The sequence below is a fragment of the Elaeis guineensis genome, chromosome 3 (assembly GCF_000442705.2).
Source record: "Elaeis guineensis isolate ETL-2024a chromosome 3, EG11, whole genome shotgun sequence".
NCBI classification, from domain to species: Eukaryota; Viridiplantae; Streptophyta; class Magnoliopsida; order Arecales; family Arecaceae; genus Elaeis; species Elaeis guineensis.
The window spans coordinates 4134708-4278886 of NC_025995.2; the positions used below are offsets into that span (position 1 = coordinate 4134708).

The following is a 144179-nucleotide window of genomic DNA, read 5'->3' on the forward strand; positions in this document are numbered from 1 at the left end:
GTTGATGGTTCAACCTCCAGGTCTAGTCCGGTTAGCAGTTGCAATAGCATTAAACAAAGGCAATAGTTAGTACTCATATCAGTAAAGTTCATTAGAAAAAAATAAAATCAATAAGGACTTCAAGTAACCCAAGGTTTTCCGAATCCTCTCCCACAACACATTAGTTTAGGCCGTCCCTTCCTGACCCCTCAAGACATATTTCAATCAACTTTACAATGGCATACTTGGCTTTCCTGGACATGCCCAAAGCATCTCAACCAATATCTATTGGTTAAATGATACTAAATCCTCAACTACATTTCTAAACATTTGGGAAATATTCAAGTGGAACATCAATCTCAACTTAAATGATACTAAATCTTCAATAAACATCTGGGAAATATTCAAGTGCAAGATCAAACTCAACTTGTCACACTGTTAAGTAGAAATTTCTGCAAGTGACAGAGCAAAAATATGCTTTTGTATCTTTCCTCTTGATTTCATTTCATTGTGACAAAAGATCAAATAAGTTTAGTGATTACAAAGGAGACATGTATCTAAATCATGCTGAGGCTTGCAAATTCAGCAAAAGTAAAGACTATAAACAAAAGGGAATATTTCTCCACTATAAAGAAAGAAATGTTATGTTGCCAAATGATAAATATACTAGAAATCTGATGTTCTCAATTATGGCTAACTCACATATTTTCAAAATTACATTATAGCCTTGATAATTGATTTCATGTGTATAAGACTATCCAGTGTTGCATCAGGAGAGCTACAAGAAACTTCCAAGGTGACAGTACATTGTTTAATTTTCTGAACCATCTTTAAAAATAATATAACATTATGACATCCTTATTCATCTGTGCATCAGCCAGATCTCATGTAACATGATGTTCCGAACTACCTGTAAATAAGAGCATGCAGTGCTATGCACATTTCTACAAACAAATACATGTGGTAATCTGTGAGACATCTGCTGTAAACACTTTGCCAGAAAACAGACACTAACCAAGAAAATACAAGCTTAAGAACCAAATCAATCAATAATCATGCTAAAAAAATGTGGGTACTTTTGAGATAGCTACATTTGAACTATCAAAAAATAAACAACTAGAGATACGTTTTGTTGCTGGAAATCCCCTAATTGAAAGGAAATGATTTATGTTCTTGATCTTCTTTTTTCACTCCTCCTTTCTCAATAGGAACTGAAATGAAAACCTAACTTGGCCGGAATTGAGAACAGATTCATAAAATCCCATCTATTTTTTCATAGACAATAAATATAATTGATATTTGGACTAGTGGGTTTAGGAGACCCTACGCAGCAGAATGTGCTCTTTGTGGTGTTATCATAGAGATGGAGAAGTGAATTCTTTTAACAGTACTATATATAGAGGAGAAGAGGGGTAACCCTTTTGAGTTTAGCGCAAATGAAGGAGTAGATCCACATAACAATTGAGAGCTAATATTTCAGCAAGTCTGAGATAGGAAAAAAAAATATTAGGAAGATAGATTACTAATTGAGTTTTGTATCTATTTCTGATTCTGCATTTATGACAAAAGCTTGAGGAAGCATCAGACTCAGCTCCTAATGATAGATGTGCTGGTGGGACATAAGTTGATTCAAAGGATGGTATTTTTTGAGTGTTAGAAAGCCCAAAGTGGGGCTTCTACAGCAAAGCTGCTAAAGTGCTAATCTGTGTATTTAATCATCTTGATCATTTGGTCTCTTCCACCCATTATTTATCGACAAATGCCTGACATACAAGCAACTAGAAATACAGGCTTTTCCTCCAGAATGTTCTTGGTTGGTTTTTCCTCCCCTTATTTGGTGTTTTTTTTTTTCCCATGTCTTTTGTTTCTTCTCGATCATCTATTTTCTCTAGTCTTTGTATGTTATCCTGCTGAGTTGAGAATGAAGGAAAATTCGACGATAGACTTCAGAACCGCCAATAACTGCAAACATTGCATAAGCGATCAGTACCTACTTCACCAATTTATCTTCCAAAAATGTAGACACAAGGATTGCTGTTTGATATTAAGCAGGACAAACCCTCTCCAGCCATTCTTCTATCATTCGTTATCTCCTTTCCCTTTCTTTTCTTCCCCTCATTCTCTTTTTATTTCTTCTTCATAATTCTTTTTCTTCTTAATTTTTTAGTCTATCAATTTGCATATCAGATGTCAAGTTTTGTAGACTCCGAGGAATCTAAGATTTAATCTGCAACTGGCTAAGCAGAGATTTAGTCAGCACATAATCATGATATACACAAGAACATGCAAAATCCAATGCATGTTCCTGAATGCAGTTAAAAAACTCCACACTAATGACCTTGATGCACCTAGTCAAGACAGTTCACCAAGCATTTAATATATGATAAAGCAGCAAGCATAAAGAAATAACTGAATTCTCTCAAGTAAATTCTATGTAGAACAAACAACCAATATAGCATACCTAGGGGCTTGCATTTTTAACCAGTTAATCGAAAAAACCATTAATGATATTACTTGCATCAGTAGCATTGGTATATGGCTCCACCAAGAAAACAAGATAGCAGGGAACACATACTAAATAAGCCACATGCCCAACTAGAAAGAGGCATTCCGAAATCCTGTCAAAAGATTCTTGTACAGTACCAAATCAATTACCAGATGGAACAAATATCAGCTCTATAAATAAGAATGAAAATATGTATCTAAGAATCACGATGCATAAAGGACAACAATAATAAATACAGCTACATAGAGGTATTCTATATTGCCTTATCTCTATATTTTGTGGGCTAGTTCAACATTAAGTTTGAAGACAAATGATTAAATTTGAGAACTTTGCATGCAAAGGATCAATCCAAGTCTTTGACAACACATGAACTTCTTAACATATGATCCAGCAAAACATGCATTAAGCATTGAAAAAGAAGCAGTATAACATCGCAGTCATATACCAAGAACCATAAGGGACTATAGTTGATGCCTTCCCTCTTTCCTGTTATGAAGCACTAACAAATGCCAAATTTTCAATGAACACGAACTAGTACAAGTCTACTTCATGAAAACTTCTCACTGTTCATCACAAACAAAATAAAAAGATCCAATTCTTTATACCATGGAACAGATGAATAACAGATGGATTCTTACGCGGTTGTTTCCTGTCCACCTCCCTGGGTCCCGATGCTGAAAAAGAATCCGGCGGGCGTGCCGAAGAGCTTCTGTTCCCTCCAATGCAGCCCAGTCAAATCAAAATAGGCCTTCATCTGCGCAGCCATGCACCCATACCTCGTCGGGAACCCAAAAAGTATCCCGTCCGCCTCCACCAGCTCCGCCACTGATATGACGGGGATATCCGGGTCCTTGTGCGGCGACTTCATCTGCTCCAAGATCTCCGGCGGGAGCGTCTCGGCTGCACGGAAGAGGACCCCTCGACGCCGTCGATGCCATCTATCCCCTTCTTCATCTGCTTCGCCAGGCCCTCCACGTGGCCGTACATGCAGTAGAACACGATGAAGAGCTTCGCTTCACCTCCACCGGCGCCGCCGCGGCGTCGAAGGCATCGTGGGGGGCGTTCCTCGCACCACCCGTGGCGTTCTCTGATGCCACCGCCGGCTACCGCTTCTTGCTCGGCACGCAACCTCCTCCTTTACCCATCTCTCAGTCTCTCTACTCTTTCCCTGCTCTCTCATTAATAGATTGCTCCAAAGATCAGCATTTTGCTACTTCGGATCTGGAGAAATCCCACAAGTCCCTTCCAAGACCCTAGCTTTCTGGTTTCTTTCCGCAAAGCTAACTCCTTTCTCTCTCGTTGTAACGCGAAGCCTACCCGGAAAAAAAAAAAAAAAAAAAGTTTAGTCACACCAAAAACGATGAACTGTTTGGAAATTTTAATTTTTTTTAAATTTTAATTTAGTATAATCAGAACATCAAATTTTTAATTTTTTTTTAAATTCATATCTTGACAATAAATTTTATTTAGCTATTATGATAATGTAATCACGCGCTATCATATAGTTTGTTAAAAATTATTAATTTATTATTTTTTTAACTAGCTTAAAAAAATAAATTATAAAAGCATCTCTTATACTTTAGTTCAATTTCATTTACACATATGTATTTTAAAAAGTGTGAAATTAACTATTCTAATTATTGATATGTTCCACTGTAGTCCAGCTATCTGTTTTCGTTAATAATTTTTTTTAAAATGACCAAAATATCCATCTCCTTTCTCCTCTTCCATGACCGATGTCTCTTTTTCTCCCACTTCCTTCTTTCTTCTTTTCTCTTTTCTCCTTCCTTTTCATCCATTTCTTCTCCTCCCCTTCCTCCTCTTTCTTTCTCCTCCTTTCTTCTCTTCCCTTTTCTCCAGCCATTCTCTTTTTTCCTGCCTCTTCTTTCTCCCACCATGATGGGGTCTTCCTCTGTGGTCCATCGGTCTTTCCTCACGTTAGCCTCTTGGCTGCTGTTTTTCCTTTTGTTTGTGGTGTTTATTAGTTTTTTCCCCATGGAATAGAATTTTTGTGATCCATCCATTTAATTTCTTCCCCAAACCTCACAAAATTTCATGCTTCTAGCAAAATTAAGCTCTCAAAATCTCAAGGGACCTACTCACATCAGCACAACTCTTACAAAATCCTAGATGCTTGAGAAACCCCAATCGAAACCTAAGAAGCTTTTAAAGTTTCTTTAGCCGAAACCACATTAAGAATCGGTGGCAAAGAGAAATGAAGCAAAAACATAAAAGACTTCAAATTTGTAGGTTTTCTTCATATAATATGTGGAAAAAGGAAACCTTTACCCAATATTTTGTCCGTGAACAATAGTGCTTACATGAAAAAAGGCTTCTTTCTCCGAATCTAAGTATTTATAAGGTTTTAGCGATCCAAACATGAGTCTGCTATCCAAAAAGCATAAAAAATAAATCATTCCGATCTCTGTTCTTCCCCTCTCTCCCCCAACAACAACATCTTCAGACCTGCACCAGTAAAAGGCCAAATCCAAAACATAACAAAAAACAACATGAAACAAAGACAAGCACAGATCAAAATGAACAAAAATTAGGGGGGAAAAAGTCAAAATTGCTTCAAAAATAATCAAAGAAAACAACCATCCAAGACCTCATGTTTTTCATTTTCAACGACTATTTTTACCCAAAATCACCATAAGAACATAAAATTGGAAGATTTATGTCAACATTTAAACCTCGAAGTGATGGAAAAATTGAACCCCAACTTAAGTCTCTCTCTCTCTCATGTGCTAGGAAAAGAGGTTGCCATGTAAGGAAATAGTTTATAGACGGTATGAAGGAAAAAGATAAGGAGTAGTGGATAGGAAGGAAGGGGAGGAGAAAAGAGAGAAGGAGAATGGATGGAGAAAGGAGAGGAGGAGATTAGGTAGAGAAAGGAGAAAGAAGAGGAAAGGAAGGAGGAGAAATGGATAAAAAGAAAGAGAGGAAGAGAAAGGAAGAAGGAAAGAAGCGGAAGAAAGAGAGACACCGGCCATGGAAGAGGAAGAAGATGGGTATTTTTGTCATTTTAAAAAATTTTATTAATGGAGGTAGATAGCTGAACTGCATCGAAATATATCAATAGTTAGAAGGACTAATTTGATACTTTTTAAAATATAGAGGTGTAAATGAAATTGAGCTAAAGTAGAGGAGATGTTTCTATAATTTATCTGTAAAAAAACTCTAAAATCTTTCTTCCTCTTTTTCTCTCCTCTTTTGGCTAGGGTTTCACTTCCTAATTCTATTTCTTCTTGCCATTCGGTGACTAGAGATTGTTGATGGATGTGAGGTGAGTAGCAAGAGTAAGAAAAAGAAAAGAAAAAAAAGAAAACAATAAGGAATCGAAAAGTAAAAGACTAATTATTATAGTGTTTTTGATTCCTACAAATTGAAGTCCTTCCTTCTTCTCACTTGAAACACAAACAATGGAATTAAGAAATTAAGAATAAAAAGAACAAAGGGAGGAAAATATGACAACGGGTTCCAATCCATTTCTTGGGGGGACTTGAAAGCTTTTTTTTTTTTAATTTGATAGTCTATGTGACAATATTCAGAGCACGCATTATAGCAACTCATTACAAATATTCCTCTCTTCTTCTTCTTTTTTGTTAAAATAAGAGAACCAACGAAAACTAAGATAAAGAAAGAAGAATCCTAATTAGTAAACCCAGGAAAATCTCTTATCTTAGTCCATATCAATCCAACTTCTTGAATATCTTAAGGGAGAAAGTGAAAAAGAAAGAAAGACAAGAATTAATAGTTAAACACGTGCCATTTCTCCAAATCAAAATCATTCAATCTTTCTATAGAGGCGCCTTCCATTTAGATTAGCTCTAGTCATAGAGATAATATGGGGCCTTTCCATCTTGTTGGACGGAGCATAAACTTTGATTTTAATAATATCTCTATATACCTGTTTTAGTAATATATGTCATCTTTGAGGCGTGAATACTTTTTTAGAATTTTATTTTATATTCTAAAATCTCTAAACTTTGAAGATAATGAAAAATCTCCATCCATCTCCATCCATGGTTTTTTCTTTTGATTTAAAGGATTTTTTATATAAATCTTGTGTTTGCGTTGATCTTTGCTTCTTTGATTTCTCTTTTATTTGGCTTCTTGTTACCACACTTTCTTCCTCAAATCAAAAACTATGACCTCAAGAAACCCTAAAATAGTGAAACAAAGACAAAAAAAAATATGGAAATACTTAGGTCCACTTGAACTATCTTTTCTTACATAATCCGTCTCCTCCTTTCTTTCTCTTCCTACTATTGTCAATTGATTGCTACTTGTCATCCAAAGAAAGAAAAATCGAAATCCTAACCAAAGAAATTAAAATGAGGGACAAATCTTATCCACATCATCTACACCTGCCATATTAGCAAGTCATGTGATACTGCATGATCACTCCATTATGGTAGCCAAATAAAATTCGCGGTCAAGATTTGAATTATAAAATAAAAAATTTGATAATTTGATTACACAAAATCAAAGTTTAGGAGGAAATTGAAAACCCTAAATAGTTCAAGATTTTTGGCATGATTAATCATCAAAAAATTAATTTCTTTCCAAATTTATGTGATATTTAAATGATCTGTTGGGATCAATTCCATCTAGCTAAATGAAGATAGAGAAGATATCTAATCTCTAGTGAAATCCCTTCAGTTGTTCCCAAAAGGAAAACCTTTTCAAGATTGCCAGCTACCGTAGCAAGAATCCAAAGGAATTGAGTCAATTCCTTCCTATCTAGACCAAAATAAAAAGAAAAAAAGACTTGTGATTATTTCTTTTAAAAATGGAAATGAGAACTTTCTAAATATGATTGAAATAAAAAAGCTTTGTCTATGGTTTTGGACTTCCATCTCCATTTCCTACCCTAAGGTTCAATGTGTTTCTAAAATTTATTTATTTGAACAAATAATGATGGAGAAAAATAACTTTTATGTTGCCTAAAAAGGTAGCAAACCAAGGAAAGGATGAATTGGGTTGTTTAAAAATTTCAACCAAATTAATATCTAAACAATGATATACTCCAAATTAAAACTAATTGGAGTACTTACGAAGTATAAACAATGTACAACAGCAGAATTAGGAAATAAGTAAAACAATGTAAGAATTAAAATAATGCAAGATAAGTAAAGTAATAGAGTAAAAAGATACGACACAAATAAAATAATTTTGTAGTAGTTCGATACAATTCCACACCTACATCCACTCTCAAAGCTCTTAAAAATTCTGCTATAATAAGTTTGATTATAATGTATTTATTTTATTCGAGATCATAAATAAATCTAGTTAATTTTTTAGGATCACTAACTAAAATTTTTACACCGATTATTTTCTTGATTCATAATCAACCCCATTAGTTTTATGAGCTCACCAATCAAAATCTATAATATCCAATTTCAGGTTTGGACGAACTTACACCCCAATTTTTTTTTCCAAAAAAACTTATAAAGAAAATAAAATATGATAAGTAAAGTTTCAGAACAACATCAAACTGAAAAATAAACTCTTTTAAGTGTAAAGAAGTTACTGAAAATTTGCTTCTTTTTTGGAACTTGACTTCTCTTCAATTGATGCTTGAGAGGATGCAAAAGATGTTGGAAATAATCACTCTTGAAAGCTCTCTGAATTCATTGCATAAATCTTTCTTTTTTCTTCTTTTCCAATGATATTCAATATTCTCTCAATACATAAAGTGTAACTCTCTTTAATTTTTCTTAATCTTACTTTCCAATTAATTCTATAGTCTTTAGTATGTTTGGAAGTTACTAGAGAGTGAGTCTTGATTGTTGAAAAATTTAGAATAGCTACTAAAGTCAAGAACTAGCTATTAAAAAAGTATAGAAAATTAGTCATTATTGCTGTTCCGATGTTAGAGGTTGATTTTGATTCTTCTGGTGTCGACTCGAGTTGTCTACAAGTCAACTCGACCTTTGTATGAGTTGATTCGGTTATAGGATTTGAAAATTTTATTTTCTATTTATTTTCATAGAGTCGATTCATACTGTTCATGAGTCGACTTGAATCCGTGCCAGTCTTGATCCAGTATACTAAAGTCGATCTAGCTAAATGAAGATGAAGAAGAAATCTGATCTCTAGTGAAATCCCTTCAATTGTTTAAAAAAAGGAAAATCTTTTCGAGATTGCTAGCTATCACAGCAAGAATCCCGTGGAATTGAGTCAATTTCCTTCCCTATCTAGACCAAAATTGAAGGAAAAAAGAACTTGTGATTATTTCTTCTAAACATGGAAATGAGAACTTTTTAAATATGATCGAAATAAAAAAGCTTTATATGTGGTTTTGGATTTCCATCTCTATTTCCTACCTTAAGGTCTGATATGTTTCCAAAAATTATTTATCTAAACAAAGAATAATGGAGAAAAATAACTTTTATCATATTTGGTTGGTGAAAAAATTATTCAAAAAAGTAGTATGAAAAAATTAGTATGTTGATTGAAGATAATCTTATATATGAATATTGTCAAATTTCCAACAATACTCTTGAAGAAGCAATTCAAGTAATTATACCTTTTTTCTTAATCCATTTGTTGACCATTTATAGCCTAGTTATATAAATATTATCAATATTAGCTATTTTGAATATTGAAACATATTTACATAAGTTAATAAATATTTTAAATCAATCATACATATATTAGAAAATATATTTCTTATTATAAATAAAACTAAATATATTTTAGTATATAAATAAATATATTAGTTATAATTAAATTTTATGTTATATTTATTGATAATTAATAATTTATTATAATTATTCATAAATATTATTAATCAATATATTAATATATCTATAATATTTTAGTATAATATTAATATAATATATACTAATATATTTAATATCAATTATTAATATAACTAATATAATATAAATGAGGGTATTTCCATCAAGAAATAATATTTTTAGATTATCTCTACTTGATAATCTAGAATGACAAAAATAATTACACCCTTCTGCTGGTGTTTGTTTGATTTTCTCTCTTAAAAAAATAGATATCAGATCCACTATTTATTTCACCATCTCTTTCATCTACTTTTCATTTCAAATATGATAATTTAGTATAGAATTTATTTTTTTATACCAAATTATCTCCTATTAAATAAACTCTAAATTATTCCACTAGAGATGTCTTCAAGAACAAAATTCAGCAAAGGTCCTCCTATGTTTTCAAGGTCAGAATCTGATAAGAAGTGCTTTGTAGTCTTTGGATTAGACTTTCCAAAGGATCATATTATCACTCACAATGATGATTGCATCAGTTATTTCTATCAATGCTAAAAAATGCAGTAGTTTGTCAATAATATTTTGATGGATTTTATTAAAATACTTTTTTATAATAAAATATTACAAAAGATATTTCAGGCATTACATATCATCAATTTTTCAAGCGTCATCAATCGCTCCTTTGTGCCACCACCCCTTTCCTGTACCTGTGGAGAACATCTCCCCTACGCCTGTAGAGAACACCTTCCGGTGGCCTGGCTCCTCTGTACACCCCCGCACCCCTCTCCTGCGCCCGTGGAGAACACCCCTCCCCCCTTCCCCTGTGCTCACGAGAACACCCCCTGTCGGGACTTGGGATCCCCGACTGCCCCTCCCCCCCACCCGATGCTGCGGCTTTGATCTTGAACGCCCCAAGCTTGTACTTGGGGAGCTTGTCCTCCTCCTCACGCCCCATCACCATCTCCAACTTCTCCTCACTGTCTGTCATCGAGATCCTCCCCGAGTCCATCCCATCGCAGATGGAGCTTGTAAGGGGTCTCGCTGTAGAAGCATCAGGACCACCCCCCGCCGTCGGTGGAGGAAGAGGAGCAGAGGAGGTTGATCCGATAGGAGAAGCCATGGCTGAAGTAGGCCTCGCAAGAGTGGGCCGGTGGTGGGGGGAGAAGGACCAAGGGAGGAAGGAAGGGAGGGAGGACAGGGCTTGAGGGAGGGGTTAGGGTTAGGGTTTCGAGCGAAGAGGAGGGGCGGGGATGGAGGAGGAAGTAGTGGGCGAGGAAGATGGAGGTGAGGGCGAAGAGAAAGAAGATGGTGCGGAGGAGGCCATGGCTTCTCTTTGTCACCGCTAATCCCCAGCATGGTCTGCAACTTCTCCTCTACCACCCCTACCCGCCTGGCCGCCGCCAGCGGCAGCCTGTGGCTTCTCCACAGTCCTCTACCCTCTAATGTTGGCATTGTCCCCCGCCGCTCCTCCCCCCTGCAACCCAACGCCTCCTCTGCCTTCAGTAATTTTTGAAATATTTATCATATCAATCGTGCATATGAATACGCTGCGGAGCTGAAATTCGAGTGATCTATATTTAATTTGATGATTAAAAATAAATATAAAATAAAAATATTAAAATATTTTTTGAAGCATCATAGCAAAATTTTATTATGATATGCGGAATGATGTTCGGTGTGCAAGATATAGAAAAATAATCATGTAGCCGTTGATATTGGCTTTGGATGACGCATAGCTCCACTGGGCATCCCACCTCGTATTATTCCTCTTCACCTCCTCCTTCCACCCATGCACCAGCTAAGCTACCACCATCATTTTTGTTGAGGACTCATTTACTTTGTAGAAAATTCCACCCCACTAAAATATATTTTTTGAAAAGCTAATACGATATATGACAACTGAGAAAATGATTTTTGCATGTTAGTAGACTATGAGATAGTTGAGCATCTATTTTTCTAGAAAGATCATATAAAATTTATGTTATGCACTTAGAATTAGATATAATATTTTGATCACTTCCAATATTTGGAACACCAACGTCAATGGCATTAATAGAAGGAGAATGTTGATATATGAATATTTCTACTAGTGCTTTATTGTCTATCCTAATTTGTGAACTAGGAATGCTTGAGTCAGGAGACATATCATTGTAGTGCCTTCAAAGCTATTCCTTCTCGTAATATCATGGTAACCATTTTTAGAATAATTATCAGTAAAAGAGTATTTTAGTTTTGAAATAGAGTTAGTCATGCTACACACATTCCAAATTATTTACAGGGACCAAATTTGATCTATTTTAGTATGATGGTTTAGGACCATTTTTAGAATAATAAAAATTACCATAATTCTCATTTTTTTCCCATGAAATATAAGAAAGTAATTTCCAAGGGAAATATACTTTCTTGTTTTTCTCTTTTGAGATCTCCGATCAAATATAAGTTTTTCTACCTTTACTAAAAAAAATATGAGTTTTTTTTTTTACCGTTGACCACACCTGTCTCTCCCTTGTCCCACAAACCAAGCTAGTCTTATTTGATCTTTAATCATGGCAAGCATGATGAAACCCCTTCCTCTCTCTTCCTACCCTCCCCATCTAAGTATGGACATGTTAGAAAGTTTTTGATGTTGAAAGGAAAAAAATTATGTTCATGAATAACATTAGGGGGTGTTTGGTTGGAAAGAGTGGAGATCTGGAATCGAAATCGAAATAAACGACTCTTATTCCAATCGTTTGATTGGAAAAAGTCCTATTCCGATTCTAATTCTGGAGTGGAACAGGAATAGCTCAATCTATATAGAACTCAATCCCTACTCTCCTATGTAAATTTAGATTTTCATTTCGATTCCGATTTCGATCACAAACCAAATGTTTCGGAGGATTTGATTATTCCAATTCTGATTCCAAGCTATTCCGATTTTCATTCCCATTCTGATTTTGGTTGCAAACCCGAAATCATAGACTTACTGCTATTTCTCCTTGGCCTGCGGTTATATCATGGTCCAAGTCATCTCGGTCTTAGGCCAAAGTGTCTTGGTTGGTAAAAAATGATTCACACAAATGACTCATACCCCAATAGGCAGAATGGGCTTTATTGATATACTTTTATGATTTTAAGGACTATGCTTGAGAGATGCTTCTTATTATCCCTATTGGTGCTTCTTGCAAATTATTGTCTATTTTACTCTATTTGTATGTGGAGAAGTCGAAGTCAAGTTATTTATAAATATCCTCATCTATGTTGCAGATGGTTGTCTGATCTAGGCACATGAACCACTTGTGTCAAATTTATTTGTGCTTTGTTATGGTAGATTTGATTTTTAACAGGCTAATCCTTGAACAAGGTACTTAATATATTCAACATAAACAGGCAATAGGGAATTAAGTCAACCAAAATGCCTTGTGTCAGAATTGGGATCCTCTATGGTGGATCTTTTGCACCGTAGAGGGCTGTGCATCCTTGGATTGCCACCATGTCATCCATCTCAAAAGGGAGGGCTCTTGCACAATCTCCTTATCCAATGAGTTTGGTAACTACCCATGTGTTTGACATTCCAATGCAACGGTCTCTGTGAGAACCTTCCATTTATAAGATTGATGACATGGTGGCGATCCATGTATTCGCAGCTGTCTGTGGTGCGAATGATGCACTGCAGAGGATCAACTCCTTGTGACAATACCAGAAACTGTGGAATTAGCAGCAAGGATTTAGCAACAACAAATGCTGCAGTGAAAGCCTGTTTTCCTATAGTGTTTTAATGTTGAATTTCTAATAACTCTTTTTATTATGGCATACTACATGTTAATACTGTTACTTGGTAGGACCATTATCTTTCCCTTGCATGTAGATGAAGATGGATCTTCAAAGGTAAATAAGAAAGAGGGGATACAAGTCAGATTTTTGTCCAAGCAAAGATTTATTCTGGAATGCATGCTCCATCATAAGGAGAACTATAAATATTTTTGTACTTGTTTTCTTTCTCATTTATTTTTTCATTAGGGTAATGCAGACTTCATTTCCAATTTGGCATAAATTATGACTTTATCCAATGTTTATGGTGTATCCTTTCTAGAGAAGAATCAAAAGACATGACTCATCAAATGTAGGTGGAATCTCAGCGAGCTAGAGCAAGTAGAAAATCGCAGTCTTGCATTGCTATTAAGCACAATAGTGAAGTTCTCAAGGAACAGAGGAAGGACGGCAATAGTAGGTGGCTTTCTTTAGCTTTCTTTACTTTGAGCACATCAATCCTTATTTTCCATTGGATTGTAGTTGGGACAATCCATATGATTTTAAGTTGATTGTGTAAAATAATCTGTATTCAGATTCCTTTGTGCACTGGAGATGCCTAAGTGATTTATTTAGGTAATCTGATTATCAGATCTAAAAAATATATATAATATGATGATTAGAGATGTTGTGATTTATTAAAACAATGGGTTTTCTCCTTTCCATCTTTGGCGTGATGTTTAAAGCAAAGAAGTGCCTTTCATGATCTGTTCCCAATATATCCAGTAGCAAAGTGGGCAGATTGAAATGTATAGATTGGTTCTTCACCATATATGATATTTCTCTTAATCATTACATTATTGTCATGTCTCTCACAATTTTGTACTGTTGCGGCCAATCGCCTCATCGCCTGATCGCCGGGGAACGAGCGCCTGCAAAAAAGGAAGTCCACACCGACCGGAGGCGGCTCCGGCGGGGACCCTCCGACGGTCAAGTCAGAGAGGTGACTGGACAACAGTGAAATGAAGACAGAGAGCTCAATCGAGAGAGAGAGAGGGAGAGGAGCAAGCCTGTGGTTTCGAAGTCGAAAAATGGAGGTCTCCTGCACTGTTGCCTTTCTCGATTTATATAGTGGAGCATGGTATGGCGCCGCCATTAATGGCGCGGACAATTGAGGAATTGTCAACTCACTGTAGACTGTCAGAGTCGTCATAAAAGTGTCATATCGTCGTGGAACTGTCAAATCACTAGGGTTGACAATGCCCTAGGCGGGATAATACCCCTAGGTGGCAGTGCCGCATGTTGCTGTCAGGACTGACAAGCTCTGGCGGCTGTACGGCGATCGGAGGAGTCGACCGACCCTAGATCGGTGGCCAGCTGTGTGGCGTCGGGTGGAGATTCGGGCCCCTTTGTTGGTCAGCGAGTCTTACGTGAGTCGGCCATCAGACTCCCCGGTTCAGTCGGTCGGGAAAATAGGAAAAGTATGCCCGACCGACACATCCTCAGTCGGTTATGGACCGTTAATTGGCCGGTGATGGCGTCCGTCGGTCGGTCGCCCCGGCTGTCGGTCGGTCGGTCGGTGCCTCCGGCCGTCGGTCGGTCGGTCGGTCCCTCCGGCCGTCGGTCGGTCGATCGGTGGGTATTCCCCAACAGTTGCCCCCCTCCACTCCTAAGTCGGACAGTGAGCTGGCCGATGCCACTGCTCGGACAGCGACGTCGGGCGAAAAGGAGTGGATTCGTCGTATGCCAAATTCCGACCGTACCACGGGTTGATACGATGTCAGGCGTCTCATAAATGTCGAGGGATTCGCTGGCGTCAGATGTCACGTCGGAGTCAGATGTCACGTCGGTGTCAGGTGTCACGTCGGCGTCAGGTGTCACGTCGGCATCAGGTGTCAGACGATCGGATGTCCGGCGCCTTCTGGGGAACGCAAACCGTCACCCAGCGCCGATTCTGGGAGCGCGGGGCGCTGTCAGGCATCCCATCGGGAATGCGAATCGTCGTGGGCGCTTTAATTCGGAACCGTGGCCTCTTTCGCCACGTGTCGGAGGTGGTTGGGCCGGCGCCCCTCGCATTAAATGAGGGCGGTGCGGCCGTCCCAGGATGGACGCGCCGAATCATCAGGCCGAAGGGAGGGCCCGGAGGCTGCCACGTGTCGCACATCCATGAGGCCTCGGTCGGCGTGGGGGCATCTCGACCGTCGGACGGTCCTATATATATAGGACCATCCGCACCCAAGACCTCATTCTTGACGTTTTTGCTGCAGAGACTCTGTCCGGGCAATTTCTCCATCGTCGCCGGCAGTCGTCTCTCCTCCCGCTCCCCAAAGGGTCCATTTTCGGTTGGTGATCCCCTCTTCTTCCTTCCTCTTCTTCTTTGGTCTTTCTGCGGTTCTGGTGCAATGGCCGGAAATCCGTCTTGGAGAGCTCGGTCGGGAAATCCGACCGATGACTCCCGGTCGACTCCAGAAGTTGAGGTTTCCTCGCTTTCGGGGCCGAACGTTGATCGGCTTCGGGAGCAGTATCGCATCCCGGAGCAGTTTCAACTCTCTGCCCCAGGGGCCGCCGGTCGGGTTAACAACCCTCCGCCGGGCCAACTGGCGCTATATGTCGAAAATCTCCGCGCGGGTCTTCGGCTTCCGATTCTAGAGTTCGTCCGAAATCTGCTAGATTATTATGGACTCTGTCCGGCGCAACTGGCGCCGAACTCCGTCTGACTGATAATCAGCTTCGCGCTGTTGTGTCAGCTTCTGCCGACCAACCCTCGTATCTCGCTCTTTCGGGCATTTTTTGTGCTCCGACCCCACCCTAAGGCCCGAGGGTGGTGGCTCTTCAACCCTCGGAAGGGTCTTTCCTTCATCACTGGTCTTCCATCGTCCATCCATGGGTGGAAGAACCAGTTTTTCTTCATTGCATCTCCTTCTCCTTGGGGCTTCCCTTCCCACTGGGGCGTGCCCCGAACCGAAGCAAACGACAACAGCCGGGTGGAGGCGGACGACCGGGAGGACTTCCACCGGCTCAAAGACATGTCGGTTCCGAAGCAAAGGGAGCTTGTTACCGAACAAGCTCTCTATGACGCCGGCCTGAGCTTGGTCCCCCGACTAGGTATCGCCCGATCCCCCGGTCTTCTTCTCATTAGGCCCTTTGTCCGGTTTTTAGATTAACATATCTGTCGGTATCGCAGGGACACCTCCAAGGATGCGGCCGACCGATGCCGAGATCCGGCAGTACGCAGCAAAGAAGAGGCCGGCATCGGGGGCAGGACCTTCGCGTCCTCCGAAGAAGCCCACTCCAGCGGCGCCGACCGTCGAAGCGTCGGCGACCGATCAATCGGAGCCGGTGATAGCGCTCGCGGCTCCGGCAGCGCATCCGGAGGAGAGGCCGGTGGAAGAAGCGGCCGAAGGAACATCGGCGGCCTCGCCGGTGGGGGTGGCGCCAGATGACGTTCGGGAAGTCGAACACCATCCGGCGGCGTCTGTGGCCGCAACGGGGGGTGCCGGTTCAAACTCGAGCATCCCCTCCCTGCCGGTTCCGTCGGTCGGGGCGGCCGATCGAGGGAAGGCCCCGATGGACCCCGCGGACGACACAAGGTCGGGGAGTCGCACTGTGCCGCCCAGTGCACAGTTCCTCGAAGGGGCGTCGGTGTTGGCCGACCACAACCTGGCCAGGAGGCTGTGCCAGGGAATCCTCCTCCCGGGCGACGTGGAGGCGTTAAGGTCTCGGCAAGTGACCGAGATGTTGTCTTCATTCTACCCGACCATGATCAAGGTAAGTCCTGTTTCGCCTCCTTTTTTCTTAGTATTTTCGTTACTTTATTTTTCTGACGAAATGCTTGCGTCGGCAGCTGATCTACACCATGTCAGAGCTTGAAGCTGGATACCGGAGGTTCAGGAACGTCCGGACGGCTTGGAAAGAAAGGTCGGCGGCGGCCGAAGCCGACCGGGCAATGTTGGTCGACCACCTAAAGCAGTCGGCCGACCGGGAGGCCAAGTTGGCGGACGAAGTCTCCCGCCTCGGGTCCGAGCTAAGGTCGGCCAAAAAAGAAGCCAAACGCAAGGGCCGAACCGTGCACCGTCTGCGGTGCGAGCGCGACGGTGTTGCCACCGAACTCGAGGGTGAGCGCGAGCAGCTTCGAGTCAGCCTGGAAAAATTTGCCAAGGCTGAGGAGGATCTGTCAATCGCCCAGGCCGACGCTGATATATCGAAGGCAGAGGCAGAGTCGGCAAGGGACTCGCTCGGCCGGACGGAAGCGGAAGTGAGGTCGGCGAAGGAGTTGGCCAGTCGGGCGGTGGAGGACTTTCGCGCCACCGACCAGTACCGGGAGGAAATGCTGGAGTCCGGCTTCGCGTCGTACTGGGTGGGTACGAGGACGATCGGGATGCGGTCCATGCCTTGTACCCGGAGCTGGACCTCAGCAGTATCGTCCCGCCGGGGGTCGAGGAGCAAGCCACTGAGGAGATGGCCGACTAGCCATCGGGAGGCGTCGTCGTGGCGGGGGAGGCCGTTCAGGAACAAGTGGCCGAAGGAGAGACGGCTGCGACTCGTGTCTCGACGCTGACTGCCAGCTCCCTACCGACCGACGATCCTGCTTCGGCCGTCGACCCAGCGCCGATCATGGTGGATACGCCGGTCATCCCCGATCTTTCGTCGGTCGAGGAGATCGACTCGGAAGGATGACCGCGGTCTCGTCGGCTTTTATCTTTTTTTGCTTTACTTCTTAGAACTATTGTAACTGGGCTTCGGCCCGATTTTGTAAACTCCTTTTGACCTGGAATGAAATCAGTCCTTTACTTTTTTCTCTGCTCGTTCTTCTTTTTCTTGTGTATTGTTGAATGCCTTCGTAAGTCGCTAACTCATATAGGTCGGTTAGGACGTTCGGCAACTCGTGCCGCCACGCAGGTAGGACAAGTCCCGACTTTTAATCGACCTTTGATAGTCAAGGTTGTCAGTCGGGTGTCCTTTCCCCGGCCGTGAGTCGGGCGCGTCCGTTGAGTCGGGAGCCGACCGACCGTGGTAAAGGTTCGGTAGTCGGGTCCCTTCCGACGTGTTCAGTCGAATGTCGTCCGGCGCATTCAGTCGAGGGAGCACCGATAAGTCAGACCCCGATACCCTTGTGTCGGGTATCCGTGCTGTGCCTCACGATAAAAGGTGGTAAGCCGAATATCTTCCGGCCGGTCGTAGCCTGGTCGGTGAATCATGAATGCGACTGAGGTCGCATTGTGCGATAGACGGTGGCAAGCCGAATATCCTTCGACCGGCCGCAGCTCGGTCGGAAATCACGACGGCGGTCGCACAGGCATTCCGCCTTTCTTTGGTCGGGACCCGATCGGCGTGTTAGCCGATGGTCTGGCCCGAAAGTTCGACCGTAGAAGGAGTGTCAACTCCCGTCAATATGGTGTATCGGTCCTCGTAAGAGTCCGATGTATCGTCGACCGTCGAAGGAGTGTCAACTCCCATCGATATAAGTGTATCGATCCTCGTAAGAGTCCGATGTATCGTCGACCGTCGAAGGAGTGTCAACTCCCATCGATATAAGTGGATCGGTCCTCGTAAGAGTCCGATGTATCGTCGACCGTCGAAGGAGTGTCAACTCCCGTCGATATAAATGTATCGATCCTCGTAAGAGTTCGATGTATCATCGATCGTCGAAGGAGTGTCAACTCCCGTCGATATAAGTGTATCGATCCTCGTAAGAGTCCGATGTATCGTCGACCGTCAAAGGAGTGTCAACTCCCATCGATATAAGTGTATCGGTCCTCGTAAGAGTCCGATGTATCGTCGACCGTCGAAGGAGTGTCAACTTCCATCGATATAAGTGTATCGATCCTCGTAAGAGTCCGATGTATCGTCGACCGTCGAAGGAGTGTCAACTCCCGTCGATATAAGTGTATCGATCCTCGTAAGAGTCCGATGTATCGTCGACCGTCGAAGGAGTGTCAACTCCCGTCGATATAAGTGTATCGGTCCTCGTAAGAGTCCGATGGGTCACCGACGATGGGGTCGTCGGTTTCAGGCGGATACCGTTTTCGAGTCGGCATGTCGGGGCTCGACCTTGGTGAGCGCCGACCGTTAGTCGAAGAGTTAAAGCTCCGAGATTTCAAACTGGATTTGTATTCCGACTGGACAGGTACAAAGTTCATTGGTGATACAACTTCAGATTGTCGGCGTTCCACGTCCGGGGAATGGGTTTCCCCTCCAGAGTCTTTAGTCGGTAAGCCCTCGGACCATAGGTATCTGCGACCGTGTAGGGCCCTTCCCAGTTTGGAGCCAACTTCCCTTGGTCCAGGGGCTTCGAGACCTCTGCCTTTCTTAGGACTAAGTCACCAGGCCTGAAGAGCTTTGGTCTGACTTTGGCATTGTAATACCGAGCTACCTTCTGTCGGTACGAAGCCATGCGAATTTGAGCCTCGTTTCGCAGTTCGGGGAGGAGGTCTAGGTCGGCCCTCCGACAATCAGAGTTGTCTGGCTCTTGATACCGCTCGACCCTTGAAGACGGCAGTCCAACCTCGAGTGGGATCATCGCCTTCGTCCCGTAGGCCAAGCTGAAAGGCGACTCCCCGGTCGGAATGCGGGGGGTCGTTCGGTAAGCCCATAGGACGGAGCCTAGCTCGTCGATCCAGAGGCCTTTGGCTTCATTTAGTCGGGTTTTGAGTCCGTGGAGTAAGGTCCGGTTGGTCACCTTGACTTTGTCGTTGGACTGTGGGTGTCTGACTGAAGTCAGTCGGTGCGTGATGTGGAACCTTGCGCAGAAATCTCTGAAGTCTTGGTTGTCGAATTGCCGTCCATTATTGGTGATGATAGTATGCAGCAACCCGAACCTGAAAATGATGGATTTTTGGACAAAGTCCTCCATCTTCCGCTCGGTGATCTGCGCCAAGGGTTCGGCCTCCACCCATTTGGTGAAGTAGTCGAGGGCGACAACTATGAACTTTCTTTGACCCGATGCTGGAGGAAAATGATTGAGAATGTCGACCCCCCACTGAGCGAAGGGCCATGGAGCAACAATAGGAGCGATTTGGCTGGCCGGTCGGTGCTGAACGTTGGCGTACTTCTGGCAAGGTTCGCACCTCCGGACCAACTCGACTGCGTCCTTCCTCATGGTAGGCCAGTAGTAACCCTGTCGCAGGACTTTGTAGGTCAGGGACTTGCCCCCCAAGTGATTCCCGCAAATCCCTTCGTGCACTTCTCGGAGAGCATAGTCTGCGTCGGTCGGTCCCAAGCACCTAAGCAATGGAAGGGAGAACGACCTTTTGTAGAGTCGGCCGTCCATGATTACATATTGGGAGGCCGACCATCGGAGCCGCTTGGCCTCCGTGGGATCCTCGGGGCCGATCCCGTCAGTTAGGAATTGGACGATCGGATCCATCCAGCTTGGTTCAGCTGCCAGCTGCTGTACTTCTTCGACCCGATCGATGCTCGACTGCTCGAGGTTTTCCACGAATGTCCGACCCAAAGAGTCGAAGGCCGAAGTCGCCAGTCTGGAGAGTGCATCGGCACGGGCGTTCTCTGACCTAGGGATGTGGGAAATTTCAAAATATCTGAGGCGCACCACGAGGTCCTTCACTTTCTGAAGATATTTAATCATGGTCGGATCTCGGGCCTCGAATTCACCTTTAACCTGCCCCACGATCAGCTGAGAGTCGGAGAATGCCTGGAGGCTGTCGACGCCCAGCTCCCTTACCATCCTCAAACCGGCGAGGAGTGCCTCGTACTCGGCTTGGTTATTGGAGGCCTTGAAGTCGAATCGAAGGGCGTACTCGACGATTATCCCATCCGAATTTGTGAGCAGGAGCCCTGCCCCACTCCCCTGAGCATTTGAAGCTCCGTCGATGTGCAGTACCCAGGTAGAGACCGGATCTGGCTCGAAGACCGCGTCTCATCCCGGGTCCGTAGCTCCCGACCCTAGGTCGGTGGTCGGGCATTCGGCGATGAAGTCGGCCAGGACCTGAGCCTTCAGGGCAGGCCGTGGCCGGTACTGAATGTCGAACTCGCTGAGCTTCATCGCCCACTTTGCCAGTCATCCCGATGTGTCCGATCGGCGCAATATTGCCCTCAGGGGCTGGTTGGTGAGAACCACTATGGCATGAGCCTGAAAGTATGGACGGAGTCGCTGTGCGGAGACGGTCAGGGTGAAAATCATCTTTTCCGTCTCCGAATATCGGGCTTCGGCGCCATGGAGTACCTTGCTGGTATAGTAGATAGGTTGATGGGTTCGGCTCTCATTTTCTCGGACGAGCACCGAACTGACCGCCTCAGAGGATGTGGCCAAGTAGAGATACAAGGTCTCCCCGACTTGCGGCTTTACGAGCAGCAGCGGGGAAGCCAAGTACTTCTTCAAATCTTCGAAGGCCCGTTGGCACTCATTCGACCAAGAAAAATCATTTGCCTGCCGCAAAGTTTTGAAAAACGGGAGGCATCTTTCAGCTGATCGAAAAATGAACCGGCTAAGAGTGACGATTTTTTCGTTCAGCTGCTGGACTTCCTTCTTGGTGTTCGGATGACGCATGTCGATGATCGCCTTTATTTTTTTGGGGTTGGCCTCGATCCCTCTCTGAGAAATGAGGAATTCGAGAAACTTCCCCGAGGTCACCCCAAAAGCGCACTTGGTCGGATTAAGCTTCATTCGGTGTCGTCGTAGAGTGCGGAAGGTCTCCTCGAGATCCCGAACATGATTCAGGATCTGCGCACTTTTCACCAACATGTCGTCCACGTATACCTCCATATTGCGCCCGATCTGGTCTTTAAAGACCTTATTGACAAGTTGCTGGTAGGTGGCGCTGGCATTCTTCAGCCCGAAGGGCATCACCCGATAACAGTAGAGGCCCTTGGGGGTCACAAAGGCAGGGTGCTCCTCGTCTTCAGGCACCATCCGGATCTGGTTGTATCCGACGAAGGCGTCCATGAAGCTGAGCAGTCGAAATTCGGACGTCGCGTCCACCAGCTGGTCGATCTTTGGAAGTGAAAAGCTATCTTTTGGGCAGGCTCGGTTTAAGTCGGTATAGTCGATGCAAATCCTCCACTTTCCGTTGGCCTTTTTGACCATGACAACATTGGCGAGCCAATCGGGATACGTGGATTCTCGAATGAAGCCCGCTTCTAGCAGCTTGTCCACTTCCTCGTCGATGGCCCTCTGTCTCTCTGGAGCGAAGGACCTCTTCTTCTGCCTCACCGGCCTCATCGTCGGGTCGACGTTGAGTCGGTGGGTTATTGTCTCCGGGGGGATGTCTGACATATCTGCTGCCGACCTAGCAAATACGTCGGCATTGGCTGTCAGCAGCTCCGTCAATCGTCGTCGTTCGGGGTCGGACAATTGAGACCCGACCCAAACCTTCCGGTCAGGATTTTTCGCTATCGGGATCGACACGAGCTGCTCGACCGGCGAACCCCGTTCTTCCTTCTCCCGTTGGTCCAGTTTGTCGATCGTCAGGGAGCCCCTCAACTCGTCGTTTTGAGCGAAGATCTGGAAGCATCATCGGGCGAACTGTTGATCCCCGCGCATCTTCCCGACCCCATTTTTGGTTGGGAATCGAACGAGGAGATAGTACGTCGAGACGATTGCCTTGAGGGCGTTTAGTCCGGGTCGTCCAAGTATGGCGTTGTAGGCTGAAGGCACTTGGACAACCGCAAAAGTTAAGGTGACCGTGCTTTGTCGCGGTTCGATGCCGGCCGTCACAGGCAGGGTAATTTCTCCTTCCATCGCGACAGCATCCCCGGCGAAGCCGATCAAGGGCATAGAGACCCTCTTAAGTCGGTCGGTTGACAGTTGCATCCGGGAGAAGGTCGAGTAAAACAAAATATTTGTCGAACTTCCATTATCAACAAAAATTCTTTTTACATCATAGTTTGCTATTGTTGCCGAAATAACAACAGCGTCGTCGTGGGGAGTTTGGATGCCCCGAACGTCCTCCTCTGTAAAAGTGATTACGTCGTCCGGGCGAAGTTTCTTCGTCGGCTCCCCTCCCGCAGACGTCCCCGGGCCCAGCCGCTTGGAGATCATATTGATGACCCCGACCGTCGGCTGATTAGTCGTCGCATCTTCAGTCAGCTGGGGTCGTCGGTCGGCAACTGGTTGGGTCGGCGGGTTCTTCCAAAATTTACCGAGATACCCCCGACGAACGAGGGCTTCGATCTCATCCTTAAGCTGGATGCATTGCTTGGTGTTGTGGCCGTGGCCTCGATGAAATCGGCAGTACTTCCGACGGTCGAGGCCTTTTGCCTTCAGAGGCGGAGGCCGTCGCAGGTATTCTTTCCCCTCGATCTCCATTAGAATCTGCGCACAGGGAGCGGAGAGAGGAGTGTAGAAATCATACCTGGGGCGTGTCGGCCTTGGAGTCTGTTGCCGGGGTGACTTTTGGTTTCATCGGGGTGGCGAGACCCGACTATCGGTCGGGGGCCTACTGGGTTCGGCGGGTTCCCGACCCTTCCTTCGCTTCTCCTTCGGGCCTCTGGGTTCAGCCAAGCGTCGGTCGGAAGCTCCTTCATCCGTGCGCATGTACTTGTATGTACGCTCCAGCAGGTCGGCGTACGTCCGGGAGAGGGTCTTGTCCAGAGAATAAGTAAATCGGGACGCCCTCAACCCCCGTTTCATGGCTGAGATAGCCATGTCTTCGTTGAGGTCCCGGACCTCAAGCGTGGCCGTGTTGAATTGCGCCACGAAGTGTCGGAGCGTCTCATTCTCTCCCTGTTTGAAGGAGAAAAGGCTGTCCGACGTTCGCGGCGGCTTCCGGCTGGTGCTGAAGTGAGCCACGAAAGAGTGCTCGAGCTGCCCGAAGGAGTGGATACTTTCCGATCGAAGACCGGAGTACCAGGCCCTGGCAGCCTTGCGGAGTGTGGCGGGGAAGCCGATGCAAAAGAGAACGTCGGTCGCCCCCTGAATCGTCATGAGAGCTTTGTAGCTCTCAAGGTGGTCGATTGGGTCGGTGGAGCCGTCGTATGGCTCCACGTGCGGTATCTTGAACCGACTGGGGATTGGTTCGTCGAGAACGAGTAGGGAGAGAGGTTGGGCGGTCTGGAAGTCGACGTCGTTTGAATACTTCTGACCGTCCACCTGCAACTGCGCAAGCCGACGGTCGATTTCCTCGAACCTGCGCTCGTAGTCGTCCGTCCGTCGGTGCTGGGAGACCCCAGGAGTGGAGTCTCCGGAAGATTCTGAGAGGGAGGCGGACGGCGTTCGCGGTCGCTTTTCCTTCCTCGCCCGTTCCAGCAGGGAAGGAGAGAGCTGCTGGGACTGTCGGTCATCGTGCCATGGCCGTCCCTCCTCTCCGTGGGAGCGCTGTTGCGGGCGCTCGCACGGAGGCGACGGGGATCGGCGCGGGCGTCAGCGGCTGCTCCTGGAGGGCATCGGACGGGCCGCCGGTTGTTGCTGGAGGCTCTTGACCGCATCCGTCAGTACGGTCATCTGCCGTACGATGGCCGCGATCTGCGCCTCCGTGGTCACCGCGGGGTGTGGAAAGCTGGGCTCCGCCGCTGAGGGTGGCGGGGAGGCCTCTTCCCGACGGGAAGAGCGCCTCGCCGACTCGGTGATCCTCGATCGCTGGGCTCTTGTCTTTGTCATCAGTATCTCCTGCTTGGGGAGGCTTGGTGCCGTATAGCTTGCTTTCCCCTTCCTGGCGCGCCAATCTGTTGCGGTCAATCGCCTCGTCGTCTGATCGCCGGAGAACGAGCGCCTGCAAAAAGGGAAGTCCACACTGACCGGAGGCGGCTCCGGCGGGGACCCTCCGACGGTCAAGTCAGAGAGGTGCCTCCGGCCGTCGGTCGGTCGGTCGGTGCCTCTGGCCGTCGGTCGGTCGGTCGGTCCCTCCGGCCGTCGGTCGGTCGGTCGGTGCCTCCGGCCGTCGGTCGGTCGGTTGGTCCCTCCGGCCATCGGTCGGTCGGTCGGTGCCTCCGGTCGTCGGTCGGTCGGTCGGTCCCTCCGGCCGTCGGTCGGTCGGTGGGTGGGTATTCCCCAACATGTACTATAGGTGCACATGGTTTTTTTCATATCCAATGTCAGGAATTAATTGGCCGATGGAAATTTAGAATGTCAATAATGTAAATATTATTAGTTACATTACTTTGTCTCCAACTAGGATGATAATGCTATAATCCCAAAAATCAGTAATCTATTTCATTGCACAATAATGCCCAAGTTCTTTGATTACCCAAAGCACTCCTTAGGGCTGCGAATTGGCTCAGTTGACACAGTCCCAAACCAAATTAGACCTCATCTGATGTGTATTTGAAGACACATGGGTTGAATTGGGGTCAAAAAATGGACCTGGTAAGAAAACCACGTCAGATTTGGGTTTTGTGTTTTCCAAATTGACCTACCACAGCCCATATATTATCCAGTCTAATTTGGATCAACAAAAAATGTACCCAGCCTGAACTGACCTATTTGGCATATGCGGCCCACTTCGAAAATCTGAATCAAAATTCTTCTTCTTCATCCTAATTATCTATCTTAATTTGGCGATCACTTTCTTATTATTTTTGCTTTCCTTTGCTCTCTCAATATCCCTAAATAAGTAAAAAGAAATATGTGCTAAATTGTTCACGCAATTAAAAAGGCCTATACACATACACAGAGATACATACATAACTGGAGAAGGAGAATTGATTGTACTTTCAATATCTTGTTAATGATTGAAGATTTAATGATGATTCAAATAATTTGAAGACCAAGATCGATGCATGACATCAGAAGATACAATTAAAAGGAAACGATGTACTGCTGCTTCCTGATAGAGTACCTCGGTAAAGTGTATCAACCATGGTCTTTTTTTACATGTTCAATTTTTGTTCCATAGGAAAACTTCTAAAGTAAAGCAACTTTAGGCCTCAAACCTTCCTGCTACACCTAGGAATGAAGGCCATATAATGGTAAATAAGCTGAAAAACAGGACTTTAAATAATTGCGATAAGCTTAGCTTTAGACTGGCTGTTTTAATTGTATGTTTTCTTTAAAATCTGGGCTGGGTGCTGGGGTGGAGTTTTATGGTCCATCTTATTCATATGATCTTCTAGGTACAAGTTTTTTCCTTGGAGGCAATCAAAGAGTAATAAGAACATGGAATCACTTTTTGTATGGGAGCTGTACCACCGACTGACCATGATTTACCACCTTTACTATATCTTTGTTTTTCTGTAGGATTAAAGAGTCCACATGATATTATTGGTTAAACTTGATCAGTTCTCTTCATAAATGTGGAGGTAAGCTGTGGATCTAGCGCTCGGCTATAATCCCTTCTACTCTACTTGTCACACGTGGTATGTTTGGCAAGGTGCCACTGAGCTTGGCTCATCTCATTGATCTTCTGATGTTGGTGTTGGAGCATCGAACAAACTCAATTCAAGCTCCTTAGATCAGGATTTTGGAACTCCAGAACCTGTAGTGACGTGTTTATTTTCCTTTTTACTGTTTTTTTAATTCATATTAGTTAAATATACACTAGTCAGTTTGATGTCAATGTGATTTTCATTCTAATAAGTGATAATGAAGGAAAATTTTGGTATTGGCAACATGTCCTTATGTGAATTGCTTTCATATGTAGTTTTCAAAAATATGCCACAAACTGTAAATAATTGAAGTTTTTGGTCTTTATATGTAACTTCTAATTACTCTTATTTTCTCTTTTTTTTTTTTTTTCCTCTTCCTTACCCTTGTATTTACTAAGCAAGCTATATCTAGTTTCATGGCCTTCATATCGTAAAATTCAAAACCAAGTAATTGAGCTGTGGGTCCAATTTTAATTAACTACATACATGTACTCTACTTTTATTATTTTTTGTGCTGTCACTACACTCATGGGTACCTCTGGTGCCATTTGCAAACTGTGTTAGGAAGTGGTCTTGTTGGACGCCAAGTTTCAGTCATGTCTACATCGGCAGATACCGTTTCCTTGTGTTGTCATATTTTATTTCTATTGTCATACTTTGTTTCTATTTTTTTTTTCTGGAAAGCTGGCCATTGTTGATACTTCATTAGATTGTGCAACAACCTTTTTCTTGTGTTAAGCATGCAAAAGCGATGCATTGGTTCTGAATTTAATACCTGTTTCTTTTCCGACCAGACAGGGCCCAGAAATTCTCCATATTTGAAATTCTGCAAACATCCAACCAACGAAAAGCATGAGAACTAACTGAAATTGTTTTCAACCATGTGATGTACTTCAAACATTTTCTTGTGCATGGTCTGGACCTCACAAAGTTTAGCTCACTATAGGAATCAATTCACTTTTGCCACCCCTTTTTGCTTTCCAAGGTATTGCTTTTTTAGAATCTTCAAGCTGCAAATTATTGGCAAACAGAGATGGGAAGGAGAGATAGAAGAAGAGAGAAAGATGGAGATTTCAGTGGGAGAAGGAATGAATACACTATAAGACCTATAGGATCCTTTTATTAATCTTCAGAGCCTTAATTTAGGAATTATATAACCATATTTCCCTCTAATTACAACCATATTTCCTTCTAATTAGGAAGATTACATTCCTGATTAGAGGGTTCTATAGCTCATTTCAACACTCCCCCTCAAGATGGGTTATAGATACCATAAAGACCCATCTTGTCATGAATAAATAAAAAAAAGTGCAAATTAAGATCTTTCGTTAGAATGTCTGCCAGCTTACTAGCAGATCGCACATAAGGCATACAAATGATTCTGGCATCAAGCTTTTTCTTTGATAAAATATCGATCGATCTCGATGTATTTCGTCCGATCATGCTGAACTGGATTATTAGCAATATTGATCGCTGTCTTGTTGTCACAATACAGCATAAGTGACGTGACTGATAAAGATCTAGATCCAATAACAATATCTGCAATCATAGAATTTCACACACACCATGTGCCATAGCTCGATACTCTGTCTTTGCAGTAAATCGAGCAACCACATTCTGTTTCTTGCTACGTCAAGTAATTAGGTTATCTTCAACAAAAGTACAGTAACCTGAAGTAGAGCGACGGTCATCAAGTGACCCAGCCCAGTCAGCATCTGTATAACACTTCATCTGTAGGTTGCCATGATAAGAATAAAGCAAACCATGGCCAAGACAGCCTTTGAGGTATCAAAGTATCCATGTCACAGCATTCATATGAACTGAACATGGGTTGTGCATAAACTGACTTACCACACAAATAGCGAAAGCAATATCAGGCCGTGTATGAGACATAAATCAAACATCCTATCAATCGTTGGTAATGTTCTCGATCAACAGGAACACCGGCATCAGTTACTAGTCGATGATTTTGCTCGATAGGAGTGGTAATAGGTTGACATTCCAACATACCGGTCTCTGTAAGAAGATCTAGAATGTATTTTCTTTGAGAGAGAAAAATTCTTTTTGAAGAACGGAAAACCTCTATCTCAAAAAAATATCGAAGATGTTCAAGATCTTTCACCTCAAACACCAATGCCAGCTGAGCCTTCAAATGAGTTATCTCCTTAGAATCATCTCCTGTGACTATAATATCATCAACATAGACAATCAAAGTAGCAATCTTACCTCTGTTGTGCCGAAAGAAGAGTGCGTGATTTGCATTTCTTTGTTTATATCCCATCTGAATGATTGTCCGTCGGAAGTGATCGAACCAAGCATGAGGTGACTGCTTTAAACCATAAAGAGATCACCATAACCGACATACTTTGCCCACTGTCTGAGCAGTAGCACTATTGGAATATCTATATATACCTCCTCTGGAAGTTCTTCACGAAGAAAAGCATTCTTTACATCGAGCTGGAGCAGATACCATCCGAAGTTAGCAGCACATGATATAAGGGTTCTTACAGAGTTTATTTTTGCAACGGACGCAAAAGTTTCATCATAGTCGATGCCATAAGTCTGTATATATCTTTTTGCTACCAAATGAGCTTTGTAACCTTCAACAGTACCCTCAGGTGTCCGCTTAACTGTGAAAATCCATTTACATCCCATAATTTGTTTCCCAGCTGGCAAAGATACAAGTTTCCATGTACTATATTTTGTTAGTGCTCGCATCTCCTTAAGCATGGCGACTTTCCAGTTGAGATCTTCCTTAGCAACCTTCCAGTTCTCCGGTATGGAGACAAAGGATAGAGAAGCTATAAAACTCTGATAAGATGGGAAGAAAGACTCATAGGATATAAAGTTATTTGTACTCCACTACATCCTTAAGTCGAGAGAAAATACCAGCATGACAAGTAGGCTTACGTAAAGCAATAGGAACATTCAGATCATCATTATCTAATGTAAAATGAATGGAAGACACAAGAAAATTACCATTCATCCTAGAAGGGGACATAGAAGATGAAGTCGTTGGGTAAGGAGAAGGAGATCTGGAGATTGGAGAATGTGCAATAGGCTCTGAGAGGGGAGGTGAAATAGGTGAAATTAAAGCAACAAACTATGATAGAGACTCAGATGCTTCCCTTTGAGTGTCAGAACCACCATCTGTCGTCTCCCCCTGAGTGTCAAAACCACCATCTGTAGTCTCTCCCTGAGTGTCAAAATCACCATCTGTAATAGTAGAACTGCCAACATCCACAGCAATAGGATCCCCTCCAGTAGAGAACTCCCCCTCTCGACCAGTACCAGAGCTGACGGGAGAGAAATGGGATATAGAAAATATATAAAATGGCTCAGACTCCCAAAATGTTACATCCATGTTGATAAGAAACTTTCGCTAGTTGGACACCAACATTTGTATCTTTTAGAGTGAAAGAATAGCCTACAAAAGTGTACTTGAGGGCACGTGCGTCAAGCTTGCCAATTGAAGGTCGATGATCCCGAACAAAATAAACACAACCAAATATCTTAGGGGGACATATGAAAGAATTAGTTCCTTGCAGGCATTCAAGAGGTGTCTTATAGTCCAAAGTTCGAAGTAGTATTCGGTTAATCAGATATGCTGTAGTTAACACTGTTTTCTCCATAAAAATTTAGAAACATTCATAGAAAACATCAAACACCTTGTCACTTCAAGCAAGTGCCTATTCTTTCTTTCAGCAACTTTATTTTGAGCTGGTGTGTCAACAGAAGTCGTTTGATATATAATACCATTATTGTGTGTATACTCTTCAAATTTTTTATTAAGATACTCTCTCTCATTATTAGAGTGAAAAATCTTAAGAGTTGCTTTATATTGAGTACCAATCATTTTATAAAAATCTCTAAATTACTGAAATGCTTCATTCTTATTTTTTAATAGATAAACCCAAGTGCAATGACTAAAACAATCAATAAAAGTAATAAACCACCGATGATCAGAAATAGCGGTGGTCCCACAGGGTCCTTACACATCAGAATGAACTACTTCAAATATTATTTTACTATGCAGGCCTGAGCCTGGAAAAGTACTTCTGGTGTGTTTAGCTAGTTCACAGGCATCACAGATTAGCTTCTCTTTATTATATGATTCAAAAATAGTTAGAAATATATGAGCTAAGAGAGTAAATAGAAGATGACTAAGCCTGCAATGCTGAAGCAACAAGTCTTCCTCTCGTGAAAATGATACTGCCAAACTAGTCTCTGAGTAGCCTCCGGACACTCCTCCCTCCAAATAGTAGAGCCCATTATGCATTACACCAGTTTAAGTTTCCTCCCCATCCTTGGCTCCTAAAAGACAATGTTTTTTGAAAAAGGTTACGGCATAATCAAAATCATTCTAATAGCACTAATGGATAGGAGTTTGATAGGGAATCTAGGGATATGTAGAACAAATGATAATGGTAATTCGGAAGTGCATTTGATAGATCCTTTTCCAGAAATAGAGGCAAAGAAACTATCAGCAAGGTGAATTTTATCACGATCGAAACAAGGAATATAAGACAATCTCTAAAGGATCCAGTCCTATGATTGAATGCTCCAGAATCAACTATCCATGGAGAAAATTACTACAGTTAAGAGCATGAACTTGCTCACCAATACCTGTTTGGGCAAAATTATTCGAATAGAGAGAATTGGTTGGTTGTTTCAGAGAATTTTTTATGGAAGTATTGCTTTCAAAAATATTTACACCAGATCTGAACTTTTTCAAAAGTTATATTTCTTTGACTGATAATTCTCCTACAGAAGAAAAATGGACATGATTATACTAACCTCGGTCTTTACTAGAACGATCACCTCCACAACCATGGCCTCTAGTCAGACGACCATGCAGGTCATAGCAGTAAGCTTTGATGTGATCCGACTTATAATAGTGGTCATAAACCTTGACCCTACGAGGTCGAGATTGAGTCTCTTGAGCAGAATTGATAAGAGAAGAGCTTCCGAAAGTAGTTGGCTGTACCACAAGTACAGAATGTATAGCTGTGTTCGTAGAAGAAGATATAGTGGCTAATCGAGTTTCTTCACTAAGAACCAAAGAAATAGCTTCATCTAGAGTTGGCCACTCCTGTGTACTAAGAATAGAAGAGCATCGATACTCAAACTCCGAGTTTAGCCTATCCAAAAAATTCACAAGGCATTGATGCTCTATCCATTTGCGGAACACATCAACATCATCAAGATGAGTAGGGTTAAAGGGACTATAAAAATCAAAATCATTCCACTACTTCTTTAACTCTCCAACATACTCTGTTATAGATCGGGCACCCTGAGTGAGTCTCTGAAACTCTCCTTGGGTCTTATGGGCATGCATATTATTGCCTTTATAGGAATAAGTTGTGGCTACAGCCGGCCACAACTCATAAGCATTCGTTAGTGCCTCTACTGTGTGAGCAATACTTGGTACCATAGAGGCAAGGAGCCATGCTACCATTTTGAAGTTATTAGAATTCCACTGTCTTACAGTTATCCCATCTCCTTCTGGTCTTTTTGCAGTCCCACTTATGAACCCCTCAAGATTGTAAGAATCTAATTAAATGAACATATCGCATCCAACTCAAGTAGGTACCCAGTTGATCGAGTTAGCTTCTAAGGTGATCTTTGAAAACTCACCATCGGAGATACGAGACTCCATCATCCTAACCATCAACTTTTCTAAATCCTCCATGGTTAAAGGAGTTTTCTCACCGATTGCCAAAGAATACTCAAATGGTCAAGTAAACAAGTGCAATCTTGAGGGAAGAAAAGGTATTTGAAATTTTCTCACCAGATCTGAGATAAACTCAGATGACGAATAAAAACTATCAAATGCCTACTCGCACAAAGGGCACCTCAACAATATTCAGAAACCCCCAAAGAAGACACTCCATCGTTGCTCCAGAACAAGACTAAGCACCTTGGGATTGGAGGCACATGTGGTAGTAGAATAGACTGTAATGTAGATGCTCCAGCCTCTTGCTGCCTTTTTTTTTTTTGGAGAAAAAAGGAAATCAACTAAATATTAGTAAAGAAGGAAGGGGCTGACCTCTTCCATTCTTGATCCCATGGTTCACGGGTGAGGTCCATCAGCAAGGGCAGCGGCGGCGATAGATTGCTATGGCTTCCGTGCTTAACATTTGAATGTTTTGATATTTGAAAATCCATCACCCACTAAGAAAATATGTTCCATGTTGGGTTTGTCCACTTTGCCACACCATATACAAGGCTTATTATATCCAGAGGTGTCACAACAACTCACTTTATGAAACCTTGTAGTCTTACTTTCTCATCAATATCTATCCTAGTCCATGAATAATCATATAGAGTTGCTCCCTGATTTTGTCGATTTACATCTTGTAACTAATTTGATAGTCATAACTAGTTTGGTAGTTTTCCTACTTGCCAACACATGTTATAAGGCTTATGATATCCTTAATAAATAGAGTTACCCTCATAACTCGAGCAGGTTACCCTCCTGTTCTAGAAAAAATATATATTTTTCATGATAGGACCATCTACGTCCCAAAGTTGTTTTTGCTAGATTTTGGCACCAATTTATAGAAAATTGAAAACCAATTGAACGTGAGTCTTGACATACCTAAGGTCCTCCAAGGGAACGATAGTATTCAATTTAGCAAAAGCTGTTTGGACTAAGGTTTGCCTTACCGGTGCATACCTACGCATACCGAGCAATGCATGCTTTACCCATATCGAGTTGTCAGCTTGTGTCAGGTTGTGCTCTTTGCTGTCTCGAGCCTAGCTCCAACATTTTCTCCAAGACTCCCACCCTTGATGTTGACATTGTCGGCCATCAACAACATTCATATGCTTATCCTCCCTCCCTCCCTCTCTCTCTCTCATTCGCCACTCACCTTCCCTCGTCTTCCTACTGACCACCACATCCCACCACTTCACCTTCACCTTCTACCCGTCCTCACATCACCTTGCCCCACTGGTTGGTTGAAAGGCAAGGAAAAAAATTAATCCAAACGAGGACTACAGAGTGAGGTTTGCCCTGCTTATGGCATTTATGTTGGTATCTTGTAGGATGAAATCTGGCTTCCTTTTGAGCCACAAACCGTGGCTTCCTGATTGGTTGATTCATTTGGTGATCACTGTCATAGAATTTATTGACCTGGTATCCAAGCTTCCCAAAGACCTTATGGACAGATATATAGTTCTTCTAGTTCTCCTCTAGTTTTTCTTCAGCATAACTGTAACAGAAAATGACACTCAAATACGCTCCAAATGACTGCCGTTATTCATCTGGTATAATATTACAGGATGTGGCCTTGTGATCCCAAGCTGCATGCATTTGCACCATCTAATTTTGTTGTCCTTGAGGTTTAATTGGTCCCCATTGATTTGTGCTCTCAGCCATTTTATTGTACCATGGATATGTTGATGTGTAACCTATTCATTTTTTATATCCAAATCTTTGTTATTCTTTAAAGAATGTGTTTGGTATCTTGCAGTAGTTGAGGACTGTTGGTATTTTTGCCAGTTGTCTGGATGTCTCAACTCTCAACTTCTAATAAGATCAGGATTTGGAACGTTTTCCTACTTTTGCTTACAAAAGCAGGACATGATTTTTGCTTTATGCTCATATTCATGGAATGTTGTTGAAAAAAAAATGTGTTTCTTAAAATAGAGGGCTGATTTAGAAGTTGCATGTTACAGATGACTCAGGTGAAGTACATTGGGCCTTTCAAAGTTTCTCACCTGCTTGAGTGGAAAAGAGGTGGTCTGCAGGTGTTCATCAAAGCTTATGCTTGAAATTATTTTGTTAATAAAATCAGGGTGGGTTAGAAACGGTGTATCAGAAGCTGTTAAGATTGTTCTTATGTCTTTTCTTTTTGATGTAAAAAGATTATTCTTACATGTCTTATGACTATTGGCAGATATTGGATTGCAGTTTGGAGATATATTTGCAAGAGAATCATTTAAGATTGTTTGGATTGTGCAACAGATGAAGATAAAAACTGAAGGTCTGTGCTTCATCAAATGGAACGGGCTTGAGTAATGATCTTTTTCAGCCTAGGACCTGGTAGTGCACTGATACCATGAAGCCTAGCTGCTGAGTAGCAGCTGCTACTTCATGGATTTTCCTCTTAAATTTATCTGTAACCAATTTTTATGCCTAAAATGGTTTTGCTAAAAGACTTAATGCATATGAATGAGGTTTTCAATTAACAAGTTTCAGTGAGAAATTAAATGTCATACCTTGTGTTCTATAACCTAACATGGAGTTTTGAATTTTTCTTCTTTCATCCCTCCTGTTTCAGGGCCATCCCATCTCTATTTTTGTTTTTGAAGATTATGAGAATCATAATCTATTTAATAATATTAACCTTACATTTGGTATGGAGAATCAATTGGAAGAAGGATTGACGATAGAGAGGATGGATGGAAGATTTCTCTCTTCATTTGGTATGGAAGGAACGAAAGAAAGAAGGATAATATTTATATGATATTTTAAATAAATTATTCTTTGATTAAAAAGATATTATCATGAATTTAGTATATTTATTTATTATATAAATTTATAATTTTTATAAAATATAATTATATTAAAAATTAATAAATATTTAATTTTAATTTAATTTAATAAATAATTTTAATTTAATCTAATTTAATAATAATTTAATTTTAATTTTATTTACATATATTGGTTATATAAGTAACTAATTAATATATAATTTAATTTAAATAGTTATCTAATTCTATACAAATAGCTAATTAAAAATAGCAAATATAATTAGAAAATCGAGTATGATTTTAATTATTTACTTATAGTTATATAATTATATACTGAAATTAAAATTAATAGTAATGAAATTTAATTCTATAGGATTAATATTATAGATAAAATAAAAAAATATATAAAATGAATGAAAATGTAAAAAAGTGTTCAGTCTTATCAAAAAATTAATAAGGAATAATTTTATTAATGTAGATTTCTACTTCTTATATATTCCAACCATTTTTCTTTACATCTTTGTAAATTAGATGATGCAAATTAGTGGACTAGGATAGATGGACAATCTCTTTTTTGTCATTCATTCGTTTTAAAATTTTTTAAACCAAATGATGGATAGAGGATATCTATCCTTCGAATCCCATCCATCATCTCCCATAACCTAAATACAAGAAGGACAGTGTAGCTCAACACATGCCATGCCTTCCCATATCTTTGTTAGCAACATGAAAGATGTATGCTCTCTCTTGATCCCTTGTCACCACTTCATCAGCGTTGCACATCTTAGGAAATTATTAGGTGGACTAGATGGATTTAGAGTGAAATCACTCAGGTGGATTCATTTTTCTTAGGATGAAATTATTATGTATTTTATTTTATCTTGAATGCATGATAGGTTTTGTCCATCTTACTACTTTTCGTTTTACTCTTGCTCTCCATTCCTCCGTATGTAGACATCATTCGGTATGGTTGCTTGTTTGACGAGTGTGGCTTGGAGAAAGGAGGGATGCTATTGCCTTCTATTTCTTCAAGTCTATGTCCAGCACCATCTCCTCCCTCTCTCATTTTGTGTTTCCTCCCTAACCTCTAGGATTTTGTGTCCTCTCTGCAATCTCCACCTCAAAGTGGTGGTCAATTGCTGATAGTTGTTAGATCTAGCCGCCAAAAGGGTTTCTTTTTTTCCTTGTTTTGTGGTTGAGTCTCACCTCTACGTTGCCTCTAGTAAGCGGGCTCTAAGATTGGCAAAGATGCTATGTATCCCATGATGGCACCTTGGTATCCTCCACTTCCTTGTCTATGTTGGAAAAATATGCTGCAGCAGGGCCACGACCGCTTCTCCTTGTCTCTCTCTCTCTCCCTCTTTTATCCTCCTTCTCTCTTTATCTCTCTATCTCACTCTCTAACCTTCTCTCCCTCCCCCTTTCTCCACTGTTTTGGGGATGGGATGGGTTTTGGCTAAAGAAAGTAGGGACTCAAGGTAGTTTGTTTTCTATTCTGTTACCGGCTGCGAAACTTACTGTCGTAAATAATAAATCATATTTGTCCACATAACATATACCATTCTTTGTTCCGCATGCTATTACACAATTTTTTTTAACTAATATGTATAGCAGATTCTAGCATTTATGGATATAATATAAAAAGGCATTATGAGAGGCAGGCATTGTGATAAAAGATTATCACCTCAAGCCTGATTGCTTATCTTATCCTAGAAGTATTGCTTACCTTATCCTAAGGAATTTTTCTTTGATGGGCATTCTTTATGATGCCATATGTAATCATGGTGTAAGACATTATTTGGATCAGAAGGTTTTGTAAGAGTTCCGAGGTATGGAAAGCGAAGGCATCATCACTTATTGGTAGTATTTACTAACACATGACATTTTTATAAAAATAAAGAAATTTTAAATATTCATTTTTGAAAAATGAAAACAACTAATAATGCAACATGGTTTGAAGGTGATACAATATAATCCGGATGTTATATAATAAATAAATATGAAAGAAAATTGAGTGTTACGTTGTTCATGAAACAATACACCAATAACAGCAAAAGATCAAATAATCTATGGAATCCATTCATTCTCAGAACACAATTGAAGGGAATAATTAGAATTCTTGTTTGAGAAAATGATAAATGATAAAGCAAAAGACAAGAGACATCAAAAATCTTAGATGACATTCTAACAATATAATTCTAGTGAAACCGTACATGAGTGTACTATAAAAGAAAAGGTAGAAATAAAAAAGAAACTGTGACATTGTTATAATAACGATAATAGACAGCACATGACGGAAGACCAAATAAACAGAAATAGAAGCAAATATGGGTATCTTTGTTTATGAATTGAAAGCAAGCACTCAGATGCTTTTTGACTCCTTCCTTTTAGCATCATCTCTCTGGAGGCTATAAAAGATTTGCAAGCGCTAAATTAAGCTCCGCAAGGCTTTAATGGTGGATCGGCATGATCATCAAGCTCCTTAAAGATAACAATGATGGAGCTCCTTGAACCAGAGTACAATCTAGGAAGATCTGTCCATGGGCAAATAAAGGAGAACTAAATTAGAGATTCCATAACGTAGTAAAATTGTATGAACCTTCTAATCACTCTCACAGATTTTGTATAAAATGGTAAAATATATGAGAACAAGGAAGCGATCCAGTTGGTATATATTTGGATGAATCTAACAATTTTCAAGCAAAATGGCAACAGTCATATTGGATCTTAAAATGTGCATTTTAAGTTAAATTTGCATATAAAAAAATGGGGGAAAAAAAAAAAAGAATGAAGCAACAAATAGGATCCAACTTAATTTAATCAATTCTGACTATGACTCAGAGTAGATTATGAGAATCTAAAACGATAGAAAGAGAAATTTAATAAATTACCAAGTCATATGCAAGAGAAAAGCCGGTGGACAAATGGTGACGTTTTTTTTAGGAAGAGAGAAAACTAATATAATTCAAAAGTAGAATACCTTCCACTTCTCTCCTCTGTACCAGATACCACCGATTTCTGATAACAAACAATAAGTGCAAAAATGGAGAACAATTTTCTAGAAAAAAGATTAAAAAATAAAGAAAGGAGAGCAAAAAGAAAAGTGACACACCAGAAAAGGCAGTTTGCCTGTGAATGGGATTGTTAGCACCTCAGCTATGACCCGTGCAGCGTGCAAACCCAAATCGATCAAGAAATTTTGCAGCGAAGGTGCGTCTTTCATTCATTTCTTCTCTATTTTCTTCCTCTTGGCGAATGATGATTTTTTGGATGTGAGCAATCTTGTGCCAGTCCTCGCCTGTCTCCCTCTTGCATCGCCTCACTAGCTGGGGACAATCTTCAATGATCAAGAGTTGGAGTGCGGTGAGGTGTTGTAGGCCATCTGGGAGCATTTTCAGCTGGGGCAGGTTGGAGAGATTCAGCTGTCGGAGTGCGGTGAGGTGTCGTAGGCCTTCTGGCAGCATTGCTAGCTGGGGCAAGTCGGAGATATTCAGCTCTTGGAGTGAGGTGGGCTGCTGTTGCTTCCTTCCTCCTCCCTCCAGACTTCTTAGATTTCTGTTTCCCCATAAATAAAGGGTATGGAGTGAGGGCAGGTACATAATATCCTCGGGCAAACAAGTCAGCTCATCACATTCTCTAATTTGTAGAGAATCAAGGGCGGTGAGGCATTGCAGCCCATTCCACCACCCAGATGATGATGATGATATTCCGCAGCGAAAAATTTGTAGAGATCTGAGTTTGGACAGCTTTGCAAGGCTCCCTGCTGATAACAGCATCTCATTGCTGCTTCTTATTGTAAGAGTCTCCATGGAGCATGGGATACATGGCTGTACGACTAATTTGGGGCACGAACTTATCTCCAACTTGGTGAGGCGAGGGCATGATTCTGCATGCCATTTTTCCAAATCGGGCATGTCTACTAAAGTCAATTCCTCTAGTGACGGGAATGTGATGCCGCCACCATCCCCATAAAACTCTTCTCCGATTCTCCTCACGGCATGCATTTTATGCAATTTCAAATTCTTTAATGAGGGCCATGGACCAAGTGGAAGATGTTCACACCTCTTGAGGTTCCCCATTGTAAGCTCAACTAGATTCGGGAAAGAAGGTGACATCCAATTGGGTAATCTGGTGCCTATATAAGAATAGATTCCCAACTCCTTCAGATTATGGTGAGGTTGGAGCCTTTCAAATACATCCTCTGCCACTTCCACTTCAGTAGATGATGGTTCATGTATCCCGTTCCATTGAAGACTCAGGCGATTCAATCTCGTCTTTGCCCTCAGGTTTGCTTGCATGGCTTCATCTGGATCTTTCACATGATGCAGATTTTTAATTTCCAAGCTACCACGAATAGAGTTCAGATGTTGCAGCTCCGCGATGGTGCGCCCATTCTCCTTAGCAACAATGAACATCGCCAATGTCTCAAGGTTACTCAACCAGCCCAGGCCACGAGGTATGCAAGCCAACCTGTAACATGCTGTTATATCTAGGTGTCTGAGGTTGCCTAGATTATTTATACCTTCAGGCAATTCTTTTAGCATCCAGCAATGGGAAAGATTCAATGTCTGCAAACTGGAAAGTCTGGTGATCGAGGTAGGTAATGTTGTAATATCTATACACCATGATATATCCATATATCTAAGGTTGCATAGGTTACCTATACCTTCAGGCAATTCTTCTAGCATTCTGCAATCTTTAAGATTCAATGTCTGCAAACTAGAAAGTCTGGTGATAGAGGTAGGTAACATCGTAATCTTAGTACACCATGTTATATCCATATATCTAAGGTTGCATAGGTTACCTATACCTTCAGGCAATTCTTCTAGCTTGCGGCATTCTTCAAGATTCAATGTCTGCAAACTGGAAAGTCTGGTGATCGAGGTAGGCAACGTTGTAATCTTAGGACACCGTGATATATCCATATATCTAAGATTGCATAGGTTACCTATACCTTCAGGCAATTCTATTAGCATCCTGCAATAGGAAAGATTCAATGTCTGCAAACTGGAAAGTCTGGTGATCGAGGTAGGCAACGTTGTAATATTAATACACGATGACATATCCATATATCTAAGATTGCATAGGTTACCTATACCATCAGGCAATTCTTCTAGCATGTGGCAAGCTCGAAGATTCAATGTCTGCAAATTGTAAAGTCTGGTGATCGAGGCAGGCAACGTTGTAATCTCAGGACACCATGATATATCCATATATCTAAGATTGCATAAGTTACCTATACCTTCAGGCAATTCTTTTAGCATCCAGCATAGGTAAAGATTCAATGTCTGCAAATTGTAAAGTCTGGTGATCGAAGCAGGTAATGTTGTGATCTTAGTATGTGATAGGGCAAGGAACCGTAGATGCTTTAATCTGTTTATTCTATTAGACAACTTCGCAAATCCACCAGAATTTAAACCCAATGCACGTAACTGGGTGAAAGTTTTTGTTGCATTGAAGATAAATTCATCCACATCAACGTTACTACGATATCCTGCCTCTAACAAAACAAGCGATCTCAATTTTTTGGCTTCATAAGTTGTCTTGAAATCAATTGATGACCCAGAAGAATATGGTACCGATAGATAACGGCATCCATGTGAAATGCCCTTCGTATCCCCCTCCATGACTAAAGCTTCATCCTCTGTGATGGAACATGCAAGATCATGGACTAAATCATGCATCTTACAAGTCACTTGATTAATTTTCTCATACAATTGGACATCTTGAAAGAATGATCTCGACAACAAATTATCAAAGTATTGCTTGCCAATGTCCTCTGCATTTTGGGAAGTACGTGATGTATCAATGAGTCCTTCAGCCATCCACAACTGAATCAATCTCGTCATTTCAAATATATGATCTTTCGGGAACACAGAACAGTACGTGAAACACCGCTTCAAGTGAGAAGGTAAATGATTATAACTCAACTTTAGTACATGGAGAATTCCAATCTCATCTTCAGATAACTGCCAAATCTCATTGTTTTTGATAGCTAGCCACTCGTCTTTCCCTCTTTTAGAGCTCATCAGACTCCCGAGAGCTTTTGCTGCTAAAGGCAAACCTCCACACTTTTTAACCATCTCCCATCCAATTTCCACCAATTCGGGGTTATCTTCTTCCGTCTCAGACCTAAATGCCCTTTGCTTGAACAGAATCCAACAGCAATCAATTCCTAACCCTTGAAGTCTGCATGGTGGGACGATGGTTCCAGCTATAGAAGCAACACGTTCGCTGCGTGTCGTTACAATGATCTTGCTACCTAATTTGGCATGCTCGAACAAGGGTTTTAGTTTTTCCCATTCCAATTCATCTTCATTCCACAGATCATCAAGAACCAAAAGAAATCTTTTTGTTCTCAATTCTTTTTCCAAGAAAGATGACTTGGTCTCCAGGGTGGACGAATTTTTTGGTTCCCCTGGAACCTGTACAATCATTTTCTGCAAGACCACTTCTTCATCAAAATTTTCACCCACGCACACCCACATTCGAAGCTCGAAGTGCTCCTCAATCCTTTCATTATGATAGACTGTTTGAGCAAGGGTAGTCTTTCCAATACCACCGAGGCCAACTATTGGGAGGATTGAGATATTTTTGTCATTGTCTTTGTCGACTAAGATTTGGATGACCTCATTTTTTTCATTATCTCTTCCATAAATTTCAGATTCAACAGTTAATGACTTGGTCTCACGGCTCACAGTCCTATCTGAGTCAGATTTGATCACCATCAAATTAAAATCATTGTTCTCCTTTGTAATTTCATCAAATCTCTCCCTAATCTCTCTTATCTTGCCACCAATTTTATATCGAAATGCGATTGGATTGTTTGAGGAAAAGAAGTCACGCACCTTTCCAGTCATGCGGTCATATCTCTCCATTCTTCGCCGCAGTGCTTCAGTTTGGAACTCATCCACCACATCGTCAGCATCTAAAGCTGCGTCTTTGAGTTTCTTCAACCAACCTTGCAGAGCTTTGTTGGTGATAGATTTCTTCTCTGCATCATCAAGCACGTTCTGGATCGTTGATAACTTGCTGTGCAACTTCTCCATGTCGGTGTAGACGCTCCTCTCCAGTCCCAGCTCCTTCCATAGCCCAGAGGCCAACTTCTCCACCACCATTTTGACAACAGGACTGGCAGCTGTTACTGCAAATTCAGCCATGATTTTGGAGGATGATTGGAGAACCAGATCGGAGAACTAGCAAAAGCTTTGATCTTCTCCACTGAGGTCTTGATTCAAATAAATGGAGACTTGTATATGGTGGCTTGATCGTAATTGAGAAGTGGCGAGGACTTCTCGAAAAAGATGTGACAGGAGGGAGCCAAGAGAAGAATTATCGGAGAAAAGTAGTCGGGGACATGCTATTGGTGGAGGGCTGGTGCAACATTGAGGAGCCAGCTGGTTTGATGGTGATGGAGTAGACTAGGTCTTGGAGCCGGACAACCATGCGCTCAATGGAATCGATAAAGATCGGCCAGAAACATTGCAAGTAGAACAATGTGTGGGCCATGGAGTATTCTTGCTACTTTTCAAGTTACACTTTAAACACCACTAAGGTATTTTTTATCGGAAAACATCGAAGATATTCCAACTACAACTTAGGTTGTGTTTGGTAGCTGGCAGTCTATTCAGATTACTGATAATTTAATATGATAATTTGGATTATTGCGTTTGATATGTTGTTTAAGTGGCGATCCAGATTACTTCATGAAAGGTAATTTGGATTATCTTGAGAAGGGATGGCTATCCAGATTACCACTTCTTTGACAATATTTAGGAGCCAGCTGGTTTGATGGTGATGGAGTAGACTAGGTCTTGGAGCCGGACAACCATGCGCTCAATGGAATCAATGAAGTTCGGCCAGAAACAATGCAAATAGAACAATGTGTGGGCCATGGGGCATTTTTGCTACTTTTCAAGTTACACTTTAAACATCCCTACTTTTCAACCTACTTTATGTGAGAATTATTGGAAGTAGCTGTTCTGATGCCCAAAACTCATCATTCTTTGAAATCCCACAGCCAAAGCATTGCACCAAAAAAAGCATTTCACAATGGAGACCCATGCGACAAAAGAGGATTGGGGCAATTTGGAATGTTAATGCCGCATCTCTATTGTAAGGAACCAATTCTAAGATTTTTTTGGCACCGACTTTAAGCCCTATAACATTTTTTGCCTTAGTCTCACCATTTTACGAGATAGACCTCTAATTTCAATATTACGTAGAAGGATTTCATTGCAGGAGCAACCGTAGACGGAAAAAAAAGCTAATATGAGGATTTATATATATGCAAAGGATATTTTCAAGAGACATATATGAGGAAAAAATTAGCTATATATTACAAAATTTGCAATATGTATGTAAAATTTATTAGTAAAATATATTTAATACAAATAGAAATAGATCCCATCTAAATTAGTCCATTCTAAATAAAATTTCATAGAACTTAATTTTAAACATTTACTCTTACATGGGGTAGAATTTCTACTACTTTCTTTCACAATGATAAATATGCAATTAATGTTCAATTGGCATACCGCCTATTTGACAACATCAAAAAGCAGCCTAAAGTCTATTTGGTTGCCTATCTCAGGCTCAAGAAAAAATTTTTAGACCTCCAAGGATAATGGCAAACTAGAAAAATTGAGAAAATGGGTTTTCTCAAATTTAACTAAAAAGAAATCTAGAAATTAGATTCTTTTCTCTGTTCCTTTTATATTAATTTAGGTAGTTCCTTTTATATTAATTTAGGTAGAACCAAGCTAATGTAATTAAATTGTTGGGTGAATGAAGAACTATGGACTGGTTTGATTTGCAGAAAAAAGGGGAGAAGTGTGGTCAATAGAAACATAGAAAAAGACTGCATGTTTGGTTGATATTTTCAAATAAGAGAGTGAAAAAGTAGCATATTTTGAATTTTTTTTTTCAAATATAGCTCTATTTCAAAGGAGAAAAATGGGCAAAAATGATTGATCTTCTTTTGCGAGTCTAACTGTTCGATGGGTCTTGATGCTTTCAGATCAGTATAAGAAGTTTAACATTGCACAAGCAAACGGAGCAAATCTGACTCTAGGCGCTCATCCATATTTAGATTTTTTTTTGACTTTTGATCTTATCTTGATTTGTTGAAAGAGAGGAGGAGAAATCAGACCTTCCTCTATCCTCATGCGAGTCCTTGAAGCCCTCCTCCATTCAGGTAAACTTGTATTTCAGTATTTGTTTTAATTCTATGTACGTTGGATAATGCTAAATGTAGAACATCAGTTATTTGGTGTTTTAACTAAATTGTTTGTTCAGAATTATGACTCTTATGTTCAAACAATAATCTGTGCAAGTAAAGACATGGATGCACATGACTTTTTTTAGAAATAAAATATTCTTGTGCTGATGATGCTATATATATGAACCCTTCTTCTTCAACTTTTTGTGTGTGTGTGTGTCATTGCTAAGAACAACTGCAAAGATGCTTATATCTAGCAGCACTTGAAGGTTATCTCAAAATTTCCTAACAGATCGGAGAACTAACAAAAGCTTTGATCTTCTCCACTGAGGTCTTGATTCAAATAAATGGAGACTTGTATGTGGTGGTTCAATCGTAATTGAGAAGTGTCGAAGACTTCTCAAAAAAGATGTGACAGGAGGGAGCCAAGAGAAGAATTATCGGAGAAAAGTAGTCGGGGACATGCTATTGGTGGAGGTCTGGTGCAATATTGAGGAGCCAGTTGGTTTGATGGTGATGGAGTAGACTAGGTCTTGGAGTCGGACAATCATGCGCCCAATGGAATCGATAAAGATCGGCCAAAAACATTGCAAGTAGAACAATGTGTGGGTCATGGAGCATTCTTGCTACTTTTCAAGTTACACTTTAAACACCACTAAGGTATTTTTTATCGGGAAACACTGAAGATATTCCAACTAGAACTTAGATTGTGTTTGGTAGCTGGCAATCTATTCAGATTACCGACAATTTAATATGATAATTCGGATTATTGCGTTTGATATGTTTTTTAAGTGGCGATCCAGATTACTTCATGGAAGGTAATTTGGATTATCTTGAGAAGGGATGGCTATCCAGATTACCACTTCTTTGACAATATTTAGGAGCCAGCTGGTTTGATGGTGATGGAGTAGACTAGGTCTTGGAGTCGGACAATCATGCGCTCAATAGAATCGATGAAGTTCGACCAGAAACAATGCATGTAGAACAATGTGTGGGCCATGGGGCATTTTTGCTACTTGTCAAGTTACACTTTAAACATCCCTACTTTTCAACCTACTTTATGTGAGAATTATTGGAAGTAGCTGTTCTGATGCCCAGAACTCATCATTCTTTGAAATCCCACAGCCAAAGCATTGCACCAAAAAAAGCATTTCACAATGGAGACCCATGCGACAAAAGAGGATTGGGGCAATTTGGAATGTTAATGCCGCATCCCTATTGTAAGGAACCAATTCTAAGATTTTTTTGGCACCGACTTTAAGCCCTATAACATTTTTTGCCTTAGTCTCATCATTTTACGAGATAGATCTCTAATTTCAATATTGCGTAGAAGGATTTCATTGCAGGAGCAACCGTAGACGAAAAAAAAAGCTAATAGGAGGATTTATATATATGCAAAGGATATTTTCAAGAGACATATATGAGGAAAAAATTAGCTATATATTACAAAATTTGCAATATGTATGTAAAATTTATTAGTAAAATATATTTAATACAAATAGAAATAGATCCCATCTAAATTAGTCCATTCTAAATAAAATTTCATGGAACTTAATTTTAAACATTTACTCTTACATGGGGTAGAATTTCTACTACTTTCTTTCACAATGATAAATATGCAATTAATGTTCAATTGGCATACCGCCTATTTGACAACATCAAAAAGCAGCCTAAAGTCTATTTGGTTGCCTATCTCAGGCTCAAGAAAAAATTTTTAGATCTCCAAGGATAATGGCAAACTAAAAAAATTGAGAAAATGGGTTTTCTCAAATTTAACTAAAAAGAAATCTAGAAATTAGATTCTTTTCTCTGTTCCTTTTATATTAATTTAGGTAGTTCCTTTTATATTAATTTAGGTAGAACCAAGCTAATGTAATTAAATTGTTGGGTGAATGAAGAACTATGGACTGGTTTGATTTGCACAAAAAGAGGGAGAAGTGTGGTCAATAGAAACATAGAAAAAGACTGCATGTTTGGTTGATATTTTCAAATAAGAGAGAGGAAAAGTAGCATATCTCGATTTTTTTTCCAAATATAGCTCTATTTCAAAGGAGAGAGATGGGCAAAAATGATTGATTTTCTTTTGCAAGCCTGACTGTTCGACGGATCTTGATGCTTTGAGATCAGTACAAGAAATTTAACATTGCACAAGTGAATGAAGCAAATCTGACTCTAGGCGCTCATCCATATTTAGATTTTTTTTTTGACTTTTGATCTTATCTTGATTTGTTGAAAGGGAGGAGGATAAATCAGACCTTCCTCTATCCTCATGCGAGTCCTAGAAGCCCTCCTCTATTCAGGTAAACTTGTATTTCGGTATTTGTTTTAATTCTATATATGTTGGATAATGCTAAATGTAGAACATCAGTTATTTAGTGTTTTAACCAAATTGTTTGTTCAGAATTATGACTCTTATATTCAAACAATAATCTGTGTAAGTAATGACATGGATGCACATGACTTTTTTTAGAAATAAAATATTCTTGTGCTGATGATGCTATATATATGAACCCTTCTTCTTCAACTTTTGTGTGTGTGTGTGTGTTGTCATTGCTAAGAACAACTGCAAAGATGCTTATATCTAGCAGCACTTGAAGGTTATCTCAAAATTTCCTATCTTACCTCTTTTTTTTTTTTTTCCCTTTCATTGCATGTATGTGAGGCTGTTTCAAAATATGTTATTATTGTTGCAATTATTCTACAAACTAAACTAGAAAGTGTGCCAGACCTTAACATATACAGCGCAGAGTCTCTTAGAGCTGGATAAACAATCTTTGCTTTGCAAATCATAGTTTGCGGGTATGTTGATTGTTCTAGATTTTTAATCTATATCAAGTATTTTTCCTCAAGAAAGAAAAAGTTTAATTTTATTTTCAATCAAAAAATTGAGAGTGTCCTTGGCGACAGGCTTTTTGTGGGAATTATTAGAAAGTTGCAGTGCATTTCACAATGGAGACCCATGCAACAGAAGAATACTGGGACAATTTGGAAGGTTTAACGCCACACATAGCACACCCCTGGTGTAAGGAGCCAATTCTAAGATTTTTTTTAGTACCAAGTTTAGGCTCCAGAGCATTTTCTGTCTCCTGCTCACCGTTTTACAAGATAGACCTCTAATTTCAAAATTGCGCAGCTGGATTTAATTGCAAGAACATCTATAAGAAGAAACATGATCTAAAATGAGGATTTATATATGCAAATAATATTTAGAGGGGGCATGTATGAGAAAAAATTTGGCAATATATAACAAATTTGCTCCAATTAAGTCCCATGGTATCAAAGCAGTATTGGGTTAGGAGCTTAGTAAAGCTCGACTGTTGCTCAATAACTGCAAGCATGAAACAAAGAGCAGCATCCAGACTTCTACACATTTATTCCGTTCTTGGTCATTGCAAGTTAGACAAACTTGCAGTGGAACATCGTTAACCAAACTCATACATTGGATTAACATAGAAATATACAATGTACCTTGGAATGTAATTAAAAAAAAAAAATCACAATCTGTTTTATTCTAGTGATATGATACCATTGTTGTGAACCATGTACACTGTTTTGCAGTACTTCAGCAAATAATAAACACAAAAATAAGACAGTGAAGGTGCAAAGCTTAGGACATGTGCCAAATCAAAGTGAAGAATGGAAGAAGAATCGCAAAGCAATATTTTCAAATCAAGAGGGGCATAATAGAGTAATCGTGAAGATTTAAATTATGAAGGACATTATGGTTGACTGGATAACTTAAGGATGCACAAGACTCTTGATTATCGAAGCCATATACTTTCCCTGATGTTCAGCAAAAGCCAGCTCCATTTCGCAAGGTTCCCTCGTGCCATCACTAGTGAAAACAACAGCACCATACGGAGAACCCCCTCCGATGTCATCCATCTTGAACAGACCTACTCCGAAAGTGTAACTGATGGGAACATATAACATCCCATGGTGGGCTTACTGGGTGATTGCAGTCCATCTGTAAAAATAAAAACAGAGGTATAATTTAGCTGCTGACAACATCAATTTCCTGAAATTTTCAGTAAAAAAAAAAGAGAAGAAAAAGAAGCTATAGCTCATAGAGCAAGTAATGGATATCCTTCAGATGTTGGAGTTACCATAGTTTAACCCAATTTTGAGAAAGGTTCTAAGTTTTTCTCAAGCACCAACAACAGTTGATGGAATCAAACCACAATTAAAAATGTTGCCTCAAGGATAAGAACATGCAATATGTGCCCTACTAAAATGTCAGAAATTTGTTAAGCCCTTTCACCATTAAGCAATTTAGCATTAATAATTAGCAAATAGCTCATCCACTTGATCTTGGAGGCTCGCAATTAACTCATCTGTTTTAAATAACCTAGCAACATTCACAAGAGCCATGATACAGCAGTCTTGGAAAGCCAGAAGACAGATAATTTTATGTTTGACATTCCAAAGTATCTCTTTTTTTTTGTGCGATTTTCAGAAAACCAACGAGCAGCTCAAAATCAAGGTTTTCAATGGACAGATCCTCATTTTTATTAGGAAAAAAAAAAAAAAAAAAACAATAGATATGCAGAGAAAAAGAACCTTGCCGAGACCACTGAGTTTCTCAGCATAAATGCATCAAATCTCAATGGACTTGGAGTTTCTCTTAAAAAGGTGAAAACAGAAAATCCCAATATATTCTTATAGTGAAATGGATTTTCTTTTTATAGACACATGCATATTATTTCCATCATATAGCAATTTTTTTGACTAATTCTTCCAACAATATGCAATAATCATATGATTCTACTAAACAAATCATCATTTTTTAAAAAATAATGGATAGACAGAGAAGAAAAATCTTTAGTAGACTACTCACCAGATGTTTCATCAGAGATGTGTGAAAATCAATAGACCCATACCTCCTAGAAAAGTAAGAACACCAAATTCAAAAATATTGTTATGGGTGATCATTATAAACAAATAATAAATTATTGCCATCCATAATTCTTTGCCCGGTGTCTTCAAACGAATGTAAAAATGACCATGTGATTTCAAAATTAATCCAGCCAATTCAACCACAACTACATAAGAACTAATTTAACAAAAATCTTTATGCCAAGAGCAGAGCGATCCTACACAAAATATAAGCAATGGAAGTACCGTATGCTCTTTCTAAGAAATAAGCCAAGATCTGTTTTTGCCTCTCAAACATTCATTTAGTGAGCCAAAATATTGTTCCCTGACCTTTGATCATCCCCACTTGCATCAATTTACCAAAGCTAGGCACCTAAGAGACATTGCACAGTAGAGGCCATCAGGACCAAATATGATCCTACATGCTAGGCTTTAAGGTGGGTACTATTTATGCATTGGGAACCTCAAGCCAGCATCAAGCTCAGGTAGCCACCAGCCACATGCCAAGAACAATCCTTGTCTGTACCAAAATCCAAAATCTAAAGGCTTTCAAAAAAAATTGTCCAGTATCAAAGTCGTCATTAAGCTCAACAGTTTAAATAATTATATTATAGATAAAATATAAATAATAAGTATATCACCTTTTTGAACTCTAATTAGTATATATCTATGAGTTTCATTTTCAACAACCTGGGAGGCAGTGCTATCAATCTATCCATGTCATACAACTGCGAAAGACCTTGCTAGCCTTGAACATGAAGCCTCCCCTGAAATAAGCGTAAGCATGTCTTAGAGCTAGTATTTACTCCTCCAATCTTATCTCTGTTCTGCATTTGTACATGTAGATCAAGTAATCTTGGCATCACTATTATTAGAAGAAATGTTTCAAATCCTGGACTGTTCACCAAACCAAAAAGTGCCTGTGGGTCACTGGTTCTACCATCTTGTCAATCAAAAATAAACAATGATAACAGCGTGACATAATAAATATATCAAGTTTAATTAAACATCAATATAAACAGAATAAAAATTAAAAATTAAAAATTTATAATTATATAAAAGCATAAAAATTTCTATTTGTCAAGTAAATTTCTACCAATTTCAACACATTTTATTTTAAAAAGGAATTATAATATGGAAAAATATTCCAAACTTTCTAGTTTATTTTTAGGACATACCTTACAACTTTAAACACTTTTTATGTCCACATGATATAATTATAATGCATATTGTCATGGTATCTTCTTGTACAATTCAAAATTCCTCCAATTAAGTAACATGTAAAATATCATACATGATATTCAATGAAAGCACAGTTTTTATTTGAAAGAAAAAAAACATTTATCCATCTCTTGTGTACATGAAAACTCCCATCCTTTTTTCTCCTTGAAGAAATGGAATCCCCCACCTTACATCTTTAAAAGTTCTAACCCAAATTCCTCTCTCTCTCTCTCTCTCTCTCTCTCTTCCTAAAGAAGAAGATGAACAAAAATGCTGGTTCTGTCTCTTCCTAAATGGTTTCATCTCATCTTTGTCTAATAAAACTCTATTCTCACCTCAAAGAGCCACGGTTCCCCCAATCCAGAAAACTTTTCCAAACATCCAATTTAATCACCGAAGGACCCTCATCCCTTCACTCTTCAAGCCCTATTCTCCGGTTTCCAAATTGCATTCTGCTCATTAGAAATCACAATATCATGGGACATACAAGGGGAAATGTGGAGGAATGGGAGGAGAACTCACAGCCTCTCTAATGCCTACTTGCCATTCCACCATCTCACCTGATCACCACTAGCACTTTTGGAGGGGAAGGACAGAGGCTCAGGTAGGCCTCATGCTCTGAGATTAAAGAAGAAAGACTAATCTTGAGGTCTCAAGGTTTCATGGATAAGAGGGTGGCTGATCAGGAGGAAGCATAAAGAGCCCTTACCCAATGGGAAAGTGAGGGTTTATAATAGACACATGAAAAAAATAAATAGGCAAATGGTTCACTTTGAGAACCAGAACTGTTCATTTGGGTCGTCAACTAAACCATCTGTTCAAACAATACTCACAAAATAAAACAGTTTTCCCTTTGGAACAATTTTGGGGCTAAACCAGACAAGACAGCTTGCTGGTTGATGGTTCAACCTCCAGGTCTAGTCCGGTTAGCAGTTGCAATAGCATTAAACAAAGGCAATAGTTAGTACTCATATCAGTAAAGTTCATTAGAAAAAAAATAAAATCAATAAGGACTTCAAGTAACCCAAGGTTTTCCGAATCCTCTCCCACAACACATTAGTTTAGGCCGTCCCTTCCTGACCCTTCAAGACATATTTCAATCAACTTTACAATGGCATACTTGGCTTTCCTGGACATGCCCAAAGCATCTCAACCAATATCTATTGGTTAAATGATACTAAATCCTCAACTACATTTCTAAACATTTGGGAAATATTCAAGTGGAACATCAATCTCAACTTAAATGATACTAAATCTTCAACTACATTGGTAAACATCTGGGAAATATTCAAGTGCAAGATCAAACTCAACTTGTCACACTGTTAAGTAGAAATTTCTGCAAGTGACAGAGCAAAAATATGCTTTTGTACCTTTCCTCTTGATTTCATTTCATTGTGACAAAAGATCAAATAAGTTTAGTGATTACAAAGGAGACATGTATCTAAATCATGCTGAGGCTGCCAAAATTCAGCAAAAGTAAAGACTATAAACAAAAGGGAATATTTGTCCACTATAAAGAAAGAAATGTTATGTTGCCAAATGATAAATATACTAGAAATCTGATGTTCTCAATTATGGCTAACTCACATATTTTCAAAATTACATTATAGCCTTAATAATTGATTTCATGTGTATAAGACTATCCAGTGTTGCATCAGGAGAGCTACAAGAAACTTCCAAGATGACAGTACATTGTTTAATTTTCTGAACCATCTTTAAAAAATAATATAACATTATCACATCCTTATTCATCTGTGCATCAGCCAGATCTCATGTAACAAAATGTTCTGAACTACCTGTAAATAAGAGCATGCAGTGCTATGCACATTTCTACAAACAAATACATGTGGTAATCTGTGAGACATCTGCTGTAAACACTTTGCCAGAAAACAGACACTAACCAAGAAAATACAAGCTTAAGAACCAAATCAATCAATAATCATGCTAAAAAAATGTGGGTACTTTTGAGATAGCTACATTTGAACTATCAAAAAATAAACAACTAGAGATACGTTTTGTTGCTGGAAATCCCCTAATTTGTGAGAAAATGATTTACGTTCTTGATCTTCTTTTTTCACTCCTCCTTTCTCAATAGGAACTGAAATGAAAACCTAACTTGGCTGGAATTGAGGACAGATTCATAAAATCCCATCTATTTTTTCATAGACAATAAATATAATTGATATTTGGACTAGTGGGTTTAGGAGACCCACGCAACAGAATGTGCTCTTTGTGGTGTTATCACAGAGATGGAGAAGTGAATTCTTTTAACAGTACTATATATAGAGGAGAAGAGGGGTAACCCTTTTGAGTTTAGCGCAAATGAAGGAGTAGATCCACATAACAATTGAGAGCTAATATTTCAGCAAGTCTGAGATGGGAAAAAAAAATATTAGGAAGATAGATTACTAATTGAGTTTTGTATCTATTTCTGATTCTGCATTTATGACAAGAGCTTGAGGAAGCATTAGACTCAGCTCCTAATGATAGATGTGCTGGTGGGACATAAGGTGATTCAAAGGATGGTATTTTTTGAGGGTTAGAAAGCCCAAAGTGGGGCTTCTACAGCAAAGCTGCTAAAGTGCTAATCTGTGTATTTAATCATCTTGATCATTTGGTCTCTTCCACCCATTATTTATCGACAAATGCCTGACATACAAGCAACTAGAAATACAGGCTTTTCCTCCAGAATGTTCTTGGTTGGTTTTTCCTCCCCTTATTTGGTGTTTTTTTTTTTTTTCCATGTCTTTTGTTTCTTCTCGATCATCTATTTTCTCTAGTCTTTGTATGTTATCCTGCTGAGTTGATAATGAAGGTATACTCAAGCTACAGCAGAAAAGAGTATCACCATTCTAAGCTACAAAAAAAAATCGATGATAGACTTCAGAACCACCAATAACTGCAAACATTGCATAAGTGATCAGTACCTACTTCACCAATTTATCTTCCAAAAATGTAGACACAAGGATTGCTGTTTCATAATAAGCAGGACAAACCCTCTCCAGCCATTTTTCTATCATTCTTTATCTCCTTTCCCTTTCTTTTCTTCCCCTCATTCTCTTTTTATTTCTTCTTCATAATTCTTTTTCTTCTTAATTTTTTAGTCTATCAATTTGCATATCAGATGTCAAGTTTTGTAGACTCCGAGGAATCTAAGATTTAATCTGCAACTGGCTAAGCAGAGATTTAGTTAGCACATAATCATGATATACACAAGAACATGCAAAATCCAATGCATGTTCCTGAATGCAGTTAAAAAACTCCACACTAATGACCTTGATGCACCTATTCAAGACAGTTCACCAACCATTTAATATATGATAAAGCAGCAAGCATAAAGAAATAACTGAATTCTCTCAAGTAAATTCTATGCAGAACAAACAACCAATATAGCATACCTAGGGGCTTGCATTTTTAACCAGTTAATCGAAAAAACCATTAATGATATTACTTGCATCAGTAGCATTGGTATATGGCTCCACCAAGAAAACAAGATAGCAGGGAACACATACTAAATAAGCCACATGCCCAACTAGAAAGTGGCATCCGGAAATCCTGTCAAAAGATTCTTGTACAGTACCAAATCAATTACCAGATGGAACAAATATCAGCTCTATAAATAAGAATGAAAATATGTATCTAAGAATCACGATGCATAAAGGACAACCATAATAAATACAGCTACATAGAGGTATTCTATATTGCCTTATCTCTATATTTTGGGGGCTAGTTCAACATTAAGTTTGAAGACAAATGATTAAATTTGAGAACTTTGCATGCAAAGGATCAATCCAAGTCTTTGACAACACATGAACTTCTTAACATATGATCCAGCAAAACATGCATTAAGTATTGAAAAAGAAGCAGTATAACATCGCAGTCATATACCAAGAACCATAAGGGACTATAGTTGATGCCTTCCCTCTTTCCTGTTATGAAGCACTAACAAATGCCAAATTTTCAATGAACACGAACTAGTACAAGTCTACTTCATGAAAACTTCTCACTGTTCATCACAAACAAAATAAAAAGATCCAATTCTTTATACCAATGGAACAGATGAATAACAGATGGATTCTTACGCGGTTGTTTCCTGTCCACCTCCCTGGGTCCCAGTGCTGAAAAAGAATCCGGCGGGCGTGCCGAAGAGCTTCTGTTCCCTCCAATGCAGCCCAGTCGAATCAAAGTAGGCCTTCATCTGCGCAGCCATGCACCCATACCTCGTCGAAAACCCAAAAAGTATCCCGTCCGCCTCCACCAGCTCCGCCACTGATATGACGGGGATATCCGGGTCCTTGTGCGGCGACTTTATCTGCTCCAAGATCTCCGGCGGGAGCGTCTCGGCTGCACGGAAGAGGACCCCCTCGACGCCGTCGATGCCATCTATCCCCTTCTTCATCTGCTTCGCCAGGCCCTCCACGTGGCCGTACATGCAGTAGAACACGATGAAGAGCTTCGCTTCACCTCCGCCGGCGCCGCCGCGGCGTCGAAGGCATCGTGGCTCTTCTCCTCGGGCAGGATGGGGGCGTTCCTCGCACCGCCCGTGGCGTTCTCCGATGCCACCGCCGGCTACCGCTTCTTGCTCGGCACGCAACCTCCTCCTTTACCCATCTCTCAGTCTCTCTACACTTTCCCTGCTCTCTCATTAATAGATTGCTCCAAAGATCAGAATTTTGCTACTTCGGATCTGGAGAAATCCCACAAGTCCCTTCCAAGACCCTAGCTTTCTGGTTTCTTTCCGCAAAGCTAACTCCTTTCTCTCTCGTTGTAACGCGAAGCCTACCCGGAAAAAAAAAAAAAAAAAAAAAAATGTAGTCACACCAAAACGATGAACTGTTTGGGAATTTTAATTTCTTTTAAATTTTAATTTAGTATAGTCAGAACATCAAAATTTTAAATTTTTTTAAAATTCATATCTTGATAATAAATTTTATTTAGCTATTATGATAGTATAATCACGTGCTATCATATAGTTCGTTAAAAATTACTGATTTATTATTTTTTTGACTGGCTTAAAAAAAATAAATTACAAAAACATCTCTTATACTTTAGTTCAATTTCATTTACACATGTGTACTTTGAAAAATATGAAACTAGGTATTCTAATTATTGATATGTTCCACTATCTGCCTCCGTTAATAATTTTTTTTTAAAATGACAAAAATATCTATCTCCTTTCTCCTCCTCCATGATCGATGTCTCTTTTTCTCCCACTTCCTTCCTTCTTCCTTTCTCTTCTCTCCTTCCTTTTCATCCATTTCTTCTCCTCCCCTTCCTACTCTTTCTTCCTCCTCCTTTCTTCTCTTCCCTTTTCTCTAGCCATTCTCTTTCTTCCCTGCCTCTTCTTTCTCCCACATGATGGTGGGGTCTTCCTTCGTGGTCCATCGATCTTTCCTCACCTTAGCCTCTTGGCTGTTGTTTATCCTTTTGTTTGTGGTGTTTATTAGTTTTTTCCTCCATGGAATAGAATTTTTGTGATCCATCCATTTAATTTCTTCCCCAAACCTCACAAAATTTCATGCTTCTAGCAAAATTAAGCTCTCAAAATCTCAAGGGACCTACTCACACCAGCACAACTCTTACAAAATCCCAGATGCTTGAGAAACCCCCAATCGGAACCTAAGAAGCTTATAAAGTTTCTTTAGCCGAAACCACATTAAGAACCGGTGGCAAAGAGAAATGAAGCGGAAACATAAAAGACTTCAAATTTGTAGGTTTTCTTCATATAATATGTGGAAAAAGGAAACCTTTACTCAATATCTTCTCCGTGAACAACAGTGCTTACATGAAAAAAGGCTTCTTTCTCCGAATCTAAATATTTATAAGGTTTTAGCGATCCAAACACGAGAGTCTGCTATCCAAAAAGCATCAAAAATAAATCATTCCGATCTTTGTTCTTCCCCTCTCTCCCCTAACAACAACATCTTCAGACCTGCACCAGTAAAAGGCTAAATCCAAAATATAACAAAAAACAACATGAAACAAAGACAAGCACAGATCAAAATGAACAAAAATTAGAGAGGAAAAAGTCAAATATCGTTTCAAAAATAATCAAAGAAAACAACCATTCAAGACCTCATTTTTTCCATTTTCAACGACTGTTTTTACCCAAAATCACCATAAGAACATAAAATTGGAGGATTTATGTTGACATTTAAACCTCGAAGTGATGAAAAAATTGAACCCCAACTTAAGTCTCTCTCTCTCTCACATGCGCTAGGAAAGGAGGTTGCCATGTAAGGAAATAGTTTATAGATGGTTTGAAGGAAAAAGATGAAGAGGAGTAGTGGATAGGAAGGAAGGGGAGGAGAAAAGAGAGAAGGAGAATAGGTGGAGAAAGGAAAGGAGGAGAATAGGTGGTGAAAGGAGAAAGAAGAGGAAAGGAAGGAGGAGAAATAGATGAAAAGAAAGAGAAAGAAGAGAAAGGAAGAAGGAAAGAAGCGGAAGAAACAGAGACAACGGCCATGGAGGAAGAAGAAGATAGGTATTTTTGTCATTTTAAAAAAAATTATTAATGGAGATAGATAGCTGAACTTCATTGAAACATATTAATAGTTAGAAGGACTAGTTTGATACTTTTTAAAATATAGAGGTGTAAATAAATTGAGCTAAAGTGGAGAAGATGTTTCTATAATTTATCTTTAAAAAAACTCAAAAATCTTTTTTCCCCTTTTTCTCTCCTCTTTTGGCTAGGGTTTCACTTCCTAATTCTATTTCTTCTTCCCATTCGGTGACCAGAGATTGTTGATGGCTGTGAGGTGAGTAGCAAGAGTAAGAAAAAGAAAAGAAAAAAAGAAAACAATAAGGAATGGAGAAGTAAAAGACTAATTATTATAGTGTTTTTGATTCCTACAAATTGAAGTCCTTCCTTCTTCTCACTTGAAACACAAACAATGAAATTAAGAAATTAAGAATAGAAAGAACAAAGGGAGGGAAATATGACAATGGGTCCAAATCCATTATTTGGGGGGTCTTGAAAGCTTTTTTTTTTTTTAATTTGACGGTCTATGTGACGATATTCAGAGCACGCATTGTAGCAACTCATTACAAACATTTCTCTCTTCTTCTTCTTTTTTGTTAAGATAAGAGAACCAACGAAACCTAAGATAAAGAAAGAAGAATGCTAATTAGTAAACGCAGGAAAATCTCATATCTTAGTCCATAGCAATCCAACTTCTTGAATATCTTAAGGGAGAAAGTGAAAAAGAAAGAAAGACAAGAATTAATAGTTAAACATGTGCCATTCCTCCAAATCAAAATCATTCAATCTTTCTATAGAGGCATCTTCCATTTAGATTAGCACTAGTCATAGAGATAATATGGGGCCTTTCCATCTTGTTGGACGGAGCATAAACTTTGATTTTAATAATATCTCTATATACCTGTTTTAGTGATATATGTTATCTTTGAGGCGTGAATGCTTTTCTAGAATATTATTTTATATTCTATAATCTCTAAACTTTGAAGATAGTAGAAAATCTCCATCCATCTCCGTCCATGGTTTTTCCTTTTGATTTAAAGGATTTTTCATGTAAATCTTGTGTTTGTGTTGATCTTTGCTTCTTTGATTTCTCTTTTATTTGGCTTCTTGTTACCACACTTTCTTCCTCAAATCAAAAACTATGACCTCAAGAAACCCTAAAATAGAGGAACAAAGACAAAACAAATATAGAAATACTTAGGTCCACTTGAACTATCTTTTCTTACATAATCCGTCTCCTCCTTTCTTCCTTTTCTTACTATTATCAATTGACTGCCGCTCGTCATCCAAAGAAAGAAAAATTGAAACCCTAACCAAAGAAATTAAAATGAGGGACAAATCTTATCCACATCATCTACATCTGCCACATTAACAAGTCATGTGATACTGCATGATCACTCCATTATGGTAGCCAAATAGAATTTGTGGTCAAGATTTGAATTACAAAATTAAAAAGTTTGATAATTTGATTACACAAAATCAAAGTTTAAGAGGAAATTGAAAACCCTAAATAGTTCAAGGTTTTTGGCATGATTAATCATCAAAATATTAATTTCTTTCCAAATTTGTGTGATATTTAAATGATTTGTTGGGATCAATTCCATCTAGCTAAATGAAGATAGAGAAGATATCTAATCTCTAGTGAAATCCCTTCAGTTGTTTCCAAAAGGAAAACCTCTTCAAGATTGCCAGCTACCGTAGCAAGAATCTAAAGGAATTGAGTCAATTCCTTCCTATCTAGACCAAAATAAAAGGAAAAAAAGACTTGTGATTATTTCTTTTAAAAATGGAAATGAGAACTTTCTAAATATGATTGAAAGAAAAAAGCTTTGTCTATGGTTTTGGACTTCCATCTCCATTTCCTACCCTAAGGTTCAACGTGTTTCTAAAATTTATTTATTTGAACAAATAATGATGGAGAAAAATAACTTTTATGTTGCCTAAAAAGGTAGCAAACTAAGGAAGGGATGAATTGGGTTGTTTAAAAATTTCAATCAAATTGATATCTAAATAATGATATACTCTAAATTAAAACTAATTGGAGTACTTATGAAGTATAAACAATGTACAACAGTAGAATTAGAAAATAAGTAAAACAATGCAAGAATTAAAATAATGCAAGATAAGTAAATTAATAGAGCAAAAAGATACGACAAAAATAAAATAATTTTATAGTAATTCGATACAATATCACACCTACATCCACTCTCAAAGCTCTTAAAAATTCTGCTATAATAAGTTTGATTATAATATATTTATTTTATCCAAAATCATAAACAAATCTAGTTAATTTTTGGGATCACTAACTAAAATTTTTACACCGATTATTTTCTTAATTCATAATCAACCTAGTTGGTTTTATGGGCTCACCAATCAAAATCTATAATATCTAATTTTAGATTTGGACAGACTTATACCCCAAATTTTTTTTCCCAAAGAAACTTATAAAGAAAATAAAATATGATGAGTAAAGTTTTAGAACAACATAAAACTGAAAAATAAACTCTTTTAAGTGTAGAGAAGTTACTGAAAATTTGCTTCTTTTTTGAAACTTGACTTCTCTTCAATTGATACTTGAGAGGATGCAAAAGATGTTGGAAATAATCACTCTTGAAAGCTCTCTAAATTCATTGCGTAAATCTCTGTTTTTTCTTCCTTTCCAATGATATTCAATATTCTCTCAATACATAAAGCATAACTCTTTTTAATTTTTCTTAATCTTACTTTCCAATTAATTCTCTAGTTTTTAGTATGCTTGGAAGTTACTGGAGAGTGAGTCTTGATTGTTGAAAAATTTAGTCTTTGGATTAGACTTTCTAAAGGGTCATATTATCACTCACAACGATGATTGCATCAGTTATTTCTATCAATGCTAAAAAATATAGTAGTCTGTCAATAATATTATGATGGATTTTATTAAAATATTTTTTTATAATAAAATATTATAAAAAATATTTCAGGCATTACATATCATCAGTTTTTCAAACGTCATCAATCGATCCTTTGTGCCACCACCCCTTTCCTGCACCTGCAGAGAACATCTCCCCTACGCCTGTAGAGAACACCCTCCGATGGCCTGGCTCCTCTGTACACCCCCACACTCCTCCCCTGCGCCCGTGGAGAACACCCCTCCCCCCTTCCCCTGTGCTCACGAGAACACCCCCCGTCGGGACTTGGGATCCCCCACCGCCCCTCCCCCCAACCTGATGCTGCGGCTTTGATCTTGAATGCCCCAAGCTTGTACTTGGGGAGCTTGTCCTCCTCCTCACGCCCCATCACCGTCTCCAACTTCTCCTCGCTGTATGTCATCGAGATCCTCCCCGGGTCCATCCTTACCCTGCCCCCCATCGCAGATGGAGCTTGCAAGGGGTCTCGCTGTAGAAGCATCAGGACCTCCCCCCGCCATCGGTGGAGGAAGAAAAGCAGAAGAGGTTGATCTGATAGGAGAAGCCATGGCCGAAGTAGGCCTCGCAAGAGTGGGCCGATGGCGGGGGAGAAGGACCAAGGGAGGAAGGAAGGGAGGGAGGACAGGGCTTGAGGGAGGGGTTAGGATTAGGGTTTCGAGGGAAGAGGAGGGGCGGGGATGGAGGAGGAAGTAGTGGGCGAGGAAGATGGAGGTGAGGGCGAAGAGAAAGAAAATGGTGCGGAGGAGGCCATGGCTTCTCCTTGTCACCGCTAACCCCAAGCATGGCCTGCAACTTCTCCTCTACCACCCCTACCCGCTTGGCCGCCGCCAGCGGCAGCCTGTGGCTTCTCCACAGTCCTCTCCCCTCTAATGTTGGCATTGTCCCCCGCCGCTCCTCCTCCTGCAACCCAACGCCTCCTCTGCCTTCAGTAATTTTTGAAATATTTATCGTATCAATCGTGCATATATGAATACGCTGTGGAGCTGAAATTCGAGTGATCTATATTTAATTTGATGATCAAAAATAAATATTAAATAAAAATATTAAAATATTTTTTGAAGCATCATAGCAAAATTTTATTATGATATGTGGGATGATGTTCGGTGTGCAAGATATAGAAAAATAATCATGTAACCGTTGATATTGGCTTTGGATGACGCATAGCTCCATTGGGCATCCCACCCCGTATTATTCCTCTTCACCTCCCTCTCCTTCCACCCATGCACCAGCTAAGCTGCCACCATCATTTTTGTTGAGGACTCATTTACTTTGTAGAAAATTCCACCCTACTAAAATATATTTTTTGGAAAGCTAATACGATATATGACATCTGAGAAAATGATTTTTGCATGTTAGTAGACTATGAGATAGTTGAGCATCTATTTTTCTAGAAAGATCATATAAAATTTATGTTATGCACTTAGAATTAGATATAATATTTTGATCACTTCCAATATTTGGAACACCAACGTCAATGGCATTAATAGAAGGAGAATGTTGATACATGAATATTTCTACTAGTGCTTTATTGTCTATCCTAATTTGTGAACTAAGAATGCTTGAGTCAGGAGACATATCATTGTAGTGCCTTCAAAGCTATTCCTTCTCGTAACATCATGGTAACCATTTTTAGAATAATTATCAGTAAAAGAGTATTTTAGTTTTGAAATAGAGTTAGTCATGCTACACACATTCCAAATTATTTACAGGGACCAAATTTGATCTATTTTAGTATGATGGTTTAGGACCATTTTTGGAATAATAAAAATTACCATAATTCTCAATTTTTTTTCCATTAAATATAAGAAAGTAATTTTCAAGGGAAATATACTTTCTCGTTTCTCTCTTTTGAGATCTCCGATCAAATATAAGTTTTTCTACCTTTACTAAAAAAAATATGAGTTTTTTTTTTTTACCGTTGACCACACCTGTCTCTCCCTTTTCCCACAAACCAAGCTAGTCTTATTTGATCTTTAATCATGGCAAGCATGATGAAACCCCTTCCTCTTTCGTCCTACCCTCCCCATCTAAGTATGGACATGTTAGAAAGTTTTCGATGTTGAAAGGAAAAAAATTATGTTCACGAATAACATTAGGAGGTGTTTGGTTGGAAAGAGTAGGGATCTGGAATCGAAATCGAAATAAACGACTCTTATTCCAATCGTTTGATTGGAAAAAGTCACATTCCGATTCTAATTCCGGAGTGGAACGGGAATAGCTCAATCTATATAGAACTCAATCCCTACTCTCCTATGTGAATTTGGATTTTCATTCCGATTCCGATTTTGATCACAAACCAAACGCTTCGAAAGATTTGGTATTCCAATTTTGATTCCAAGCTATTCCGATTTTCATTCCCATTCTGATTCCGGTTGCAAAACCGAAATCATAGACTTGCTGCTATTTCTCCTTGGCCTGCGGTTATATCATGGTCCAAGTCATCTCGATCTTAGACCGAAGTGTCTTGGTTGGTAAAAAATGGATCACACAGATGACTTATACCCCAATAGGCAGAATGTGCTTTATTGATATACTTTAATGATTTTAAGGACTATGCTTGAGAGATGCTTCTTATTATCCCTATTGGTACTTCTTGCAAATTATTGTCTATTTTACTATATTTGTATGCGGAGAAGTCGAAGTCAAGTTATTTATAAATATCCTCATCTATGTTGCATATGGTTGTCTGATCTAGGCACATGAACCACTTGTGTCAAATTTATTTGTGCTTTGTTATGGTAGATTTGATTTTTAAAAGGCTAATCCTTGAACAAGGTACTTAATATATTCAACAGAAACAGGCAATAGGGAATTAAGTCAACCAAAATGCCTTGTGTCAGAATCGGGATCCTCTATGGTGGATCTTTTGCACCATAGAGGGCTGTGCATCCTTGGATTGCCACCATGTCATCCATCTCAAAATGGAGGGCTGTTGCACAATCTCCTTATCCAATGAGTTTGGTAACTACTGATGTGTTTGGCATTCCAATGCGACGGTCTCTGTGAGAACCTTCCATTTATGGGATTGATGACATGGCAGCGATCCGTGTATTCGTAGCTGTCTGTGGTGCGAACAATGCACTGCAGAGGATCAACTCCTTGTGACAATACCAGAAACTGTGGAATTAGCAGCAAGGATTTAGCAACAGCAAATGCCGCAGTGAAAAGCCTATTTTCCTGTAGTATTCTGATGTTGAATTTCTAATAACTCTTTCTATTATGGCGAACTACATGTTAATACTGTTACTTGGTAGGACCATTATCTTTCCCTTGCATGTAGATGAAGATGGATCTTCAAAGGTGAATAAGAAAGAGGGGATACAAGTCAGATTTTTGTCCAAGCAAAGATTTATTCTGGAATGCATGCTCCATCATAAAGAGAACTATAAATATTTTTGTACTTGTTTTCTTTTTCATTTATTTTTTCATTAGGGTAATGCACACTTCATTTCCAATTTGGCATAAATTATGACTTTATCCAATGTTTATAGTGTGTCCTTTCTAGAGAAGAATCATAAGACATGACTCATCAAATGTAGGTGGAATCTCAGCGAGCTAGAGCAAGTAGAAAATGATTGTAGTCTTGCATTGCTATTAAGCACAATAGTGAAGTTCTCAAGTAACAGAGGAAGGGCGGCCATAGTAGGTGGCTTTCTTTAGCTTTCTTTACTTTGAGCACATCAATCCTTATTTTCCATTAGATTGTAGTTAGGACAATCCATGTGATTTTAAGTTGATTGTGTAAAATAATCTATATTCAGATTCCTTTGTGCACTGGAGATGCTTAAGTGATTTGTTCAGGTAATCTGATTTTCAGATCTAAAAAATATATTTAATATGATGATTAGAGATGTTGTGATTTATTAAAACAATGGGTTTTCTTTTTTCCATCTTCGGTCTGATGTTTAAAGCAAAGAAGTGCCTTTCATGATTTGTTCCCAATATATCCAGTAGCAAAGTGGGCAGATTGAAATGTATAGATTGGTTCTTCACCATATATGTTATTTCTCTTAATCATTACATTATTGTCATGTCTATCACAATTTTGCACTATAGGTGCACATGGTTTTTTTCATATGCAATGTCAGGAATTAATTGGCCGATGGAAATTTAGAATTTCAATAATGTAAATATTATTAGTTATATTACTTTATCTCCAACTAGGATGATAATCCTATAATCCCAGAAATCAGTAATCTATTTCATTGCACAACTATGCCCAAGTTCTTTGATTACCCAAAGCACTCCTTAGGGCTGCGGATTGGCTCGGTTGACACAGTCCCAAACCAAATTAGACCTCATCTGATGCATTTTTGAAGACACATGGGTTGAATTGGGGTCAAAAAATGGACCTGGTAAGAAAACCACGTCAGATTTGGGTTTTGTGTTTTCCAAATTGACCTACCACAGCCCATATATTATCCAGTCTAATTTGGATCAACAAAAAATGTACCCAGCCTGAACTGACCTATTTGGCATATGCCGCCCACTTCGAAAATCTGAATCAAAATTCTTCTTCTTCATCCTAATTATCTATCTTAATTTGGCGATCACTTTCTTATTAATTTTGCTTTCCTTTGCTCTCTCAATATCCCTAAATAAGTAAAAAGAAATATATGCTAAATTGTTCACGCAATTAAAAAGGCCTATACACATACACAGAGATACATACCTAACTGGAGAAGGAGAATTGATTGTACTTTCAATATCTTGTTAATGATTGAAGATTTAATGATGATTCAAATAATTTGAAGACCAAGATCGATGCATGACATCAGAAGATACAATTAAAAGGAAACGATGTACTGCTGCTTCCTGATAGAGTACCTCGGTAAAGTGTATCAACCATGGTCTGTTTTTACATGTTCAATTTTTGTTCCATAGGAAAACTTCTAAAGTAAAGCAACTTTAGGCCTCAAACCTTTCTGCTACACCTAGGAATGAAGGCCATATAATGGTAAATAAGCTTAAATACAGGACTTTAAATAATTGCGATAAGCTTAGCTTTAGACTGGCTGTTTTAATTGTATGTTTTCTTTAAAATCTGGGCTGGGTGCTGGGGTGGAGTTTTTTGGTCCATCTTATTCATATGATCTTCTAGGTACAATTTTTTTCCTTGGAGGCAATCAAAGAGTAATAAGAACATGGAATCAGTTTTTGTATGGGAGCTATACCACAGACTGACCATGATTTACCACCTTTACTATATCTTTGTTTTTCTGAAGGATTAAAGAGTCCACATGATATTATTGGTTAAACTTGATCAGTTCTCTTCATAAATGTGGAGGTAAGCTGTGGATCTAGTGCTTGGCTATAATCCCTTCTACTCTACTTGCCATGCATGGTATGTTTGGCAAGGTACAACTGAGCTTGGCTCATCTCATTGATCTTCTGATGTTGGTGCTGGAGCATCGAACAAACTCAATTCAAGCTTGTTAGATCAGGATTTTGGAACTCCAGAACCTGCAGTGATGTGTTTATTTTCCTTTTTATTGTTTTTCTAATTCATATTAGTTAATATACACTAGTCAGTTTGATGTCGATGTGATTTTCATTCTAATAAGTGATAACGAAGGAAAATTTTGGTATTGGCGACATGTCTTTATGTGAATTGCTTTCATATGTAGTTTCCAAAAATATGCCACAAACTGTAAATAATTGAAGTTTTCGGTCTTTATATGTAACTTCTAATTGCTCTTATTTTCTCTTTTATTTTTTTTTTCCTCTTGCCCTTGTATTTACTAAGCAAGCTATATCTAGTTTCATGGCCTCCATATTGTAAAATTCAAAACCAAGTAATTGAGCTGTGGGTCCAATTTTAATTAACTATATACATGTACTCTACTTTTATTATTTTTTGTGCTGTCACTGGACTCATGGGTACCTCTGGTGCCATTTGCAAACTGTGTTAGGAAGTGGTCTTTCTAAATATTTGATTAACACTTGGGAATTCATCCTGGTCCTGTTCTGCGAAGTTGTGACCTTTACTTCTTGTTGGACATCAAGTTTCAGTCGTGTCTATATCGGCAGGTACTGTTTCCTTGTGTTGTCATATTTTATTTCTATTGTCATACTTTGTTTCTATTTCTTTTTTCTGGAAAACTGGCCATTGTTGATACTTCATTGGATTGTGCAACAACCTTTTTCTTGTGTTACGCATGCAAAAGAGATGCATTGGTTCTGAATTTAATACCTATTTCTTTTTCTGACGAGACAGGGCCTAGAAATTCTCTATATTTGAAATTCTGTAAACATCCAACCAACTAAAAGCATGAGACCTAACTGAAATTGTTTTCAACCATGTGATGTACTTCAAACGTTTCTTTATGCATGGTCTGGACTTCACAAAGTTTAGCTCACTATAGGAATCAATTCACTTTTGCCACCCCTTTTTGCTTTCCAAGGTATTACTTTTTTGGAATCTTCAAGCTGCAAATTGTTGGCACACAGAGATGGGAAAGAGGGATAGAAGAAGAGAGGAAGATGGAGATTTCAGTGGGAGAAGGAATGAACACCCTCTAAGACCTATAGGGTCCTTTTATTAATCTTCAGAATCTCAATTTAGGAATTATACAACCATATTTTTCTCTAATTACAATCATATTTTTCTTTAATTAGGAAGATTATATTCCTGATTAGAGAGGTCCAGCTCATTTCAACACTTTCCCTCAAGATGGGTTATAGATATCATTAAGATCCATCTTGTCACGAATAAATGAAAAAGAGTGCAAACTAAGACCTTTCGTTAGAATATCTGCCAGTTGACTAGCAGATCGCACATAAGGTATACAAATGATTCTGGCATCAAGCTTTTCCTTGATAAAATATCAATCGATCTCGATGTGTTTCGTCTGATCATGCTGAACTGGATTATTAGCAATATTGATTGCTATCTTGTTGTCACAATACAACATAAGGGGCGATGACTGATAAAGACCTAAATCCGATAACAAGATCTACAACCATAGAATTTCACACACACCATGTGCTATAGCTCGATACTCTGCTTTTACAGTAGATCGAGCAACCACATTCTGTTTCTTGCTTCATCAAGTAATTAGGTTACCTCCAACAAAAATGTAGTAACCTGAAGCAGAGCGACAATCATCAAGTGACCCAGCCCAATCAGCATCTGTATAACACTCCACCTATAGGTTGTCATGACAAGAATAAAGCAAACCACGGCTAGGACAGCCTTTGAGGTATCGAAGTATCTATGTCACAGCATCCATATGAACTGAACATGGGTTGTTGTGCATAAACTGACTTATCACACTAACGATGAATGCAATATCAGGCCGTGTATGGGATAGATAAATCAAACGCCTTACCAATCGTTGGTAACATCCTCGATCAACAGAAACACCAGCATTAGCTACTAGTCGATGATTTTGCTCGATAGGAGTGACAATAGGTCGACATCCCAACATACCGATCTCTGTAAGAAGATCCAGAATGTATTTTCTTTTGGAGAGAAAAATCTCTTTTGAAGAACGGGCAAACTCTATCCCAAGAAAATATCGAAGATGTCCAAGATCCTTTACCTTAAACATCTGTGCCAACTGAGCCTTCAAATGAGCTATGTTTTCAGAATCATCTTCTGTGACCATAATATCATCAATATAGACAATCAAACTATAAAAAGATCGTCGTAACTGGCATACTTTGCCCACTATTTGAGCAGTAGCAAACTCTGATGGAATATCCATATATACCTCTTCCTGAAGTTCTCCATGAAGAAAAGCATTCTTTACATCGTGTTGGAACAGATCCCATCCAAAGTTAGCAGTACATGATATAAGGGTTCTTACAGAGTTTATTTTTGCAATGGGTGCAAAAGTTTCATCATAGTTGATGCCATAAGTCTGTGTATATCCTTTTGCTACCAAACGAGTTTTGTAACGTTCAACGGTACTCTTAGGTATCCGCTTGACTATGAAAATCTATTTACATCCCTCAGTTTGTTTACCAGCTGGCAAAGATACAAGTTCCCATGTATTATCTTTTTCTAATGCTCGCATCTCCTTAAGCATGGCGGCTTTTCACTTGGAGTCTTCCTTAGCAACCTTCCAGTTCTCGGGTATGGAGATAGAGGATAGAGAAGCTATAAAATTTTGATAAGATGGGGAGAGAGACTCATAGGATCCCAAGTTATTTGTACTCCACTCCATCCTTAAGTCGAGCGGAAATGCCAGCATGACGAGTAGGCTTACGTAAAGTAATAGGAATATTCAGATCATCATTATCTAATATAAAATGAATGGGAGACACAAGGGAATTACCATTCATCCTGGAAGGGGACATATAAGATGAAGCCGTTGGGACAGGAGAGGAAGACCTGGAGACTGAAGAATGCACAATAGGCTCTGAGAGGGGAGTGAAACAGGTGAAACTGAAGCAACAAGCTGTGACTGAGACTTAGACGCTTCTCCTTGAGTGTCAGAACCAGCATTAACAGAAATAGACTCCCCTTGAGTGTTAGAACCACCATCCGTAGTCTCCCCATGAGTGTCAGAACCACCATCTGTAGTCTCCCTTTGAGTGTCAGAACCATCATCTGTAATAGTAGAGCTGCCAACATCCATAGCAATAGGATCCTCTCCAGTAAAAAACTCTCTCTCTCGACCAGTACCAGAGGTGACGGAAGAGGAAGAGGACACAAAAGATATATAGAATAGCTCAGACTCCCGAAATGTTACATCCATGCTGATAAGCAATTTTTGCTCGGTTGGACACCAACATTTGTACCCTTTTTGAGTGAAAGAATAGCCTACAAAAATGTACTTGAGGGCACGTGTGTCAAGGTTGCCAATCAAAGGTCGATGATCCCGAACAAAATAAACACAACCAAATATCTTGGGGGGAAATATGAAAGAATTAGTTTCCTGCAGGCATTCAAGATGTGTCTTACAGTCCAGAGTTTGAAGTGGCATTCGGTTAATCAGATATGCTACCGTTAACACTACTTCTCCCCATAAAAACTTTGGAACATTCATAGAAAATATCAAACACCTTGTCACTTCAAGCAAGTGCCTATTCTTTCTTTCAGTAATTTCATTTCGAGCCGGTGTGTCAACAGAAGTCATTTGATATATAATATCATTATTATGTGTATACTCCTCAAATTTTTTATTAAGATACTGTCCCATTATCAAAGTGAAAAATCTTAAGAGTTGCTCTATATTGAGTACCAATTATTTTATAAAAATCTCTAAATGATTGAAACACTTCATTTTTATTTTTCAATAGATAAACCTAAGTACAACGACTGAAATAATCAATAAAAGTAATGAACCACTGATGATCAAAAATAGCTATGGTCCCATAGGATCTCCACACATCAGAATGAACTACCTCAAATATTGTTTTACTATGCAGGCCTAAGCATGGATAAGCATTTCTAGTGTGTTTAGCTAGTTCACAGGCATCATAGACTAGCTTCTCTTTATTATATGATTCAAAAGTAGTTGGAAACATACGAGCTAAAAGAGTAAATGGAAGATGACTAAGCCTACGGTCCTGAAGCAATAAGTCTCCCTCTCGTGAAGATGATACTACCAAATTAGTCTCTGAGTAGCCTCCGGACACTCCTCCCTCCAAATTAGTCAAGAGACAGCAGACGGACAAGTTAGAGTTCAGATCTTTTAGAGATCGGTTCATAGGATATCCTAAAGAGTCATTAGGATACTATTTTTATATTTTGAAAGACCACAATGTGATTGTGAGTCGAAATGCTATTTTTCTTGAAAAATTGTTTATTCAAGATGGTGGCATCGGAAGAATAATTAAGCTCAAGGAGAATGTCTCCCAAGAGCAACGAGCTAAAGAACCTAAGGAACCCAATCAATCAGAATTAGTCCTAACACAACCTCTTCCACCTCGTAGATCGATTAGGGTTTTCCGTCCTCCTGAAAGGTACTTAGGTACTATACAAGAGAAAATAGAGGAAATATTCCTCATGAAAAATGGGGCTCATGGTGATGATCCCAAGACCTATGATGAGGCGATATCAGATATCGACTCCGAGAAATGGTTAGAGATAATGAGGTCAGAAATTGACTCGATGCACTCAAACCAAGTCTGGACCTTGGTAAATCCACCTGAAAGTATTGTACCTATTAGGTGTAAATAGATCTTCAAGAGAAAGACAGGTGCAGATGGGAATATGGAGACATTCAAGGCTAGGCTCGTAGCGAAAGGTTATAGTCAGCGCGAAAGCATTGACTATCAGGATGCCTTCTCGTCCGTAGCCATGCTAAAATTCATCCACACATTGCTTACTGTTGCAGCCTATTTCGATTATGAAATATGACAGATGGATGTGAAAACGGCATTCTTAAATGGATATCTTGAGGAAGATATCTATATGGAACAGTCGCTTGGTTTCACATCCAGTGATGATGATCACAGGATCTGCAAGCTGCAAAGGTCCATTTATGGACTTAAGCAAGCATCTTGGAGTTGGAATACTTGTTTCAATGATGTGATCAAAATGTTTGGTTTCATCAAGAACGAGGAGGAACTATGTGTGTTCAAAAAGGTCAGTGGGAGCACGGTTGTCTTCCTTGTACTGTACGTAGATGACATCCTCCTAATTGAGAATGACATTCCCATGTTGACCTCAGTCAAAGTATGGTTGTCTAAGGAGTTCTCTATGAAAAATCTAGGAGAGGCATCCTTTATACTGGGTATTAAGGTCTATAGAGATAGACCAAATAGGATGCTCGGACTTTCACAGAAGATGTACATAGAGGAGGTGCTAAAAAGATTTAGCATGAAAAACTCTAAAAGAGGTTTGTTACCTTTTAGACATGGCATTCATCTCTCCAAGAAGATGTGCCCTAGCACACCTGAGGAGATTGAACGCATAAGTAAGATCCCTTATGCTTCGGCAATAGGGAGCCTCATGTATGCCATGCTATGTATACGACCTGATATAGCCCATGCTGTGAGTGTCATAAGCAGATATCAGTCGAATCCAGGCGAAGAGCACTGAACTTCTGTGAAATGTATCCTTAAGTACTTGAAAAGGACTCAGGATATGTTTCTAGTCTTTGAGAATGGAGAACTCCAGGTTCAGAAATTTACAGACTCAGACTTTATGTCTGATATAGATGATTGAAAGTCGATATCTGAGAGTCTGTTCATTTGTAATGGTGGTGCAGTTAGCTGGAAGAATTTCAAGCAGTCGGTGATTGCTGATTCCACCATGGAGGCAGAGTATATTGTTGCATTGAAAGCTGCGAAGGAGGCATTCTAGTACAAGAAGTTTGCCGCAGAGCTTGGAGTGATGTCATCGAATGCCATACCTCTTTATTACGATAATAATGGTGCCATAGCCCTAGCTAAGGAGCTAAGGTCTCACCAGAAGTCCAAGCACATCGAGCGGCGATTCTATTTGATCCGTGATTACCTCGAAAAAGATTATGTCGAGATCAAGAGAGTCGACTCCACAGACAATGTGGTAGATCCACTGACTAAGCCATTGGGCTAATAGAAGATCGAAGACCACCTTGAGAAGATGGGACTTAGATATGTAGCCAATTGACATTAGGTCAAGTGGGAGTTTGTTAGATGTGTGCCCTAGATGCCAGATCGGCTGACACATTTCTGTACAAATCTAAGGACAAATTTATAATTTTGACTTTAAATGAATAAAAGGGCTATTCTTCTATCACATTGTGTACATTGTGTCTGTGATACATCCTTTAAGTTAGTGAGAATGTTAATTCATATTTTCAAGAGTTGAAAATTTAAGGCATGAATTTACATAACTAACTCATAAACAGCTCCTGATCATAGGATCATCACGAGGATGGTGATCGATCTGGAAGGTTGGTGTACGATCGCTTCTTTAGGATAGATGTGTCTTGAGTCTACGGTGTGGAGATATCGAAGCGAGAGTACAGGTATTCATTGAGAACGAGAGTACTGAGCATGACCACATCAAGCAGTCATAAGGAAGTCTACCTTCTCGTCGATGACTAACTCGATGCTGCAGTTGTGTGTCTAGTTCTTTGACCTAAGGTACATCGATAGTTCATCTTGAGTGTGTTATAGTTTGACTACGCCATAACTCAGTCTCTTAGCCATTCGAAACCCTGAGGTGTATGTTGGCTGTAGCATATTCATTGTAGGAATCAGATCGCATCAAGATGGAATCTATCAACCTCGGTAGATGAGAGGAGTAGTCATATGATGATCGAAAGATCGAGTCCTTAAGCCCATGGCCATGGCAGAGTGAAATAATGAAAAAGAGTTTTTCATTAAGGTTTCACATCGGACTCGGATCGATCGATTGATTCATATGACTGAGTTGGGTTTGACGAGTTCACCTTAACCCTAATTCAGTCGGAACTCATGATAGAGGAACTCAATCACATAGATAGCTGCACCGAGAGGTTCATCTTCAGTTCTGATGGGTTGCCACCACATACTGCTAGGTGTCACTAGTGGATTTTGAGAGCAATTAGAATGATATTGATGATCGATCATTCTAATTATCTGAATCAGAAGAGTTCTGATCCATCGAAAGGAGTTTCGATGATGTCGATGATAAGATCACGACATATCTCATTATCATACAGAATTGAACCTAATTGGATCACACAAATAAGGGTTAGGGTCTGGATGTCATCAATTAGGCTAACCCAATTGATTTGGATATGATCCAATTAGGTTCAAGAAAATCATGCTAGCACACGATTGAGCCTAACTTTCTCCTTGTGTAATCTTTTTCATCTCGACTGAGCCAAATATGATTTGACTCATCCAGAAAACCTTGAGAAGATTTCTTTCAGTCTAAATAAAGCTTGTCCAGTTCAGAAAAGGCTTGTCTTAATTCATGAGATAAATTTAAGACAACACCTGCTAATTTCTGACACCTGCCAATTTTATTTTAGGACATCTGTCAAATATTGACATATGGGTTTTAAACTGAAGAGAACTTATTGGAGGATTTTTGTGGAGTGTCCACATGCCAAAACCACATCAAATTGGGTGCCATAGTCAGATTATGGCGTGAGCCCAATTGGATTAAGTGGGCACCCCAAGTGGATAAGATCAAGAGGAGTCTTGATCAACATGGACTCCTTGGCGCCAACTCTCTTTGAGCTTATCCAAAGTTGGTGTCAACATAGGAGAGAGGATGGAAGTTCTTATCTGATGTGATCAGATGACATCACTCTATCAATTAGAATTTTTTCAAAATTTATTGGAATTTTTTGATTGGTTGAATGTTGTGGCACTGCACAGCATACAGGGTCTATATAAACTCTTCTGCGCCTAGGGTTTTGAGGCTGAAGTTGTTTTATGCACAAAATCCAATAGCTGTTGCCCTATCTCCTCTTCTCCATATCCTCCTTGCTCTCCTCCCTCCCCTCTTCACATCCAAGGAGTTGGACGTTCATCTGGCAAAGGTATAAAGTGTGGTGACGCCTGGAACAGGAAGGCTGCAGGACATCTTCGACAGGCTGCTACTCCAACTTCAGAAGGAATTCTGAAGTACTTTCAAATTAGATAGAGATCTAATTTTTGGAGCGTAGATTCATGAGGAGAAGATGTTTCAGATCCTATCTGAGTGGATACCGGTAGAGACCAGACGCTTGCGTGGTTACATCAGAATCTCAGGCTGTGCTGAGATCATCTACAGGGTAATCAGATTACCCTTGAGGTACTTCTTTCATCATAGTTTTAGATTTAATTTTAAATTTTAAATATCAAATAATAAGATCAGATCTAACAGATATTAGATCTGAAATAGTATAGGATAAAAATTTTTAATTTATTCCGCTCCTGATTTGATGAAATCTGAAAGATCCTACACAGGAAAAAGATGATTTTTCCTTTAATATCTTGGGGGGAAATATGAAAGAATTAATTTCCTGCAGGCATTCAAGATGTGTCTTATAGACCAGAGTTTGAAGTGGCATTCGGTTAATCAGATATGCTGCAGTTAACACTACTTCTCCCCATAAAAACTTGGGAACATTCATAGAAAATATCAAACACCTTGTCACTTCAAGCAAGTGCCTATTCTTTCTTTCAGTAATTTTATTTTGAGCCGGTGTGTCAACAGAAGTCGTTTGATATATAATACCATTATTATGTGTATACTCCTCAAATTCTTTATTAAGATACTATCCCATTATCAGAGTGAAAAATCTTAAGAGTTGCTCTATATTGAGTACCAATCATTTTATAAAAATCTCTAAATGATTGAAACATTTCATTCTTATTTTTTAATAGATAAACCTAAGTGTAATGACTGAAATAATCAATAAAAGTAATGAACCACTGATGATCAGAAATAACTGTGGTCTCACAGGATCTCCATACATCAGAATGAACTACCTCAAATATTATTTTACTATGCAGGCCTGAGCCTGGATAAGCATTTCTAGTGTGTTTAGCTAGTTCACAGGCATCATAGACTAGCTTCTCTTTATTATATGATTCAAAAGTAGTTGGAAACATATGAGCTAAGAGAGTTAATGGAAGATGACTAAGCCTAATGTTGGTGCAAAAATCCGCTTGCGCTGGAGAAGCTGGAGTTGAGGGAGTCGCGGTCGCCATCGAAACCTGCAAAAGAAGTCTAAATCGGAGGTGGGGTTGCTCCGGCAAGACCCTCCGACGCTCAAGTCAGTTCTCTACCTCAACAAGAATGGAGTGCTCGAACGAAAATTTTAGCAGAATTTTTAGGTAAAAACGAGAGCCTATAGAATAACGTATCTAGGGTTTCCCTTTTATAGACGGAGGGGGCAACAAATTGATAGCGACGCCTGTAACCGTCTGGTAGTGGGCCGCCCAGAGTCAGGAGAAATTTATTACGGAGGGTAGTGGAGTGGGATCGTGGCTATCGCCGTGGCTCGCTACGTGGAATCAGTTACGGAGAGTCGAGCGGCGTCCGCTGTCGTGACTCGACAGGGAGTGGTGGACTCGCACAGAATCCGCCGCAGGGAGTGGAGCAGAGTCGTGGCCGTTAATACGGCCTGTCAGGGAGTAATGGGGCTACGCAGGGTCCGCCGCAAGGAGTGGAGCAGTGGTGTCCGTTACTGTGGCTTGTCAGGGGATCCAGACTTGTTGGTCGAAGTTCGGTTGGAGTTGGTAGCGAGGTCCGGCACCCGTAGGAGTTTGGACGAGGCTTACCAGCGGCAGAAGTCGTGGACGGAGCCCGGCTCCTGTAGAAGCCAGGGCGGGGTCTTCCTTGCTGCAGAAATCGTGGGTGGAGCCTGGCTCCCGTAGGAGTCCGGGCGGAGTCTTCCTTGCTGTAGAAGTCGTGGAAAGAGCCTAGCTCCCGTAGGAGTCCGGGCGGAGTCTTCCTTGCTGTAGAAGTCGTGGATGGAGCCCGGCTCCCGTAGGTGTCCGGGCGGAGTCTTCCTTGCGGTAGAAGTCATGGATGGAGCCCGGCTCTCGTAGGAGTCCGGGCGGAGTCTTCCTTGCTGTAGAAGTCGTGGATGGAGCCCGGCTCCCGTAGGAGTCCAGGCGGAGTCTTCTTTGCTGTAGAAGTCATGGACGGAGCTCGGCTCCCGTAGGAGTCCGGGCGGAGTCTTCCTTGCTGCAAAAATCGTGGATGGAGCCCGGCTCCCGTAGGAGTTCGGGCGGAGTCTTCCTTGTTGTAGAAGTCGTGGACGGAGCCCAGCTCCCGTAGGAGTCCGGGCGGAGTCTTCCTTGCTGTAGAAGTCATGGACGGAGCCCGGCTCCCGTAGGAGTCCGGGCGGAGTCTTCCTTGCTGTAGAAGTCGTGGATGGAGCCCGGCTCCCGTAGGAGTCCGGGCGGAGTCTTCCTTGCTGTAGAAGTCATGGACGGAGCCCGGCTCCCGTAGGAGTCCGGGCGGAGTCTTCCTTGCCGTAGAAGTCAGGGACGGAGCCTGGCTCCCGTAGGAGTCCGGGCGGAGTCTTCCTTGCCGTAGAAGTCGTGAACGGAGCCCAGCTCCCGTAGGAGTCCGGGCAGAGTCTTCCTTGCCGTAGAAGTCGTGGATGGAGCCCGGCTCTCGTAGGAGTCCGAGCAGAGTCTTCCTTGCCGTAGAAGTCGTGGACGGAGCCTGGCTCCTGTAGGAGTCCGGGCGGAGTCTTCCTTGCTGTAGAAGTCGTGGACGGAGCCCGGCTCCCGTAGGAGTCCGGGCGGAGTCTTCCTTGCTGTAGAAGTCGTGGATGGAGCCCGACTCCCGTAAAAGTCCGGGCGGAGTCTTCCTTGCTGCAGAAATCGTGGACGGAGCCCGGCTCCCGTAGGAGTCCGGACGGAGTCTTCCTTGCTGTAGAAGTTGTGGACAGAGCCCGACTCCCGTAGGAGTCCGGGCGGAGTCTTCCTTGCTGTAGAAGTCATGGACGGAGCCCGGCTCCCGTAGGAGTCCGGGCGGAGTCTTCCTTGCTGTAGAAGTCGTGGACGGAGCCCGGCTCCCGTAGGAGTCCGGGCAGAGCGACGGGAGCTCACCAACAGTTGTTGAAAGTCGGAAGAGACTTGCGAGGGTCGACCCTGCCAAGAACTTCGGCCGAGGGTATTTTATGCCCAACACCTACGGTCCTGAAGCAAGAAGTCTCCCTCTCGTGAAGATGATACTGCCAAATTAGTTACTGAGTAGCCTCCGGACACTCCTCCCTCCAAATAGTAGAGCTCATTACGCATTACATCAGTCCCAAGTTTCCTCCCTGTCCTTGGCTCCTGAAAGACACAATGTATTTTGAAAAAAATTATGGCAGAATTAAGATCATTCGTAATAGCCCTAATGGATAGGAGATTGATAGGGAATCTAGGGACATGTAGAACAGATGATTAGGATAATTCGGAAGTACATTTGATAGATCTTTTTTCAGAAATAGAGACAAAAGAACTATCAGCAAGACAAACTTTATCACAATCGGAACAAGGAATATAAGACACAAAATCTCTAAAGGATCTAGTCATATGATTGGATGCTTTAGAGTCAACTATCCATGGAGAAAAATTACTACAGTTATGAGCATGAACTTGATCACCAATACCTGTTTGGGCAAAATTACCCGGATATAGAGAATTGCCTGGTTGATATGGAGAATCTTCTATGGAAACATTATTTTCAAAAATATTTACACCAGATCTGAACTTTTTCAAAAATTGCATTCTTCGACTGATAATTTTCCCACAAAAAAAAAATGGGCATGATTATACTGACCTCGGCCTTTACCAAAATAACCACCTCCATGACCACGGCCTCTAGTCAGACGACCATGCAGCTCATAGCAGTAAGCTTTGATGTGGCCCAGCTTATGACAATGGTCACAAATCTTGACCTCACGAGGTCGAAACTGAGTCTCTTGAGCAGAATTGATAGGAGAAGAGCTTCTGAAAGTAGTTGGCTGTACCACAAGTACAGAGCATATAGCTGTGTTCATAAAAAAAGACAGTGGCTAATTGAGTTTCTTCACTAAGAACCAAAAAAATAGCTTCATCTAGAGTTGGCCACTCCTGTGTACTAAGAATAGAAGAGAGTTGATACTCAATCTCTAGGTTTAGCCTATCCAAAAGATCATCAAGGCGTTGACGCTCTATCCATTTGCGGAACACATCAACATCATCAGGACGAGTAGGGTTAAAGAGACCATAAAAATCAAAATCATTCCACAACTTCTTTAACTCTCCAACATACTTTGTTATAGATCAGACACCTGAGTAAGTCCTCGAAGCTCTCGCTGGATCTTATGGGCATGCATATTATTGCCTTTATAGGAATAAGTTGTGGCCACAGTCTGCCACAACTCATAAGCATTCGTCAGTGCCCTACTGCGAGCAATACTTGGTACCATAGAGGTAGGGGGAATTTATTGCGGAGGGTAGTGGAGTGGGATCGTGGCTATCGCCGTGGCTCGCTAAGTGGAATCAGTTACGGGGAATCGAGCGGCGTCCGCTGTCGTGACTCGTCAGAGAGTGGTGGACTCGCACAGAATCCATCGTAGGGAGTGGAGCAGAGTCGTGGCCGTTAATACGGCCTGTCAGGGAGTAATGGGGCTACGCAGGGTCTGCCGTAAGGAGTGGAGCAGTGGTGTCCATTACTGTGGCTTGTCAGGGGATCCAGTCTTGTTGGCCAAAGTTCGGTTGGAGTTGGCAGCAAGGTCTGGCACCCGTAGGAGTTTGGACGAGGCTTACCAGTGGCAGAAGTCGTGGATGGAGCCCGACTCCCGCAGGAGCCCGGGCGGGGTCTTCCTTGCTGCAGAAATCGTGGGTGGAGCCCGGCTCCCGTAGGAGTCCGGGCGGAGTCTTCCTTGCTGTAGAAGTCATGGACAGAGCCCGGCTCCCGTAGGAGTCCGGGCGGAGTCTACCTTGCTGTAGAAGTTGTGGACGGAGCCCGGCTCCCGTAGGAGTCCGGACGGAGTCTTCCTTGCTGTAGAAGTCGTGGACGGAGCCTGGCTCCCGTAGGAGTCCGGGCGGAGTCTTCCTTGCTGTAGAAGTCGTGGACGGAGCCCGACTCCCGTAGGAGTCCGGGCGGAGTCTTCCTTGCTGTAGAAGTTGTGGACGGAGCCCGGCTCCCGTAGGAGTCCGGGCGGAGTCTTCCTTGCTGTAGAAGTCATGGATGGAGCCCGGCTCCCGTAGGAGTCTGGGCGGAGTCTTCCTTGCTCAGAAATCGTGGACGGAGCCCGACTCCCGTAGGAGTCCGGGCGGAGTCTTCCTTGCTGTAGAAGTCGTGGACGGAGCCCGACTCCTGTAAGAGTCCGGGCGGAGTCTTCCTTGCTGTAGAAGTCGTGGATGGAGCCTGGCTCTCGTAGGAGTCCGGGCGGAGTCTTCCTTGCTGTAGAAGTCATGGACGGAGCCCGGCTCCTGTAGGAGTCCGGGCGGAGTTTTCCTTGCTGTAGAAGTCATGGATGGAGCCCGGGTGGAGTCTTCCTTGCTGTAGAAGTCGTGGACGGAGCCCGGCTCTCGTAGGAGTCCGGACGGAGTCTTCCTTGCCGTAGAAGTCGTGGACGGAGCCCGGCTCCCGTAGGAGTCCGGGCGAAGTCTTCCTTGCTGTAGAAGTCGTGGATGGAGCCCGGCTCCCGTAGGAGTCCGGGCGGATTCTTCCTTGCTGTAGAAGTCGTGGACGGAGCCCGACTCCCGTAAAAGTCCGGGCGGAGTCTTCCTTGCTGCAGAAATCATGGACGGAGCCCGGCTCCCGTAGGAGTCCGGACGGAGTCTTCCTTGCTGTAGAAGTCGTGGACAGAGCCCGACTCCCGTAGGAGTCCGGGCGGAGTCTTCCTTGCCGTAGAAGTCATGGACGGAGCCTGGCTCCCGTAGGAGTCCGGGCGGAGTCTTCCTTGCCGTAGAAGTCATGGACGGAGCCTGGCTCCCGTAGGAGTCCGAGCGGAGTCTTTCTTGCTGTAGAAGTCGTGGACGGCGCCCGGCTCCCGTAGGAGTCCGGGCGGAGCGATGGGAGCTCACCAACAGTTGTTGAAAGTCGGAAGAGACTCGCGAGGGTCGACCCTGCCAAGAACTTTGATCGAGGGTATTTTATGCCCAACACCAGTCCCCCCACTTCCGAGTTTGAATTTCGAATGAAGAAAGTACAGAGAGGTTGTCGCAGCCGAAGTTCTCCCCCTGACGTCCGGACGCAACCATCCTCGGATATGTCGACATTTAATGCGCGCATGCCAGAGCCCTTTTTTCGATTAGGGCGACCCGAAGAGTCTTTTCGGGACTCCCACCGAGATGCAATCCCAAGCGTCGCGCCATGGAAATTTGCGAACAGTCAATCCTCGATAGCGGTGAGCGGGACACGCGGGACACGTGGTAAGCACCGGTTGGTCTAGAGACGCCCGCCATCATAATCGTGCTAAGATCCGCTGCCTATTTAAATCCCTTACCCTTCCTTCGGGATTTTACTCCGCCAAAAGGACGACGCCTTTCTTTCGTCTGAGAGCCTAGCTACTCAGCCACTCCCTCGGTGCCCCTGTCAACTCCGAGCGTCCTCCGCACCGATCTTTGCCGTCTTCAGCTCCCCGATTCCTCTCTAAGGGGTTTCCCCGCCATGTCCTCCACTCCGGAGGCCATCCTCAAGGGGATGTCAAGGGCTTGGAGGAAGGTAAGGAGGAGAACTGCGGTCCGCGAGTTTTCCGATCATCGAGCGGCCGCTGAAGGTCCCTGTTGTTTCAAAGGGGGTTCGAGGAAGAATTCCTTCAACAACAGGGGTTTAATAACGGAGACCGTCGGTAAAGGCGTTCTGCCCGAGAATTTTGGAGTAGCAAGACGGGGTGATATCGGTCAGGAGGGCAGAGCTGTTGTCACAAGCTGTGGTGGGATCCTTGATGTCGTCGGGGCCGAGGGACCAGAAGTGGTCGGCATCGACGGTGGGGCAGTAAAACTTGTTGCGGGGATGGTGGAAGTAGCGCATGCCGACCTTGCCGGAGCATTTTGGACGGCGGCTGTCACGGAGCATTCGGTGATGGCGCATATCTTTGGCGCCACCGCTGCCTCCAGGGTGACTTCGGTTCTTCTTGAAACAGGTCTTCATCGCTGCCGCCGTTGCCCTTACTGCCCCCTGAAATCTATCCCATCCTTTTCCCCCCGGGGTTGGGACTTCGGAGGTGGAGCGAAACAAGGTGGGGCGAGAGCCGATAGGCCTGCCACACGTACTGGAAAATGCGGCTGGGAAGGACAGAAACGGGAAGAGAAGTTTGCAGCTTGAAGCGGCCTCCGGTGTATCCTTTCCAAGCCGTGTTCTCAGGCCTTGTAATAATGTATTCTTTTCTGGCCCTCCGGGTCTTGTAACGTACATCTTGTTAGTTGAAAAATGAGAAGGAGATTTTGTTACCTCGTCCGCACTTTGCATCGAATTGTTGTCTGTCGAACTTCCTTCCTTTTCTCATCTTTTCTTCTTCTTTCTTCTCTCTTCTTCTTCTTTTTTTTTTTTTTAATGTCGTCCTAAGGCCACCGGTGGCCCTTTTATTCATGTTGAATTATCGTTTGCCGAGCTCCTTTTCAATTTTTGCATCATTTGAAGATACCCGGTTGCCATCACATCGACCCATCTTCTCTGTCAGTGGCCACAGACTCGCCTGGGGGCCATTCGGGCTTGGTGTCCCCCTCAGGGCTTGAGCTCGGAGGTCCGAGCTTCCGTCACCCTAAGGAAATTATCCTACCTTGGATTTGTGTCGAAAGCTTCCTTGAAAGCTGGGACTCCTGATGGGAGCCCCAATCCCTGCTGTGGCGGGTTCTCTGCACCTTGGACGCTGTTTGTTTTTCAATCGTCGCTGATGTGGTCCATCGCCTTCCTTTTTCTTTTTCACTTGGAATTTTTCCTCCGCTCTCAGTGAGGCCACGGGAGTTCGGCTCCCGTAGGTGAAGTCGGGGTGAAGTTCGGCTCCCGTGGGAGTCGGGGCGAAGATCACCAGCAGTTGAAGTTAGTGACGAAGCCCGGCTCCCGTAGGAGTCCGGACGGAGTCCTCCATGTGATTGGAGTTGCGGACGGAGCCCGGCTCCCGTAAGAGTCCGGTCGGAGCTTACCACCGGTTGAAGTTGGTGACGGAGCTCGGCTCCCGTAGGAGTCTGGGCGAAGTCCTCCTCGCGGTAGAAGTTGCGGATGGAGCTCGGCTCCCGTAGGAGTCCGGGCCTTCGACTTCGCTCAATCTAGGGCGAGGTTCTCCTCCTGTCCTTAGCAGGACTGTGGGGGCGCGTATGGGCGTTGCAGGGCCTCTCCCCCCATCCGGTCTAAATAGAACCGGGCCTTCGACTTTGCTCAAGTTAGGGCGAGGTTTTCCTCCTGTCCCTAACAGGACTGTGGGGGCGCATATGGGCGTTGCAGGGCCTCTCCCCCCATCCGGTCTAAATGAAACCGGACCTTCGACTTTGCTCAAGTTAGGGTGAGGTTTTCCTCCTGTCCCTAACAGGACTGTGGGGGCGCATATGGGCGTTGCAGGGCCTCTCCCCCCATCCGGTCTAAATGGAATCGGGCCTTCGACTTTGCTCAAGTTAGGGCGAGATTTTTCTCCTGTCCCTAATAGGGCTGTGGGGGCGCATATGAGCGTTGCAGGGCCTCTCCCCCCATCCGGTCTAAATAGAACCGGGCCTTCGACTTTGCTCAAGTTAGGGCGAGGTTTTCCTCCTGTCCCTAACAGGGCTGTGGGGGCGCATATGGGCGTTGCAGGGCTTCTCCCCCCATCCGGTCTAAATGGAATCGGGCTTTCGACTTTGTCGGGATGAGGTTTCCCTTTCATTTCTGATGCAGTTTGTTTGAATTGTCCAAAGACATACAGGTATGCAACTTTCAATTAAAATGAAGTTATTGGTAGTACATCCGTAAGTTTTTCGAGCTCCACGATCGCAGGAGGTCGGCTCCTCCGAGTTCCTTAAGATAATAAGTTCCAGACCGGACTACTTCTTTGACTTCATACGGTCCTTCCCAGTTTGGGATGAGTTTCTCCCGGTCATGAGGTTGTGAGACAGCGGCTCGTCAAAGCACTAGATCTCCCGCTCTAAAGGCTTTGTTCTTGACCCGGGCGTTGTAATATCGAGCGACTTTCTGTCTGTAGGCTGCCATTCGAACCTGAGCTATCTCCCATCTTTCTTCCAGCAGGTCAAGGTTGGCTCTAAGACTTTGCGAATTTTGATGTTCGTCGAACGCCACGACTCGTGCCGATGGGAGTTTAAGCTCGATTGGGATAACGACTTCCGTACCGAAGGCTAAGGCAAAGGGGGTCTCCCCCGTAGGTAGCCTCTGGGTAGTTCGATACGCCCACAACACATGATAAAGTTCGTCCGCCCAAGTTTCCTTCGCTTTTTCGAGCCTTGTCTTAATCCCCTGTAAAAGGGTCCTGTTGGTCACCTCAGCTTCGCAATTCGCCTGGGGATGGGCTACTGATGTGAAGTTGTGGGAGATGTTTAGATCTTCACAGAATTCGGTGAATTTTGCTCCCATGAATTGCCGTCCATTATCAGTGATTAGGGTTCTAGGCAGACCAAACCTACACACGATCGACTTCCAGACGAAATCTTGCACTTTTGCTTCTGTGATTTTCGCTAGTGGTTCGGCTTCGACCCATTTGGTGAAGTAGTCGATCGCTACAAGGAGGAATTTTGTTTGCCCAGGCGTCATGGGAAAGGGGCCAAGGATGTCCATCCCCCATTGTGCAAAAGGCCATGGGGCACTCAAGGGTGTGAGCTCGGTGGCGGGCTGTCTCTGGATGTTGGCGTATCTCTGACATCGATCACACTTTTTGATATATTCGATCGAATCATGATGCATTGTCGGCCAGTAATACCCTTGACGGAGCAACTTGTGGGATAAAGATCTAGCTCCCAAATGGTTTCCGCAGATTCCTTCATGCACTTCCCACAAGGCGTAGTCAGCCTCCGAAGGCCGGAGGCATTTTAAGAGGGGCAAGGAGTATGATCTCTTGTACAATTTGCCCTCATAAAAGATGTACCGGGAGGCTTGGTTCCGGAGCTTCCGAGCTTCTTTCGCATCCTGAGGGAGAACTCCATCTCTGAGATAGATTATCAGTGGGTCGACCCAGCTGGGCTCATGGTCAATCTCCATCACGGGCCGTGATTCTTCTGTACTCGGGTGTTTTAAAACTTCGAAGAGGACGTCTTTGGGCAATTCGGTCGGAGCCAACGTTGCCAGCTTGGAGAGAAGGTCAGCCCTGGTATTTTCCAACCTCGAGATCTGTCTAATGTTGAAGCTGCTAAAGGCGGGGGTGAGCTCCTTTACCTTCTCAAGGTATTTGGCCATATTGTCCTCCCGCGCCTCGTAACTCCCGCTGACTTACCCCACCACTAGTTGAGAGTCACTGTGCACCTGGAGCTGACTTATTTCTAGCTCTTTGGCGATCCTTAGTCCTGCGATCAGAGCTTCGTATTTCGCTCCATTGTTTGTTGCGGGGAACTCAAAATGCAGAGCGTATTCCGTGATGACTCCCTCCGGACTGACCAAGATCAGGCCTGCACCTGCGCCCGACATGTTGGAAGATCCGTCCACATAGAGGGCCCAAAAGCGATCAGAGGGATCGGCCTCTTCTTCGGAGGAGTTTGGTTGGGACTTCAGGTCGTCAACTTTACTTTGTTCAGGTTCAGCCTCCTCTGAGATGGTACACTCTACTATGAAATCTGCCAATATTTGAGCCTTCACTGCTGGCCTGGGTCGATAGTTGATGTCAAATTCTGTGAGCTCGATCGTCCATTTTGCCATCCTCCCAGAGGCGTCTGCCCGGTGCAAGATTGCCTTGATCGGTTGATCAGTGAGCAGCGTCACGGTGTGTCCTTGAAAATAGGGCCGGAGCCTCCGGACTGCGATCAACAAGGCGTAAGTCAGTTTTTCTAATTTGGTGTACCTGGTCTCGACGTCCCTCAAAGCGCGGCTGACGTAGTAGATCGGCCGCTGGATCTTCGCCTCTTCTTTGACAAGGACGGCCGCGAGAGCCATGGGAGAGACCGCCAGGTATAAAAATAGTTCCTCCCCAGGCTCAGGCTTTGCCAACAGCGTGGGTGAGCCAAGGTAGCTCCTTAGTTCTTCGAACGTCTGTTGGCACTCAGAGGTCCAACAGAAGTTCTTCGGCTGCTTGAGGGTTTGAAAGAAGGGCAAGCACCATTCGGCCGACCTTGCGACGAAGCGATTAAGGGCCGCTATCCTCCCCGTGAGGCACTGAATCTCTTTTATCAACTTTGGGGCGGCCATCTCCTGGATGGTGCAAATGTTCTCTGGATTGGCCTCGATCCCGCGCTCTGATACCATGAAGCCCAAGAATTTTTCTGAGGTTACGCCGAAAGCGCATTTAGTTGGGTTCAGCTTCATTCTATATTTTTGGAGGGCGTCGAAGGTCTCCTCGAGGTCGGTGACATGATCTCTGGAAGATTTGCTTTTTACGAGCATATCGTCCACGTAGACCTCCATGTTACGGCCGATCTGCTCCTTGAAGATTTTGTTCACCAACCGTTGGTAGGTCGCGCCCGCATTCTTGAGGCCGAAAGGCATGACCTTGTAACAGTAAAGGCCACGATTAGTGATGAAAGCTATCTTTTCTTCATCTTCCGGTGCCATTCTAATTTGATTATAGCCAGAGAACGCATCCATGAAGGTGAGGAGCTCATGACCCAAGGTTGCGTCCACCAGTTGATCGATTCTGGGAAGGGGATAGCTGTCCTTCGGACAGGCCTTATTCAGCTTTTTGAAGTCTATGCACATCCTCCACTTGCCGTTTGCTTTTTTGACCAGGACAACGTTGGAAATCCAATCAGGATAATTGACTTCCTTAATGAATCCGGCCTTAAGGAGCTTATCCACTTCCTCGACTATCGCCTTCTGCCTCTCCGGAGCATGACTTCAGATTTTTTCTTTCGTCGGTCGATGCTGTGGATCGACGGCCAGATGATGCTCCATGACTTCCGTGTCAATCCCCGGCATGTCTGCTGGAACCCAAGCGAAAACGTCCGCATTCTTTCATAAAAAATCAATGAGATGCGTCCGCACCTCCTCCCCTAGGTTGGAGCCGATCATCGCTACATGCTCCGCGTTCCCGTCGTTCAAAGGGATTGGTACCAGATCTTCGATTGGGGCGCCCCTCTCTTCGGTGAGGTCATCGTGAGCATCCAGTCCATCGACGGGGCAGGAGTCAGATTGATCGCTTCTTCACAAGGCTATATTGTAGCAGTGTCTGGCCAGGGCTTGGTCTCCCCGGACCTCTCCGGTCCCCTGGTTGGTGGGGAACTTCAACTTCAAATGGTAGGTCGATACGATGGCTCGGAGAGCATTGAGGCCAGATCAGCCGAGGATTGCATTGTAGGCGGATGGCGCCTTCACCACCAAGAAATTCACCAGGGCCTTGGATTGCCTTGGATATTGACCTGCGGCCACAGTCAAAGTTATTATTCCTTCCGTCGGAACGGCGTCGCCGGTAAACCCTACCAAAGGGGAGCTGATCGGTCTCAGATGGTTGTCAAGAGTGGACATTCTTGAAAAGGCATCGTAGAACAAGATGTCGGCCGAACTTCCATTGTCGACAAGAACACGACGGACGTCGTAATTTACTATATTCAAGGAAACTACGACCGTGTCGTTATGAGGGAATTGGACTCCCTGAGTGTCTTCTTCGGTAAAGGTTATGGGCTCTTCAGTCTTTTGTCGCTTGGGGGATACGGCCGGTATGTTGGTCGTTTTCTGCCGGGATCCTCTCGAGATGGTGTTGGCGAAATCTGTCGGAGGCCGATCGCCCGGCCACTCCATGCCGGCGACCATAGCCAGAGGGTGCGAGGCTTGGGAAATCAGAGGCGAGATCGGGGTCTGAGATATGGTTGCGGAGGCCGTGGGTAGCTGCGCGGATGCTTCGCGAGAAGGCATCGGGCGAGGATCCAGTGGGGGAAAGGAGGAGTGGGTGCCGGAGAAGATGACCGGAGGCGGTCCCGTTGAGCACTCCTTTAAGAACAAGGATGCTGCGAAGACACAAGCCCCCCTTCCTCTAGCGTCAATCTTGTTGGTGCAAAAATCCGCTTGCGTCGGAGAAGCTGGAGTTGAGGGAGTCGCGGTCGCCACCGGAACCTGCAAAAGAAGTCTAAACCAGAGGTGGGGTTGCTCCGACAAAACCCTCCGACGCTCAAGTCAGTTCTATGCCTCAACAAGAATGGAGTGCTCGAACGAAAATTTTAGCAGAGTTTTTAGGTAAAAATGAGAGCCTATAGAATAACGTATCTGGGGTTTCCCTTTTATAGATGGAGGGGGCAACAAATTGATAGCGACGCCTGTAACCGTCTGGTAGTGGGCCGTCCAGAGTCAGGAGAAATTTATTGCGGAGGGTAGTGGAGTGGGATCGTGGCTATCGCCGTGGCTCGCTACGTGGAATCAGTTACGGGGAATCGAGCGACATCCGCTGTCGTGACTCGACAGGGAGTGGTGGACTCGCACAGAATCCACCGTAGGGAGTGGAGCAGAGTCGTGGCCGTTAATACGACCTGTCAGGGAGTAATGGGGCTACACAGGGTCCGCCACAAAGAGTGGAGCAGTGGTGTCCGTTACTGTGGCTTGTCAGGAGATCCAGACTTGTTGGCCGAAGTTCGGTTGGAGTTGGTAGCGAGGTCCGGCACCCGTAGGAGTTTGGATGAGGCTTACCAGCGGCAGAAGTCATGGACGGAGCCCGGCTCCTGTAGGAGCCCGGGCGGGGTCTTCCTTGCTGCAGAAATCGTGGGTGGAGCCCGACTCCCGTAGGAGTCCGGGCGGAGTCTTCCTTGCTGTAGAAGTCGTAGACGGAGCCCAGCTCCCGTAGGAGTCCGGGCGGAGTCTTCCTTGCTGTAGAAGTCGTGGACGGAGCCCGACTCCCGTAGGAGTCCGGGCGGAGTCTTCCTTGCTGTAGAAGTCATGGATGGAGCCTGGCTCTCGTAGGAGTCCGGGCGGAGTCTTCTTTGCTGTAGAAGTCGTGGACGGAGCCCGGCTCCCGTAGGAGTCCGGGCGGAGTCTTCCTTGCTGTAGAAGTCGTGGACGGAGCCCGACTCCCGTAGGAGTCTGGGCGGAGTCTTCCTTGCTGTAGAAGTCATGGACGGAGCCTGGCTCCCGTAGGAGTCCGGGCGGAGTCTTTCTTGCTGCAAAAATCATGGACAGAGCCCGGCTCCCGTAGGAGTCCGGGCGGAGTCTTCCTTGCTGTAGAAGTCGTGGACGGAGCCCGGCTCCAGTAGGAGTCCGGGCGGAGTCTTCCTTGCTGTAGAAGTCGTGGACGGAGCCCGGCTCCCGTAGGAGTCCGGGCGGAGTCTTCCTTGCTGTAGAAGTCGTGGATGGAGCCCGGCTCCCGTAGGAGTCCGGGCGGAGTCTTCCTTGCCGTAGAAGTCGTGGATGGAGCCCGGCTCCCGTAGGAGTCCGGGCGGAGTCTTCCTTGCCATAGAAGTCGTGGATGGAGCCCGGCTCCCGTAGGAGTCCGGGCGGAGTCTTCCTTGCCGTAGAAGTCGTGGACGGAGCCCGGCTCCTATAGGAGTCCGGGCGGAGTCTTCCTTGCTGTAGAAGTCATGGACGGAGCCCGGCTCCCGTAGGAGTCCGGGCGGAGTCTTCCTTGTTGTAGAAGTCGTGGACGGAGCCCGGCTCCCGTAAAAGTTCGGGCGGAGTCTTCCTTGCTGCAGAAATCGTGGACGGAGCCCGGATCCCGTAGAAGTCCGGGCGGAGTCTTCCTTGCCGTAGAAGTCATGGACGGAGCCCGGCTCCCGTAGGAGTCCGGGCGGAGTCTTCCTTGCCGTAGAAGTCGTAGACGGAGCCCGGCTCCCGTAGGAGTCCGGGCGGAGTCTTCCTTGCTGTAGAAGTCGTGGACGGAGCCCAGCTCCCGTAGGAGTCCGGACGGAGCAACGGGAGCTCACCAACAGTTGTTGAAAGTCGGAAGAGACTCGCGAGGGTCGACCCTGCCAAGAACTTCGGCCGAGGGTATTTTATGCCCAACACCTACGGTCCTGAAGCAATAAGTCTCCCTCTCGTGAAGATGATACTGCCAAATTAGTCTCTGAGTAGCCTCCGGACACTCCTCCCTCCAAATAGTAGAGCTCATTACGCATTACATCAGTCCCAAGTTTCCTCCTTGTCCTTGGCTCCTGAAAGACACAATGTATTTTGAAAAAAATTATGGCAGAATTAAGATCATTCGTAATAGCACTAATAGATAGGAGATTGATAGAGAATCTAGGGACATGTAGAACAGATGATTAGGATAATTCGAAAGTACATTTGATAGATCCTTTTTCAGAAATAGAGACAAAAGAACTATCAGCAAGACAAACTTTATCACAATCGGAACAAAGAATATAAGACACAAAATCTCTAAAGGATCTAGTCATATGATTGGATGCTTTAGAGTCAACTATCCATGGAGAAAAATTACTACAGTTATGAGCATGAACTTGATCACCAATACTTGTTTGGGCAAAATTACCCGGATAGAGAGAATTGGCTGGTTGATTCAGAGAATCTTCTATGGAAACATTGTTTTCAAAAATATTTACACCAGATCTGAACTTTTTCAAAAATTGCATTCTTCGACTGATAATTTTCCCATAGAAAAAAAATGGGCATGATTATACTGACCTCGGCCTTTACCAAAATAACCACCTCCACGTCCACGGCCTCTAGTCAGACGACCATGCAGCTCATAGCAGTAAGCTTTGATGTGGTCCAGCTTATGACAGTGGTCACAAATCTTGACCTCATGAGGTCGAAACTGAGTCTCTTGAGCAGAATTGATAGGAGAAGAGCTTCTGAAAGTAGTTGGCTATACCACAAGTATAGAGTATATAGCTGTGTTCATAAAAAAAGACAGTGGCTAATTGAGTTTCTTCACTAAGAACCAAAAAAATAGCTTCATCTAGAGTTGGCCACTCCTGTGTACTAAGAATAGAAGAGAGTTGATACTCAATCTCTAGGTTTAGCCCAACCAAAGGATCATCAAGGCGTTGACGCTCTATCCATTTGCGGAACACATCAACATCATCAGGACGAGTAGGGTTAAAGAGACTATAAAAATCAAAATCATTCCACAACTTCTTTAACTCTCCAACATACTTTGTTATAGATCGGACACCTGAGTAAGTCCTCAAAGCTCTCGCTGGATCTTATGGGCATGCATATTATTGCCTTTATAGGAATAAGTTGTGGCCACAGTCTGCCACAACTCATAAGCATTCGTCAGTGCCCTACTGCGAGCAATACTTGGTACCATAGAGGTAGGGGGAATTTATTGCGGAGGGTAGTGGAGTGGGATCGTGGCTATCGCCGTGGCTCGCTACGTGGAATCAGTTACGGGAAATCGAGCGGCGTCTGCTGTCGTGACTCGTCAGAGAGTGGTGGACTCGCACAGAATCCGCCGTAGGGAGTGGAGCAGAGTCGTGGCCGTTAATACGGCCTGTCAGGGAGTAATGGGGCTACGCAGGGTCCGCTGCAAGGAGTGGAGCAGTGGTGTCCGTTACTGTGGCTTGTCAGGAGATCCAGACTTGTTGGCCGAAGTTCGGTTGGAGTTGGTAGCGAGGTCCGGCACCCGTAGGAGTTTGGACGAGGCTTACCAGCGGCAGAAGTCGTGGACGGAGCCCGGCTCCTATAGGAGCCCGGGCGGGGTCTTCCTTGCTGCAGAAATCATGGGTGGAGCCCGACTCCCGTAGGAGTCCGGGCGGAGTCTTCCTTGCTGTAGAAGTCGTGGACGGAGCCCAGCTCCCGTAGGAGTCTGGGCGGAGTCTTCCTTGCTGTAGAAGTCATGGACGGAGCTCGACTCCCGTAGGAGTCCGGGCGGAGTCTTCCTTGCTGTAGAAGTCGTGGACGGAGCCTGGCTCTCGTAGGAGTCCGGGCGGAGTCTTCCTTGCTGTAGAAGTCATGGACGGAGCCCGGCTTCCGTAGGAGTCCGGGCGGAGTCTTCCTTGCTGTAGAAGTCGTGGACGGAGCCCGACTCCCGTAGGAGTCCGGGCGGAGTCTTCCTTGCTGTAGAAGTCATGGACGGAGCCCGGCTCCCGTAGGAGTCCGGGCGGAGTCTTTCTTGCTGCAAAAATCATGGACAGAGCCCGGCTCCCGTAGGAGTCCGGGCGGAGTCTTCCTTGCTGTAGAAGTCGTGGATGGAGCCCGGCTTCCGTAGGAGTTCGGGCGGAGTCTTCCTTGCTGTAGAAGTCGTGGATGGAGCCCGGCTCCCGTAGGAGTCCGGGCGGAGTCTTCCTTGCCGTAGAAGTCGTGGACGGAGCCCGGCTCCCGTAGGAGTCCGGGCGGAGTCTTCCTTGCTGTAGAAGTCGTGGATGGAGTCCGGCTCCTGTAGGAGTCCAGGCGGAGTCTTCCTTGCCGTAGAAGTCATGGACGGAGCCCGGCTCCCATAGGAGTCCGGGCGGAGTCTTCCTTGCTGTAGAAGTCGTGGACGGAGCCCGGCTCCCGTAGGAGTCCGGGCGGAGTCTTCCTTGTTGTAGAAGTCGTGGACGGAGCCCGGCTCCCGTAAAAGTCCGGGCGGAGTCTTCCTTGCTGCAGAAATCGTGGACGGAGCCCGGTTCCCGTAGGAGTCCGGGCGGAGTCTTCCTTGCTGTAGAAGTCGTGGACGGAGCCCGACTCCCGTAGGAGTCCGGGCGGAGTCTTCTTTGCCGTAGAAGTCATGGACAGAGCCCGGCTCCCGTAGGAGTCCGGGCGGAGTCTTCCTTGCTGTAGAAGTCGTGGACGGAGCCCGGCTCCCGTAGGAGTCCGGACGGAGAGACGGGAGCTCACCAACAGTTGTTGAAAGTCGGAAGAGACTCGCGAGGGTCGACCCTGCCAAGAACTTCGACCGAGGGTATTTTATGCCCAACACCTACGGTCCTGAAGCAATAAGTCTTTCTCTCGTGAAGATGATACTGCCAAATTAGTCTCTGAGTAGCCTCCGGACACTCCTCCCTCCAAATAGTAGAGCTCATTACGCATTACATCAGTCCCAAGTTTCCTCCCTGTCCTTGGCTCCTGAAGACACAATGTATTTTGAAAAAAATTATGGCAGAATTAAGATCATTCGTAATAGCACTAATGGATAGGAGATTGATAGGGAATCTAGGGACATGTTGAACAGATGATTAGGATAATTCGGAAGTACATTTGATAGATCCTTTTTCAGAAATAGAGACAAAAGAACTATCAGCAAGACAAACTTTATCACAATCGGAACAAAGAATATAAGGCACAAAATCTCTAAAGGATCTAGTCATATGATTGGATGCTTTAGAGTCAACTATCCATGGAGAAAAATTACTACAGTTATGAGCATGAACTTGATCACCAATACTTGTTTGGGCAAAATTACCCGGATAGAGAGAATTGGCTGGTTGATTCGGAGAATCTTCTATGGAAACATTGTTTTCAAAAATATTTACATCAGATCTGAACTTTTTCAAAAATTGCATTCTTCGACTGATAATTTTCCCACAGAAAAAAAATGGGCATGATTATACTGACCTCGGCCTTTACCAAAATAACCACCTCCACGACCACGGCCTCTAGTCAGACGACCATGCAGCTCATAGCAGTAAGCTTTGATGTGGCCTAGCTTATGACAGTGGTCACAAATCTTGACCTCACGAGGTCGAAACTGAGTCTCTTGAGCAGAATTGATAGGAGAAGAGCTTCTGAAAGTAGTTGGCTGTACCACAAGTACAGAGCATATAGCTGTGTTCATAAAAAAAGACAGTGGCTAATTGAGTTTCTTCACTAAGAATCAAAAAAATAGCTTCATCTAGAGTTGGCCACTCCTGTGTACTAAGAATAGAAGAGAGTTGATACTCAATCTCTAGGTTTAGCCCATCCAAAAGATCATCAAGGCGTTGACGCTCTATCCATTTGCGGAACACATCAACATCATCAGGACGAGTAGGGTTAAAGAGACTATAAAAATCAAAATCATTCCACAACTTCTTTAACTCTCCAACATACTTTGTTATAGATCGGACACCTGAGTAAGTCCTCGAAGCTCTCGCTGGATCTTATGGGCATGCATATTATTGCCTTTATAGGAATAAGTTGTGGCCACAGTCTGCCACAACTCATAAGCATTCGTCAGTGCCCTACTGCGAGCAATACTTGGTTCCATAGAGGCAAGGAGCCATGCTACCACCCTAGAGTTATTAGAATTCTACTGCCTTACAGCTATCCCATCTCCTTCTAGCCTTTTTGCAGTACCACTTATGAACCTCTTAAGATTGTGAGAATCTAAAATTAGATGAACATGTGGCGTCCAACTCAAGTAGGTACTCGACCTATCCAATTTGATCGGGTTAGCTTCCAGGGTGATCTTTGAAAACTCACCATCCAAGATACGAGACTCCATCATCCTAACCATCAACTTTTTCAAATCCTCCATGGTTAAAGGAGTTTTATCACCCATTGCCAAAGAACACTCAAATGATCAAGTAAACAAGTGCAATCTTGAGAGAAGAAAAGGTATTTGAAGTTTTCTCACCAGATCTGAGATAAACTCAGATGACGAATAAAAACTGTCGAATGCCTACTCGCATGAAGGGCACCTCGATAATATTCAAAAACCCCCAAAGAAGATGCTCCATCATTGCTCCAAAACAAAACTAAGCATCTTGGGATTGGAGGCACAAGTGGTAGTAGAATAGACTGCAATGTAGGTGCTCCAGCCTCTTGCTACCTTTTTTTTTGGAAAAAAAAAGGAATTCAACTAAATATTAGTAAAGAAGTAAGGGGCTGACCTCTTCCGTTCTTGATCCCGTGGTTCATGGGTGAGGGCCATCGGCAAGGGCTATGGCTTTTGTGCTTGACATTTGAATGTTTTAATGTTTAAAAATCCATCACCCACTAAGAAAATATGTTCCATGTTGGGTTCGTCCACTTTGCCACCCCATATACAAGGCTTATTATATCCAGAGGTGCCACAGGCCTATCAAATATTATATGTATCTTGACATTTAGTATGACCTATCAAAATATATCTTCACATTGGTTTGGTTCACTAGGTTATATTTGCTCTTTTACTTATATGTTGTCTCCAGGAGATGAATACAACTCACTTTGTGAAACCTTGTAGTCTTACTTTCTCATCAATATCTATCCTAGTCCATGAATAATCATAGAGTTGCTCCCTGATTTTGTCGATTTACATCTTATAACTAATTTGATAGTCATAACTAGTTTGGTAGTTTTCCTACTTGCCAACACATGTTATAAGGCTCTTGATATCCTTAATAAATGGAGTTACCCTCATAACCCGAGTAGGTTACCCTCTTGTTCTAGAAAAAAAATATATATTTTTCATAATAGGACCATCTATGTCCCAAAGTTGTTTTTGCTAGATTTTGGCACCAATTTATAGAAAATTGAAAATCGGTTGAACGTGAGTCTTGGCATACCTAAGGTCCTCCAGGGGAAGGATAGTATTCACTTTAGGAGAAGCTGTTTGGACTAAGGTTTGCCTTACCGGTGCGTACTTTCTCATACATATTCTTATCCTCCCTCCCTCTCTCTCTCTCTCATTCGCCTCTCACCTTCCCTCATCTTCCTACTGACCACCACATCCCACCACTTCACCTCCACCTTCTACCCCTCCTTGCGTGACCTTGCCCCACTGCTGGAAAAGCAAGGAAAAAAATTAATCCAAACAAGGACTATAGAGTGAGGTTTTCCCTGCTTATGGCATTTATGTTGGTATCTTGCAGGATGAAATCTAGCTTCCTTTTGAACCACAAACCGTGGCTTCCTGATTGGTTGATTCATTCGGTGATCACTGTCATAGAATTTATTGACCTGGTATCCAAGTTTCCCAAAGACCTTATGGACAGACATATAGTGTTTCTAGTTCTCCTCTAGTTTTTCTTCAGCATAACTGTAACAGAAAATGACACTCAAATACACTCCAAATGACTGCCGTTATTCATCTGGTATAATATTACAGGATGTAACCTTGTGATCCAAAGCAGCATGCATTTGCACCATCAAATTTTGTTGTCCTTGAGGTTTAATTGGTCCCCATTGATTTGTGCTCTCAGCCATTTTATTGTACCATGGATATGTTGATGTGTAACCTATTCATTTTTTATATCCAAATCTTTGATATTCTTTAAAGAATGTGTTTGGTATCTTGCAGTAGTTGAGGACTCTCGATATTTTTGCCAGTTGTCTGGATGTCTCAACTCTCAACTTCTAGTAAGATCAGGATTTGGAACGTTTTCCTACGTTTGCTTACAAAAAAAGGACATGATTTTTACAAGCTTTATGCTCATATTCATGGAATGTTGTTGAAAAAAAAAATGTGTTTCTTAAAATACAGGGCTGATTTAGAAGTTGCATGTTACAGATGACTGAGGTGAAGTACATTGGGCCTTTCAAAGTTTCCCACCTGCTTGAGTGGAAAAGAGGTGGTCTGCAGATGTTCATCAAAGCTTATGCTTATGTTGGAGAATACCCACCGACCGACCGACCGATGGCCGGAGGGACCGACCGACCGACTTACGGCCGGAGGGACCGACCGACCGACTGACAGTCGGACCGACCGACTGACGCCATCACTGGCCAATTATCGGCTCACGACCGACTGAGGATATGTCGGGCGCACCTTTCCCAGCCGACTGAACCCGGAGGTCTGATAGCCGACTCACGTAAGACTCGCCGACCCGCGGAGGGGTCCGACGTCACTCAGCTGGCCACCGACCTAGGGTCGGTCGACTCCTCCGATCGCCGTACAGCCGCCAGAGCTTGTCAGTCCTGACAGCCGCGTGCGGCACGGCCATTTAGGGACATTGTCCCGCCGAGGGCATTGTCAACCCTAGCGATTTGACAGCCCCATAACGACATGACACTTTCACGGCGACTCTGACAGTCTACAGTGAGTTGACAATTCCTCACTTGTCTGCGCTATTAATGACGGCACCATGCCATGCTCCACTATATAAATCGGGGAAGGCAACAGTGCAAGGGATCGGCTCCCCCCACTTCTCGACTCCAAAATCACAGGCTCGCTCCTCTCTCCCTCTCTCCCTCGATTGAGCTCTCTGTCTTCATTTCACTGTTGCCCAGTCACCTCTCTGACTTGACCGTCGGAGAGTCCCCGCCGGAGCCGCCTCCGGTCAGTGTGGACTTCTCGTTTTGCAGGTGCACGTTTCCCGGCGATCGGACGACGAGGCGATTGGCCGCAACAGCTTGAAATTATTTTGTTAATAAAATCAGGGTGGGTTAGAAATGGTGTATCAGAAGCTGTTAAGATTGTTCTTATGTCTTTTTTTTGATATAAAAAGATTATTCCTACATGTCTTATGACTATTGGCAGACATTGGATTGCAGTTTGGAGATATATTTGCAAGAGAATCATTTAAGATGGTTTGGATTGTGCAACAGATGAAGATAAAAACTGGAGGTCTGTGCTTCATCAAATGGAACGGGCTTGAGTAATGATCTTTTTCAGCTTAGGACCTGGTAGTGCACTGATACCATGAAGCCTAGCTGCTGAGTAACAGCTGCTACTTCATGGATTTTCCTCTTAAATTTGTCTGTAACCAATCTTTATGCCTAAAATGGTTTTCCTAAAAGACTTAATGCATATGAATGAGGTTTTCAATTAACAAATTTCAGTGGGAAATTAAATGTCATACCTTGTGTTCTATAACCGAACATGGAGTTTTGAATTTTTCTTCTTTCATCCATCCTGTTTCAGGGCCATCCCATCTCTATTTTTATTTTTGAAGATTATGAGAATCATAATCTATTTAATAATATAAACCTTACATTTGGTATGGACAATCGATTGGAAGAAGGATTGATGAGAGAGAGGATGGATGGAAGATTTTTCTCTTCATTTGGTATAGAAAGAACGAAAGAAAGAAGGATAATATTTATATGATATTTTAAATAAACTATTCTTTGATTAAAAAGATATTATCATGAATTTAGTATATTTATTTATTATATAAATTTATAATCTTTATAAAATATAATTATATTAAAAATTAATAAATATTTAATTTTAATTTAATTTAATTTAATAAATAATTTTAATTTAATCTAATTTAATAATATTTTAATTTTAATTTTATTTACATATATTGGTTATATAAGTAACTAATTAATATATAATTTAATTTAAATAGTTATCTAATTCTATACAAATAGCTAATTAAAAATAGCAAATATAATTAGAAAATCGAGCATGATTTTAATTATTTACTTATAGTTATATAATTATATACTGAAATTAAAATTAATAGTAATGAAATTTAATTCTATAGGATTAATATTATAGATAAAATAAAAAAATATATAAAATGAATGAAAATGTAAAAACGTGTTCAGTCTTATCAAAAAATTAATAAGGAATAATTTTATTAATGTAGATTTCTACTTCTTATATATTCCATCCATTTTTCTTTACATCTTTGTAAATTAGATGATGGAAATTAGTAGACTAGGATAGATGGACAATCTCTTTTTTGTCATTCATTTTTTTTTAAATTTTTTAAACCAAATGATAGATAGAGGATATCTATCCTTCGAATCCCATCCATCATCTCCCATAACCTAAATACAAGAAGGACAGTGTAGCTCAACACATGCCATGCCTTCCCATATCTTTGTTAGCAACATGAAAAAAGATGTATGCTCTCTCTTGATCCCTTGTCACCCCTTCATCAGCGTTGCACACCTTAGGAAATTATTAGGTGGACTAGATGGATTTAGAGTGAAATCACTTAGGTGGATTCATTTTTCTTAGGATGAAATTATTATGTATTTTATTTTATCTTGGATGCATGATAGATTTTGTCCATCTTACTACTTTCTGTTTTACTTTTGCTCTCCATTCCTCCGTATGTAGACACCATTCGGTATGGTTGCTTGTTTGGCGAGTGTGGCTTGGAGAAAGGAGGGATGCCATTGCCTTCTATTTCTTCAAGTCTATATCCAGCACCATCTCCTCCCTCTCTCATTTTGTGTGTCCTCCCTAACCTCTAGGATTTTGTGTCCTCTCTGCAATCTCCACCTCAAAGTGGTGGTCAATTGCTGATAGTTGTTAGATCTAGCCGCCAAAAGGGTTCCTTTTTTCCCTTGTTTTGTGGTTGAGCCTCACCTCTACATTGCCTCTAGTAAGCGGGCTCTAAGATTGGCAAAGATGCTATGTATCCCATGATGGCACCTTGGTGTCCTCTGCTTCCTTGTCTATGTTGGGAAAATATGCTGCAGCAGGGCCACGACCGCCTCTCCTTGTCTCTCTCTCTCTCTCTCTTTTATCCTCCCTCTCTCTTTATCTCTCTATCTCACTCTCTAACCTTCTCTCCCTCCCCCTTTCTCCACTGTTTTGGGGATGGGGTGGGTTTTGGCTAAAGAAAGTAGGGACTCAAGGTAGTTTATTTTTTATTTCGCTACCAGCGGCGAAACTTGCCGCCGTAAATAACCAATCATATTTGTCCACATAACATGTACCATTCTTTGTTCCACATGCCATTACACAATTTTTTTTAACTAATATGTATAGCAGATTGTAGCATTTATGGATATAATATAAAAAGGCATTATGAGAAGCAGGCATTGTGATAAAAAATTATCACCTCAAGCCTGATTGCTTACCTTATCCTCAGAAGTATCGCTTACCTTATCCTAAGGAATTTTTCTTTGACGGGCATTCTTTGTGATGCCATATGCAATCATGGTGTAAAACATTATTTGGATCAGAAGGTTTTGTAAGAGTTCCGAGGTAGCGAAAGCGAAGGCATCATCACTTATTGGTAGTATTTACTAACACATGATATTTTTATAAAAATGAAGAAATTTTAAATATTCATTTCTGAAAAATGAAAATAACTAATAATGCAACATGATTTGAAGGTGATACAATATAATCCGGATGTTATATAATAAATAAATATGAAAGAAAATTGAGTGTTATGCTGTTGATGAAACAATACACCAATAACAGCAAAAGATCAAACAATCTATGGAATCCATTCATTCTCGGAACACAACTGAAGGAATAATGGGAATTCTTGTTTGAGAAAATGATAAATGATAAAGCAAAAGACAAGGGACATCAAAAATCTTAGATGACATTCTAACAATATAATTCTAGTGAAACCGTACATGAGTGTACTATAAAAAGAAAAGGTAGAAATAAAAAAGAAACTGTGACATTGTTATAATAACGATAATAGACAGCACATGACGGAAGACCAAATAAACAGAAATAGAAGCAAATATGGGTATCTTTGTTTATGAATTGAAAGCAAGCACTCTGATGCTTTTTGACTCTTTCCTTTTAGCATCATCTCTCTGGAGGCTATAAAAGATTTGCAAGCGCTAAATTAAGCTCCGCAAGGCTTTAATGGTGGATCGGCATGATCATCAAGCTCCTTAAAGATAACAATGATGGAGCTCCTTGAACCAGAGTACAATCTAGGAAGATCTGTCCATGGGCAAATAAAGGAGAACTAAATTAGAGATTCCATAACGTAGTAAAATTGTATGAACCTTCTAATCACTCTCACAGATTTTGTATAAAATGGTAAAATATATGAGAACAAGGAAGCGATCCAGTTGGTATATATTTGGATGAATCTAACAATTTTCAAGCAAAATGGCAACAGTCATATTGGATCTTAAAATGTTCATTTTAAGTTAAATTTGCATATAAAGAAATGGGGAAAAAAAAATGAAGCAACAAATAGGATCCAACTTAATTTAATCAATTCTGACTATGACTCAGAGTAGATTATGAGAATCTAAAACGATAGAAAGAGAAATTTAATAAATTACCAAGTCATATGCAAGAGAAAAGCCGGTGGACAAATGCAAGAAATTTTGCAGCGAAGGTGCGTATTTCATTCATTTCTTCTCTATTTTCTTCCTCCCTTCTATCTTCTTCCTCTCGTATGCTTGGCCAGATGGAGATGTGTGGGATGTGAGCAATCTTGTGCCAGTCCTCGCCTGTCTCCCTCTTGCATCGCCTCTCTAGCTGGGGACAGAATCCAATGTTCAAGTATTGGAGTGCGGTGAGGTGTTGCAAGCCATCTGGCAGCATTGCCAGTTGGGGCAGGTAGGAGATTTCCAGCCGTTGGAGTGCGGTGAGATGTTGTAGGCTATCTGGCAGCATTTTCAGCTGGGGCAGGTTGGAGAGATTCAGCTGTCGGAGTGCGGTGAGGTGTCGTAGGCCATCTGGCAGCATCGTCGGCTGGGGCATCTCATTGCTGCTTCTTATTGTCAGAGTCTCCATGGAGCATGGGATAACGACTAATTTGGGGCATGAACTTATCTCCAACTTGGTAAGGCGAGGGCATGATTCTGCATGCCATTTTTCCAAATTGGGCATGTCTTCTAAAGTCAAATCCTCTAGTGACGGGAATGTGATGCCGCCACCATCCCCATAAAACTCTTCTCCGATTCTCCTCACGGCATGCATTTTACGCAATTTCAAATTCTTTAATGAGGGCCATGGACCAAGTGGAAGATGTTCACACCTCTTGAGGTTCCCCATTGTAAGCTCAACTAGATTCGGGAAAGAAGGTGACATCCAATTGGGTAATCTGGTGCCTATATAAGAATAGATTTCCAACTTCTCCAGATTATGGTGAGGTTGGAGCCTTTCAAATACACCCTCTGCCACTTCCACTTCAGTAGATGATGGTTCATGTATCCCGTTCCATCCAAGACTCAGACGATTCAATCTCGTCTTTGCCCTCAGGTTTGCTTGCATGGCTTCATCTGGATCTTTCACATGATGCAGATTTTTAATTTCCAAGCTACCATGAATAGAGTTCAGATGTTGCAGCTCGGCAATGGTGCACCCATTCTCCTGAGCAACAATGAACATCGGCAATGTCTCAAGGTTACTCAACCGGCCCAGGCCACGAGGTATGCAAGCCAGATGGAAACAATCTGTTATATCTAGGTGTCTGAGGTTGCCTAGATTATTTATACCTTCAGGCAATTCTTTTAGCATCCAGCAATGGGAAGGATTCAATGTCTGCAAACTGGAAAGTCTGGTGATCGAGGTAGGTAACGTTGTAATCTCCCAACACCATGATATATCCATATATCTAAGGTTGCATAAGTTACCTATACCTTCAGGCAATTCTTTTAGCATCTCGGAATGGGAAAGATTCAATGTCTGCAAATTGTAAAGTCTGGTGATCGAGGCAGGCAATGTTGTAAAAGGAGCAAATGATAGGTCAATGAATCGTAGATGCTTTAATATGCTTATTCTATTAGACAACTTCACAAATCCACCATAATTTAAGTCCAATGCACGTAACTGGGTGAAAGTTTTTGTTGCATTGAAGATAAATTCATCCACATCAACGTTACTACGATATTCTGCCTTAAACAAAACAAGCGATCTCAATTTTTTGGCTTCATAAGTTGTCTTGAAATCAATTGATGACCCAGAAGAATATGGTATCGATAGATAACGGCATCCATGTGAAATGCCCTTCGTATCCCCCTTCATGACTAAAGCTTCATCCTCTGTGATGGAACATGCAAGATCATGGACTAAATCATGCATCTTACATATCCATGGATCATTGTACTCATCCATTTGGACATCTTGAAAGAATGATCTTGACAACAAATTATCAAAGTATTGCTTGCCAACGTCCTCTGCATTTTGAGAAGTACGTGATGTATCAATGAGTCCTTCAGCCATCCACAACTGAATCAATCTCGTTATTTCAAATTCATGATCTTTCGGGAACACAGAACAGTACGTGAAACACCGCTTCAAGTGAGAAGGTAAATGATCATAACTCAACTTTAGTACATGGAGAATTCCAGCTTCGCCTATGGGTAACCCTCCTACTTCAAAATCTTTGCAGATAGCTGACCACTCCTGTACCTTTGTGTAAGAGTTCATCAGACTTCCAAGAGCTTTTGCCGCTAAAGGCAGACCTCCACACTTTTTAATGATCTCCCATCCAATTTTCTCCAATTCTCGGTTATCTTCTTCCCTCTCAGACCTAAATGCCCTTTGCTTGAACAGACACCAGCAATCCTCATCTTGCAACCCTTGCAATTGATGTACTGAGACGGTTCCGATTGTGGATGCACCAGAAGCAACAGTTTCAACGCGTGTTGTTAGTATGATCTTGCTTCCTAATTTGGCATGTATGAACAAAGGTTTTAGTTTTTCCCACTCCGATTCCTTATCGTTCCATAAATCATCTAAAACCAAAAGAAATCTTTTTGTTCTCAATTTTTCATCCAAAAAAGTTGACATGGTTTGCAAGTTTGAGAAAATGCTCTGCTCCCCTTTAAGTTGTTCAATCATTGACCGCAAGAACATTTTCACGTCAAAAGTTTCACCCACACAAACCCACATTCGAAGCTCAAATTGCTCCTTAATCCTCTCATTGTTGTAGACTGATTGAGCAAGGGTTGTCTTTCCAATTCCACCAAGGCCAACTATTGTAAGGATAGAGATATTTTTGTCATTATCTCTGTCAACTAAGAACTCCATGACCTGTTTTTCATCTTCATCTCGTCCATAAATTTTTGGTTCGATCACCAATGAGGTGGTCTCACGGTCCACAGGCCTATCCGAGTCAGATTTATTTTTGATCGAATCTGAGTCAGATTTGATCACCATCAAATCAAAATCCTTGTTCTCCTTTACAATTTCATCAAATCTCTCCCTAATCTCTCTTATCTTGCCACCAATTTTATATCGAAATGCGATTGGATTGTTTGAGGAAAAGAAGTCACGCACCTTTCCAGTCATGCGGTCATATCTCTCCATTCTTCGCCGCAGTGCTTCAGTTTGGAACTCATCCACCACATCGTCAGCATCTAAAGCTGCATCTTTGAGTTTCTTCAACCAACCTTGCAGAGCTTTGTTGGTGATAGATTTCTTCTCTGCATCATCAAGCACGTTCTGGATCATTGATAACTTGCTCTGCAACTTCTCCATGTCGGTGTAGACGCTCCTCTCCAGTCCCAGCTCCTTCCATAGCCCAGAGGCCAACTTCTCCACCACCATTTTGACAACAGGACTGGCAGCTGTTACTGCAAATTCAGCCATGATTCCAGAGGATGATTGGAGAACCATATCGGAGAACTAACAAAAGCTTTGATCTTCTCTACCGAGGTCTTGATTCAAATAAATGGAGACTTGTATGTGGTGGTTCAATCGTAATTGAGAAGTGGCGAGGACTTCTCAAAAAAGATGTGACAGGAGGGAGCCAAGAGAAGAATTATCGGAGAAAAGTGGAGAAAAGTAGTCGGGGACATGCTATTGGTGGAGGTCTGGTTGAGGAGCCAGCTGGTTTGATGGCGATGGAGTAGACTAGGTCTTGAAGCCGGACAACCATGCACTCAATGGAATTGATAAAGATCGGCCAGAAACATTGCAAGCAGAACAATGTGTGGGTTATGAAGCATTTTTGCTACTTTTCAAGTTACACTTTAAATATCCCTACTTTTCAACCTACTTTATGTGAGAATTATTGGAAGTAGCTGTTCTGATGCCCAGAACTCATCATTCTTTGAAATCCCACAGCCAAAGCATTGCACCAAAAAAAGCATTTCACAATGGAGACCCATGCGACAAAAGAGGATTGGGGCAATTTGGAATGTTAATGCCATACATAGCGCATCCCTATTGTAAGGAACCAATTCTAAGATTTTTTTGGCACCAACTTTAAGCCCTAAAATATTTTTTGCCTTAGTCTCACCATTTTACAAGATAGACCTCTAATTTCAATATTGCGTAGAAGGATTTCATTGCAGGAGCAACCGTAGACGAAAAAAAAGCTAATATGAGGATTTATATATATGCAAAGGATATTTTCAAGAGACATATATGAGGAAAAAATTAGCTATATATTACAAAATTTGCAATATGTATGTAAAATTTATTAGTAAAATATATTTAATACAAATAGAAATAGATCCCATCTAAATTAGTCCATTCTAAATAAAATTTCATGGAACTTAATTTTAAATATTTACTCTTACATGGGGTAGAATTTCTACTACTTTCTTTGACAGTGATAAATATGCAATTAATGTTCAATTGGCATACCGCCTATTTGACAATATCAAAAAGCAGCCTAAAGTCTATTTGGTTGCCTATCTTAGGCTCAAGAAAAAATTTCTAGACCTCTAGGGATAATGGCAAACTAGAAAAATTGAGAAAATGGGTTTTCTCAAATTTAACTAAAAAGAAATCTAGAAATTAGATTCTTTTCTCTGTTCCTTTTATATTAATTTAGGTAGTTCCTTTTATATTAATTTAGGTAGAACCAAGCTAATGTAATTAAATTGTTGGGTGAATGAAGAACTATGGACTGGTTTGATTTGCAGAAAATGGGGAGAAGTGTGGTCAATAGAAACATAGAAAAAGACTACATGTTTGGTTGATATTTTCAAATAAGAGAGTGGAAAAGTAGCATATTTTGAATTTTTTTTCCAAATATAGCTCTATTTCAAAGGAGAGAGATGGGCAAAAATGATTGATCTTCTTTTGCGAGCCAAACTGTTCGATGGGTCTTGATGCTTTCAGATCAGTACAAGAAGTTTAACATTGCACAAGCAAATGGAGCAAATCTGACTCTAGGCGCTCATCCATATTTAAATTTTTTTTTGACTTTTGATCTTATCTTGATTTGTTGAAAGAGTGGAGGAGAAATCAGACCTTCCTCTATCCTCACGCGAGTTCTTAAAGCCCTCCTCTATTCAGGTAAACTTGTATTTCAGTATTTGTTTTAATTCTATGTATGTTGGATAATGCTAAATGTAGAACATCAGTTATTTGGTGTTTTAACCAAATTGTTTGTTCAGAATTATGACTCTTATATTCAAACAATAATCTGTGCAAGTAATGACATGGATGCATATGACTTTTTTTAAAAATAAAATATTCTTGTGCTGATGATGCTATATATATGAACCCTTCTTCTTCAACTTTTTGTGTGTGTGTCATTGCTAAGAACAACTGCAAAGATGCTTATATCTAGCAGCACTTGAAGGTTATCTCAAAATTTCCTAATAGATCGGAGAACTAACAAAAGCTTTGATCTTCTCCACTGAGGTCTTGATTCAAATAAATGGAGACTTGTATGTGGTGGTTCAATCGTAATTGAGAAGTGGCGAGGACTTCTCAAAAAAGATGTGACAGGAGGGAGCCAAGAGAAGAATTATCGGAGAAAAGTAGTCAGGGACATGCTATTGGTGGAGGCCTAGTGCAATATTGAGGAGCCAGCTGGTTTGATGGTGATGGAGTAGACTAGGTCTTGAAGCCGGACAACCATGCGCTCAATGGAATCGATAAAGATCAGCCAGAAACATTGCAAGTAGAACAATGTGTGGGCTATGGAGCATTTTTGCTACTTTTCAAGTTACACTTTAAACATCCCTATTTTTCTACCTACTTTATGTGAGAATTATTGGAAGCAGCTGTTCTGATGCCTAGAACTCATCATTCTTTGAAATCCCACAGCCAAAGCATTGCACCAAAAAAAGCATTTCACAATGGAGACCCATGCGACAAAAGAGGATTGGGGCAATTTGGAATGTTAATGCCATACATAGCGCATCCCTATTGTAAGGAACCAATTCTAAGATTTTTTTGGCACTGCCTTTAAGCCCTAAAACATTTTTTGCCTTAGTCTCACCATTTTACAAGATAGACCTCTAATTTCAATATTGCGTAGAAGGATTTCATTGCAGGAGCAACCGTAAACGAAAAAAAAGCTAATATGAGGATTTATATATATGCAAGGGATATTTTCAAGAGACATATATGAGGAAAAAATTAGCTATATATTACAAAATTTGCAATATGTATGTAAAATTTATTAGTAAAATATATTTAATACAAATAGAAATAGATCCCATCTAAATTAGTCCATTCTAAATATAATTTCATGGAACTTAATTTTAAACATTTACTCTTACATGGGGTAAAATTTCTACTACTTTCTTTCACAATGATAAATATGCAATTAATGTTCAATTGGCATACCGCCTATTTGACAATATCAAAAAGCAGCCTAAAGTCTATTTGGTTGCCTATCTCAGGCTCAAGAAAAAATTTCTAGACCTCTAGGGATAATGGCAAACTAGAAAAATTGAGAAAATAGGTTTTCTCAAATTTAACTAAAAAGAAATCTAGAAATTAGATTCTTTTCTCTGTTCCTTTTATATTAATTTAGGTAGTTTCTTTTATATTAATTTAGGTAGAACCAAGCTAATGTAATTAAATTGTTGGGTGAATGAAGAACTATGGACTGGTTTGATTTGCAGAAAATGGGGAGAAGTGTGGTCAATAGAAACATAGAAAAAGACTGCATGTTTGGTTGATATTTTCAAATAAGAGAGTGGAAAAGTAGCATATTTTGAATTTTTTTTCCAAATATAGCTCTATTTCAAAGGAGAGAGATGGGCAAAAATGATTGATCTTTTTTTGCGAGCCTAACTGTTCGATGGGTTTTGATGCTTTCAGATCAGTACAAGAAGTTTAACATTGCACAAGCAAATGGAGCAAATCTGACTCTAGGCGCTCATCCATATTTAGATTTTTTTTTTACTTTTGATCTTATCTTGATTTGTTGAAAGAGAGGAGGAGAAATCAGACCTTCCTCTATCCTCATGCGAGTCCCTGAAGCCCTCCTCTATTCAGGTAAACTTGTATTTCAGTATTTGTTTTAATTCTATGTATGTTGGATAATGCTACATGTAGAACATCAGTTATTTGGTGTTTTAACCAAATTGTTTGTTCAGAATTATGACTCTTATATTCAAACAATAATCTGTGTAAGTAATGACATGGATGCACGTGACTTTTTTTAGAAATAAAATGTTCTTGTGCTGATGATGCTATATATATGAACCCTTCTTCTTCAACTTTTTGTGTGTGGGTGTGTGTCATTGCTAAGAACAACTGCAAAGATGCTTATATGTAGCAGCACTTGAAGGTTATCTCAAAATTTCCTAACAGATCGGAGAACTAACAAAAGCTTTGATCTTCTCCACTGAGGTCTTGATTCAAATAAATGGAGACTTGTATGTGGTGGTTCAATCGTAATTGAGAAGTGGCGAGGACTTCTCAAAAAAGATGTGACAGGAGGGAGCCAAGAGAAGAATTATCGGAGAAAAGTAGTCGGGGACATGCTATTGGTGGAGGTCTGGTGCAATATTGGGGAGCCAGCTGGTTTGATGGCGATGGAGTAGACTAGGTCTTGGAGTCGGACAACCATGCGCTCAATGGAATCGATAAAGATCGGCCAGAAACATTACAAGTAGAACAATGTATGGGCTATGGAGCATTTTTGCTACTTTTCAAGTTACACTTTAAAGATCTCTACTTTTCAACCTACTTTATGTGAGAATTATTGGAAGTAGCTGTTCTGATGCCCAGAACTCATCATTCTTTGAAATCCCACAGCCAAAGCATTACACCAAAAAAAGCATTTCACAATGGAGACCCATGCAACAAAAGAGGATTGGGGCAATTTGGAATGTTAATGCCATACATAGCGCATCCCTATTGTAAGGAACCAATTCTAAGATTTTTTTGGCACCGCCTTTAAGCCCTAAAACATTTTTTACCTTAGTCTCACCATTTTACAAGATAGACCTCTAATTTCAATATTGCGTAGAAGGATTTCATTGCAGGAGCAACCGTAGATGAAAAAAAAAGCTAATATGAGGATTTATATATATGCAAGGGATATTTTCAAGAGACATATATGAGGAAAAAATTAGCTATATATTACAAAATTTACAATATGTATGTAAAATTTATTAGTAAAATATATTTAATACAAATAGAAATAAATTCCATCTAAATTAGTCCATTCTAAATAAAATTTTATGGAACTTAATTTTAAACATTTACTCTTACATGGGGTAAAATTTCTACTACTATCTTTCACAATGATAAATATGCAATTAATGTTCAATTGGCATACCGCCTATTTGACAACATCAAAAAGCAGCCTAAAGTCTATTTGGTTGCCTATCTCAGGCTCAAGAAAAAATTTTTAGACCTCTAGGGATAATGGCAAACTAGAAAAATTGAGAAAATGGGTTTTCTCAAATTTAACTAAAAAGAAATCTAGAAATTAGATTCTTTTCTCGGTTCCTTTTATATTAATTTAGGTAGTTCCTTTTATATTAATTTAGGTAGAACCAAGCTAATGTAATTAAATTGTTGGGTGAATGAAGAACTATGGACTGATTTGGTTTGCAGAAAAAGGGGGACAAGTGTGGTCAACAGAAACATAGAAAAAGACTGCATGTTTGGTTGATATTTTCAAATAAGAGAGAGGAAAAGTAGCATATCTCGATTTTTTTTTCCAAATATAGCTCTATTTCAAGGGAGAGAGATGGGCAAAAATGATTGATTTTCTTTTGCGAGCCTAACTATTCGATGGGTCTTGATGCTTTGAGATCAGTACGAGAAGTTTAACATTACACAAGCGAATGGAGCAAATCTGACTCTAGGCGGTCATCCATATTTAGATTTTTTTTTGACTTTTGATCTTATCTTGATTTGTTGAAAGAGAGGAGGAGAAATCAGACCTTCCTCTATCCTCATGCGAGTCCTTGAAGCCCTCCTTTATTCAGATAAACTTGTATTTCAGTGTTTGTTTTAATTCTATGTACGTTGGATAATGCTAAATGTAGAACATCAGTTATTTGGTGTTTTAACCAAATTGTTTGTTCAGAATTATGACTCTTATATTCAAACAATAATCTGTGTAAGTAATGACATGGATGCACATGACCTTTTTTTAGAAATAAAATATTCTTGTGCGGATGATGCTATATATATGAACCCTTCTTCTTCAACTTTTTGTGTGTGTGTATGTCATTGCTAAGAACAACTGCAAAGATTCTTATATCTAGCAGCACTTGAAGGTTATCTCAAAATTTTCTATCTTTTTTTTTTTTCCTTTCCTTGCATGTATGTGAGGCTGTTTCAAAATATGTTATTATTGTTGCAATTATTCTACAAACTAAACTAGAAAGTGTGCCAGACCTTAACATATACAGCGCAGAGTCTCTTAGAGCTGGATAAACAATCTTTGCTTTGCAAATCATAGTTTGCCGGTATGTTGATTGTTCTAGGTTTTTAATCTATATCAAGTATTTTTCCTCATGAAAGAAAATATTTTATTTTATTTTCAATCAAAAAATTGAGAGTGTCCTTGGCGACAGGCTTTTTGTGGGAATTATTAGAAAGTTGCAGTGCATTTCACAATGGAGACCCATGCAACAGAAGAATACTGGGGCAATTTGGAAGGTTTAACGCCATACATAGCACACCCCTGGTGTAAGGAGCCAATTCTAAGATTTTTTTTAGTACCAAGTTTAGGCTCCAGAGCATTTTCTGTCTCCTGCTCACCGTTTTACAAGATAGACCTCTAATTTCAAACTTGCGCAGCTGGATTTCATTGCAAGAACATCTGTAAGAAGAAACATGATCTAAAATGAGGATTTATATATGCAAATAATATTTAGAGGGGGCATGTATGAGCAAAAATTTGGCAATATATAACAGATTTGCTCCAATTAAGTCCCATGGTATCAAAGCAGTATTGGGTTAGGAGCTTAGTAAAGCTCGACTGTTGCTCAATAACTGCAAGCATGAAACAAAGAGCAGCATCCAGACTTCTACACATTTATTCCATTCTTGGTCATTGCAAGTTAGACAAACTTGCAGTGGAACACCGTTAACCAAACTCATACATTGGATTAACGTAGAAATATACAATGTACCTTGGAATGTAATTAAAAAAAATAAAATCACAATCTGTTTTATTCTAGTGATATGATACCATTGTTGTGAACCATGTACAGTGTTTTGCAGTACTTCAGCAAATAATAAACACAAAAATAAGACAGTGAAGGTGCAAAGCTTAGGACATGTGCCAAATCAAAGTGAAGAATGGAAGAAGAATCGCAAAGCAATATTTTCAAATCAAGAGGGGCATAATAGAGTAATCGTGAAGATTTAAATTATGAAGGACATTATGGTTGACTGGATAACTTAAGGATGCACAAGACTCTTGATTATCGAAGCCATATACTTTCCCTGATTTTCAGCAAAAGCCAGCTCCATTTCGAAAGGTTCCCTCGTGCCATCGCTAGTGGAAACAACAGCACCATATGGAGAACCCCCTCCGACGTCATCCATCTTGAACAGACCTACTCCAAAAGTGTAACTGATGGGAACATATAACATCCCATGGTGGGCTTACTGGGTGATTGCAGTCCATCTGTAAAAATAAAAACAGAGGTATAATTTAGCTGCTGACAACATCAATTTCCTGAAATTTTCAGTAAAAAAAAAGAGAAAAGAAAAAGAAGCTATAGCTCATAGAGAAAGTAATGGATCTCCTTCAGATGTTGGAGTTACCATAGTTTAACCCAATTTTGAGAAAGGTTCTAAGTTTTTCTCAAGCACCAACAACAGTTGATGGAATCAAAACCACAATTAAAAATGTTGCCTCAAGGATAAGAACATGCAATATGTGCCCTACTAAAATGTCAGAAATTTGTTAAGCCCTTTCACCATTAAGCAATTTAGCATTAATAATTAGCAAATAGCTCATCCACTTGATCTTGGAGGCTCGCAATTAACTCATCTGTTTTAAATAACCTAGCAACATTCACAAGAGCCATGATACAGCAGTCTTGGAAAGCCAGAAGACAGATAATTTTATGTTTGACATTCCAAAGTATCTCTTTTTTTTTGTGCGATTTTCAGAAAACCAACAAGCAGCTCCAAATCAAGGTTTTCAATGGACAGATCCTCATTTTTATTAGAAAAAAAAAAAAAAACAATAGATATGCAGAGAAAAAGAACCTTGCCGAGACCACTAAGTTTCTCAGCATAAATGCATCAAATCTCAATGGACTTGGAGTTTCTCTTAAAAAGGTGAAAACAGAAAATCCCAATATATTCTTATAGTGAAATGGATTTTCTTTTTATAGACACATGCATATTATTTCCATCATATAACAATTTTTTTGACTAAATCTTCCAACAATATGCAATAATCATATGATTCTACTAAACAAATCATCATTTTTAAAAAAATAATGGATAGACAGAGAAGAAAAATCTTTAGTAGACTACTCACCAGATGTTTCATCAGAGATGTGTGAAAATCAATAGACCCATACCTCCTAGAAAAGTAAGAACACCAAATTCAAAAATATTGTTATGGGTGATCATTATAAACAAATAATAAATTACTGCCATCCATAATTCTTTGCCTGGTGTCTTCAAACGAATGTAAAATGACCATGTGATTTCAAAATTAATCCAGCCAATTCAACCACAACTACATAAGAACTAATTTAACAAAAATCTTTATGCCAAGAGCAGAGCGATCCTATACAAAATATAAGCAATGGAAGTACCGTATGCTCTTTCTAAGAAATAAGCCAAGATCTGTTTTTGCCTCTCACACATTCATTTAGTGAGCCAAAATATTGTTCCCTGACCTTTGATCATCCCCACTTGCATCAATTTACCAAAGCTAGGCACCTAAGAGACATTGCACAGTAGAGGCCATCAGGACCCAATATGATCCTACATGCTAGGCTTTAAGGTGGGTACTATTTATGCATTGGGAACCTCAAGCCAGCATCAAGCTCAGGAAGCCACCAGCCACATGCCAAGAACAATCCTTGTCTGTACCAAAATCCAAAATCTAAAGGCTTTCAAAAAAAATTGTCCAGTATCAAAGTCGTCATTAAGCTCAACAGTTTAAATAATTATATTATAGATAAAATATAAATAATAAGTATATCACCTTTTTGAACTCTAATTAGTATATATCTATGAGTTTCATTTTCAACAACCTGGGAGGCAGTGCTATCAATCTATCCATGTCATACAACTGCGAAAGACCTTGCTAGCCTTGAACATGAAGCCTCCCCTGAAATAAGTGTAAGCAAAATCTTAGAGCTAGTATTTGCTCCTCCAATCTTATCTCTGTTCTGCATTTGTACATATAGATCAAGTAATCTGGGCATCACTATTATTAGAAGAAATGTTTCAAATCCTGGACTGTTCACCAAACCAAAAAGTGCCTGAGGGTCACTGGTTCTACCATCTTGTCAACCAAAAATAAACAATGATAACAGCGTGACATAATAAATATATCAAGTTTAATTAAACATCAATATAAACAGAATAAAAATTAAAAATTAAAAATTTATAATTATATAAAAGCATAAAAATTTCTATTTGTCAAGTAAATTTCTACCAATTTCAACACATTTTATTTTAAAAAGGAATTATAATATGGAAAAATATTCCAAACTTTCTAGTTTATTTTTAGGACATACCTTACAACTTTAAACACTTTTTATGTTCACATGATATAATTATAATGCATATTATCATGGTATCTTCTTGTACAATTCAAAATTCCTCCAATTAAGTAACATGTAAAATATCATACATGATCATTCAACGAAAGCACAGTTTTTATTTGAAAGAAAAAAAAATATTTATCCATCTCTTGTGTACATGAAAACTCCCATCCTTTTTTCTCCTTGAAGAAATGGAATCCCCCACCTTACATCTTTAAAAGTTCTAACCCAAATTCCTCTCTCTCTCTCTCTCTCTGTTGGGTGGATGTCTGACCAGGACACCACCTCCCAAAATCTTTTCAGTACCACACGATGCAGCAGGAAGAAAGAAGAAACAAAATAAAAGAAAAACAATCAAAATACGTGGATCAGTCATAAAACAGAGCTCGCCTCCACGGGGCATGCAAACTTCACTATGAAAAAAAAAATTTACAAGAGAAGACCTCATCCTCAACCCTTGTACATCCAATTTTCTCTCTCCAGAAGTTTCCCTCACAAAAGCTCTCTCTCTCTTGGAAGACCCCCTGAACCCCTGAACCCCTGAAGTGCCTGGCGACCGCTATCCAGGAGCCCTACTCCTTCTCTCACAGCAACACTTCCGCCTCTCTCTTTCTTCTCGGGTTCGTACAGCGCGAGAAAACCAACCACACCCTTTACTGTTCCACGCACAGGCTTTTAAAGGGTTAAAACTAGGTTTAAACTTGATTAGAGAGGGATTAGGAGTCCTAAATAAAGCCAAAAAACCCCCTGGACCATCGGATCAAGATCGGGAGCCACCCATGCCGTCGGATCGCGCTCCGATCCACGGAATAGTGCCGTGGACCGCGAGAAACGCGTGGGAAACGCCCACGCGGTCCACAGGCTCATCCGTGGACCGCCCGGTCCACGGTGGACCGGTGCAAAAGGCCAGGCAGACCGCCTGGGCCTGGGCCGGCCGCGCGCACGGGCCTGCGCGCGCCTGGGCCGCGTGCCCGCCTGGGTCGCGCGTCCCGCACGCCGCCGCCTGCGGCCATGCCGCTGCCGCCCGCCGCCGGTCGCCGGCGGTCCTCCGCCACCTCGAATCTCGCGCCGACTTCAAAAGCTCGTATCTCCTCCATCCGAGCTCCGTTTCAGGTGATCTTGGTCTCGTTGGACTCCATTTTTCGCCGCGAACCTCGCTGCAGGCTCAATGTGGACTGAATCTCGAGGCGTCAAATCCTAACAATCTCCACCTCGACTCGATATTCGACCTCCTCCAAACTCCGAGAGCTTCTGGATCTCCTCGCCCCCATGCCCTGGGGCAATCGCTTGCTGATCATGGATGGGCAAACATGAGAGTCGAGCCAGGCTGCTCAATCCCATCTCCATCGTATGCTGTGCTCCTCCTGACCTGAGACCTACTCGGGGCATCGTCCTGCGGCAATAGGAATCTCACTTTGCGACGTCGCCTCTCGTCCTCCCGAGTCTCCTGTCTCGTGCCCGATCCACCTCCTGGAGCTCCACCTCACACTGGGCTCCCCGCCAGGTAATAATGTCCTCTGCTCCCCTTCTTCCCCTCCAGCACAATCCTATTGCCGCATAGCACCCTCAGGATTCCTCCACCAGCTACCGTCCTATAGCCTCTCGAATCCAATTTGCTAAGTGAGATAAGATTCCGCCTGAAATCGGGTATGTATCGGACCTCCCCCAATCTCCTCACTGCACCGTCATGTGTCCTCCAGCTGACCGTCCCAATGCCTCTGATCGCACAGCTCGATCCATCCGGCAAATATACAGTGCCCTCACTGTTCTCCAGGGAGTCAAGCTGCTCCTCTCTGCAACATGCATGATAGGGGCATGCAGAATCTAATATCCACTGCTGGGAAGAAGTAGATACCTCGTCAGATATCTCCAGGACATCTCCATCTAAATCGCTGCCGGCCGTCGCTACAGCAGCCACCGTCTGATTTTTCAATTGAGGGCAATCTCTAGCTAGATGCCCTAACTCCTCACACCGGTAACACCTGATTTTGCTCAAGTCCCTCCTGGACTTGGACCGCCCTCATTGCGATCTCCTGTCGCTCCGTCTACCGCCTCCTGCTCTTCCAGAAGCCACCAAAGCTGAGCTACCGCCACCTGAGCTCGAAGCTGGGTTCTTCCTCCTGAGAAACCTCGTTCTGGAGTATCGCCGCGGTGACCTCGTCCATCTTGATAGTGCTCTTCCCCACTAGAAGAGCAGTCACCAAGGACTCGTACGAAGGAGGAAGCGACGCCAGCAAAACCAGCGTCCTGGTCTTCTCCTCAACATTCTCGCCAACGCTGAGGAGGTCGGTGAGGATCTTCTGGAAGTGGCTGAGATGCTCCTGAACGCTCTGTCCCTCAATCATCCGCAGTTGGTAAAACTGCCTCCAGAGCAAAAGAGTGTTGGTGAGAGACTTTGCCATGTATAACTCCTCGAGCTTCGACCACAGCACCGTCGGGGAAGTCTCACTCAGCACATGGATCACCACCTCATCCGCCAGGTATATGCGGATGGCACTCACCGCCTGCATCTGTAGCCGTTTTCAATCCCGCACCGCCTGCATCTGTAGCCGTTTCCAATCCCGCACCTCTATGGTGGTCAGTTTCTCATCGCACAAGAGAGCATCGATCAACCCCTGTTGGATGAGCACGTCCTTCACCCTTGCCTGCCACAAGGAGAAATTGCTCTTACCATCAAACTTGTTGATCTCCATCTTGATCGTTCCTGTCTTCTCCATCTTTAGTCTTGCTCACCACCGCTGCAATCTGCGTTCTTGTACCGCCTTGCTCTGATACCACTTGTTGGGTGGATGTCTGGTCAGAACACCACCTCCCAAGAGCTTTTCAGTACCACGCGATGCAGCAGGAAGAAAGAAGAAACAAAACAAAAGGAAAACAATCAAAATACGTGGATCAGCCACAAAAAAGGGCTCGCCTCCACGGGGCATGCAAACTTCATTATGAAAAAGAAATTTTACAAGAGGAGACCTCACCCTCAACCCTTGTACACCCAATTCTCTCTCTCTAGAAGTTCCCCTGACAAAAGCTCTCTCTCTCTTGGAAGACCCCCTGAACCCTTGAAGTGCCTGGCGACCGCTGTCCAGGAGCCCTACTCCTCTCACAGCAATGCTTCCGCCTCTCTCTTTCTTCTCGGGTTCGTACGGCGCGAGACCAACCACACCCTTTACTGTTCCACGCACAGGCTTTTAAAGGGTTAAAACTAGGTTTAAACTTGATTAGAGAGGGATTAGGAGTCCTAAATAAAGCCAAAAAAACCCCCTGGACCGTCGGATCAAGATCGGGAGCCACCCATGCCATCGGATCGCGCTCCGGTCCACGGAATAGTGCCGTGGACCGCGAGAAACGTGTGGGAAATGCCCACGCAGTCCACAGGCTCATCCGTGGACCGCCCAGTCCACGGTGGACTGGTGCAAAAGGCCAGGCAGACCGCCTGGGCCTGGGCCGGCCGCGCGCGGGGGCCTAGTCCGCGCCTGCGCGCGGGCCTGCGGCCGCGCGCCCGGCTGGGCCGCGCACGCGCCTGGGCCGCGCGCCCGCCTGGGTCGCGCGTCCCGCGCCCCGCCGCCTGCGGCCGCGCGCCGCTGCCGCCCGCCGCCGGTCGCCGGCGGTCCTCCACCGCCTCAAATCTCGTGCCGACTTCAAAAGCTCGTATCTCCTCCATCCGAGCTCCGTTTCAGGTGATCTTGGTCTCGTTGGACTTCATTTTTTGCCGCGAACCTCGCTGCGGGCTCATTGTGGGCTGAATCTCGAGGCATCAAATCCTAACACTCTCTTCCTAAAGAAGAAGATGAACAAAAATGCTGGTTCTGTCTCTTCCTAAATGGTTTCATCTCATCTTTGTCTAATAAAACTCTATTCTCACCTCAAAGAGCCATGGTTCCCCCAATCCAAAAAACTTTTCCAAACATCCAATTTAATCACCGAAGGACCCTCATCCCTTCACTCTTCAAGCCCTATTCTCCGGTTTCCAAATTGCATTCTGCTCATTAGAAATCACAATATCATGGGACATACAAGGGGAAATGTGGAGGAATGGGAGGAGAACTCACAGCCTCTCTAATGCCTACTTGCCATTCCACCATCTCACCTGATCACCACTAGCACTTTTGGAGGGGAAGGACAGAGGCTCAGGTAGGCCTGATGCTCTGAGATTAAAGAAGAAAGACTGATCTTGAGGTCTCAAGGTTTCATGGATAAGAGGGTGGCTGATCAGGAGGAAGCATAAAGAGCCCTTACCCAATGGGAAAGTGAGGGTTTATAATAGACATATGAAAAAAATAAAAAGGCAAATGGTTCACTTTGAGAACCAGAACTGTTCATTTGGGTCGTCAACTAAACCATCTGTTCAAACAATACTCACAAAATAAAACAGTTTTCCCTTTGGAACAAGTTTGGGGCTAAACCAGACAAGACAGCTTGCTGGTTGATGGTTCAACCTCCAGGTCTAGTCCGGTTAGCAGTTGCAATAGCATTAAACAAAGGCAATAGTTAGTACTCATATCAGTAAAGTTCATTAGAAAAAAAATAAAATCAATAAGGACTTCAAGTAACCCAAGGTTTTCCGAATCCTCTCCCACAACACATTAGTTTAGGCCATCCCTTCCTGACCCTTCAAGACATATTTCAATCAACTTTACAATGGCATACTTGGCTTTTCTGGACATGCCCAAAGCATCTCAACCAATATCTATTGGTTAAATGATACTAAATCCTCAACTACATTTCTAAACATTTGGGAAATATTCAAGTAGAACATCAATCTCAAATGATACTAAATCTTCAACTACATTGGTAAACATCTGGGAAATATTCAAGTGCAAGATCAAACTCAACTTGTCACACTGTTAAGTAGAAATTTCTGCAAGTGACAGAGCAAAAATATGCTTTTGTATCTTTCCTCTTGATTTCATTTCATTGTGACAAAAGATCAAATAAGTTTAGTGATTACAAAGGAGACATGTATCTAACTCATGCTGAGGCTGCCAAAATTCAGCAAAAGTAAAGACTATAAACAAAAGGGAATATTTCTCCACTATAAAGAAAGAAATGTTATGTTGTCAAATGATAAATATACTAGAAATATGATGTTCTCAATTATGGCTAACTCACATATTTTCAAAATTACATTATAGCCTTAATAATTGATTTCATGTGTATAAGACTATCCAGTGTTGCATCAGGAGAGCTACAAGAAACTTCCAAGATGACAGTACATTGTTTAATTTTCTGAACCATCTTTAAAAAATAATATAACATTATGACATCCTTATTCATCTGTGCATCAGCCAGATCTCATGTAACATGATGTTCTGAATTACCTGTAAATAAGAGCATGCAGTGCTATGCACATTTCTACAAACAAATACATGTGGTAATCTGTGAGACATCTGCTGTAAACACTTTGCCAGAAAACAGACACTAACCAAGAAAATACAAGCTTAAGAACCAAATCAATCAATAATCATGCTAAAAAAATGTGGGTACTTTTGAGATAGCTACATTTGAACTATCAAAAAATAAACAACTAGAGATACGTTTTGTTGCTGGAAATCCCCTAATTTGTGAGGAAATGATTTATGTTCTTGATCTTCTTTTTTCACTCCTCCTTTCTCAATAGGAACTGAAATGAAAACCTAACTTGGCCGGAATTGAGGACAGATTCATAAAACCCCATCTATTTTTTCATAGACAATAAATATAATTGATATTTGGACTAGTGGGTTTAGGAGACCCTACGCAGCAGAATGTGCTCTTTGTGGTGTTATCACAGAGATGGAGAAGTGAATTCTTTTAACAGTACTATATATAGAGGAGAAGAGGGGTAACCCTTTTGAGTTTAGCGCAAATGAAGGAGTAGATCCACATAACAATTGAGAGCTAATATTTCAGCAAGTCTGAGATGGGAAAAAAAAATATTAGGAAGATAGATTACTAATTGAGTTTTGTATCTATTTCTGATTCTGCATTTATGACAAAAGCTTGAGGAAGCATCAGACTCAGCTCCTAATGATAGATGTGCTGGTGGGACATAAGTTGATTCAAAGGATGGTATTTTTTGAGTGTTAGAAAGCCCAAAGTGGGGCTTCTACAGCAAAGCTGCTAAAGTGCTAATCTGTGTATTTAATCATCTTGATCATTTGGTCTCTTCCACCCATTATTTATCGACAAATGCCTGACATACAAGCAACTAGAAATACAGGCTTTTCCTCCAGAATGTTCTTGGTTGGTTTTTCCTCCCCTTATTTGGTGTTTTTTTTTTTTTTCCATGTCTTTTGTTTCTTCTCGATCATCTATTTTTTCTAGTCTTTGTATGTTATCCTGCTGAGTTGAGAATGAAGGTATACTCAAGCTACAGCAGGAAAGAGTATCACCATTCTAAGCTACAAAAAAAAATTCGACGATAGACTTCAGAACCGCCAATAACTGCAAACATTGCATAAGTGATCAGTACCTACTTCACCAATTTATCTTCCAAAAATGTAGACACAAGGATTGCTGTTTGATATTAAGCAGGACAAACCCTCTCCAGCCATTCTTCTATCATTCTTTATCTCCTTTCCCTTTCTTTTCTTCCCCTCATTCTCTTTTTATTTCTTCTTCATAATTCTTTTTCTTCTTAATTTTTTAGTCTATCAATTTGCATATCAGATGTCAAGTTTTGTAGACTCCGAGGAATCTAAGATTTAATCTGCAACTGGCTAAGCAGAGATTTAGTCAGCACATAATCATGATATACACAAGAACATGCAAAATCCAATGCATGTTCCTGAATGCAGTTAAAAAACTCCACACTAATGACCTTGATGCACCTAGTCAAGACAGTTCACCAAGCATTTAATATATGATAAAGCAGCAAGCATAAAGAAATAACTGAATTCTCTCAAGTAAATTCTATGCAGAACAAACAACCAATATAGCATACCTAGGGGCTTGCATTTTTAACCAGTTAATCGAAAAAACCATTAATGATATTACTTGCATCAGTAGCATTGGTATATGGCTCCACCAAGAAAACAAGATAGCAGGGAACACATACTAAATAAGCCGCATGCCCAACTAGAAAGAGGCATTCCGAAATCCTGTCAAAAGATTCTTGTACAGTACCAAATCAATTACCAGATGGAACAAATATCAGCTCTATAATTTAGAATGAAAATATGTATCTAAGAATCACGATGCATAAAGGACAACAATAATAAATACAGGTATTCTATATTGCCTTATCTCTATATTTTGTGGGCTAGTTCAACATTAAGTTTGAAGACAAATAATTAAATTTGAGAACTTTGCATGCAAAGGATCAATCCAAATCTTTGACAACACATGAACTTCTTAACATATGATCCAGCAAAACATGCATTAAGCATTGAAAAAGAAGCAGTATAACATCGCAGTCATATACCAAGAACCATAAGGGACTATAGTTGATGCCTTCCCTCTTTCCTGTTATGAAGCACTAACAAATGCCAAATTTTCAATGAACACGAACTAGTACAAGTCTACTTCATGAAAACTTCTCACTGTTCATCACAAACAAAATAAAAAGATCCAATTCTTTATACCAATGGAACAGATGAATAACAGATGGATTCTTACGCGGTTGTTTCCTGTCCACCTCCCTGGGTCCTGGTGCTGAAAAAGAATCCGGCGGGCGTGCCGAAGAGCTTCTGTTCCCTCCAATGCAGCCCAGTCGAATCAAAGTAGGCCTTCATCTGCGCAGCCATGCACCCATACCTCGTCGGGAACCCAAAAAGTATCCCGTCCGCCTCCACCAGCTCCGCCACTGATATGACGGGGATATCCGGGTCCTTGTGCGGCGACTTTTCTGCTCCAAGATCTCCGGCGGGAGCGTCTCGGCTGCACGGAAGAGGACCCCCTCGACGCCGTCGATGCCATCTATCCCCTTCTCATCTGCTTCGCCAGGCCCTCCACGTGGCCGTACATGCAGTAGAACACGATGAAGAGCTTCGCTTCACCTCCGCCGGCGCCGCCGCGGCGTCGAAGGCATCGTGGCTCTTCTCCTCGGGCAGGATGGGGGCGTTCCTCGCACCGCCCGTGGCGTTCTCCGATGCCACCGCCGGCTACCGCTTCTTGCTCGGCACGCAACCTCCTCCTTTACCCATCTCTCGGTCTCTCTACTCTTTCCCTGCTCTCTCATTAATAGATTGCTCCAAAGATCAGAATTTTGCTACTTCGGATCTGGAGAAATCCCACAAGTCCCTTCCAAGACCCTAGCTTTCTGGTTTCTTTCCGCAAAGCTAACTCCTTTCTCTCTCGTTGTAACGCGAAGCCTACCCGGAAAAAAAAAAAAAAAAAAAGGTTTAGTCACACCAAAAACGATTAACTGTTTGGGAATTTTAATTTCTTTTAAATTTTAATTTAGTATAGTCAGAACATCAAATTTTTATTTTTTTTAAATTTATATCTTGATAATAAATTTTATTTAGCTATTATGATAGTGTAATCATGTGCTATCATATAGTTTGTTAAAAATTACTGATTTATTATTTTCTTGACTGGCTTAAAAAAATAAATTACAAAAATATCTCTTATACTTTAGTTCAATTTTATTTACACATATGTACTTTAAAAAGTGTGAAACTAGGTATTCTAATTATTGATATGTTCCACTATAGTCCAGCTATCTGCCTCCGTTAATAATTTTTTTTTAAAATGACAAAAATATCTATCTCCTTTCTCCTCCTCCATGGTCGATGTCTCTTTTTCTCCCACTTCCTTCTTCCTTTCTCTTCTCTCCTTCCTTTTCATCCATTTCTTCTCCTCCCCTTCCTCCTCTTTCTTCCTCCTCCTTTCTTCTCTTCCCTTTTTTCCAGCCATTCTCTTTCTTCCCTGCCTCTTCTTTCTCCCACCATGATGGGGTCTTCCTTCGAGTCCATCGGTCTTTCCTCACCTTAGCCTCTTGGTTGTTGTTTATCCTTTTGTTTGTGGTGTTTATTAGTTTTTTGCCCCATGAAATAGAATTTTTGTGATCCATCCATTTAATTTCTTCCCCAAACCTCACAAAATTTCATGCTTCTAGCAAAATTAAGCTCTCAAAATCTCAAGGGACCTACTCACATCAGCACAACTCTTACAAAATCCCAGATGCTTGAGAAACCCCCAATCGGAACCTAAGAAGCTTTTAAAGTTTCTTTAGCCGAAACCACATTAAGAACCGGTGGCAAAGAGAAATGAAGCGGAAACATAAAAGACTTCAAATTTGTAGGTTTTCTTCATATAATATGTGGAAAAAGGAAACTTTTACCCAATATCTTTTTCGTGAACAATGAAAAAAGGCTTCTTTCTCCGAATCTAAGTATTTATAAGGTTTTAGCGATCCAAACACGAGAGTCTGCTATCCAAAAAGCATCAAAAACAAATCATTCTGATCTTTGTTCTTCCCCTCTCTCCCCCAACAACAACATCTTCAGACCTGCACCAGTAAAAGGCCAAATCCAAAACATAACAAAAAACAACATGAAACAAAGACAAGCACAGATCAAAATGAACAAAAATTAGGGGGGGAAAAGTCAAATATCGCTTCAAAAATAATCAAAGAAAACAACCATTCAAGACCTCATTTTTTCCATTTTCAATGACTATTTTTACCCAAAATCACCATAAGAACATAAAATTGGAGGATTTATGTCGACATTTAAACCTCGAAGTGATGGAAAAATTGAACCCCAACTTAAGTCTCTCTCTCTCTCTCACATGCGCTAGGAAAGGAGGTTGCCGTGTAAGGAAATAGTTTATAGATGGTTTGAAGGAAAAAGATGAGGAGGAGTCGTGGATAGGAAGGAAGGGGAGGAGAAAAGAGAGAAGGAGAATGGGTGGAGAAAGGAGAGGAGGAGAATAGGTGGTGAAAGGAGAAAGAAGAGGAAAGGAAGGAGGAGAAATAGATGAAAAGAAAGAGAAAGAAGAGAAAGGAAGAAGGAAAGAAGCGGAAGAAAGAGAGACAACGGCCATGGAGGAAGAAGAAGATAGGTATTTTTGTCATTTTTAAAAAATTATTAATGGAGATAGATAGCTGAACTTCTTCGAAACATATTAATAGTTAGAAGGACTAGTTTGATACTTTTTAAAATATAGAGGTGTAAATAAAATTGAGCTAAAGTGGAGAAGATGTTTCTATAATTTATCTTTAAAAAAACTCTAAAATCTTTTTTCTCCTTTTTCTCTCCTCTTTTGGCTAGGGTTTCACTTCCTAATTCTATTTCTTCTTCCCATTCGGTGACCAAAGATTGTTGATGGCTGTGAGGTGAGTAGCAAGAGTAAGAAAAAGAAAAGAAAAAAAGAAAACAATAAGGAATGGAGAAGTAAAAGACTAATTATTATAGTGTTTTTGATTCCTACAAATTGAAGTCCTTCCTTCTTCTCACTTGAAACACAAACAATGAAATTAAGAAATTAAGAATAGAAAGAACAAAGGGAGGGAAATATGACAATGGGTTCCAATCCATTACTTGGGGGGTCTTGAAAGCATTTTTTTTTTTTTAATTTGACGGTCTATGTGACGATATTCAGAGCACGTATTGTAGCAACTCATTACAAACATTTCTCTCTTCTTCTTCTTTTTTGTTAAGATAAGAGAACCAACGAAACCTAAGATAAAGAAAGAAGAATCCTAATTAGTAAACGCTGGAAAATCTCATATCTTAGTCCATAGCAATCCAACTTCTTGAATATCTTAAGGGAGAAAGTGAAAAAGAAAGAAAGACAAGAATTAATAGTTAAACATGTGCCATTCCTCCAAATCAAAATCATTCAATCTTTCTATAGAGGCATCTTCCATTTAGATTAGCACTAGTCATGGAGATAATATGGGGCCTTTCCATCTTGTTGGACGGAGCATAAACTTTGATTTTAATAATATCTCTATATACCTGTTTTAGTGATATATGTCATCTTTGAGGCGTGAATGCTTTTCTAGAATATTGTTTTACATTCTATAATCTCTAAACTTTGAAAATAGTGGAAAATCTCCATCCATCTCCATCCATGGTTTTTCCTTTTGATTTAAAGGATTTTTCATGTAAATCTTGTGTTTGCATTGATCTTTGCTTCTTTGATTTCTCTTTTATTTGGCTTTTTGTTACCACACTTTCTTCCTCAAATAAAAAACTATGACCTCAAGAAACCCTAAAATAGAGGAACAAAGACAAAACAAATATAGAAATACTTAGGTCCACTTGAACTATCTTTTCTTATATAATCTGTCTCCTCCTTTCTTCCTTTTCTTACTATTGTCAATTGACTGCCGCTCGTCATCCAAAGAAAGAAAAATTGAAACCCTAACCAAAGAAATTAAAATGAGGGACAAATCTTATCCATATCATCTACATCTGCCACATTAACAAGTCATGTGATACTGCATGATCACTCCATTATGGTAGCCAAATAGAATTTGCGGTCAAGATTTGAATTACAAAATTAAAAAGTTTGATAATTTGATTACACAAAATCAAAGTTTAAGAGGAAATTGAAAACCCTAAATAGTTCAAGGTTTTTGGCATGATTAATCATCAAAATATTAATTTCTTTCCAAATTTATGTGATATTTAAATGATCTGTTGGGATCAATTCCATCTAGCTAAATGAAGATAGAGAAGATATCTAATCTCTAGTGAAATCCCTTCAGTTGTTTCCAAAAGGAAAACCTTTTCAAGATTGCCAGCTACCGTAGCAAGAATCCAAAGGAATTGAGTCAATTCCTTCCTATCTAGACCAAAATAAAAGGAAAAAAAGACTTGTGATTATTTCTTTTAAAAATGGAAATGAGAACTTTCTAAATATGATTGAAAGAAAAAAGCTTTGTCTATGGTTTTGGACTTCCATCTCCATTTCCTACCCTAAGGTTCAATGTGTTTCTAAAATTTATTTATTTGAACAAATAATAATGGAGAAAAATAACTTTTATATTGCCTAAAAAGGTAGCAAACTAAGGAAGGGATGAATTGGGTTGTTTAAAAATTTCAACCAAATTGATATCTAAACAATGATATACTCTAAATTAAAACTAATTGGAGTACTTATGAAGTATAAACAATGTACAACAGTAGAATTAAAAAATAAGTAAAACAATGCAAGAATTTAAATAATGCAAGATAAGTAAATTAATAGAGCAAAAAGATACGACACAAATAAAATAATTTTATAGTAATTCGATACAATTTCATACCTACATCCACTCTCAAAGCTCTTAAAAATTCTACTATAATAAGTTTGATTATAATGTATTTATTTTATCCAAAATCATAAACAAATCTAGTTAATTTTTCGGGATCACTAACTAAAATTTTTACACCGATTATTTTCTTAATTCATAATCAACCCAGTTGGTTTTATGGACTCACCAATCAAAATCTATAATATCTAATTTTAGATTTGGACAGACTTATACCCCAAATTTTTTTTCCAAAGAAACTTATAAAGAAAATAAAATATGATAAGTAAAGTTTCAGAACAACATAAAACTGAAAAATAAACTCTTTTAAGTGTAGAGAAGTTACTGAAAATTTGCTTCTTTTTTGAAACTTGACTTCCCTTCAATTGATGCTTGAGAGGATGCAAAAGATATTAAAAATAATCACTCTTGAAAGCTCTCTAAATTCATTGCATAAATCTCTTTTTTTTCTTCTTTTCTAATGATATTCAATATTCTCTCAATACATAAAGTGTAACTCTCTTTAATTCTTCTTAATCTTACTTTTCAATTAATTCTCTAGTCTTTAGTATGCTTGAAAGTTACTGGAGAGTGAGTCTTGATTGTTGAAAAATTTAGAATAGCTACTAATGTCAAGAACTAGTTATTAAAAAAGTATAGAAAATTAGTCATTATTACTGTTCCGATGTCAGAGGTTGACTTCGATTTTTCTGGTGTCGACTCGAGCTGTCTACAAGTCAACTCGACCTTTGTATGAGTTGATTTGATTATAAGATTTGAAAAATCTACTTTCTATCTATTTTGATAGAGTCGACTCATACTGTTCATCAGTCGACTCGAGTCCGTGCCAGTCCTGATCCAGCATACCAAAGTCGATCTAGCTAAATGAAGATGAAGAAGAAATCTGATCTCTAGTGAAATCCCTTCAATTGTTTAAAAAAAGAAAAATCTTTTCGAGATTGCTAGCTATCACAGCAAGAATCCTGTGGAATTGAGTCAATTTCCTTCCCTATCTAGACCAAAATAAAAGGAAAAAAGAACTTGTGATTATTTCTTCTAAACATGGAAATGAGAACTTTTTAAATATGATCGAAATAAAAAAGCTTTATATGTGGTTTTGGATTTCCATCTCTATTTCCTACCTTAAGGTCCGATATGTTTTCAAAAATTATTTATCTGAACAAAGAATAATGGAGAAAAATAACTTTTATCATATTTGGTTGGTGAAAAAATTATTCAAAAAAGTAGTATGAAAAAATTAATATGTTGATTGAAGATAATCTTATATATGAATATTGCCAAATTTCCAACAATACTCTTGAAGAAGCAATTCATATAATAATACCTATTTTTTAATCCATTTGTTAACCATTTATAGCCCAGTTATATAAATATTATCAATATTAGCTATTTTGAATATTGAAACATATTTACATAAGTTAATAAATATTTTAAATCAATCATACATGTATTAGAAAATATATTTCTTATCATAAATAAAACTAAATATATTTTAGTATATAAATAAATATATTAGTTATAATTAAATTTTATGTTATATTTATTGATAATTAATAATTAATTATAATTATTCATAAATATTATTAATCAATATATTAATATATCTATAATATTTTAGTATAATATTAATATAATATATACTAATATATTTAATATCAATTATTAATATAACTAATATAATATAAGTGAGGATATTTCCATTAAGAAATAATATTTTCAGATTATCCCTACTTGATAATCTAGTATGACAAAAATAATTACCACCTTTCTGCTGGTGTTTGTTTGATTTTCTCTCTTAAAAAAATAGATATCAGATCCACTATTTATTTCACCATCTCTTTCATCTGCTTTTCATTTCAAATATGACAATCTAGTATAGAATTTATTTTTTTATACCAAATTATGTCCTATTAAATAAGCTCTAAATTATTCTGCTAGAGATGTCTTCAAGATCAAAATTCAGTGAAGGTCCTCCTATGTTTTCAAGGTCAAAATCTGATAAGAAGTGCTTTGTAGTCTTTGGATTAGACTTTCTAAAGGGTCATATTATCACTCACAATGATAATTGCATCAGTTATTTCTATCAATGCTAAAAAATGCAGTAGTCTATCAATAATATTATGATGGATTTTATTAAAATATTTTTTTATAATAAAATATTACAAAAGATATTTCAGGCATTACATATCATCAATTTTTCAAACGTCATCAATCGATCCTTTGTGCCACCACCCCTTTCCTGCACCTGCAGAGAACATCTCCCCTATGCCTGTAGAGAACACCCTCCGGTGGCCTGGCTCCTCTGTACACCCCCGCACTCCTCCCCTGCGCCCGTGGAGAACACCCCTCCCCCCTTCCCTTGTGCTCACAAGAACACCCCCCGTCGGGACTTGGGATCCCCCACCACCCCTCCCCCCCAACCTGATGCTGCGGCTTTGATCTTGAACACCCCAAGCTTGTACTTGGGGAGCTTGTCCTCCTCCTCACGCCCCATCACCATCTCCAACTTCTCCTTGCTGTCTGTCATCGAGATCCTCCCCGGGTCCATCCTTACCCTGCCAACCATCGCAGATGGAGCTTGCAAGGGGTCTCGCTGTAGAAGCATCAGGACCACCCCCCGCCGTCGGTGGAGGAAGAAAAGCAGAAGATATTGATCCGATAGGAAAAGCCATGGCCGAAGTAGGCCTCGCAAGAGTGGGCCGGTGGCAGGGGGAGAAGGACCAAGGGAGGAAGGAAGGGAGGGAGGACAGGGCTTGAGGGAGGGGTTAGGGTTAGGGTTTCGAGGGAAGAGGAGGGGCGGGGATGGAGGAGGAAGTAGTGGGCGAGGAAGATGGAGGTGAGGGCGAAGAGAAAGAAGATGGTGTGGAGGAGGCCATGGCTTCTTTTTGTCACCGCTAACCCCAAGCATGGCCTGCAACTTCTCCTCTACCACCCCTACCCGCCTGGCCGCCGCCAGTGGCAGCCTATGGCTTCTCCACAGTCCTCTCCCCTCTAATGTTGGCATTGTCCCCCGTCGCTCCTCCCCCTGCAACCCAACGCCTCCTCTGCCTTCAGTAATTTTTGAAATATTTATCGTATCAATCGTGCATATGAATACGCTGTGGAGCTGAAATTCGAGTGATCTATATTTAATTTGATGATCAAAAATAAATATAAAATAAAAATATTAAAATATTTTTTGAAGCATCATAGCAAAATTTTATTATGATATGTGGGATGATGTTCGGTGTGCAAGATATAGAAAAATAACCATGTAGCTGTTGATATTGGCTTTGGATGACGCATAGCTCCATTGGGCATCCCACCCCGTATTATTCCTCTTCACCTCCCTCTCCTTCCACCCATGCACCAGCTAAGCTGCCACCATCATTTTTGTTGAGAAACTCATTTACTTTGTAGAAAATTCCACCCCACTAAAATATATTTTTTGGAAAGCTAATACGATATATGACATCTGAGAAAATGATTTTTGCATGTTAGTAGACTATGAGATAGTTGAGCATCTATTTTTCTAGAAAGATCATCTAAAATTTATGTTATGCACTTAGAATTAGATATAATATTTTGATCACTTCCAATATTTGGAACACGCATTAGTAGAAGGAGAATGTTGATACATGAATATTTCTACTAGTGCTTTATTGTCTATCCTAATTTGTGAACTAGGAATGCTTGAGTCAGGAGACATATCATTGTAGTGCCTTCAAAGCTATTCCTTCTCGTAACATCATGGTAACCATTTTTAGAATAATTATCAGTAAAAGAGTATTTTAGTTTTGAAATAGAGTTAGTCATGCTACACACATTCCAAATTATTTACAGGGACCAAATTTGATCTATTTTAGTATGATGGTTTAGGACCATTTTTGGAATAATAAAAATTACCATAATTCTCATTTTTTTCCATGAAATATAAGAAAGTAATTCCCAAGGGAAATATACTTTCTCGTTTCTTTCTTTTGAGATCTCCGATCAAATATAAGTTTTTCTACCTTTACTAAAAAAATATGAGTTTTTTTTTTTTTTACCGTTGACCACACCTGTCTCTCCCTTTTCCCACAAACCAAGCTAGTCTTATTTGATCTTTAATCATGGCAAGCATGATGAAACCCCTTCCTCTCTCCTCCTACCCTCCCCATCTAAGTATGGACATGTTAGAAAGTTTTCGATGTTGAAAGGAAAAAAATTTTGTTCACGAATAACATTAGGAGGTGTTTGGTTGGAAAGACTGGGGATCTGGAATCGAAATCAAAATAAACGACTCTTATTCCAATTATTTGATTGGAAAAAGTCACATTCTGATTCTAATTTCGGAGTGAAACGAGAATAGCTCAATCTATATAAAACTCAATCCCTACTCTCCTCTGTGAATTTAGATTTTCATTCTGATTTCGATTTCGATCACAAACCAAATGCTTCGAAGGATTTGGTATTCCAATTCTGATTCCAAGCTATTCCGATTTTCATTCCCATTCTAATTCTAGTTGTAAAACCGAAATCATAGACTTACTGCTATTTCTCCTTGGCCTGCGGTTATATCATGGTCCAAGTCATCTCGGTCTTAGGCCGAAGTGTCTTGGTTGGTAAAAAATGGCTCACACAAATGACTTATACCCCAATAGGCAGAATGGGCTTTATTAATATACTTTTATGATTTTAAGGACTATGCTTGACAGATGCTTCTTATTATCCCTATTGGTACTTCTTGCAAATTATTGTCTATTTTACTATATTTGTATGTGGAGAAGTCGAAGTCAAGTTATTTATAAATATCCTCATCTATGTTGCAGATGGTTGTCTGATCTAGGCACATGAACCACTTGTGTCAAATTTATTTGTGCTTTGTTATGGTAGATTTGATTTTTAACAGGCTAATCCTTGAACAAGGTACTTAATATATTCAACATAAACAGGCAATAGGGGGAATTAAGTCAACGAAAATGCCTTGTGTCAGAATCGAGATCCTCTATGGTGGATCTTTTGCACCGTAGAGGGCTGTGCATCCTTGGATTGCCACCATGTCATCCATCTCAAAATAGAGGGCTCTTGCACAATCTCCTTATCCAATGAGTTTGGTAACTACCCATGTGTTTGACATTCCAATGCAACGATCTCTGTGAGAACCTTCTATTTATAAGATTGATGACATGGTGGCGATCCATATATTCGTAGCTATCTGTGGTGCGAATGATGCACTGCAGAGGATCAACTCCTTGTGACAATACCAGAAACTGTGGAATTAGCAGCAAGGATTTAGCAACAACAAATGCTGCAGTGAAAGCCTATTTCCTGTAGTGTTTTAATGTTGAATTTCTAATAACTCTTTTTATTATGGTATACTACATGTTAATACTGTTACTTGGTAGGACCATTATCTTTCCCTTGCATGTAGATGAAGATGGATCTTCAAAGGTGAATAAGAAAGAGGGGATACAAGTCAGATTTTTGTCCAAGCAAAGATTTATTCTGGAATGCATGCTCCATCAAAAAGAGAACTATAAATATTTTTGTACTTGTTGTCTTTCTCATTTATTTTTTCATTAGGGTAATGCAGACTTCATTTCCAATTTGGCATAAATTATGACTTTATCCAATGTTTATGGTGTGTCCTTTCTAGAGAAGAATTGTTATGGCCCGGCCCGGCCCATGTAACAAACCCAGCCCACAAAACCCAAATGAAAAAAAAAAAGAAGAAAAACAGGGGAGAAGACTCCCTTAGGGAGTCTTCTTCCTTCTCTCGTCGGCTCCCAATCGGAGTCAGAAAGAGCCCCCTCCGGCTCTATTTAAGGAGGAGAACCCTCCTCTCTCCCTCTCACCAAAGATCCGAGACCCAGTCGGCGGCAATCGCCGGAAAACCACTGCGGAAGACCGACCTGTGCCCGTCCAATTTTCTCGTCGGAAAGCCTCGCCGGCGTCGGAGGTAAGCCTCCTCCCCTTCCTCTCTTCTCCCCTTTCCTTCCCATGCTTGTGTGCACGCTCGCTGGGGACCGGAGTCGTCGGATTTTGTTACGGAAGAAACTTTTATTTTTATCATTTTTCTTCAATTTTTCGACATCGGTGGTCACCGCCGACCACCGGTTTGGTCCCTCCGGGCCATGGGATCGTCGGCCCTTGTCGCTGGCCGCCGCCATGCCGGCTGCGGCCCTTGATCGACCGAGCAAAGGAGGGGACCACCTCGTCCCCTGTTTCGGCCCAAGTTAAAACCGAGAAGAAGAAAAGAAGAAGAAGAAGAAGGAAAAGAAAAGAAAAAGAAAAAGAAAAAGAAAAGAAAAAGAAAAGAAGAAGAAAGAAAAGAAAAAAAAGAAAAGAAGGAAAAAAGAAAAGAAAAAGAAAAAAAAGAAAGAAAAAAAAGAAAAGAAAAAGAAAAAGAAAAGAAATAAAATAATAATAATATAATAATAATAAATAAGATTTTCTCTTCTCTCTCTTTCGTGAAGAAAAAGAAAAAAAAGAAAAGAAAAAAATAAAATAAATTAATATGGTACATTATAAATAATAAAATATGAGAAAGAGAGTTTCTCTCTCTCTTCCCTCTCTTTCTTCAGCCTGAACTAGTATTTTCTTTCTCTAGAATTGGACTTTCTCTCTCTACTTTCTCTCTCTAAAATTCTCTCTCTAGATTATTTCTCTCTCCTAAGATTTTCTAAAATTTTGAGAAGAATGATGATGAATTTAAATGATCCTAGTGATGGATTTTTGATCTGCGATCATTGGACGGTATACCGACACCCACTTTGATCAGATTAGGTATTTTTAAGATTTTATTTTTCATGATTTTATTAAATTATTCACATGATAATCTTAGAATGATTTGATCTGATCGATCGGATTTGTTGAATCATATCGTCCGAGAAGTCCAAGATGAATTTTCTCTCTCTAAAATTTTCTCTCTCTAAAGTCATTTCTCTCTCTATCGATTTTCTCTCTTGATTGATTTATCAATGAGAGTTTCTTTTAATATTTCTGATCTGATGAAGAATCTTGATCCATGATTGTTGGATAGTGTATTGGCACCCACCTTGATCAGACCATGAATCTTTAGATTTGATCATCCATGATCCCGATCTAGCCATGACTTGATTTGATCATGTTGATTTCACCAATCGAGATATTGGACCAATCGTAATGTTGGATTGTGTCACCTGATCAATTCGAATTGTACCTCATAAATTCTCTCTCCTCTAATTGTCTCTTTCTACTTGATTTTATAAAATCGATGAAGAAACTTCGATCCTATCACTTCGAATCCGATTTGATCTGATAGTCAAATTTTGGATCGTTTAGGTCCTAATTAGATTATGATTAGATGAAATTAGATGATCGGACCCAATCTAAACCGTTGAAATATGGTATTCGTATTCTTTCTAATTATTGAAATTGATTCTGTATAGGATTGTGGATATTTGATTATGGAATATCACGATATGATCTACGAATAGAATTTTTGAAAAAAAAAAATATAGAATTATGTGGATTTATTGGAATGCATTCGAGATAAGTAATGTTTCACTTTTTCTAGATTTATCGATAAATTATAATGTATTTTTCTGACATGATTTGTGAAACGATGCATGAATTGGATGAATGGTATTTTGTTATGAAAATATCTTATTTGAAATGTTATGATGAAACATGATTGAACATATTGATTCCATGATGCATTATATTGATTGATTTCGATACTACATGATTCTATGTTTTATTATCAAAATTAGAATATGAAACATGATTTATGAAGAATTCTGATATAAGAACAATATGAATTGACAACCTGACTATGTAAAGGATCTTGCCAATGGGGGCATATACGTTGGCAATTGATTTGTCCTGAGGGTTTACGTCGCCAGAGAGACCAGCGACAAACCGCTAGAGAGACCAGCGATTCCGAAGGACTTTGCTGCCAGATGATTCGTAGCTCACCGTAAGAAGATACGCGGTGTTATGATCCTACTACAGGAAAAATATGGTCATAGCTCATGGTTGATGAAAATAATTTAAGAACGAAAGAAATTAAAATCTGAAAAGAAACTTGAATTTTCGAAAAAAAAAATGAATTTGGCATGAATTATATTGCATAATTAGAAATTTATTTCAAATTAATGAATTCTATATGCTTATTTTCTATAAATGATTATTTACTTAAATGCCTGATGAAATCTGTTGAGAAGTGATCATTGCTTACTGGACTGTCTAGCTCATTACCTCTTATTTTATTATTTTTTATAGATGTTGAGGAATTAAGATGATACAAGATATGAATGGAAGAGTGATCAGAAGCAGAATCCCTATATTTTTATTTTAGGTTGAAAGTCTTATTGAATTTGATGTAAGGCCTATGAATCATTGTTGAATTTATTGGGATATTAAAGAAGAAATTTAGGTCGTTATATTTTAGATTTAAATTATTGACTAATTATTTCGCTGTTGTTTTAAGATAGCATGATAAGATGCCTTGCATGCTTATGGGAAGAGTTTTCTATGAGTATGAGGCGGTTGCCATGACCTTCGATTCATAATCTCGGATTAGGGGCGTGACAATTAATATGGTATCAGAGCGTTAGTAGATGAACTAAGATGTGTATAGAAGGAGTGTTAGTGGATAGACACTAAGGACATTATGATGTAGATCATTGATGATTGTAGTGGGAGAAATCTTTATGAACTTTTGGTTAAATATTGAGATTATGTATGAAAGGATCACAAGAGATTATGACATATGGAGTTTGAAATATGATGGATAATCTATAGATCATGATATGATTAGTTAGGTCTTGATCGAAAGTAATCACAAAAGGATTGACCTAAAATTTTATTATGCATTGTGGTTATTAATTGATCATTGATTATTCAAGTAAATTGTAAGTTCAAATTCGATGTGAGAATAATACTATGATATTACTTCTAGTTGAGAAGTTGACTATTATTGATAAGATAAAGATTTGATGATAAAATATTGTTCCAGGTGGACTAAGAAAGCCTCTTATGATGCTTAATTGGAATATTTATCGAAATTAAACTTGGTATGTGGATCATATATAAAGTGGCATATTAGGATGAATGCATATTTGAGAATATTGCAAAGAAACTTATTTTTTATGGCTGAAATGGATTATGAGATTGTAGAATATTCATCGTACTGAAATCTTTAATCATCATCCTTAGATCTAGATAATAGATCTTATTATGTCTCTTGGAGACTACATGATGTGTATGAAATTTCAATTTAAAGATTTCGTATCTATGTTGATCAAGAGATTTTCTGATATTATTATTGAGGTTGTTAATGAAAAATTGATATCTTTAGATTAAGACAAAAGATCTGATTTATATTTATTTCAGATTATGGGATCCATGTGAATTTATAATTTAGAAATTTTGGATTTAGAAATTGATATGGAGTTCTTTTACTTTTGTTAATGAGGTCTCTGATTGAATCTATTAAGTAGAAAATTGATTTCTTTTTTGAAGTTTGTATGATTGATTATGAAAGGATATTTGATAGATATTGAAGATCCTGATGATAAAAATTTTAAAAAATAATAATAATAATAATGATTTGAAATTCTTATATATTCTAATTATGTCCAAATTTGGTGGAGCATCGAAAGATTTTCTCGTTGATTTGACTTATAAAGATTTGATTTGAAAATAATCGAATTAAATTGATATGAGAATTAAGATTTGATTCATATTGATTATAGTAAATCTATATGATTTTAAATATGATATTGGACTCAAGGGTTAATCAAGATTATTGTACACCAGTAAAAGTATGAATGAGAATCGAAAGTTAATCTTTGACTTCAATTGAAATTTAAAATTTTAGATCTTTTCTATTGATAAGATAAAGAAATAATTTGATCAAACTTTTTTTGGTGAACCTAAGAAATATTGATTATTAGAACAGAGTGCGCAGCGGAAGCATGGTAATCTGGATTTCTTTGAGTAAGTCAGGAATGTTGACTCTTTAAGTTAAAGAATTATGATAGATAATATAATTTGATACAAGAAATTCATTGATATTAGAAAGAATAATATTTTAAAATTTTGAATAATTTTTGGATATCCCTAATGTGATTTTCAAAAAGCACTTCCGTCTATTATGCCAAAAAAAAAAATATTTAGCATCCTAATTCTAGGATGAGTGGACCCTTGATTTTTGATTTTAGATTTAGAATATTTAGAGATAAATTTTTTCTATCCTAGAATTAAATTTTATAATTCTTTATTTATTAAAAAAATTTGAGATTATTTATCGAATAATGATTTTGATCTTAGATTATTATACTCAAATATTTATCTCCAGAGTATAGTAAAATTTGAAGTTTGGATTCTTTTGATTATTATTATTTCTCTGACTAAATGAAAAAGATTGAGGTTATCTATTGATATTGACGATTGTTCTACAAAAGATGGATTGGAGTTATTTATATTAAATTTGATAACGAATCGATTAATTAAGAATAGTTAATATTTAGAAAAAGCAAATTGATATACTTATTTAGAATAGAGACATTGATTTTGATTATAAGAAAAATATAGTTTTAATTTAAATCAATTTTTGAGTTATTGATTTTTATTGTGGAATAACTTAATGATAAAATTTGCTTCAAGAATTAGAATATTTAAGAGTTTGAGGGTTTGAGTAAAAAAATTTCGATGAGTAGAAATAGTGATATTGATTCAATCAATAATGATGATATTGATCTTTATGAAATGACTTAATGATGAAGTTGTATCGAGAATTAAAATATCAAAAGTTCGAGAATGAGATTGAAATGATAAATCTTCAACCTTTGAAAGTACGAATAAGAAAAAATATTTTTGAATTTTGATTGATTAGGATGTCATCAAATGATTCATAGAAGTATGTTTTCCTATCTTATGATGGGTTGAAATTAAGGGTGGTTAATATTTTGAAAAATAAATAAATGATGATGAAAAATAAAATTCTTATTCAAGAACTAAGATATTGATTTTCTTCTATTCACAAAAGATAGATTTGATTTTGATCTAGTCATGAGGCATTAAACATTATTTTATAGGGAATGAGAGCATAATTTCAAAATCTTAAAATATTAAAAATTTTTTTTTGAGATGTTGGTCTTGATAGATAAAAAAAATGAATGGTTCCGTTTCAGATCGATATTGATGTATGGACTTTTTTCTTATGAAATGATTTAAGAATAAATTTGTATTAAGAATTAGAATTTTAAAATATTTGAGGATGAGATTCAAGTAAGAAAATATGAAGACTCAAGCAAGAAAAATTTTGAGGACGAAATTTCTTTTAGAGGAGAAGAATGTTATGGCCCAGCCTGGCCCATGTAACAAACCCAACCCACAAAACCCAAATGAAAAAAAAAGAAAAACAGGGGAGAAGACTCCCTTTGGGAGTCTTCTTTCTCCTCTCGCCAGCTCCTAATCGGAGTCGGAAAGAGCCCCCTCCGGCTCTATTTAAGGAGGAGAACCCTCCTCTCTCCCTCTCATCAAAGACCCGAGACCCAATCGGCGGCAATCGTTGGAAAACCACCACGAAAGACCGACCTGTGCCCATCCAATTTTCTCATCGGAAAGCCTCGCTGGCGTCGGAGGTAAGCCTCCTCCCCTTCCTCTCTTCTCTCCTTTCCTTTCCATGCCTGTGTGCATGCTCGCCGGCGATCGGAGTCGCCGGATTTTGTTGCGGAAGAAACATTTATTTTTGCCATTTTTCTTCAATTTTCCGACGCCGGTGGTCACCATCGACCACCGATTTGGTCCTTTGGGCCATGGGATCGTCGGCCCTTGTCGCCGGCCACTGCCATGCCGGCTGCAGCCCTTGGTCGGCCGAGCAAAGGAGGGGACCACCTCGTCCCCTGTTTCGGCCCAAGTTAAAATCGAGAAGAAGAAAAGAAGAAGAGAAGGAAAAGAAAAGAAAAAGAAAAAGAAAAAGAAAAGAAAAAGAAAAGAAGAAGAAAGAAAAGAAAAAAAGAAAAGAAGGAAAAAAGAAAAGAAAAAGCAAAAAAAAGAAAGAAAAGAAAAAAGAAAAGAAAAAGAAAAAGAAGAAGAAAAATAAAATAATAATAAAATAATAATAATAAATAGAATTTTTTCTCCTCTCTCTTTCATGAAGAAAAAGAAAAAAAGAAGAAAGAAAAATAAAATAAATTAATATGGTATCATATAAATAATAAAATATGAGAAAGAGAGTTTCTCTCTCTCTTCCCTCTCTTTCTTCAGCTTGAACTAGTATTTTCTGTCTCTAAAATTGAACTTTCTCTCTCTACTTTTTCTCTCTAAAATTCTCTCTCTAGATTATTTCTCTCTCCTAAGATTTTCTAGAATTTTGAGAAGAATGATGATGAATTTAAATGATCATAGTGATGGATTTTTGATCTGCGATCGTCGGACGGTATACCGACACCCACTTTGATCAGATTAGGTATTTTTAAGATTCTATTTTTCATGATTTTATTGAATTATCTATATGATAATCTTGGCATGATTTGATCTGATCGATCGGATTTGTTGAATCATATCGTCCGAGGAGTCCAAGATAAATTTTCTCTCTCTAAAATTTTTTATCTCTAGATTTTTCTCTCTCTAAAGTCATTTCTCTCTCTATCGATTTTTCTCTCTTGATTGATTTATCAATGAGAGTTTCTTTTAATATTTCTGATCTGATGAAGAATCTTGATCCATGATTGTTGGGTAGTGTATTGGCACCCACCTTGATCAGACCATAAATTTTTAGATTTGATCATCTATGATCCCGATCTGGCCATGACTTGATTTGATCATGTTGATTTCATCAATCAAGATATTGGATCAATCGTAATGTTGGATTGTGTCACCTGATCAATTCGATTTGTACCTCATGAATTCTCTCTCCTCTAATTGTCTCTCTCTACTTGATTTTATAAAATCGATGAAAAAACCTCGATCCTATCACTTCGAATCCGATTTGATCTGATAGTCAAACTTTGGATCGTTTAGGTCCTAATTAGATTTTGATTAGATGAAATTAGATGATCGGACCCAATCTAAACCGTTGAAATATGGTATTCATATTCTTTCTAATTATTGAAATTGATTCTGTATAGGATTGTGGATGTTTGATCATGGGATATCACGATATGATCTATGAACAAAATTTTTGAAAGAAAATATATAGAATTATGTGGATTTATTGGAATACGTTCGAGGTAAGTAATGTTTCACTTTTTCTAGATTTATCGACAAATTATAATGTATTTTTCTGACATGATTTGTGAAACGATGCATGAATTGGATGAATGATATTTTGTTATGAAAATATCTTATTTGAAATGTTATGATGAAGCATGATTGAACATATTGATTCCATAATGTATTATATTGATTGATTTCGATACTACATGATTATATGTTTTATTATCGAAATTAGAATATGAAACATGATTTATGAAGAATTATAATATAAGAACAATATGAATTGACAACCTGACTATGTAAAGGATCCTGTCAATGGGGGCATATACGTTGGCAATTGATTTGTCCTGAGGGTTTACGTCGCCAGAGAGACCAGCGGTTCCGAAGGACTTTGCTGCCAGATGATTCGCAGCTCACCGCAAGAAGATACACGGTGTTATGACCCTGCCACAGAGAAAATATGGTCATAGGTCATGGTTGACGAAAAGAATTTAAAAACGAAAGAAATTGAAATCTGGAAAGAAACTTGAATTTTCGAAAAAAGAAATGAATTTGGCATGAATTATATTGCATAATTGGAAATTGATTTCGAATTAATGAACTCTATATACTTATTTTCTATAAATGATTATTTACTTAAATACCTGATGAAATCTATTGAGAAGTGATCATTGCTTACTGGGCTGTCTAGCTCATTACCTCCTATTTTATTATTTTTTACAGATGTTGAGGAATTAAGATGATACAAGATATAAATAGAAGAGTGATTAGAAGCAGAATCCCTATACTTTTATTTTAGGTTGAAAGTCTTATTGAATTTGATGTAAGGCCTATGAATCATTGTTGAATTTATTGAGATATTAAAGAAGAAATTTAGGTCGTTATGTTTTACATTTAAATTATTGACTAATTATTTCGCTGTTGTTTTAGAATAGCATGATAAGATGCCTTGCATGCTTATGGGAAGAGTTTTCTATGAGTATATGGCGGTTGCCATGACCTTCGATTCACAATCTCGGATCGGAGGTGCGACAAGAATCAAAAGACATGACTCATCAAATGTAGGTGGAATCTCAGCGAGCTAGAGCAAGTAGAAACTTGTAGTCTTGCATTGCTATTAAGCACAATAGTGAAGTTCTCAAGGAACAGAGGAAGGACGGCAATAGTAGGTGGTTTTCTTAAGCTTTCTTTACTTTGAGCACATCAATCCTTATTTTTCATTGGATTGTAGTTGGGACAATCCATGTGATTTTAAGTTGATTGTGTAAAATAATCTGTATTCAGATTCCTTTGTGCACTGGAGATGCCTAAGTGATTTGTTTAGGTATCTGATTATCAGATCTAAAAAATATATATAATATGATGATTAGAGACGTTGTGATTTATTAAAACAATGGGTTTTCTCCTTCCCATCTTCGGCATGATGTTTAAAGCAAAGAAGTGCCTTTCATGATCTGTTCCCACTATATCCAGTAAAAAAGTGGGCAGATTGAAATGTATAGATTGGTTCTTCACCATATATGTTATTTCTCTTAATCATTACATTATTGTCATGTCTCTCACAATTTTGCACTATAGGTGCACATGGTTTTTACACATGCAATGTCAGGAATTAATTGGCCAATGGAAATTTAGAATGTCAATAATGTAAATATTATTAGTTACATTACTTTGTCTCCAACTAGGATGATAATGCTATAATCCCAAAAATCAGTAATCTATTTCATTGCACAATGATGCCCAAGTTCTTTGATTACCCAAAGCACTCCTTAGGGCTGCGAATTGGCCCAGTTGACACAGTCCCAAACCAAATTAGACCTCATCTGATGTGTATTTGAAGACACATGGGTTGAATTGGGGTCAAAAAATGGACCTGGTAAGAAAACCAGGTCAGATTTGGGTTTTGTGTTTTCCAAATTGACCTACCGCAGCCCATATATTATCCAGTCTAATTTGGATCAACACCCAGCCTGAACTGACCTATTTGGCATATGCGGCCCACTTCGAAAATCTGAATCAAAATTCTTCTTCTTCATCCTAATTATCTATCTTAATTTGGCGATCACTTTCTTATTATTTTTGCTTTCCTTTGCTCTCTCAAAATCCCTAAATAAGTAAAAAGAAATATATGCTAAATTGTTCACGCAATTAAAAAGGCCTATACACATACACAGAGATACATACATAACTGGAGAAGGAGAATTGATTGTACTTTCAATATCTTGTTAATGATTGAAGACTTAATGATGATTCAAATAATTTGAAGACCAAGATCGATGCATGACATCAGAAGATACAATTAAAAGGAAACGATGTACTGCTGCTTCCTGATAGAGTACCTCGGTAAAGTGTATCAACCATGGTCTTTTTTTACATGTTCAATTTTTGTTCCATAGGAAAACTTCTAAAGTAAAGCAACTTTAGGCCTCAAACCTTCCTGCTACACCTAGGAATGAAGGCCATATAATGGTAAATAAGCTTAAATACAGGACTTTAAATAATTGCGATAAGCTTAGCTTTAGACTGGCTGTTTTAATTGTATGTTTTCTTTAAAATCTGGGCTGGGTGCTGGGGTGGAGTTTTATGGTCCATCTTATTCATATGATCTTCTAGGTACAATTTTTTTCCTTGGAGGCAATCAAAGAGTAATAAGAACATGGAATCACTTTTTGTATGGGAGCTATACCACAGACTGATCATGATTTACCACCTTTACTATATCTTTGTTTTTCTGTAGGATTAAAGAGTCCACATGATATTATTGGTTAAACTTGATCAGTTCTCTTCATAAATGTGGAGGTAAGCTGTGGATCTAGTTCTCGGCTATAATCCCTTCTACTCTACTTGTCACGCATGGTATGTTTGCCAAGGTGCAACTGAGCTTGGCTCATCTCATTGATCTTCTGATGTTGGTGCTGGAGCATCGAACAAACTCAATTCAAGCTTGTTAGATCAGGATTTTGGAACTCCGGAACCTGTAGTGACGTGTTTATTTTCTTTTTTACTGTTCTTTTTGTTAGGATTTGACGCCTCGAGATTCAGCCCACATTGAGCCCACAGCGAGGTTCGCGGCGAAAAACGGAGTCCAACGAGACCAAGATCACCTGAAACGGAGCTCGGATGGAGGAGATACGAGCTTTCGAAGTCGGCACGAAAATCGAGGCAGCGGAGGATCGCCGGCGACCGGCGGCGGGCGGCAGCGGCGCGGCCGCAGGCGGCGGAGCGCGGGACGCGCGTCCCAGGCCCGCGTGGGACGCGGGACCCAGGCCCGCGCGGGACGCGCGACCCAGGCCTGCGCGGGACGCGCGTCCCAGGCCCAGGCCCGCGCGGGACGCGCGACCCAGGCCCAGGCCCGTGCGGGACGCGCGACCCAGCGGCCTGCTGGCCCATCCCCGGTCCACCGTGGACCGAGTGGTCCACGGAGCGGTCTGTGGACCGCGTGGGCGATTCCCACGCGTTTCTCGCGGTCCACGGCCCTATTTCGTGGACCGGAGCGCGATCTAAGGGCCGAGGACGCTCCCGGTCTTGATCCGACGTTCAGGAGGGTTCTTTGGCTTGGTTTAGGATTCCTAATCCTTCTCTAATCAAATTTAAACCAGGTTTAAGCCTTAAAAAAGGCCTGAGACGAACAGAGAAGCACCGGGTTCGGTTTCTCGCCGCCGTACGAACCGTGGAGAGAGAGAGAGGGGCGAGGGCGCTGTGAGAGAAGGAGCAGGAGGCTCCTGGACAGCGGTCGCCAGGCTCTTCAGGAGTTCAGGGGGGTCTCCAAGAGAGAGAGAGCTTTTGTGAGGGAAACTTTATGTGAGAGAGAATTGGATGTACAAGGGTTGAGGGTGAGGTCTCCTCTTGTAAAATTTTCTTTTCATAGTGAAGTTTGCATGCCCCGTGGAGGCAAGCCCTTTTGTGGCTGATCCACGTATTTTGATTGTTTTTCCTTTTGTTTTGTTTCTTCTTTCTTCCTGCTGCATCGCATGGTACTGAAAGGATCTTGGGAGGTGGTGTCCTGGCCAGACATCCACCCAACACTTTTAATTCATATTAGTTAAATATACACTAGTCAGTTTGATGTCAATATGATTTTCATTCTAATAAGTGATAATGAAGGAAAATTTTGGTATTGGCAACATGTCCTTATGTGAATTGCTTTCATATGTAGTTTTCAAAAATATGCCACAAACTGTAAATAATTGAAGTTTTTGGTCTTTATATGTAACTTCTAATTACTCTTATTTTCTCTTTTTTTTTTTTTTTTCTTCCTTGCCCTTGTATTTACTAAGCAAGCTATATCTAGTTTCATGGCCTTCATATCGTAAAATTCAAAACCAAGTAATTGAGCTGTGGGTCCAATTTTAATTAACTACATACATGTACTCTACTTTTATTATTTTTTGTGCTGTCACTACACTCATGGGTACCTCTGGTGCCATTTGCAAACTGTGTTAGGAAGTGGTCTTTCTAAATATTTGATTAACACTTGGGAATTCATTCTGGTCCTGTTCTGGGAAGTTGTGACCTTTACTTCTTGTTGGACGCCAAGTTTCAGTCATGTCTACATCGGCAGATACCGTTTCCTTGTGTTGTCATATTTTATTTCTATTGTCCTACTTTGTTTCTATTTCTTTTTTCTGAAAAGCTGGCCATTGTTGATACTTCATTAGATTGTGCAACAACCTTTTTCTTGTGTTAAGCATGCAAAAGCGATGCATTGGTTCTGAATTTAATACCTGTTTCTTTTCCGACCAGACAGGGCCTAGAAATTCTCCATATTTGAAATTCTGCAAACATCCAACCAACGAAAAGCATGAGAACTAACTGAAATTGTTTTCAACCATGTGATGTACTTCAAACGTTTCCTTGTGCATGGTCTGGACTTCACAAAGTTTAGCTCACTATAGGAATCAATTCACTTTTGCCACCCCTTTTTGCTTTCCAAGGTATTGCTTTTTTAGAATCTTCAAGCTGCAAATTATTGGCAAACGGAGATGGGAAGGAGAGATAGAAGAAGAGAGAAAGATGGAGATTTCAGTGGGAGAAGGAATGAATACCCTATAAGACCTATAGGATCCTTTCATTAATCTTCAGAGCCTTAATTTAAGAATTATATAACCACATTTCCCTCTAATTACAACCATATTTCCTTCTAATTAGGAAGATTACATTCCTGATTAGAGGGTTCTATAGCTCATTTCAACACTCCCCCTCAAGATGGGTTATAGATACCATAAAGACCCATCTTGTCATGAATAAATGAAAAAAAATGCAAATTAAGATCTTTCGTTAGAATGTCTGCCAGCTTACTAGCAGATCGTACATAAGGCATACAAATGATTCTGGCATCAAGCTTTTTCTTTGATAAAATATCGATCGATCTTGATGTATTTCGTCCGATCATGCTGAACTGGATTATTAGCAATATTGATCGCTGTCTTGTTGTCACAATACAGCATAAGTGATGTGACTGATAAAGATCTAGATCCAATAACAAGATCTGCAACCATAGAATTTCACACACACCATGTGCCATAGCTCGATACTCTGTCTTTGCAGTAGATCGAGCAACCACATTCTGTTTCTTGCTTCGTCAAGTAATTAGGTTACCTCCAACAAAAGTACAGTAACCTGAAGTAGAGCGACGGTCATCAAGTGATCCAGCCCAGTCAGCATCTGTATAACACTTCATCTGTAGGTTGCCATGACAAGAATAAAGCAAACCACGGCCAAGACAGCCTTTGAGGTATCAAAGTATCTATGTCACAGCATCTATACGAACTAAACATGGGTTGTGCATAAACTGACTTACCACACTAACGGCGAAAGCAATATCAGGCCGTGTATGAGACATAAATCAAACGCCCTATCAACCATTGGTAATGTTCTCGATCAACAGGAACACCGGCATCAGTTACTAGTCGATGATTTTGCTCGATAGGAGTGGTAATATGTTGACATCCCAACATACCGATCTCTGTAAGAAGATTCAGAATGTATTTCCTTTGAGAGAGAAATTCTTTTTGAAGAACGAGAAACCTCTATCTCAAGAAAATATCGAAGATGTCCAAGATTTTTCACCTCAAACACCTGTGCCAGCTGAGCCTTCAAACAAGTTATCTCTTTAGAATCATCTCCTGTGATCATAATATCATCAACATAGACAATCAAAGTAGCAATCTTACCTCTATTGTGCCGAAAGAAGAGTGCGTGATTTGTATTTCTCTATTTATATCCCATCTGAATGATTGTCCGTCGGAAGTGATCGAACCAAGCATGAGGTGACTGCTTTAAACCATAAAGAGATCATCGTAACCGACGTACTTTGCCCACTGTCTGAGTAGTAGCACTGTTGGAATATCTATATATACCTCCTTTGAAAGTTCTTCACGAAGAAAAGCATTCTTTACATCGAGCTGGAGCAGATCCCATCCGAAGTTAGCAGCACATGATATAAGGGTTCTTACAGAGTTTATTTTTGCAATGGACGTAAAAGTTTCATCATAGTCAATGCCATAAGTTTGTATATATCTTTTTGCTACCAAACGAGCTTTGTAACCTTCAACAATACCCTCAGGTGTCCGCTTAACTGTGAAAATCCATTTACATCCCAAAATTTGTTTACCAGCTGGCAAAGATACAAGTTCCCATGTATTGTATTTTGTTAGTGCTCGCATCTCCTCAAGCATGGTGGCTTTCCAGTTGAGATCTTCCTTAGCAACCTTCCAGTTCTCCGGTATGGAGACAAAGGATAGAGAAGCTATAAAACTCTGATAAGATGGGGAGAGAGACTCATAGGATATAAAATTATTTGTACTCCACTGCATTCTTAAGTCAAGAGGGAATACCAGCATGACAAGTAGGCTTACGTAAAGCAATAGGAACATTCAGATCATCATTATCTAATGTAAAATGAATGGAAGATATAAGAGAATTACCATTCATCCTAGAAGGGGACATAGAAGATGAAGCCATTGGGTAAGGAGAGGGAGATCTGGAGATTGGAGAATGTGCAATAGGCTTTGAGAGGGGAGGTGAAATAAGTAAAATTAAAGCAACAAACTGTGACAGAGACTCAGACGCTTCCCTTTGAGTGTCAGAACCACCATCTGTCGTCTCCCCCTGAGTGTCAGAACCATCATCTGTAGTCTCTCCCTGAGTGTCAAAATCACCATCTGTAATAGTAGAACTGCCAACATCCACAGCAATAGGATCCCCTCCAGTAGAGAACTCCCCCTCTCGACCAGTACCAAAGCTGACGGGAGAGAAATAGGATATAGAAAATATATAAAATGGCTCAGACTCTCGAAATGTTACATCCATGTTGATAAGCAACTTTCGCTAGTTGGACACCAACATTTGTATCTTTTTGAGTGGAAGAATAGCCTACAAAAGTGTACTTGAGGGCACGTGCGTCAAGCTTGCCAATTGAAGGTCGATGATCCCGAACAAAATAAACACAACTAAATATCTTAGGGGGACATATGAAAGAATTAGTTCCTTGCAGGCATTCAAGAGGTGTCTTATAGTCCAAAGTTCGAAATGGCATTTGGTTAATCAGATATGCTGTAGTTAACACTGTTTTCTCCATAAAAACTTAGAAACATTTATAGAAAACATCAAACACCTTGTCACTTCAAACAAGTGCCTATTCTTTCTTTCAGCAACTTTATTTTGAGCCGGTGTATCAACATAAGTCGTTTGATGTATAATACCATTATTAT

General features: G+C 40.5%; 2 protein-coding genes, 2 long non-coding RNA genes and 3 pseudogenes across 12 annotated transcripts; 2 read left to right on the plus strand and 5 right to left on the minus strand.

The window, feature by feature from the left end:
• The window catches only part of LOC140856394 (probable NAD(P)H dehydrogenase (quinone) FQR1-like 2), a 7616-nt pseudogene extending 3852 nt beyond the window's left edge, over positions 1–3764 (minus strand).
• An 8506-nt stretch (positions 3765–12270) lies between these two features.
• LOC140856397 (uncharacterized) lies at positions 12271–34419 on the plus strand. Of its 2 annotated transcripts, none has more exons than XR_012139555.1 (3): positions 12271–13444; positions 33877–34023; positions 34125–34419. It is a non-coding gene; the product is annotated as an uncharacterized lncRNA (long non-coding RNA). The 2 variants fall into 2 exon arrangements; XR_012139556.1 differs by having other exon boundaries at positions 33904–34023.
• A 2385-nt stretch (positions 34420–36804) lies between these two features.
• LOC105037507 (uncharacterized) lies at positions 36805–42152 on the minus strand. 6 transcript variants are annotated; one of them, XR_012139553.1, is made up of 3 exons: positions 37814–42151; positions 37682–37719; positions 36805–37235 (listed from the first exon to the last, which is right to left on the minus strand). XR_012139553.1 is itself a non-coding variant. In XM_073253568.1 (3 exons), exon 1 carries the CDS (start codon positions 41859–41861, stop codon positions 37854–37856), a length of 4008 nt encoding a protein of 1335 aa, XP_073109669.1. In that variant the 5' UTR covers positions 41862–42152; the 3' UTR covers positions 36805–37235; positions 37682–37719; position 37853. The 6 variants fall into 6 exon arrangements, 4 of the variants coding, with proteins under 4 accessions (XP_073109669.1, XP_073109671.1, XP_073109668.1 ...); XR_012139554.1 differs by having other exon boundaries at positions 37593–37719; XM_073253568.1 differs by having other exon boundaries at positions 37853–42152.
• A 5453-nt stretch (positions 42153–47605) lies between these two features.
• LOC140856396 (probable NAD(P)H dehydrogenase (quinone) FQR1-like 2) lies at positions 47606–54792 on the minus strand (annotated as a pseudogene).
• A 7304-nt stretch (positions 54793–62096) lies between these two features.
• Positions 62097–94195, plus strand: LOC140856398 (uncharacterized). 3 transcript variants are annotated; one of them, XR_012139559.1, is made up of 4 exons: positions 62097–63050; positions 65317–65434; positions 93892–93950; positions 94075–94195. It is a non-coding gene; the product is annotated as an uncharacterized lncRNA (long non-coding RNA). The 3 variants fall into 3 exon arrangements; XR_012139558.1 differs by lacking the exon at positions 62097–63050 and adding an exon at positions 63057–63205; XR_012139557.1 differs by lacking the exon at positions 62097–63050 and having other exon boundaries at positions 64165–65434.
• Positions 94196–97758: 3563 nt separating this feature from the next.
• Positions 97759–101984, minus strand: LOC105036541 (putative disease resistance protein RGA3). Its single transcript, XM_073253571.1, has 2 exons — positions 98541–101984; positions 97759–98190 (listed from the first exon to the last, which is right to left on the minus strand). Exon 1 carries the CDS (start codon positions 101824–101826, stop codon positions 98545–98547), a length of 3282 nt encoding a protein of 1093 aa, XP_073109672.1. The 5' UTR covers positions 101827–101984; the 3' UTR covers positions 97759–98190; positions 98541–98544.
• A 6689-nt stretch (positions 101985–108673) lies between these two features.
• Positions 108674–119397, minus strand: LOC140856399 (probable NAD(P)H dehydrogenase (quinone) FQR1-like 2; annotated as a pseudogene).
• Between the last annotated feature and the right edge of the window lie 24782 nt (positions 119398–144179).

Excerpts from the sequence above, each read along its gene's own strand:
- LOC105036541 (XM_073253571.1), bottom strand. The coding sequence starts at position 101,826 with ATGGTTCTCCAATCATCCTCTGGAATCATGGCTGAATTTGCAGTAACA.
- LOC105037507 (XM_073253570.1), bottom strand. The coding sequence starts at position 41,861 with ATGGCTGAATTTGCAGTAACAGCTGCCAGTCCTGTTGTCAAAATGGTG.